At 45.2% G+C, this 141,214-nt stretch overlaps 2 protein-coding genes and 1 long non-coding RNA gene across 4 annotated transcripts; 1 reads left to right on the forward strand and 2 right to left on the reverse strand.

The window, feature by feature from the left end:
• Window positions 1-40,706: 40,706 nt before the first annotated feature.
• On the reverse strand, window positions 40,707-83,144 carry LOC311513418. 2 transcript variants are annotated; one of them, XR_014709720.1, is made up of 4 exons: window positions 83,069-83,144; window positions 74,662-74,779; window positions 72,963-73,169; window positions 40,707-40,872 (listed from the first exon to the last, which is right to left on the reverse strand). It is a non-coding gene; the product is annotated as an uncharacterized lncRNA (long non-coding RNA). The 2 variants fall into 2 exon arrangements; XR_014709721.1 differs by having other exon boundaries at window positions 40,707-40,875.
• Window positions 83,145-83,748: 604 nt separating this feature from the next.
• NEFM (neurofilament medium chain) lies at window positions 83,749-89,364 on the forward strand. Its single transcript, XM_084614939.1, has 3 exons — window positions 83,749-84,868; window positions 85,886-86,010; window positions 87,460-89,364. Exons 1-3 carry the CDS (start codon window positions 83,807-83,809, stop codon window positions 88,799-88,801), a joined length of 2,529 nt encoding a protein of 842 aa, XP_084471065.1. The 5' UTR covers window positions 83,749-83,806; the 3' UTR covers window positions 88,802-89,364.
• Window positions 89,365-100,510: 11,146 nt separating this feature from the next.
• On the reverse strand, window positions 100,511-107,452 carry NEFL (neurofilament light chain). The gene is made up of 4 exons (XM_084615086.1): window positions 106,251-107,452; window positions 103,892-104,016; window positions 102,420-102,748; window positions 100,511-101,077 (listed from the first exon to the last, which is right to left on the reverse strand). Exons 1-4 carry the CDS (start codon window positions 107,316-107,318, stop codon window positions 100,905-100,907), a joined length of 1,695 nt encoding a protein of 564 aa, XP_084471212.1. The 5' UTR covers window positions 107,319-107,452; the 3' UTR covers window positions 100,511-100,904.
• Between the last annotated feature and the right edge of the window lie 33,762 nt (window positions 107,453-141,214).

The following is a 141,214-nucleotide window of genomic DNA, read 5'->3' on the forward strand; positions in this document are numbered from 1 at the left end:
TTATTCCAGAATAACCACCCTTAGAACAGGTCTTTTAGAAAGACATCTAGTCTTTATCAACATTACATCCATTTGCAGACAGGATTATTAGTAGGGTCAGTCTCTGTGACAGGCTACTTTATTCACCGCTGGATGGCACCTCTTGCTGGCAGTCCTGGAGATTAGCTCTGTCAATTCAACACCCCCCCCCCCATCAGTTTCTCCTCCACAGTCCCCCCCTCTCTCGCTCTCAGGAGTCACAGCATCCTCTTCATAACTCAACCAGGTCACTATTGTGGTTTCCCCATCCCAGGAGAAGGTGTCAAGATTCCTGCTCTCCAGTAGTCTCCTGCTTTGCTGCCTTGCAGTATCACTCCCATAGGGGATAGCAAGAGAAACGAGGCTCATGCTCTACTCCAGAAGCTGGCTCAGGAGCCCTCTAAACAGCAGCTACAGTCCATTCCCTGTACCTTACTGCCTTTCCCTGAGCCACTTCCATATCTCCTGGCCTCCCCCACTCCTCTGGCTTTATCAGTCTCTTTATTCCCTCCTCCCAGGTAGGAACTTGAGACAGCGCCTCTCCCCAACCTCCAAACACACCTCCCTTCAACCAGGAAGTGACCACAGCCTTCTTCCTTACAGGCTCTCTACTTCCTATTTCCTGTTTTTTGTAGAAGCGCCACCTGTCCATCACAGGTGAGCTGCTCTCCAATTAGCTGCCTCCAGCTTAAAGCTCCCCTCCCACCTTTGCAGCCTAATTAACTGATTGGACCTACCTGACCTAATTTAGCTCTTGCAGGGCCAGTGTAAGGCCCACACCCTATCACAAGATCTGTGGGACTACATAGGGGTAAATATCACCCCAGGGGAATAGCTTCCATAGTAGTCCAAGAAAGCTACATGTAGTCTCTTCTGTTAATTGAAATTCTCCTCTAATGGGGCAACCAAGTAATCTGTTAAACTTTAGAAGTTCCAAGTTGAACATTTCTCATTAAGCAAGCTGCTTTTTAACTTTCATTGTAGAGGAGATGTGCTATTTACTTCCTCCAGCAAAGTCAAATGTCTTCTGTGGTGGCTGCTTAAATGATGAATAATGATTGTGTTTGTCAAAGAAAGGGATAAAAATATCTCTATACATTATATTAGTCTTTAAAAATTCTGAACTGAATGAAGGATTTGCACACTGGGCAAAAATTCTGCCAATGAAGCAGAATTGCTGCATTCTGCACCCTTACAATCAATTATATGATTGCAATGCACTTGGCCTAATCATTTATCTTTTGCTGCTTGGCTTTGGGCAACATGGCTCCAGTATACAGCCTGGCCACCTGAGGTGTGTGCTAAGTGGCTCCATGGGGGCTGAATGCAAAGAATCTTCCCTACACTCACGGGGCAGTAGTGCAGCTGTCATAAAGCTGAAACCCCGCTCTTAGGTCTGGCGTAGCCTTCTTGCATCCAAAAAGCATCAAAAGTAGAACTGAGAAGAGGAAATATGTTTTTACACAACATACAATTAGGCCCTGGAACTCTGTGTCATATGATACCGTGGTGACCAAGAACTTAATAGGGTATCGAAAGGGGTTGGGTATTTACATGAATAATGAGAACATCCGGAGTTAAAAAGATTTTTTTAGAGGGGATGTAAACCCTCCTGCTTCAGGGATAAGCTATCCTCTCGCTAATGGTGGTTAGCAAGAAACTTTTCCCATGGGCAAGTTACTTAACACTGCATTTCCTGCCGCTTCCTCTGAACCAGCTGGTGCCGACTACTACTGGAGACAGGATATTGAACCGGATGAACCACTAGTTTAATCCAGTCCTATGTGACTATGCTCTTTATACAGGGAGTGGGGCTCATGGGTCCACAAAGCACCCTCAGATACCTTGAATTTGGAATGATATGCATTCCAGCTCACCCCTCTAATATTTTATTGAAGGATTTCCAATACAACTTCCCAACATTTCAGGGAATAAATAGCCATTTGCTATCAATAAATGATCGATATCTATATCAGGCATAATATGAAATAGATACAAAAAATCTGTGTTCAACTAACTTTGAGGCTTTTTTTTCCTTTGTGAATGGATGGCATATATATATATATATATATATATATATATATATATATATATATATGAGCATGAGAGTTGGTATAAATCTCTCTTTAATAACTTCATACCAACAATACCCCAGCAGGGTATGTGTATCAACTCATTCTGTCTGGGGTGGGTGTGGGGGGAATAGATTCAGGGCCTGATCTTGAATATCCTCATACACCCAAATTCTCACATTGATTTTATGAACTTCAATAGGACGACTTGACTGAATAATGATTACTCATGTCAGTAAGGATTTGCAGGATCAGGCTCAAACTGTAAGGTCCTGATTCAAAGCCCACTAAAGGTATTGGAAAAACTCTGGTTTAATTCAATGGGCTTCAGGTCTGGCCTCATATATGGATGTAGCTTTGCACTATTACAATACATGAACATTTTCACATCTACTCCCCCCCCTTTACCACAGATGGATGATAAAGAAAACAATGTTGAAAAAAAACTGATATTTCACTTGCCAAATGTTATTCACTACTGACATCAAGCAAGTAAAATGTGGCAAGGTTTATACTGTACCTGTTGGTAGACAGATTAGATAAATCTTTATAACATTTTTCCCCTGACCGCCGTAACTGCCCATGTTGGTGTCCAGTGGAATTGGTCACACACACACACACACACACAATTGGAAAATGAGAGAGAGTGTGGGTGTGTCACATTGATAATTGTGGGGTTCAGACTCAGCCTTCTAAACATCTAAAAGCATATTTAGCCATTGCGTTGGACCCTGTTCTCTTGGGGCTGGTAGTAGAAAGCCTTTATCTTGGTTTAGTTCACCTGTGTCTATCTGGAAACCATCCAAGTAATCTTATTACTGCATTATGGACTGCTATCATTTTCTACAACAGAATTAAACTTATATATGGTGACACTTATTTGAGAGAGAGAGAGACACACACAAACTCTATGGTCCACAGAGACATCATTAGACCTAATTCTCCGGAGAGCTATTAGCTACCCATTTTCATTAAGACAGGGGACTTTATAATAGCATTTCTTCTTGGACCCACGCTTTCCCTTTTGTTCTCTTTATGAATTTCAGTGTGTCTGTCATAACTACAGGCTTTAGGACAAGCAGACACACATGTATCTAGAGATCTAGTATACGGGTGATGATTTTGTATGAATGTTCAGATCTAGATGTAGATCAGATACCAAGAGTTTTTTTACCTCTTTGTGCTCACTTGCAGACAGTACTTCAATCTGAACGTCTCAGGGAACTAAAGTGAGGGCATTCTCAGTAAAGAGACCTAGGTTAGGGGCTTCACTGCCCCTGTTGGTGGGGGTAGGGAAAGGAGAGCCCAAATGTGTTGACATTCAATTATAACGCCCATCACCTTACTCAAGCTTTCCGAGAGACAGGATGGGTCTCGAAAACACCGTCACACCTCTTGATGCGAAGGGCCAAATTCAAGTGAGTCTCTAAACTGGGGTCATTTGCATCTTCTTGCAGCCCCCCTAGAATATAAGATGCCATTTTAGACTCAGACTCCTTTAGATTTACCCCCATTTACTAATGTCACTGCTATGTTACACCCTTTGCTGTGTCACCTCTGCATTTCAACCACTGAGGTGAATGGAACTGAAGGGAGCCTAAGCTGCTGCAACTCACATTCAAAGGGTGCCAGGAGGCAGGAGTGCAGCAGGGAAAGCAACTAGCTGGAGGGTATCAGTTTTGAGTGGGCCTTCCTTTAACCACTTTAGTAAGTGGATGTGAGTGTAAGTGAAACTCATGGTGGTGACGAGAACCTATATTACATGGATCGAGAACTTCCATAGATTAGAACAAAGCTTAGTAAAATTTACATCTTTTCCGACTTCCTCAGTGAGCCTGTTGGATCTTAGACAGCTTTAGATTCACTTGGACTCACCTCCGAATTGTAATATGAACGTAGGAGTTTCTGGATGTGGGGTCACAGCTACTGGCTGCATGGTAATATCAGTTAACCACTGTGCATGCTGACCTTTGACACATGACCTTCCTTCTGATGTTCCACCACATTCCTGAGGTTACCTTTGAAATTCACCTCATCGGCCCACTCTCATGTCTATGGAAATCTGACTCTCCAGCTCCCACTAAAAACATCCTGTGGCTGAAATGTTTCCAGACAATCAACCAACTATCTAGTGCTACAGAAGCTTCAAGGACTCTTGGGGGGGCAGAACCAAGCTTTGAGAAGTGCTAATGAAATGCTTTGGTCCAAACTTTACCTTCATGCTGTCCTTGACTTGAAGGCCATTGCCTATTGTTCTGTCCCTATTAACTGAATTCTGTGCCTCAAACCAGATGGCTGCGGATTATCACCTTCCAGAACAGATATTGCATTAGCCTTCTACGCTCCTGGAGAGAATGTTCCCTGACATCCCCTAAAAGTGTGAAAATGAGCCAGTTCCAAAATATGTGGCAAAAAAACCTCAATGTCATCCTGGCAATATTTAATTTATGCCCACTTCAAGGCCCCTTTGCACTGCCAGGCCAGTGTAAAGGAGCTCTAGTCTAAATGAGAATCAGGCACAATATATTTAAACTATCTTTGTGCCAGTGTAAGGGTCCTGCAAATGAAATAAAGACCTAAGCTTTACCCATGTAGAGAAGTGATGCCAAGTTACCGCCTACCTATTTTTAACCAAGGTTTCCTGCTCTACTACAAATAAGTCAAAAGCACAGAAATTGGAGTCTGAGCCATTGATTGTCTCAGGGTTGAGACGAACTGATTTGATGTGACTATTAAAGCAACAGACCAAGACAGACAGTTGAATTGGCCGTCTGGCAGTATTCTAAGAATACAATACACGTCCTTTGAAACCGGCAGGCCACATGGCCTCAGTTACTGGGACTTTTGCACAAAGTAGAAAAACCCCAAAATTTCTTCTCTATTTTTGATGAGCAGCAATAATCCCTCATATATTTTATGATTCATAACTTGTTCAGGCCACTTTTCATATTATTCATTAAAAGCGGTAGATAAATATTGAATAAAGTGATTACTACCAAAAAAACCTCATGCTGTAGAAGAGCAGGGACTGGTGCAAATAAAGGTCCCACTCAGTTGGTTTTATAAATACAGAAATCTGGTCATTTGAACATCCCCTAGTTGCTATTTTTGTCTTCCTCACAGTGGGTCACATTCAGAGTCCAGCTGCAATACTGAATGGAATTCACCCATTCACAGCTGGTCAATGCAAGGCCTATTCACCTGATAAGTCACATTTAAGATCTAGTTACTAGCTTGAGTAGAATTTAAGTTGTAACATTGTCTTTGTGCTGGAGCCACTATTATAATCAACAAAGAAGGGAAGCCCTCTTTGAGTACGGGTAGTGGAACTAGAGAAATCTGGTTTCACAAGACAGTCAAAGTAAGCACTGCAGTGTCTATACAGACACTGTGTCGCCCCTAACTACACCCACCTAAGCCCTATGCCTCTGCTGGAGATGGCATTAGGTTAGTATAGGAGGGTACTTGTATTAGTTAGGTCACGATAAGCTGCCTTATGTCGACCTACTTTGTAGTGAAGACCAGACCTTATGTCCAATGGGCCCATTTCTCCTCTCACAGTCTACTTCCATTGGGACCTTTCCAACTTGCAATACTATTGTCTGTTGAGAAAAATGTCCTTAGCTACCCTAATCCCTTTTAATATAGTAGGCCTAGCATCATACGTTAATGCTGTGCACTTTTTCCTTTGTGCATTAAAGAAAATATATTTGCTTTGGGGCAGATGCACAGTTTGCTTAAATTGGGATGGCTCTATTGAAGTTGCTAGAGCTATGCCAATGCACACACTCGTTGAGAACCTGGAACTGTCCTAAAACGTAACATCATTAATACTCCCCTTGTTTCTGTTAGCTCCTTTCCCTTCCCTGCTGCCCACATAGTTTGCTGTAAATTGCTGTGTTGTCCCATAGGGCTGCAGCATGTCCCGATCTAAATGAGTTTAGGCAAGAACATCTGAATCAGCTGTTGATAAAAGTGCACAGCTGTAAACTCATGGGGATAGCAAGGACAGGGCAGCTATGAAAGTAAAACAAATGATTACAAAGCTGATCCCGAAGATGAAATACTCATACAGCCACCCAATAAATGGATTTAAAAAGTGCATCTCCACATGAAAAGTAAGATAAACAGGAGAGGGAACACAGCAACAAACAACAGCACTTATAGTTTCTGTATGCATTAAGTGGCTCTTATTATAGGAATGAAGAATTTAACTAGTCTAGTATTAAGAGTAATAAATGTGGAGACTAAATTGAGAAAGTGCTGAGTAGGTGCTTAAAAAGGCATTGAAGTAGAATTATAGTTTCATCAATCTTTAAATTTATAATCAGCTTTCCATGGTTAAGGCAATGCAGTTGTGTTGCATCAGGGAACTACAGGTGTGGGGGGGATAACTTCAAGTAATCAACCAGGCAGAGTGGTTCACTGCACCGCTTTAATCCAGCATGGGGTGACTTCTCAGTTATATACTCATGATGCATGGATGGGAACAAATTACAGACTCAGAGGAGAAAGGTGTGTACAGGACTTCTGTGCATCAGTATTTGTACAGTGCCTAGTAAAATGGGATCCTGGTTTCTTGACTGGGGCTTCTAGACACTACAGTAATACAAATAATGACCAAGAGGGCAGGTATTGCTAGGCATGGACCAGCACTGAGGAGTATTAGGTTTTCCATACACAAAGGATAAATATATGTATTCAGCCTGAATAGCTTTTATGTAGGTTAAGGGAAAAAAAACAAAGTATTCATAACAAACAACTCTTATATAGCCCCTTTTATCAAACATCTTATAATGCTTGAGAGGACAATATATTATCCCCCTTTTACAGATGGGGAAGTGGAGCCCCAAAGCAAGGACATGACTTGCCCAGGGTCATCCAGAGGGTTGCCCAGGGGAAAAGGAGAAGCCAGAGATCCACCTGTCCCATTCTTACCCTTCCCCTTCTGCAGCAACTCAGGCTCACCTCTACTACGGAGTTCCTGCTGTTGCCCAATCCTGCCACAGCAGCTGTTGTGACAAGGGATTGAGAGAGTGTCATGTGCTGTCATAGCTCAAACCTCTTACACAATTAAACGTCAAAGGGATCAAGCTCAGAGTGAAAGCAAAGGCCAAATCAGCAATAGCATCGAACCAGAGAGGAGGCAGGCCAGGAAAGAAGGGTCATGTGGTTATTTACAAATAGGAGAACTTTGGATGCAAACTTAAAGACAAGTGAGAGGTGCCCAGAATAAGAGATTGTAGTTTGTGTGTTTGGTGCTGGAAATGGAGAGGAGCAAAGATGAGGCGGGGGGATTTTGTTTTCTAAATCCCAACAAGGGGTGGTTCGGTTTCAGTGTCTATTTTTCCAACCCCCTCCCCCCCAAGAGTTGTTTGATAAGCTAATTTTTCATACATAAAAAAATCAAAGTATTGTTACCCACATTGTGCAGATGAGATACTGCAGGTGAGAAGTGGTTCACCCAAGTTCACACAGCTCACTAGCAACCGAGCTGGGAAGAAAACTGCGGTCTGCTTGAGTCCCATGCTAGTCCCTTATCCACTGGGCCACACCGCTGCTTGCTTAGCTGGTGCCTCTAACTGAGAAAGAGGGAAATGAAAAGATGAAGAAATTAAGTGAGACAAAGGGAGGGGAGGGGGGGAACAAAGTACTAAGCTTCTGTTCTTGGAAGAAGAGGTTTAACCACATGAGTCACTAGCCTAGACTATGGGCCTGTCTACACAATGAGTTCCTGCACAACAAGACAGGATGTGAAGCTACAGCATGCCAGCAAGCCAAACCACACTCCAGGACTGTCACTGCACTATAGCAGCGTCTACATGGGACTCAGCTGTATTGCAAGCTGGTGTGCTACATAATCACAACCCGGCTTACTGCTCAGTAACTTGCCATGCGAACAAGCCCTGAGATGTTTAGGTCTCATTGTGGATCTCCACGTCACACAGCAGGTGCCCAATTTATCCAATGCTTCCCCACCCCTCATGCATGTTGGGCCAAATTTTCAAATGAAGGCTCAAATGCTGCCCTTCTTCCCCAACATGCATGCCTGCAAAAGCACATACACAAGCATTGTACATAAAGAATTAGTGATACCATTTGTACATGGCACTGTGGTGGTGTTCATCTGTGTAGTATATTGAGGACTACATTGGAACGGCGAGCTATTACTTCAAGAGTGGGGTGCGTGGAGGGTTCTGGTCCTGCTTGAAGGCTCTGGAGCTCTGTAGCAAAGTTTGTGATGAAATGTATTCTGGAAGGAGCCAGCTTAAAGCAAGATGGTATGAGTTGTTGCTGCCTTAGGGAGTGGCCTGCTTTCTCTGTTTTGGGGTTTTGTTATTCTGAATTCTAGGAAACATTAATGTGTTGCAATCTTCCAGCAAAAATTTGCTTTTACTCTCATATCTGTGTATGCTGTGAACATAAAACTGTGTATGCATGTTTTCCTTTCAGAGTCTGGTTGCTAGCCTCCCTTCCTTCAGTCCCACTAAGGGTAAAAGAAACCAAAGGAAGGTTTCAGTCAGAAACAGTTAAGCACTTTTGCTGATAAGCTAAGTTTCCGAAAATGGATATCTTGGCCCCACATGAACTACTTGCAGATGAGGTTGGGGATTAGAAGTCGTGCGTGAAGAGATACGCTATTCTCTTCCAACTCTTATTAAAAAAGCACCACTGTGTCTTGCTCAGAGCTGGTTCATTTCATAAAATGGTAACTTAAGTGACAACCTGTTCCCAGAATTAGCCTGTGAATGACTTGTGCATCAAGATGCATAGGCTCTGAAAGCTTACCTCTTGCCTTTCTAATGCATCCAACATCGAAGTATCAGAGCACTCTGCATAATTCTGATACGAGTCATTATCCCACTAAGAGGGAGGAGTCTCCTTCCATCAGCCAGACAGAAACTAAACTGATTAGATCTCAGCAGTCAGCATCCCAGGGAGCCCTGTTTGTGGCCTGGTTAGTTGGGAAGTTCTTGAGTACCCAGGGCTGTATTGTACCACACTGTAAGGGCCGGATCTTCAGCAGCGCAAATCAGTGTCACTTCATTGCAATGAAGATGCAATATATCCCACCTAGGGCTCTGGCTCCACTGATAGAAAACCCTGAGGTAAGCCTGCTATCAGGTAGGAGTGACTTCCAAGATAGCCTTGCCCCCTGTTTCCAGATGTTTAGACCTGGGTTGTGAGCACAGAAGCATCCCTTCTGGATGGGTCTTGTGATGGTATAGGCAGAGCTGGGGGGCTCTGTGAGATAGCCGGGCCCTTGCCAATGTAGGCCTTTCAAGGTAAGCAGCAGCAGTTTGCACTTAATTCAAAACTGGATTGGTAGCCATTGCTAAGTGATCTATTCCTTTCCCCCATGTCGATCTATGTAGCATGGGGGCAGTCAATAGGTGGACCAGAGGCCAAATCCAGACCACCAGATGCTTTTGAACAGACCCAAAAAATTTACTTATTACTGTTGCTTTTTAAATTTCGTCTCTGGAGTCTGGACCTTGATTCTACCTTTTCTAAGAAATTTGGACCTCGACAAAAAATAAATTTACTACCCCGATCTAGCTTTTTGTCAGGTTGCCCAACACCATGGCATCTCAGCACACTGGAGATGGGCTTCTGTTGACTGCTCCCAGGTCTTCTGCAATACTTAATGTGATTCAGTCTGTAATTGGCTTTGCTGTCTCATGAGGAACTACAGAGTGAGTAGGGGTGGGTGGAGGAGAAACTCCAGGATGGGCCCTTTAGTCTCTTTATTGAGCCTGCATTTGGCTGCTTCTTCCATGCCTCCCTGGTTAAGAGCAATAGCCAAAAATCCTTGCCCCAAGCTTTATCATTGAGCTAGTCCTTCCATCTCTTCAAACCAGAATGGCTCTTCTGGCCCTGTCTGGAAGGGATTGGTTTTGTAATCCTTTAAGGCTAATTACAGAGTATACGCTCCATGTCCTTTGTGTGCCTCCCTGGAGTGAGCCACGCAAAGAACATGGAGTGTATGCTCTGTAATTAACCTTAAAAGATTACAAAACCAATCCCTTTGACAGGGCCAGATTTATGCCTTTTGCTCACACCTACAGCTGACCTTCATGATTTCCATAAAATATGGAGTAAAACACACACACAGCCTTCTTGGGAAGGCACAAGACCCTGTCATGCAGAGCTCCCAGCCTGAGCTCCTTAGGTGAGGCACAAGGGGGTGGAGGGGAACAGTACCTCTCCCCTTGGTAAGCAGTCCCTGGGGGTCTTCCATCCCTCCTTCAGCCCAGCCGTGGTGCTCCAGCTCTGCCCATGCAAGTAAATGGGGTGCCAGCAACACCCCTTCCTCTCCCTGGCATCGGGGTGGCAGAGATAAGGAAGATGGCTAGGATGTTCCCAGCATCTTCAGCAGCTGCCATGCCTGGCCACAGCTCACAGCCCCCCAGGTGGGCTCACTTGGGTACTCACCCTGCTCCAGCCCCACATGCTGGGTGGCCACCAACCCTTGCCAGGAGTCTGGCCACCTGCAGTGGAGATGTATTAAAAGTGGGTCAAAAGTTAAGTGCCCCTAAGCACATGCATACTGTGCCTACCTGGAAATCCAGCCCACCCTGCTTCCAGAAGAAGGGTGGCAAGCAGGAGATCAGAGGGAAGAGCTACATGTTCCATTTTACAGACCCAAGCACAGCTAAATCAACTTAAGAAATATCTGCTTCCATGTTCAAGGCAGTTTCTTTAGTCTGAAAATGCCCTTCCATACTGGCAACAAAAGGACTCTAGGGGGAGTTGCTTAACCACCTTCATAGAACATCAGGGTTGGAAGGGACCTCAGGAGGTCATCTAGTCCAACCCTGTGCTCAAAGCAGAACCAATCCCCAATTTTTGCCCCAGATCCCTAAATGGCCCCCTCAAGGATTGAACTCACAACCCTGGGTTTAGCAGGCCAATGCTCAAACCACTAAGCTATCCCTCCCCCCAACCAAAGCCAAAACTGGAATGGCCAAGAAGAGGGGAAGCTCAGACAAATTTTAGTATAATGTGGGTACAACCCATCTGAAATGCACCTTCCTGTTCACATCAGCATCCAAGATGGATAGTTACAACACTCATAAGGGGCTTGATTCTCTTCTCACTCACAATTTACACCAGCGCCACCATACGGATGTTAATGGAAGTACACCACTATAAATCAGAAGTCAACAAGTAGAGAAACAGGCCCTTTAGTGTAACCTAAAAACCATTCATTAATTTGGTATAAAATCTGGATTAAGAGATGCCAAACAACTATGGCTTTGTGTTAACTGAAAGTCACAAGAGCAAAGAGATTCAGCATTAAGGCCATGGTTAGTGTGAGGCTAGTAGCTAGGATTCCTGGGTTCTAGTCTAAAGTCAGGGAAGAAGGGTTGTTTAGTAGGTATAGCAGGGGTTTATCACTCGATCTGTAAAAGTTCTACCCATTTGCCACATCATAAGCCTCTGTAGTAGTATGTAAAAGGGGTACAATAATTCTTGCCTACCTCACAGGAGTCATAGTGAGTATTTGTAAAGAGAACTCAGATCCTTAGCAAAGAGATGTTATACTGAAATCTCACCGTGTTTACTACTGCAGCATACATGGTATGTGAGATCCTCCTCTATGGGCATTAGAATAGTTGGCCCAAATGGAGTGAATGAAGGTCATTTTGCCTTTAACCTGGAGTATACATGCTTTAGGTCAGACTTTTGGCTTTCAGTTAGGCAGTTACCAGATACCATCATGCTGAGCAAAATGTACATTGGGGTCTGATTCTTTTCATAATTACACTAGTGTAATTCAGTAGAGTTGCTCCTGATTTGCCAGGTAGATGAGAAAAATCAGACCCTCAGAGAGATTAACAGAGGGTTAGATACATGAATTTCCCTTACTGAATCTGACCTATATTATTCAGAACTTACAAATAGGCACAACTGTGGTATAACTCTAGAGGAAAGACTCCTGTAGAAAACGGTTTCAGCACACTGCTGATCTCACTGTTCCATCTTCTCCTACCTTACTTTGGCTGTTTGATGGTTTACAAATTCCCCGACCATTTGGTAGGTTAACAGCTCAGATATCATTTCAGGGGGGGCTTTGACTGACAGCAAAGAGGCGCTTTGCTATGATCCAGATTGTCACTGGAGAATCCTTCAATAAGGACAGCAGAGATGGCAGAAGCCAGTATGTTTAATGCAGTGAGATTCCATGCTGAATTGTAATCTAAGTGAAGAATCCTTCAGGGGAAAGAAAAAGTGAAGTCCTCAGCTGGGGTAAAGTGGTGTTCCCCTAGGGACTTCAATGAATGATGCCACCAACTGAGAATCTGGTCCTTGGAGGCAACAGAGATAAGGGGTGCCCAGTACAACCCCTTATCCGATTGCAGATCTCTAGTCGACCCAAGGAAGTAGAACAGCTGCCTGCAGGGTACATCCCAGGTTAAATCATTTCCTGGTAAGAGTTTGAGAGGCATTTGCAGTCACAGCTGCCATGCACTTACAGGAAACAGTTGTTCTGCTTCACCTCACCTTGAATATCCTGCTGTTGCTTTGCTCTCAGCCGAAGTTTCCAGTACTCGAGCAGACTGGTGGCCTGACTCAAGGATGGAGCTGAATATGTTTTCAGTATTTCATTAGTTTCCTTGGCTGAACAGAACTAGGGCACAGAATTGAAGGGCTCTCTGTATCAGCTTCAGTTGTACCCAATGGTTCAGTGCATCTGCATTTCCCTCTGTCCAATTTGTCCACCCCAGATTCGGTCTCTCCCACAACACTGTACCCGCAAATTTTATCTACTGCCTGTCCATGCACATCACCACACTGATAGCTCCTGTCCCGATCTGCTCCGGCAGCTCACGGCCAAGAGGGAGAAGGCAGCACTGGCTGGCCGTCTCTCTTCTTCAACACCTGCTGCACACAGCGTGGAGCAAGGAATCCAGCAGAGCGAGGGGGCAATCTTGGCTTCCTGTTCAGCAGTCCATGGGATGAGGAGGAGGAGGAGTTGCAGGGAACTTGCAGCTCTGATGTTGAGTGGGGGCAACTGTCAGCAGACGGTCTCTCCAGATGAGAGACTCAGCAGGTGCGCCTTGGGAAGTACACTTGCTTACAAAGCTCTGATTTAGGACCAGTGTCTGTGGTCCTATTCGGAAGTTTGGAAGGCAATAGTCTTTGGACCTTGGAGAGTAGTGAGTCAGCGACATAAGCTGATGCTACATTAGCTCAGCTCCAGAGGGTATAACAATTGGCCCTCACTTTTTTCCTTCCAGTACTTAATTACACCACAGGAGAGGAATAACCAGTTTATTTGCTTGAGTCATCATCTGGATACCCTCAGGCCAGCCTCCTGTCAGCTGCTGCTCTGTGTGCGATGCCTCATGCCGAGCTGCTTTTATTCATTTCCAGTGCATGTATATCTGACACCATCTGCCCAACCCCCCCACACTCTGATCTGAGCAGTCCTAAAGCGTATCTAGGAACGCAGAACCTACAACCTACTATGTAAAGAGAGAATGCTTGATATCAAAGGCGCCTCCAAAATGTCACAATTTTAATTCAGCCTCCCAACAGCCATTGAGGTAAACTGAGGCACAGGGTTAAAGTCCAGGCAGCGAAGGGCCCTTGCATGAAGGTGCAGAGTGGGGGCAGACAAAACAAATCCTCCCCACCCCCACCATCTTGGACCCCACACACAAGGTCTAACCACAAGTTTATTGGCATTTTTGCAACTGTGAATTTCCATTCGACCTGTTCCTGTTGTCCCCTGTCAAAGTAATGCATTATGAACACAAGTTGTTGAGCTCTTGTGGGGGGCGGAATCTAGTCTTTAGTTAGGTGTCTGACTTGGAGTCAAGCTCTCGGAAAAAAAAATCTGATTTTTGAAGTGCTCTCCATGGCACCAGTCTGGCTGTTTGGGCTTGATGCAACTCCCCCTTTAAGTCAACGTTAGCTGTTCCATTAACTTCAGAGAGTTGGATGCAGCCTGTACTGGAGAGGCTTTTCACAGACTCCAGCTGTGAACAGGTGGTTGGTCTTTGTCCCATGCATTCAAGACATTTCCTTCTTGCCCATGTTTAACATATTTCTTGCTAATCTCTACTTTTAGTCTCCAATGGCTTCATGCCTGCTTCACTTGGAAATTTAGAGAGAATCAAGTTCCTAGTCTTACACACTGAGAAGTAAAGAATAAAAGGAGATACTATTTGGGGGAGGTAACATCATTAAAGGGGATCTCAACCACTCTTCAAAATCTGTAAGGAATCTGAATTCCAGCTGAAAGTTGTTGCAAACAGAAGAAGTGAGCAAGAGTAACACAAGGGCACGCTTTGGGGTAGAGATCAGCCAAAAATGTTATAGTAGGCCATTACAGAAGCATGGAGCAAAGCAAAAAAGGCTGTGGAGTTGACACAGTTAGGTAACAGGTCTGAGTTGGGTAAAGTTTTATAGATCTAATTAGATAATCTAGTTTTCTGGTATTGAAGCGTGTGGGAGATTTACATTAGCATTTTATGAGGAACATAGGAATGGATATAAAAGCCTTTCCACCAGCTTCACAAAGAAATAGCCTTACGACACGTGTCTCCAAACTGCCAGTTTATCCAGTTTTCATCCTGGCAGAGTAGGTGCCCTTTGCTTACAAGTAGCCACTTCTTTAATTTGTATGCTTTGAATTCACATGTTTTTTCTCAGGGAACTTTCAAAGGCAAGTTTCTCCATGCTTTTGCCTGCCATATTACTATTAATAGTGTGTTACTTTAGAGCCTATCAGCTCCAACCAAATCAGAGGCCCATTATGCTAGGATCTGGACATAGATACTCACACATTGGTGGACTCAGATCTCCCACTTCAGGTTTGCAGAGAGGTATCCAGAACTGATCTTTTGTTCCCCGATTGTTGTACATGGCTAATTTTGGATAGCTAGAACTGCTGGAGGGCCATTTGCCATAAAGGAAAAGGCAAATTAATGCTAATTCAGTTAAAAGTTGTGATAGGGACCCTTGTCCAATAGCAACTGGTTAGACCCAAACAGTTTTGGCCACAAACACCACGTCCATAAGCTATCTCTTTAGTTTAGGGCTAAATCTTCAAGTGGCGTAAACTGGTATTGCTCCTTTGACATTAGTGGCGTGACACCCATTTACATCTGGGGATTGGTCCCAAATATTGCACAACTGAACTTGAACAACTGCTTTAATCTGTCACTGCAAATGGGGGTCATGTGATCACTATGAATATTTGTTTTAAAACATGGAGAGACTTTCAGTTTGAAGGAAAATATATGAAGTTGAAAAATGCTAATACCTCAGCAAGAACAATTCAATGGCAATAAAAATGCCACTCTTAAGTGGTGACTAACGGCAATGTGTCCGATTTTAATGGACATGCACTCATTCTAAGAATAATATGCATTTCAGCTTCCGGTGGACTTTGAAAACTTGAAGTTGTTCTGAGCAGAGATTTTCTCTCTACCTATTATTGACCTTTCAGATTTGGCATATTACTGGGGCACTAGGACTCAACCCTTACTCAACAGTCACTGAGGAAAAAGCAATGGGGTTACTAGTGCTAAATGTCCAAGATTCATACGAGTCCAAAAGCACCAAGATAGACACCGATAACTTAAAAAGCATCCAACCCCAGGACAGCAGAGACTCAGGCTTAATCCTTGCTCTGGATTCAGGATCACAAATATTTAATCTGGCTGGAAACTGACAGGGCATGGCCTTCCGCTCCTGTCTTTGCATTCTTGCCTCCAGTTTGTAAACACCTATGTTGTTTACTTATCTCAACCACCCCCATTCCCAGCCCTGTGCAATAACTCAGTTTACAGCAACTATCAACATCAGCCCCCTTTGCCAAATACAAGTGAGGGAAAGATCCATCTATGCAGAGGCCTCCTTTTACCCTGGCCTTCATAGCCTCTCTCATTCCCCACGTGAACTTCCTTCCTGTGCGCTTGTCTGCTCTTCCACTTAATGGGGTAGCTCCCTAGTGCTCCCCAATTCAGACTAATCTAATTAGCTCCAGCTTCCCCCATCATGCCCCTCTCCAGGGAAACTCATTGACTTCTTGCGAGTGTCGGTTCAGCAGCTGGTTCTCAGCACTCTGACACAGACCCCTTTATTTGAGGGTCTTTTCAACAGGTCTCAGCTATTATTTTCAGCTGATATAGGAACCTTTCCCATTCTCACCTGTCTCCTTTTTGGGATCTACTCAGTACCAGTACTTTGCTTTGTTGCAAATAAAGAAGTAGCTTCTAGTCCAAACTCTGCCACTGACTGTCTTCAGCTGACTGAATCATCTGTAGAACGGGGGGAATGGCACCTACCCACATTCTTAAGATGCTTGGATAAAAGGTGTCCTATAAGGGCAAAGAATTATTCTTATGGTATTTTAGGCCCTTTATAATAAAAATAAACTGTGACCTGCAATGTTTATTACTCTATTAATACTTAGATTGTTTTAGTACCCAGGAGCCCTGCTCGTAGGCCCAGATATCATTGTGCTAGACGCTGTACGCACAGAACAAGGTAGTCCCTGCCCCAAAGCACTTATAATCTGAGTAGGACAAGCACTGTATCACAGGACACCGGAGCGGGTTTTGTAAAGAACGGCATTTCAGGCATCACACCTCTTGGCTGGTACAAATTAACATAGCACCAGTGACTTCAATGGAAGTGCACCAAATTACAGGTTCTTCCCGTAGTTTAAGATATACTGTTTAGACAGCTGTGAATTAGGAGTAACTGCACTGAAGTTTGTAGTATTCCACTACTGGCATAAGCCAAGAGTATACTACTACACCCCGGAATGAGCAGCAGAGGCACTGGGCCTCAGTGTTGAGTCCGAGAGTCACATGGCCTCCTGTGGCTATGACCATGCTGGTGAATCACACACACTGCCCTGTGCTTAGGGCTCTGCCTAAAGGCACAATCTCACCCCACTTATTCACAGCTTGCAAAATCGCCCCAAGTGGACTTCTCTGAAACTTAGGCTCTTTCATCCTTTCCCACCATCCTGTCACTCTGTATAAGTGTGGTTATCTAGTAGATTCCTCGCTCAGATTTATACTGCATCAAAATTTTCTTGCTCACAACCACAATTATATTTAGCAACATGTCCAAGCGTTTTCTTTTGGCTGTTGGTTCAAAAGGTGCATTTGTCCTTCCTGTCAATGTCATCCTGGGTCCTGAGATTTGTTGGGCGAGAGTCACCCTAGCACACTTATCCAGGGTGTCTTTGGCACAAGTGGTAACAGCGGTCCAGCCAGTGTCATGGTTTTGGAGATAGTATTCTCTTTTCAGGAAGCAGATTACTACAGCCTGCTCCCATTGTAATCTGTGGCAAAACTCCCTTGGACCTCAATGGGAGCAAGATTGGGCCCTTTATTAAAGGAACCTGTTCAGCAGTGTTGTGTTTTTCACCCCTTAATCTCCTGATAGCTTTAGTTATTAATCTTTTGCAGTTCTAGAGGTGAAAGGGAACCCACCTATTTAGATTTAGCTGACAGGGCTGATTTTCAGAGGCACTCTTCTCCTCTATTGCCTTTTATCTCAGGATTTATTGCTCGCCTTGTTTTTCCTTCCAAGTGCTTTAGTTTCCCCTCAATTAGATACCATATAAATCTGGGTATGAAGGAGGCCTGCACTGGTCTCTAGTTTCCACTGTTTAAGTCAGTGGAAGGTTTCACATTTCAGACATTTGAAGGGACCTTTCAAGAAGTGTCTACTTTCCTCTCCTAGTACTTAACCAACATGCCACACCCCACTTCACACAGTAACTCCACAGGGCCATATCCTGTTACTCCTCTTCCCACAAATGGCCCCAGTGACTTTGGAGGATGCAGTTATACCAGTATAGCTCCCATATATGAGTAGAGCTTATTCCTCTATCTGTAGTGGAATAGCTACACCATTCTACAGCTATCATCACTGCATCCACACTTGGTGGGGGTGTTGTATTGGTAACTACAGCGATATAACGTGGGCACACAAGGCTTGAATCTGGCCCAAAGGCCTCAAATCTGCAAGGTGCTGAATACCCAACTTCCGGCACCTCCCAAGAGGCACTGTCAGCCCCTCAAAGGATTGGGGCCCAGGGCAGGGTAATCCTAAAAGCAGATTACCCTTCCCTAAATCAAAACAGGGTTTTGCTAAACGTGCTTTCTATCTCTGAAGTTTGTTCTACTAAACTCCAGAGCTCAGCCTTCTGGCTCTTTCAGAAATGTCTCCTTGTAAAAAACAAAAAGGGGGGGGGGCACACACACCATTTTGGTCTGACTGGATTTATCATTTAATACTCATTCTGTTACTTCATTGCCTGAAATTTAAAAAACCCACTGAATATGCCAATTTCTCCATTATCCCCTCAATCTGTTAAAGGTCATTAGCTTGACATCTAATCATATTTCTTTGCAGGGTACATGAAATGAATTTGTTTTATGGTTCCACAGTCTGAACATTTCTACAGTGGTTATATAAGGCAAAGGATGTGCTATTTTTAGTATTGTCTCTCTCTGCCTGGTCGATAGACAGCAGGGAAAAAACCCTGCTCTACCATTACGTTTGTCTCTTGAAGGTTCCCAGTTTACACAAGCCTCAGTGCAGTGGGCTGGACTATATGACCTCTCAAGGTCCTTCCCAGTCCTACGTGTCTATGAGCTGGAGGGCATGATCTACAATTAGAATTTTGTTTGTGCTTCCCTTGCGTGTGCAGTTAGGATTTGTTGTAAATTAACCAAATATTAAGGTCCCCAATCCCCCACACAGTTGGGCACATACTTCTCTTTACACAAGTAGACCCATTGCTATAAAACTTAGCACCCGTTGACATTATGGACTGTATTAGCAAATTCTCAGAGATCCAAGGACCATGCCTAATTTACATGTACATATTGACCAAGATTCGCAAAAGTAACGAGATTTTTGGGTCCCCAACTTGAGATGCCTTAACAGGCCTGTTTTCAGAATGTGCTGAACACCTGCCCTCTGAAAATTAGTCCCCCATGGTCCGCACCCAAAAAAACCACTAGTCACTTTTGAAAAAAAATCTAGGCTACATTTTATTTGATCATAAAAAAATAAATGGTGCAGCCATAATATTTGTTTATGCGTATTCACAATTATTGTGATGGGAATTGGACACCATGGACCTATCTGCAGGTTTAGTCACCTAAAGACCTTTTCTAAAAAAACCCCTACTTTTTAGGCTGCTAAGTGCCTCAGCCATTATTGAGGATGGGAATTAGGCTCCTATGTCACTTGGGCATTCTTGAAAGTTTTATCCCATCTCCTCAGATGGTGAAAATCAACAGTTCTATGGAGGTCAACATAGCAACTCTGGTTTTCCTTGTTTGAGAATTTGACCCTATACTTTTATTGCTGTAAAAATTCCTCGGGCCATATCAGCCCATTCATTCTGAAGCAAAATTCTTCACTGTATTTTTCAAGGTTTAGTTTAAAAACAGATGATGATTCCCTGATTAGGCAGCACATCTCTGCTGCTAATTTAAGTAGGGCCAGTTCAAGGTCCACTTCAGACAATTTTTTAAAATTTCAACTGGTTTGTTGAAGGCCACCATCTTGCCAACAGCTGAGCAGATGCATTTCCAGCTCTGTGGAACTGTATTATATGCTTGACAGACATCTGAGACAACCAGTTGTTGTGTTTACTTATACAGTCTATTCAAATGCATCAAAAAGCGTGTATGCTGGAATTTAAGTGCAATTGGATTCACCCTGCCCATCTATTGGAGATGGCCAAGTCAAAAGTCAATACTAATTCTGTGTTCAAGAGACACTGTCAGGAATCACATTTGTTTCTCCCCAGTGAAAGCTGAAACCCAATGAAGGGCAAACAAATGACTGGAAATACTGTTGGAGGATGCCTCCCCAAACCACCTACAAACAGGTAATGGAGTAACCTTCTGCAATTTAAGACTATGAGTGATGGAAGTAATCCATTTGTTACTTAGTCCCTGCCCCAAAGAGCCTGCAATCTATCTGTGTTTTCTACCAGAGAGCACAATGGGTCCTCCCCGCCATGCTTGGCTGGTCCTTAGACATGACTGTAATAGACCCAACCAAGCACTGTTTCTCCTAGAATGCATAGTGCAGGCATCGCAAGGGCTGCCTAGGAGGCCTCTGGCAGAGAAACAGTGCGGTTGGGAAATGTCTAAGGAAGATGTAACCAGAAGAACCACCTGTTGGAAGCCTAGCCAAGTGGCCTGCCCAGAACAAACCCTTCAGTGAGGCTGGAGGGGAAAAAGGGTAATGAGGGAAACTGCCATTCTGAAGGACCAGAGCAAGCCTGGATCCACACCTGGCTCCGAGCTATTCTTCTGGGTCCAAGGAGGCTGGGCCACAGTGGAAACAGTTGGCAGGAGAGGGGAGGCCCAGACACTGCTATGATGGAGGCTAGGCAAGGACCTGGAGAGAAGGGCTGGGTGTGAAAGGGTGTATTTGAGAAAGTCCAAGTGAGTCCCGTTCATGTTCCTGGGTTTGTACAACATCTAGCACAATAGGGTTCAGGGGAGGCACTGTGTCAGAGACAGCCTACCAAGTCAAGTTTCTCCCCACTTCTTCTCACTTTTGGGGGGGGCACGTGCAGAAATTTACTTCTGGTACCACCCACACTCGCTCAGGTGGAATGGAGAGCCAAGGTTCCACCCACTCCCCACCTCACCTGCCCCAGGGAGAGAGTGAACAGGCAAGTAGCCCTGTTCACTTTTAAGCGTCCAGGACTCCAGACCTATGGTCCAGGTAGCTTATAGAAGAGCATAGGTGCGGTATTCTTTTGTGCAGTCTAAAAAAATCACAATCTAGCTTTTTATAGCTAGCCCTTAGTTCTGCTGATGGCTTCAACTGAAAACAAATGAAAATTCAGAACCAGATCTGAATCCATATCCAAACACTGCATCTTAGGCCTCTCTCTAGTTTTTACTCAGTGCTCCAAGTGCTATGATTAACATCCAAACATACCTCATACAATAGGACTGAATTGAATTCTCTTCTTGTCTACAGTGCCTTTGTCTGATTCTATTCCGTTTTGTTTTCCTTGGTGAAACCTTTCTGGATGACTGCAGCATAAATGCCCATGCAGACATCTATTCTGATATTTTCTAGACAGATGTCTGTTAATCAGGAAGGGTGATGATTATGCATAGCTAGTTTCCTTCTGTTATGTCATTACTCATGCCTTTTCCCACCTTATTTCTGTGAAGCACCTTTTGGAATTGCAAATAAAAATATATGAGTCAGCCTGCCCTTGACTTGACAATAGAATACTTTGCTGTGTAGTATTTTCACATTGCAGATATATGCCACTCACAGTCCTTAGCAGGGAGAGAGGATGCTTTCTGACACTGGGGATTTGTTCAATCATTTGATGATCTGGATGTCAACATTCAAACCCACCTGAGACACTATTGCATGCTTTTCCTGAGTCGTATAGGACAGGCGGCTCAGATTTGAAGTTTCTGATGAACAGGACTGTATATTGCACTGCTGATTCAAAGCATGCCTGAAAAGGTAATTGGAGCATAGAATGGTTATTATTTAGGCTACTAAACTCTGGGACTGAGCTCTTCATTTGTCTCTTGCCATGATTTCAGGACTATATTTTTTGGATACACTTCAGAATAAGAACATTCTAATTGCAGTGGGAATGCAGTATAAAAACCACTAATTTATGTACCTGTATTATGAAATGCATCCCACTTTCTACATAGCTGTTTCAGATTTCAAAATGCCAGGGTAAGCTTTGTGGCTGGGACAACAAGAGCTAGATTCCATTCCCATGGACTTCAGTGGAAAGACTTCCACTGATTAGTCAGAGTTGGATTAGGCCCCAAATCATTTGGGGCCTACTGTGCTGGAAGAGCCTGATCCTGCTAGGTGCCGAGCACCTCCTGAGAAGGTTCAAGACATTAAGTATCTTTCTGGGTTGGGCCTCTTACTTCAGTGCACCAAAAGAATTGCATCATTTCTGTCCCCATAAACTGTATACGACCTCTTGGTTTGCCCAAGAGCATAGAAGCATCACTATCCAGATGACCTAACAGCTTTCAGATAAATGACTTTACTCAAGAAATAAAGATCATGGCAGAGTGTTTCTTGGTTGCCTGAGGGCAATTTAGTAGATACAGGTTCCTTATTTAACAACAAAATCACAAAGCAGACTTGAGATCCAAGTCCTAGGCTTTTATATATATGATTGAAAGGTTTTCATTATTCTAGATAACCTTAAAAAACCCATATAAAATCTCCTTTGGGGCAAGGGAAGGGGATTTTTGGTTGCAGAGAAATAACAAAAGCAGTCTGAGAAGATAAATCTCACTCATCAAGGTCTGAGTGAATTAAAGAAAGCCTTCCTCCAGGTCATGTCAAATGAAGACATCAACTGAGAGCCAGCTGCAGCGGGTTCTGAATTAAACATGGGCCAGGACACAGGGCAAAGAGCATTACTGTCATTGTTCAAAGTGAGTACATGCTACAGGAGCTAACCCCTGCACTTGTGCCGTTCAGTTATTGCATTTGGAGGATTTGCTGGGAAGGTTTATTTTGTGTAAGGAAATCAATTACAGGTTAATAAACTAAACGGAGGACTGATCCCACAAGCCCTCAGTGCAAGAAACTCCCTTTGAAGTCAGTGATTTTTCAAATCAGAGTGCCTAAAGTCAGGCTGCAATACCCATTCTTAGGAACTTAAATAAAAGCAGCTCGATAGTCAGAGGTGCAGGGCACCTCTGACAATTTACTTCTGTTATTTAGGTGTCTAACTATTGTTCAGGGCATTTTATGTACCCAAATTTAGGGTCAGATCCTCAGATGGGGCACATTGGCATTGACGTCAATGCCACTCAGCCAATTTACGCCAGCTAAGGATCTGATCCTTAAACTGGTCCTCCTATGGAATTGTGGTGTAGTAAAACACGGGCTGTTCTTGTAATGGAAAAGCTTTTTACACGAAGTACATATACAAGAGAAGCACCAAAAAGGGGTTAGGGATTTAAAAATTTGCTCACCCTTTCTACTGTACTCAGAGGATGGCTCCCCAGCTGGCAAACCAGAATTTAGCCAGGTTCTTGGAATATTAACGAGATCCTGAACAAAAAAGGTCCTGAATGACTTGGCCATCTTCACACATCCAGTGACAAAGTTAGGAATAGAGCCCTGACTCCTATGCCCCGATTCAACAGGATATTTAAGCAAGTGCCTAACTTTAAGTACATGCTGTTTGCAGTGGTGTTGTAGCCATGTCAGTCCCAGGATATGACAGACAAGGTGGGTGAAGTAATATCATTTAATTGTCCAACTTCATTGGTGGAAGAGACAAGCTTTTGAGCTACACAGAGCTCTTTAACTCTAGAGTGACAGCTTCAGCAGCCTTGGACCATTAAAGGCTATTACCTTGCCCACATTGTCTCATGAAGCATATGACCTGTCCAGCTGAAGCAAATGGGACTCAAGGGCATAAGCATTGCTTAAACCTCTTGCTGAACTGAAGCTCTGGTCCCTTGCTCTATTGTCTTTGTTTAATGGCTATTAAACCTCCTCAGTGGCTATTTGCCAGGATGGGCAGGGATGGTGTCCCTAGTCTGTTTGCCAGAAGCTGGGAATGGGTGACAGGAGATAGATCACTTGATGGTTATCTGTTCTGTTCGTTCCCTCTGGGGCACCTGGCATTTACAACGGTCTGAAGACAGGATACTGGGCTAGATGGACCTTTGGCCTGACCCAGTATGGCCATTCTTATGTTAATGCTAAGATAGGTGGTTAGTTATATAATAAATGCATAGGTCTTTGTGAGTTAGCAAAGCACAGAAAAAAGCACCCTGAAATATTTGGGGCTCATAGGGCCAGATGGAGTTGCTATTTGAAATAGGTGATGAACTGTAGGATCCCCTTCTCTGCCTGAAGAGATAGGGGGCCCTGTTTAATTCTTGAGCTACAAACACCTGAAAATAAAATTCATTTTGTGAAATCTGACAATTTAAACTGCGTAGATGCAAACTCATCCATCCACAGCACCCATGCAATCAGGAGAACAAAGTGACAGATGATTCAGGAACAAAAAAAAAAAAAATCACTTGTCTGCTTGCCCCTGCTTGTGCCCAAGCTTTTCAGCTTCTCTTCTAGCAACCAATCTTACTTGACAAAAGCTTTTCATCAATTGCTTAGACAACAGGATCTACAGGAACTAAGAGTTGTTGAAATTCTAAGAGGGCTGCCTTTCCAGACACACTGGTATGAAATTCAGTCTGAGTGCAGATAATCAGGCAGTGCTGATTTTAAAAAGCTCACCTCCTTGCCTTGCACAAGAATTTATTGGTGTTAGCTGTGTGCTCTTTCACTGTCATAGTAACTGGAGGGTTACTCCTGTTTGCACATGGGCTAAACTCTGGAATCATTGAGTTATTCTGGTCGTAACAGGCCAAGAGTGCCTGGAAACAGATCGAAGCTGATGTTGCAACTAATGCTCCAACCAGCACTTGAGTGCTCATGAGTTAGTGAGCTATTTTGATTTTCATACAGGGGACCTTAAAGCCAGACTCCTAAATCCATATCTGGGCACCTACCTGATTTTCAAAGGCACCAAACAGTGGTTCCCATTGAAAATACTTGTGTATAATAGTCAAAGGGTGTTGGTATGAAGTTTTTGGGTGCTCAGAAGCTCTGAAAATTAGGTGGGACTTAACTGATTTAGGAGTGTCACTTTAGGCACCTATGTTTGAAAGTCTTGGACTTCATCTTGGTTCTTCCTTGGTGTTGGGAAGTCACATGAGCGACTTGAGATCTTCCACTACTAACACAAGGTGGAGACAGAAGCCCTGAGTCTCAAAAGGTATTTAGGCACCCAACTCAAATTGATTTTCATGAGTTAAGTGGCTAAATACCTTGATGATCTGAGCCTAAAGGACACATTTAAGACCAATACTGCCCTTGGGGTGCCCACCGTGGTACTCTACAGGCTAACTATGGATTTCAATGGAAAGCTTTGGTGGATGGGAGGAACTTGAACATATTTTTGCTTTTGGCTGTTACACTGAAGAGCAATTATAGGAGCAGTTTATTTTGTCTGAGATTTTCAGAGGTGCGTAAGGGAATTGGGTGCCAAACTGCCACAACTCCAGTGAGTATGGCACCTAACCCCCTTAGACTGCTTTGAAAACCCCCACCTTTATCATTGTAAATTTAAGGAAGCATCAAGTTGCACCTAGAGTAATGGATAGGGACTCCATTTTCACAGAATGGAAAATTATATTAAAGGAAGTTTAAAGAAAAACTAAAATCTTAATATTCACAGCAGTGAGTTAGGGAGGAAGGATGGTTCAGTGGTTTGGACACTGTTAGGAGACCCATGTTAAATTCCCTGCTCCTCTGTAGGCCTCTTGTGTGAATTTAGCCTGTGCCTTAGTTCCCCATCTGTATGGGGTGGGGGATAATACCCTTTGAGGTCAGGAAATTCTATTAAGGATAATTGCATTCAAGATTGTGAGCCACTCAGGGTATATCTACACCGCAGCTGGGAGCAAGCCTCCCAACCCCCAGTAAACAGACTCACACTAGTGGGGTTCAAGCTAGCACACAAAGAATAGTGTGGACACTGCAGTTCAGGTTTTCAAGACCACCTGACCCCCTAGACATGAGGCCCTGAGCCACACTGCTATTTTTAGCAAGCTAACTTGAGCCCTGTGAGTGCAAGTCTCTCTACCTGGACTGGGCTGCTCTCTCCCAGCTGCAGTGTAGATATAGCTTCAGATGCATGGTCCCCATCCCTGTTGTAAGTGTCTTTAACAGACACAACAGCCCCCAAAATACTTAGGCTTTGTCCACTTCACTGATACTTGTAAATCAGGAATAACTGCACTGCGTCAATATTTACACCTTTTACTTTGGTAACTAGGAGAAGTTAAGTCCTACCAGTAGGAGAATTACATTAACTATCAGCTCCTCAGATGGTGTAAATCAGTGTATCTCCATTGATTTTACACCAGCTGAGGATCTGTCCCACAAAGCTAAAGTCCAGAAAAAAAAAACAAAGTACAACTTCCATGGGCAATGAAAGGACAGACCAATGCCATTTTTCTTGGGCTTCTGACTTCCTATTTAGATGAAAAGATGTTGAAAGCGATTCATCTAAAACCATCATGATTAGGAGTTAAAAACACTCCCTTTATAGCTTAGCATCTTCAGCTGTGCTCCTAGGAAATTAATCCATGGACATTTCTTCTGTGTGCTACTTATCAGTTTAGGAATCATTTTTAATCTAACTGTGCCAATCTTGTGTAGGATCCATCTTAGTCTGTCTTCGATAACCTTCCTTTATCTCCCCTGGTTACTGTTAATATCTCACCAGGACATTAACCAAAGCTTTGGCATTCACTTTAGCAGTATATTATTCTAAGCAGATCAGAACAGGTAAAAATAAAATGTTTTCTGATAAATGAAAGCAATTCCATCTGACCTTCAAAATGTCTCACCTAACATGAACACCAGGAGCCCCGAATATAAAAGATTTAGAAGTAACAAGGGTCTGTGTTCAGTAGAAGATGAAATTATGCTTGCACAAGCCTTATTTGGGTGCTGTTTCAGCTGTCAGTGATGACAGCCTGAGATTTCCAATAGGTTTGGGGTTAAGCTCTCTTGTAAGGTAACACCATATCGTCTCAAAAAATAGGCATGTCTAAAAAGTTCTGCTCTGGATCTGAACTTCTTCCAAGTTTAGGGGCCCAATCCCAGAAGCTTTCCTCACAATGTGGAGCTCCCATTGGAGTGTTATGCAATGGTACTGATTTAAGTGGGAAAGACTCAGGCTCTTAGACTTTTGGATGTACAAATTGGCCTGAAACAAAACCCCACATCCAAAGCCCCCCCTAAAGTTTTGGAAGGCCTCAGAGATAGATCTGAATTTCATAGCTGGTCCCTTCTTTTTTGTTTGGGAGAAAAGGAAGGAAAAACTGAACTTGAAACATAACCTTCTCCTTCATCCCCTCCCATGTACATATTAGATAAAGAACATTTGGACCCAGTTTCAAATCCAGACTTTGCAGGGTCAGGCTTCTTTCTCCGGATGCTTATTCATATGTTCTGACATTCACCCATTAGCTTTAAGCAGTAACGCCTTGTTTACCTGGGGGATTTTAGCTCCCAGTGTACATACATCAATATAACTGCACCAATCCCAAAGCCTAGTGGAGTTGCCCTACACTGGTGTAAACCATGATTGGCATTCCTGCTTATCCAGAGTTGCACCAAATCTACCTTAGGGTTTTGCACTGCTATAGCAGCCTCAGACTTATTGACAAAGGACCAGATCCTCAAAGATATTTAGGCACTCAACTCCGATTGACTTCAATGGGAGCCTCCTGCCTCTCAGTCTGGGGTGAGATTGGGGCTGGGGGAGTAGCATCAGGCATCATGGTAGGTAGGCTCAGGGGGTAGTATCATGGGTAGAGATCAGGCTTATTGTGGATCTCTGCTGGAAAGAGGGAGACTAGGAGAGGGCAAGAATTCTGATCTTGTGAAGGTGATAGGGACTGAAGAGACAAAGGAAAGCTTCATTTGGTCTACAAATAAATGGCAAGAGGCTTTTAGTATTTATGCAAAATAAAGACTAAAGGCACCTGGAATGGAAATCAGGTCCATTTTCTCAATGCGTCCTTTAAAGCCACTAATTTAGAAATTTGAATAGATTTGGTTGGCTACCATACTTTGGCTAGGATGTCTCTTAATAGCTTAGTGCTTGACCAACGTTTAATAAAGACAGAAGACTGGTTACAATAGATCCACCCTAAGGGCTTGTCTTAACTAATGGGGAGATCGATGCTGCTGCAGCAACAGATGCAGCAGGTGTCAGTTTAGTGGGTCTAGTGAAGATCCACTAAAATCGACAGCAGACTGCTCTCCAATTGACCCCAGTACTCCACCTCTCCAAGAAGGTGGAGGAGAGGAGACAGAGGGTGGCTTCTGTTGACGCAGTACAGTAAAGACACTGGGGTGAGTTAACCTAACTACGTCAACTCCAGCTACACTATATATGTAGCTGGAGTAGTGTAACTTAGGTTGACATACCCTGGTAGTGAAGTGTTTATTACTGACCTGTGACAGAACTAGGTGACTGGGCAACAAAATGGCAGATGAAATTCAAAGCTGATAAATGCAAAGTAATGCACATTGGAAAACAATCCTAGCCATGCATACAAAACAGGATCTAAATTAGCTGGTACTACAAGATCTTGGAGTCATTTTGGATACTACTTAGAAAAATACCTGTTCAATGTGCAGTGGCAGTCAAAAGTGACCAGAATGTTAAGAACCATTCGGAAAGGGGTAGATAATAAAACAGAAGCTATCAATGCCACTATATAAAATCCATGGTATGCCCACACCTTGAATGCTGTGTGCAGTTCTAGTCACCCCATCTCAAAAAAGGTACATTAGAACTGGAAAAGGTGCAGAGAAGGGCAGCAAAAATTCAGGTTATGGAACAGCTTCCCTAGGAGGAGATTAAGACTGGGACTGTTCAACTTGGAAAAAAAAAGAATAAGGGGATATGATTGAGGTCTACAAAATTGTGACTAGTGTGAAAAAAGCAAATGAGGTGTTATTTACCCCTTCACATAACACAAAACTAGAGGACACCCAATAAAATTTAAGGCAGCAGCTTTAACAAACTTAAGGAAGTACTTCACACAATGCACACAGTCAACCTGTGGAACTTGTTGCCAGGGATGTGGAAGGCCAAAAGTATACTTGGGTTAAAAAAAGTTAGATGAGTTCATGGAGGATAGATCCACCAGTGGCTATTAGCCAAGATGGTCAGGGATGCAATGCTATGTTCTGGGTGTCCCTAAACCTCCAACTGCCAGAAGCAGGGACTGAGTCACTCAAAATTGCCCTGTTCTGTTCATTCCCTCCGATGCATTTGGCAAGGGCCACAGTCAAAGACATTGGGTTAGGTGGACCATCGGTCTGACCCAGTATGGCTGTGCTTATATTCTTAGAAGTTTTAATTGCTGACCTGGAAAAGCCTCTCATGCTTAGTACTTGGTGGAATATTTGTTTTCTCCTGCAAGGGGTACCACATGGATTACTAAATCTGAAATTGTTATTGATGTGTCCACTAATAGCACCATCCAGATCGCTCTTGTAAACAAACTGAAATATGAGGCTAATGTAACTTAAAGACTAAACATCATGCCAAGACTTTTTAAAAAATTTACAAGTTTTAGGACCCAAATTTAGCCTTCCTTTGAATTTGTTCAAGTTATAGGCCAAAGTTTTTTCAAACTGAATTTTTCCCAAAGTTTGGGTGCCCAGGCAAGGCCTGATTTTCAGAGCGGGATGCCCAGTGCTGTCTGAAATTCAGGCCCCTTACAAGTTGACCAGAGAAAAATTGATACAAAGTCACAAATCACTTTGGAAAACCTTGACCGCAATTACTAGGTTAGGGCCAGGTCCTCACCTGGTGTATGGTGGTGGAGCTCAGTCGAAGGCAAGATCTATATTTTTGTACTATAAAGAAAATGGACAACAAGAATATCAAGGACAGTATGTTGCATGACTTTAAATTACTCTGAAATATTTATGTCCTTGATATTGCTTATTTGGTACGGAACTTTTAAATCCTAATTCTCAAATAGTACATAATTTTTTTTTCGTTCCAGGTCACAAAAGTTAATTAATCTAAACATCCTCAAAATTTAGCATAGTTCTACACCTCATCTCTAATCAAACTTGCTTTCAGGGCTGATTGTCCTGTTAAGATAGTGTGTTTAAAGGCAGATCAAACAAGGAAAACAAAGAGTATGGATTTCACATCCATGATGTATATTCTAAGTTCGAAGCTGACAACATAGCAAGTGGCTGTCTATTCTGAGTCATATTTCACCCAGACTACATGAGAAAAAACTAAACAAATCCAGATCATACAAATCTGTTCATATCAGCACTCGCTATCAGGGCTACAGTTATGAGTTTGTCAATCCTACCATTATAATCCCTCTTTCTGATTGATTTATATATTGGCTGAAACAAACGAGATCCACTCTGAAGTGAATCTTGGCAGGCATGCAAGATCAGGCCAATATCAAAATGAAAGGCTTTGGCCCACTGTCAATTGGGCAAGGGGATGAGGGAGGAATGAGCTTTATTTGCATTTTTGTAACACCCAAACCAAATGGCTTTAAAGTTAAATTTTCCAGCTGAATGCAGAGGTCCTAGAGCTAAGTGGCCTTGGAATAGTTTCCCTGCAAAATTAAAAAGGGCCAAGATCTTGCAAGTTTTACAACAGTCAGATATAACTGAAGTGAACTTCAAGGGTAAAATGATATTGAGCACCAGGGCTGAGTCAGACTAGCTGCCAAATGGGCTAGGAGCAGGTTACTGATCCCTGCACTCCATCAGCGGGCCACAAACAGGCTAAGAACCAGCTCCACAGTGGCACACTCCTCTCCAACACCTCCCTGCATCTCAGCAGTAGGTGTGGAGGAGAAGGAGCAGCTGGATAGAGAGTAGGCAGGAGGAGGACAGAGAATGGGCCCTTGGGTGTGCCAGACACCGGAGGCTAGTAGCAGAATGTTCCAGTGGGGAAGTAAGGAAAGAATTGACACTGCTCTCCTTAGACTTTCTGGGTTGGGGCAGGACAGCTGTGTGCGTGCCCCTTGCACAGGTCTGTTCATGAGGCACAACCATCGTTAAATTTTCAAAGGCGCAAAGGGCAGGAAGATGCCCAAGTCAACGTGAGTTGTGTATAACTCCCCTTTGTGGTATAATGAAAGCTTAACTAGAGGAGGTTGTTTTATCTCCCCACTTCGCTGCAGTGAGGCATGCTGAAAATTGTCAGACTGGCCCTGCCTGCTAAAGGAAAACTCACAAGACAAACATGAAATGAAAAGAAAGTGGGAGGAGAAGGTACATTCCACAGGGCCCAAGTTTCCTCTCCAGCCATTGAGTTCAGTGGAATTCACAGGGAAGTTAAATCCATATAAAGCAGGGGAGAGTCAGAAGAGAATCAAGGCCCATTTTTGCTACTCAAACTCCAGCAGACTAATTAAGGACACGATCCTGTTCCCACTGAAGTGAGTTGTAATTTTGCCAGGGCCCTAGCTTTAGTGACAAATAGAAATCCTAGGCTGCCTTAAAGGCCCTGCTTCTAACTTTCAACCTGAATGTGTGCATGCTATAAGAGCCTGAACTAAACTGTTTTTAATTTACCTTTTTGGTCTCTACTTCTTGCACATTTGTCCTTTGTAAAAAAAGATGAGTTATAGGGGAGAGGCTTCATGGTAACGGAAGCAAATTTTGCAGGCTTCAGAAAGTGCCATGAAGTGCACCCTTAAGGCTATATTTTCAAAGTGCTACAGTGTTGTTACAACTAGAAAAGGACTGTAAAAATAGGCCCTGCTTACTCAGGTCTGCTCCCTCACCGTGAAATGGAAACCAATGCAGAGGACCAGCACCATGCAACATAGGGCTTATGTAGGAATTGTGATGCATAAGCATTACGCTGGACAGGGATGAATTGCACCCTTAAACAGTCGGCACTGGAGTCAGCGGATACTGACCCCTATCATTACATGAGATTTTTGTCATCCTGGCCCAGATCATGTGACTGAGGACAGGACATAGCATTCCATTTCTGACCAACACACCTGTTGGTCAAGTTCTTCTTGTACCATAGGTTTAATCCTTCCAGGTGCTGAGAACCTCCCACACATGGCTGAGCCGCCTCTCGACTCCCACTGATTTCTTCATGCCTTGTGCGTTATCAAACCTCATCATGGGCCCAGATTGCCTTTGAGCCGTATCTACTCACTACACCAACAAATGCAAGTGTTTTACTCCTCTAAGCACTGCAGAGCTAATACACCGGTGGAAGCAGCTTCAGCACCTGTTAGGATCACACCCTACATCTCGGCTCTTTTGCCGAAGCTGAAGCTTTCAGGGGGAGAGTTTCAAAAGGCCTAAAGGGAATTGGGTGCCTCACTGCTCATGGGAAGTCAAGGCAAACTGGGTACCTCACTGCCCTTTATGCCTTTGGAAAAAAAAAAACAAACTTACCGGATAGAGGGGTACCTCTGTTCTGATACTTGAGGTATTTCTAGGCCTGATGCACGTCAGAAAGATGCCTGGCTTCCAAAACTCAAAGCCACCCAAAAGCAGCTTGCCCAACGCCAAAGTCAGCTGAGTTTATTAATTATTAGTATTTATTTAAATGCCTAGCAGCCCCAGTCATTGACCAGGGCCCCATTGTGCTAACAGAACAAAATTTCAGTTCCTGCCTGTAACAGGGTCAGCACCCATCTCTTGCTAGCACCCTCTCTGTTTGGGTGTATCCACAGTCTTTAAACCAGTCTCGGCCCTGCCTTCAGGCTGTACCCCTAGGGCTTCCTCCCTGGAAGCCATGGTTTTGCGCCAGTCTGCAGTTGGGCCTCCTGACAGTTCAGTCCCCTTTTGGGGATTTACTTATGTCCAACTGTAAGGCCACTGGGCAAGTGCCATTGGGGGGACCCAGGTCCACCCACTACTCCAGCTCCCAGCCCAGGAACCCAAAGAATTGCAGCCAGACACCACCATGTCCCTTTAGTGAAACTCTTCAGTTCTGTGGGCCACTTCCCCCCAGCCTTCACCAATGCCTTACCTTTAGCTCAGGGCCAGTAGCCAGCCAGGAACTCTTCCTTACACCCCCAGTCCCTACTAGCACTAAGCTATTTGTGGTGCTGCAGTTCCCCTTGCCAGCCAGGAACCCCACCCCCTTCTAGCTCCAGCAAGGAAATGCTTATCTGCAGACCTGTAGCTCCTTTTTATAGGGTCCTCCTGGGCCCTCATTGGCTGCATCCCTGAAGCCACTCTAGCCTATTTGGAGGACCTCTCCACTGCTCCTTACCTGGAACAAGAGTGGCAAGACCCTGAGGCCTCCAGCAGGGGGCCTTTGGGTCTAGTCCACACTGCCCAGAAGAGCTTATCATCTAAGAACAAGATGAGAGAGTGGGCAGGCTATTGACAGGGGAAGCACAAGGAAATAATGAGGCTGTATTGGTCAGCATTATGGGCAGTGGTCTCAGCACAGCAGCTGTCTCATCAAGTTTTCTGTAAACTTCTCAGCAGGGGAGAGTTTTAAGGAAGTCTTTCCTCTCCTGCTCTGGATGGAGACCTCAGTGTATTGCCCGTGACAGCTCTACTTAGGACTCAGTCTCCAAAACCTATTGCAAGGCACCTGGAAACTTGAAACTGTTTGTCTCCATTATTCTGAAGCCAACATGTCAAATGGGAATCAGCCTCTGGGGGGAACTGCTGAAACATTCTTGTTACTGGAAAGCTGTAGCCTTTTTACATTCACCTTAATTTCACAAAGACAATAAATTGCTGCACGGCCCCATCAAGCATCTGTAGAAAAGCTAAGCCGATGCTCTATTAGTCAATGTAATGGCTTCAGAGGGCCAGTCTTCTCAAAAGCTAAGATTTCTCTCCACCTTATAACTAAGGTGTCAAGGAAGAAATGTCTCATTTCTGAGGTTTACCCAACAGCTCAGAAAACAAAAGTGACTGGCTTGCTTAAAAATCAGTCTGTCAATGAAAACTCTAATTCCACCCAGGGTCACCTCATTTGCAAAGCCAATTTCTGAAGCTGAATTCCATCATTGCTAGAAAAAAATTAGTGGGGGACTGATTGGGGTAGGGGTTTGGTGAGAAGCTACATAGACTTGTGTCTCCCGGCCACTGGATCAAATAATAAAACTTAGCATTTATAGTTAATACTGTTTGTTCAGCTCTAATGCTTTAGAAAGGTAAACATTGCCATCTTCATTTTGCAGGTAGGGAAACTGAGGCACATTGAGGTTAAAGAGACTTGCCCAAGGTCACACAGCAATTCAGTGGCAGGGTTGCAAAAGAGCACCTAGAGCTATACTACTGGCCTAAACTTACACTTCCAAGTCAGTAATGACCATAAGCCAATTTTTTGGCAGGTATCCAAATATGGCTTTGGGTACCTAACTTAAAAGTATCACATGTTTGAAAATGCAGGTTAATACAAGGACCAGAAATAGAGGCCAGGCCATGCTCTACCTTTTCAGTGTGTCTCAGATAACTTGATTTTCGAAGTTATATTAAATACAACATTTACTTTTGTTCTTGCTCAGATCTGTCAAAATATGCTTATTTACCAATGATTTCTGCAAGTCTACCGGGGCAGAGCATCAGACGACACTAACAGGTTTCCAGAGAACTAGTAACAGCCTTGCATGTAAACCACTTTTTAAATTTTGTTTTGACAGCTACATTTGAAGCCACATGGTATCCCCACCCCCCATGCAGGATAATGATGCAGCAAAGGGTTTGGAAACCTAGGCCTGCGTCATTGGGTAGCTCATTGGATTCAATGGCCCCTACAGAGGAGCGGATTCCACTGACTTCCTTGGTGCAGGACTGGACCCTTAGTCAGGCCATAAACAATCCTTTTTACTGTACACACTTTTAAAAGGGATTCACTGTTACGGGATTTGATCCTACAACGTGCTATGGGTCCTCAGTTCCCACAGAATTCAATTTCCCTTCCTAACTAATAAGTAGGGGCTGCTGGAGGGCTCATACATCTAAGCAAACAAACATTGCTCAGTCTAAGGATGGTGAGTGCCCTCTAGTCCTGCTCAGCAATGAGCCAGCGTTACTCAGAAACCAGGGGACTCAGCCCCCAGCTCTGTAGAACGGATAGAGCCTGGAAACACAGGGCCATTGATTTCAATGGAGCAATGCCAGGTTTATACCAGCTGAGGATCTGACTCCAACTTCAGTCACCACCAAGGTCAGCTCAGTCCTTCCAGGACACATTCCATGGTAGCTCTTCAAAGCTTTAGGCCTCCTAAGACAAATACATCAAGTACCTGTTGGTTTAGTGGATTAGACCTTTGAAAAATGAGGTCGTATCTCCACCACATCAGACCCTCTGCCCATTCAGCCATGACCAAGGTTTCCCACCCTCCAGCTTTTGCTCAGCCTGGTTTGGGCTGCATACGCCCCCTCCACCCCAGAGATGGCTGCATTCCAGTGGCACTGAATGTGTCTACAGTAGCACTTTGATTTTACAAACACCAAACTTATGAACAAACTATCCTTCCCAACAACAGCAAGAACAAAAAAAAAAAATCACATAAAAGTGTTCTTGATGAAGTACAAGTTGACAGCCCCTCACATTCTCATGCATTCAGAACCTTGGAAATCTCTTTACAGCGGTTTGAAGTACAAGATGAAAGTGACACAGCACACCATGCTGCAATCTAAGCACCATCCCCACTGTCATTTTGAGATGTTCCACTATTTTTTTTCACTTTATTAACTGCTTAACCCCCAATTAGGTAATAAGAGAGGGCTTCTACCATAGTTCATGAAGCACTGCTATTGGATGAGCAGAGACAATGAACTTCGCTCTCCTCTGCTGGGATGGCGTAGGGGCAGGTGGCAGTCTACGCACACCCCAATCACACAAACAGGGTATCAAGGGCAGAAGAGCACCACCTAGGAGTCCTCTCCTAGGCTTTCTAGATGGCCAAGTCAGGCTTTAAGGTCCAAAACACAGGCAACAGCCTCTAGGATCAGGGCATCATGGCCTAGCAGCCAGAGTTCAATGAGGGGCTCCCACTAGGGGGTGTGGCAGCCCCAACAAGGGGGCCCAGGCCCACCCAACGCCTTAACAGTGGCAGAGCAATTTGCCACTGACTCACCAGGGGGTCCTACTGAAACACACTGAGGTTTCCCAGGTGGGAGGTACCACTTCATCACCCCCCCACCCAGTCACTTCCTACCAGTATCTGCATTGGGGTCTCTCATGAGGTTTCACATTCTCCATGGTCTGTTATGCCAGTCACAGGAGTTCAAGCAGGCCTAGGGAGGCTCTGCTCCCCCAGCATAGTCAGGGGCTGTGGCTGGTCCACAGCAAGAGCTTCCCCTGCAGCCTCCAGCCCAGGATGAGCTGGGCTTCCTCCTTTATAGTGCTAGAGCATTTGGAGCATGCCCAGTCCCACGTGGGAGGCGGGACTTCCTCTGTCAATAATATGGGCTTAATCCTGTCTGGGCTCATGCAGGGAAAGCAGGCCCCATCATAGGGCACAAGAGGGAAGCTTGCATTGCGTGCGCTGAGATCCCACACCATTCATCCATTCCCTGCAATCGCAGGGTGGTCGGGGGCATGGCTCAAACTCGGTCTTGCATGTCTTCTGTCTCTACAAGAAAAACATGGTACGCAGCTGTAGTTTGACCTCATGATCTCACTGCTGCTCACAGAAAGGTGAACAGCCACTTAAACTGGGCAGCAGCCTTTCCTGTCGGATTGCACAAGCAATTTACACGCAGACTAAACAATTCTTTTCTACACCGTTCAGGGTGCCCCTGACCCAGCCTTCATACTCAAAGAATCAAGGTTATTTTATTGTGAGCCCCACTGCACCTAGCACAAGCTCACTCTGAAACTTTTTATAATCACAAAACATCAAATCCATTTTCTATCTAAATGTGACTACGAAGATGTTCCTCTCAGCTGTGAAGCCTGCAAAATACAGATGCAAATTAAAAGGTCTTGTGAATTTTCTGTCCACTGGGTGGAGAGCAGGGAGATGGACACTGACTCTAAAGTATGGATCAAATCATTCATGTTATGGGTGGAAGCGTATTTGCACTCTTCTGTACACTGCTTTATTCCGTTTCTTTGAGTGTAAGCGCTTTACTCTCAATAGGATAACAATTGGAAACCCTGGAGGCTGGTAGTGCCCCTCATAACGTATCCGTCTATTAGTACCGTATACGTCACATATACTGTGGGTCTGATCCAACTTCCAATCAAGTTAGTGGAAAGTCTACCTCTGATTTCAAAAGGAGTTGCACCAGACTCAAGAGTTCCTGATGACACAACCTTGCAGCCGATTTGTATTGCCTCCACCATTTATGTGGCTTATACTCTGTAACATGGCAATTCATGCAACATCCCGACAGTAATGTAGCATGTCTCTTTGCAATCATGCACACATGATCCTTAAAAAAATGAAAGGGGTTATTAAATTGTACATATAAAAGAGGGTGGTTAATTCTTATTACCAGATTAAAGTTTACATGAGCAGAGGAAGAATACTAACGTCTGGCAAGTCAGATGATTTAACATGGTAAAAAGATTAAAATACACGTGGTAAATATTGTGTACAAAGAAAGACTCTACTCATTTAGGTCCTGATCCTGTGTAAGCATGAGGGTAGCTTTGCTCCTGAGTGTAGTTTAATGGATTTTGAGTTGGAGCACTCTTGAAATTACAGCAGTATTGAAACCACAACACCTGATTCAATCACACCTACTAGATTTCTGCTTTCTCCTCTCCGAACTCCTTGATCCCATCTACAGCGGCAATCACGGAACATAACTGTCTGTTGTGCAATAAGATACATTCTAAACTCCTTAAAAATTGAAAATATGGTGTTGATTCGGGTAACTAGTTAACACTCAAAGTGGGTTTGAAAACGTAAAGTCAGTAAAGCAGGTCAAAAAGTGCCAGTTATTTTTCTTAGGAAATTTCAGGAATAAAATGGTCTTTTCTTCAGTATTTCACATAACATTTTGAATTTTTAAATGTAAAACCAAAACTGAATACTGAAAGCTTTTGGTTTGCAAAGACCACTTTCAGTAAAAATGTTCAGGTTTTAGTTTAAAAAAAATCAATTTATTTGGGGGTTCAAAAAAGAAAAAACTTGTCCTAGTAAATGGAAATGTTTCCTGACTTTCTTGGGGGGTTGATTTCTTCTGTCATCAAAAAAGACCCCCAGAAAATATTGTTGCAAATGAAACTTCGGAATGAAAATGTTAATTTTAGTCAAGAAGCCGTTTCTGTTGAAAAAAATTTTTCAACTGGCTCTTTTCAACTTTTCTTGGGAACACAATTCATATAGTTGCATGGCATCTGGCCAGCTCTTTCTCATGTCTATCAAGCTGAAGGGCACAGTATTTATTCCACATGGCAGCAATGGGCCCAATCTTGCTCCCCCTAAAGTCAGTTGAAGCTCTCTTGAGAATCAGACCCTTGGTCTCCCTGCAGAGGAGTGGGAGGAAGCAGCGGGGCCAGATCAATATTCTTACCCTGGAATATGTTATTTAATTACCTAGGAAGAGGCTTGCTATAAATGAGATTTCCAGCTCAGGCCATCAAAAAGCTTTTCCTATAAATATCCCTGCTGTATGTCACGAGATGGGGGAGTGCCCTACTCCCCCCTGAAAGCTCCTTGAAATGCCCTTTGGTGAACAAAAAGGCCCCTTTAGCTCACACTTTAAGAAAATAAGCCTTCATTCCTGTCCGCAGGGCACCAAACCTCTGGTGAGCTGTAAGAAGAGCAGTGATCCATCTCCCCTTGCATTAACGGGTCTCCTCCATTATGGGGTGGCTCAGAACAAAGGAGTCTGTCAAAGAGCCACTTTGGCTAATTGGAATCCTGAGCTAAAAGCATCAGGGTGCAAACCCACAGCAACATAATGCAGGAGCAAAGGTTAATGCACAATTATATGAGATGCATTTAATCTCATAGAAAGGGGGAAGGCTTTTTTGTCCCTTTAAGGGGGTGGTGGTGGGGGGAAATTACCACAGGCCTGAAGGCCAGTGAATTGAAAAGGAAACACCCGCCTGCTTCCGAGCCTCTTGTTTTATGTTCCTCAGCATACGCCTTTGCGCTTTCTGTAGTGTCCTTGGTGGAGTTACCGATAGATTTACCGTTGCAGAGAGATCTGACTCAGCCTTCTGTAGACATCGCCTCCCACAGTTCTGCTCTATATCCCATTCAGAGCACGAGTGGCTCAGAACCAAACACAGCTCCACAGAGATGTAGCTTGGGCCACTGGATGGTTCTGGGGGGAGGGCGGGAGGGGGAGACGAACCAGAGCATGATTAGTTCCTGAGTCCCAGACTATGCAGAGGCCACTGAGTTATTTTGATTGATGATAGCTGAACCGCATCCAGCTCTATCTCTCCACTGAGTGATGCACAATAAAGAAAACTCCCAGCCAGTGACAATTTCAGTGCAGGAGGGGGACAGGACATAATACATCAGCTCAGCAGCAGCAGTAGGGAAGGGCAGAGCATCTGAAGTGCAGACTAGCTCTTTAATAAAGGACAGTGCAGGGGAGTTTCGGCAGTGATGGCCAACATGAGAGAGAAGGCTAGGAAGGGAAGGACAGCTGCTCGGGGTAGGGATGGTGGGAATGCAGTGCAGACTGGCTGCAAGTCAGAAGCCCAGTCCAGTGATCTGCAGGCACCTTAGTGATGGACAGGCTGCAGCAAGGAAGGAGTTGCACTGGCGCGGTGCAGAGAGGATATTGCGCTCTTTAGGGAGGCTGCTGACGGCCCGTGGGGCCTGAGCCAAAGCCCATGGAAGGCAGTGGAGAGATTCCTGTTGACTTCGGTTTGGGCTCTGGCTCCTGGTTTGCTCAGTGACGTTACTTCCATGAGCATTGGATTAGGCTCTAAGATTCCCGTAGGCTCAGACCCACTTACCAAAGTGTAACTTATGCCCCCACTTTAAATATGACTTCTGAATTTGACCCAAGTGAGTCTAAGATGGTGCAGTTTGGACGCCAAGGAGTCAGAAGAGAAGAGCTCACAATAAATCAATGAGCGGAGGGTATATGAAGGTGTAAGTCAAAGCAGTCACCACCCTACTTTAGCCTGCACCTTTTATAGCAACTTGGGCTTCCTTACCCATCAGTAAGTGGGTGTAAGTATTTCTAAGGGTCTCTAACTTACACATCACCTTGCAGTTTGACCCTCCTGTCTCCACTCCTACAGTGATCCTTTGATTTCTATAGCATATGGCTTAGGTCCACCACTGGTGTAAACCACTGTAGTTCTATTAGGACAATGCTGATAGACACCAATGGAGTCTCTGCTCCAAAGGATGTATCTGACTTCAAGGGAGTTGTGCCAATTTATACCAGCTGAGGATCTGGCCCCAGATATTTGGGCATTTCTAAAGCCTCCATCACCCTGGTATCCAGGCACCAATCTACCGGCAGTGTCCATCTCAAAATATTAACTGCTGTGCTCAGATGCTCCATCATCAAAGCCAATGTTGTGAGCAACTGGCACGTGGATTAGTGCATAAAATTATACAGACAGTACAAAAGTTTGTAGGATTTTTTTCCTGTTTCCTCTCTCTGTTCACAAGAGGCCAGAGGGATTTATTAATGTCTACAAGCACTGACCTTTCACTTGTATGTGTCTGTTAAAATCAGAGTGGTCTTACTTGAGTCCCTGTGAGTAGAAATGGATATCACACAAAGCAGCTACCGTGGCGATGCTCTGAGCAGTAGATGTCCATGAGTCAGTAGGGAGGAAAAGCTGGCTTCCGAGAGCCTTTCATGTTAATTACTGAACAAAATTTGCCAGCTCAGCAGTGAAGCCCGAGCAGCAATTCAAAATCCGCATGTTTCCAGATGAGAGTCGTAAAGTTTGAAGCAATACAAAATTCATATGTGGTTTGACGCTGCCTAGAAAAGGGGACTCAGAAGGCACTATGAAAATTTTGCGAGTCTATTCTCAGAAAAACAATCACGCCAATGCATTGAATTTATTCTTGAGCCGGTTTGATCATTTCCTTTATTATAGAGCCTTGATCTTGGCAACAGAATTGAATCACCAACATCCCACACACAGTTATAAGCAGATGAATTCATTTAAGTTAGTGCCAACTTCACACTGCTCCCACCGCCTGGTTTTCTGGTTTGGCCATCACACTTTTGGAGAGCGAAAGCTTGCTTCATCAATTAGGGATGGTAACATCTGCTTGAAAAAGCAATAAACCACTTGAGCAAGGAAAGTTTGATTTGACATGAAATGAGCCTTTGCATCTGATCAGTGAGAATCCACTGAAAAGTGAGGAAGAATATGTCAAGCATTGTGGGAATATATAAAAGCAGCTAGGAATCATCAGGCCCTTATCTGATCCACAACTTTCTATGGCACTTTTCTATCCCCCATTACTATGTCACGTAAGGTCTTCACAATCTTCAGTGTATTCTTTCTTACAACATCCCTGTGACAGCGGGAAGGGCTATTGTCCCCTTCTTACACATGGAGTATTAAAGCACAGAGAGCGCCTTGCCCCAGGCCTCTCAGGAAGTCTGTAGCAGAACAGGAAAATCAACCCCTGTCTCTAAAGGTTCAAGCTAGCACCCTAGCCACTTGGATCCTCCATCATCACACAGGAGCTTGCAAAAAGAGAAAGCAAGCAGAGGAAGGTAAGTAGGTTGTGAGCAGCGTTGGGTAGTTTTCCCCGTCTCCTTTGACCCTTCACAAGAAGCATCATTGTCAGTGTGGTGGAACACCGGTTGGAATTGACCCCACAGAGCAAAGGTCTGGTCTTGCAAACCCTTACTCCTGAGAGTAGTTCCACTGAAGTTAATGGGACTACCTGCCTCAAGACTTCTGACAGGAACAAGGGCCTGCAGGATTGGATTGTCAGAGGCCTATCATTACCGTATTACTCCAGTTTTACGCTGCTGTAACTGATTCCAACAGAGCTTCCCCAAGGTAAAACTGGAATCAAGCAGTGGTGACGAAGCAAGGCCTAAAGGGCCTAATCCTTGTTTACACTAAGGCCACATTACATTGCTCTGGCGTAAAAATGGGCAGAAATTGATTTACATCTCATTTACATGGACCGAGTGGGGCAAAGGGGCCTGAGTGTACGTGAGAATCCCACTAGATATCATCTACTGGATCCAACAAGGGGTCTAAGTCTCAGTTACATGAAGGCTGCTTTACACCACTTCTGACAGCGTGAAGAGGACTTATGCCCACTTTAACCTTGACCAGTGTATAACAGCCTCAGAATAGGTCCACACTGCAATCGGAGGTGTGATTGCAGCTCAGGTTGGCATAACCCTGCGAGCTTTCCTTAAGCTAGCTTGGGTAACAAGAGCAGTGGAGACGTAGCAGCACTGACCCCAGTATGGGTCAACAATGCAAGCATGTCCCCAGGATCCTAGGCAGTGAAATCCGTGCCACCCTCCTATTTTTAGCCATGATTAAAGCTGGTGAGGGTATGCCTATATGAGCTGCAATCATGCCTTCGACTGCAGTGTAGACGTACTCTTAGGGCTGGTCTTCGCCAAAAACTTCCATCTGCCTAGCTACTGTCAACCCAGCTACTGCCTCTCTGGGAGGTGGATTAACTACCGCGATGAGAGAACCCCTCTCGTCGCTGTAGTGAGTGTCTACACGGAAGCACTACAGAGCTGTAGCATTTTAAGTGTAGACATACCTGTAGTGTAAATGAGAATTAAGACCAAGGACACAATATGAGACCTATTGGGTGACATTAGGAGGCATGTTTCAGACATACCTGGCACTCAGCACCTCCTTATCCCTGTACCAGGCCCCAAGACCCAGGCAGTCTGTGAGAAGGTGTGAAGGGGATTTTTACTCCTCCTTACACTCCTTGCTAGGCTGTAGCACCAGTCACAATCTAGCCCCTTTAGAGTTTGTGAACTGCAGTCAGTTCAGCTCAGTGGAGGCTAATTCTTAAGCCTCACAACAGCACCAGGAAAGGGCCAGATTTTAAAACAATGGGGGGTGTCGCTGTCCACCGAACTGGTGGCTACCTCTATTTTACTTGTGTGTGCAGATTGGGCAATTCCAGCTGCTAATGAACAAATAAACAAAGGGCAGAAATAGTGCTGGTCCCAAAGTCACCCTGCCTAATGTTTTCCCTTCAGCACGATGTTGAATGCAATAGGAGCTTTAGTTTTGTTACTGTGCAAGAGGCATATTCTGACATCTGTCTTTCTGCAGAATTCTCACTGACATCAGTGGGAGATCAGCACATGGCTTGAGAGTAATATGTGATGCCAATAATTAAAACTGTATTATAACCCTCTTAATAGAATGAGTTTGACACCTTGGACTCACTCCACATTTACTCCAATTATAATTGGGCAGAATATGCTCCTAAATATTTTCTTTCCATTACGCTGGTACCCGGGTTCTCAACTTGGGGATCAAGGGTGCCTCAAACAAGTTGGGAGGGTTGGCGGCCACCCCCTTTATGGGGGGTCCTTAATACTTTTTCAGCAGAGTATGGAGAACCACTGATCTAGTCATTAGAACAATGAGTTATGTGGTGTTAAGTGATCACCTCATGCTTGCAAGAGAGCTCCAGCTGGCTGTGCATAGCAAGAGCTTCCCAGTGCCCTGTCTAGACGTTCTGTTTGGGAAGTTCAGCCCTTAAAGGCATAATCGCCCATGCCACAGATTGGAAGTCAGGACTTCTTTGTTCCGTTCCCATTTCTTCCAGTGACTTGCTATGTGATCTGTTTCAAGTCACTTAACCTCTGGGAGTCAAACCCACAAATGACATCAATCAGCACTTATTCTACTTAACGCCACCTATTTCATGGTAGAGCTCCTTAAAAAATTTCACTCTGCAATTTTTTCCCAATGGAAAATGGCTTTACAATTAAACAGAATTTATTTATTTATTTTTTTGCTAAAAATTCTATTTACATGAACAAATTTCAGGGATTTTGTTGCCAAGCACTATATATATATATATATATATATATATAGTGCTTGGCAACAAAATATATGGTTTTCAAATTTTGGGGGAGTTTTGACCAAAATATATATATTTTTTTATTTTTGCAGAATTTTTTTCATTGGGTCAAAAATCATTCCCCATGTGATTGGGTTTTTTTCCCCAGATGTTTGGAAGTATATGCCCAGAACGCTGGCAAGTGGAAAGGAGTTTTCTGGCAGCTGGCTGGCTTTCCAAGTAGATTTCTGTGTTCCTGTGTTCTTTAATGCTACTGGGAGTATTTTGTTGTTGTGACAGAAGTGTCAGGTTGCCTGGAGCTCTTGTATAGGCATCTCTTTTACGATTTAAATATAAATAAATACTCCCAGTGGCTGAGGATCTGGCCCTAATATCCTTGGAAAGTAGGCGTGATATGAGGGTAGAGTGTTAATCTTACACTGTTTCCCCCCCTGTATAAAATGAATCGTCTCCAGCTAAAAGCCTTGAGGTCAAATCAACCTTGAAGTTCTTGGAGAGCACCTTGTTTGCAATGAATGAAACATTGGTTTTAGAAATAGATTTTTCACCGGGGATGCTCTGAACCTTATTGCTATGCTCTATTGATTGCACTGCAGGCAGAGGGGCCGGAGAAACAGCTGTACTGTTCTGCTCAACATAGCTGGCCACAACAATTTTGTTAGGACATATGGGAGACTCTGTCAATAAAGTGTCTCCATGAACCGGTCCGGTGGGACCTTGGGTAACATGCCCAGTCATCAATAAAACTGTTTTATCAGCACATCAGGACAGCTGCAATCCAGGGTGGACAGAAGAGATTAGACATTCATAATAGCGTATATTGTGGGGCTGGGATATCCCAGGCTGTTTTGCTGTGTTCTGTTAGTATATAAGCAGCATAAAAAAGTACAGCAGCTACTGGGGACTAACCATCTGCTCCAGTGAAGGGCAATCGTGTCCTCTCTATAAAACGATGTTCAGAATAATGTATCAAAGAACGCTGTGTGCAGCAATCTCCCTGAAGCAGGATTGAGCGTTATGAAAGAACTCCTGGAAAACCCATCTGTCTCTCTATGAAATATTTTGGACAGTCACTGTATGCTCTTATGCACTGTCTCTCTCATTTCCACCTCCCCCGCACCCCCCCCTTCTACCTGGGATTGTTTACAATGTGATAAATGAGTCGTTTGCCTACTGTTGTAGACAAGGCTCACCTGGTTAGAACTGGGTTAGTAACAATGGAGCCAAATCTCTCAACTGGTGTAAATCAGCATAGCTCCACTGAAATCAAAGAAACGAGGTTGATTTAGATCAGCTGAGAATCTGGCCCCTGTTGTTTAAATACTTTTATTGATAGAATGGTTCGAGCTAAAGATGGGCCTAAATGGGAACACCAGATCCAGGACGCACAGAACGATGGAGAAGTGTGCATCTGCATCTGTACTTGGAGAACCTCTCTTTAATGAAACACTAGCTACAAGGATCTTCCCATTCTTGAGTTACAGAGAGCTTCAGATTCAGGTTCCAGATCAGGACACTAAAGCTCAGATCTGTCTCGGTAATAGGCCGGAACTGGACCTGCTGAATCCAAACCCACCTGAACACCGTGGAAGCTCAGGTTTGGATCTGAATTGGAAGTCTATACCCGAGCCTATCTCCACTTGGGACCTACAGCCTCTGTGATCAGCATGAACATCAATTGTAATTGGCTTATAACAGCCAAAGCATGCTAATGAACAATAGACCACATGGACATAATCCATGCTATACTTCAACTGATTCCACTGCTGTTACAATAGGGATGAGTTTGGCCTTGTATCTGTGAAATTTCATGGACTGGCCTTTGATCTGACTGTCCTGTGTTGAACCCAGTGTGTCCCCATTGCAGTAACTGTAACCTGTTTTCTTCTGCTTCCTCCCAGGCACTCCTTGATGTTTCTTTTCCAGCTGCACTTCCTGCAGGAGAAGCATTGGGACTATGCAGTGACAGATGAACTCCACCACTCGACCTCACGCTGCTCAGCAGCAGAAGCGGCGCTCCGATGACAGCAACTTTCAACTTCTTCTGCTTCTCAGCTTCGTTTTATCCTTGTCTGTGGGGATTCCTTCCTGAGGTCCCAAGGCCAAGCATCTGAGCTCCTTTCCAAACCTGACCTGCTGCACTACGCTTCAGAGCAACAGCCATTATCCTCCAACAAAATTGAGGCATCGATGCTTATTTCATTGAGAAATCACAACAGATTACTAGATTACTAGATTTGATTGGCTCATTACACTGAGCCAGGATTTCCAATATACCTGCAATTTGAGCAATAAAAGAAGTCTGTACATTTAAGTGCTGGCTTGATAATACTGAAGAGTGAAGTCCTCTTTTGACTCACCGAACAGGTGCAGCATAGTTAGCAGAAATGTAAGTTTGCCCCATCCTGTGCCTGATCCTAAACAGACCATTACTAGTGTTGAGCAGGTAATTCAACCCGTGACTATTCTGTCATTGGATCTCTCTGCTGAGACTACAGTTAGGCTGGGCAATTACTGCTGGAGTTTTCTGTGACATGAACACCTGTCCTCTGCTCGTTGGACTCAGATCACCAGACTTCGCTCACCCAGGAGCCACCATCCATCTATCCAGGCAGCACAGTTTGGTTGCTACACACCCAAGAGTTTCAAAAATGATGCGTGATTTCAGGTGCCTACATTGTTGGTTGTCTCAAGGTGGGCAGCTTAAAGGGGCCTGATTTGTGAAGGAGGCTCCTCAGCACTATCTGAAAATCGGGCCTCTTTAAGTTATCTCAAACTGTTCTGTTAGTATATATATGCACAAATGGGTACACCCCCCAAATCACAAGTCACTTTGGCCCTGGCCTAGAATCGGAAGGCTCTATATTTTATTACTGCTTCTATGAGTGAATCAGTCCCCCCAGCACTGCTCTCGGGTTGAAAAAAGTAAGATGCACTGAACTTTAGAGGGAGAACAGGGTGACTCTGTCATCTATTTATAACATATGGTGGGTGCCAAGCCAAATGTAGGTTACTGTAACATGTGAATCATCCCGTTCTGGAGAGCGAGGGAGAAAAAGAATAGGTGGGGAGTGAAGAAGTGGTTACAAAACTTTGCATTTATTGACTGCAAGTTGAGCTTTGCCAGCAGCCTTCCACACTGGAGTTAGTCAAGTGCACTCTGCCTGTTCCAATAGAGATTAGTGGCTCAGCCTTTAACACTCAGATAATATGACAGCGAAGTATGGTAAATAGTGCATTCTGACTGCTTAAAGGGAGACTGAAAAGGCTATAAGGAGCTGCTCCTGCTCCTAATAAAGTCAGTGGGAAATTGGCTTCAATGGGAGTAAAATTGAGCCCTGGAGCTTTCTTATTCTTGTTAAATATTTTTGGTGAATGATTTTTAATATTCAGGAAGTAAAATTACGAACCACGTGGGCAAGAACCAAGCCTGATCACATGGATCCTCACAAAGTATTTAGGTGCCTAATTTGCATTGAAACCATTGGGAGTTAGGTGCCTAAATACCTTTGAAGATCTAGGGCAACGTGCTTTGCCAGTGCAACTCAAAGCAACTTACTTTGATTGTAGGCTCCTTAGGGTAGGAGTATTATTTGTTTGCACAGCACCTTCTGCAATGGGGCCCCAACCCCCGATTTACACCGTCATTTGTTACCCCTCCACCACTGGTGTAGCCCGCAAAGATAGCCAACAGTGCTGAATTGTGTGCTGACTTATTCACTGTAAAAGGGTGTTACTCGATCAGGCATCAACCTCTGCCACGGCCTCAGTTTCCCCTTCTTGCTGTTCTCAAAAATCTACACCCAGGCTCTCGTCAATCAATCAAATCACCCACCTTTTTGCGGGGGCCTGGTTTGTTAAAACGTCCCCTTTTAAATATCAGCTGAAATCAAACAAGCCTTTCCCTGCCACGGCTGTTTCCTTGCCCCCTTGCCGGGTTCAACCATGCATTTCTGGAAGGCGGGTGTTGCTGCCTCCTTGAGATCCTGCCCCTTCAAGCTTCAGCACCTGCCCCACCCTTCACTGCAGGTAGCTCCAGCCAGACCTTGCCATCAGGCTGATATGGAGAGCCCCTTCCCTTGATCTCACTGACCTTGCATCCCCAGCGAAGCAGCTGAGCCGAGCCAAAATCCCTTAAAGGGCCAGCCCACCCTATAACATTCATCTGCACCCAAGCTCACCTTCACCTATAACCTAAAGTATCGTTTGACCCCAAATGTCTAGTTGATAGAGCACTACACTAGACAGCAAGAGATGGGGGTCTATTCCCAGCTCTCCCACTATTACGGCACAACAACTGGGGAAGCAGCTCATGCCCCCCTCCTATTTATGTCCACTCTCAATGTGTTTTTAGAACGAAATCGTTCCCACTAGCTTTTGGTCTACGGTTGCAGCACTGTCCCTGCTATTGATCTTAGAGCTTGTCTACATCTGAAATGCCGCACAGCTGTAGCGCTTCAGTGTAGACATGACAGAGGGCTTGTCCAGTCGGCGTAGTTAATTCACTTCCCCGAGAGGCAGTAGCGAGGTCAGAGGAAGAATTCTTCCATCAGTCTAGTGCTGTCTACACTGGGGGTTTGGCCAGTTTAACTATACCACTCAGGGTGTGGATTTTTGACACCTCTGAGTGACATAGTTAAGTCAACTTAATTTTCTAGAGTAGACCAGGCCTTGGGTACTTACACGGCCCCCATCCGCATAGTATATGAGCCCCTTACAGTCTTTAAAGTACTTATCTGCACAACACCCACATGTGGTTGTTGGGAAATATTGGGAAATGTTATTATCCCCATTTTACAGATGGGGAATGAAGACAAAGAGGGTATGTCTACACTGAACACTTAGCCTGGGCTCTCGGTGTGGGTGAGAACCCAAGTCCTGCTGTGACTTGGGTCCAAGCCCTTCCCTTTTGCAGTGTGGATGTACCTCAAGCCGCAGACCCAAGGCAAAAGGTCTGCATGGTTCAGTATGGATGTGTTAGCAAGGCTGTGAGATATGGATCCAGCAATTGCAAACCCAGGTTTACAAAGCAGAGTGGACAGCCGTGTGTGGGCCTAGAAATACCGAGTCTGCAAGTCCACCCCACACCAACCAGTTTCAGGTACTTGATGCCTAATCCATATCACTTTCAAGGGTTCATGGACTTTAAGGCCAGAGAGGGCTATTAGGAACATCTAGTCTGACCAGCTGCATAACACAGATAGGTTTGAGAGTAACAGCCGTGTTAGTCTGTATTCGCAAAAAGAAAAGGAGTACTTGTGGCACCTTAGAGACTAACCAATTTATTTGAGCATAAGCTTTCGTGAGCTACAGCTCACTTCATCGGATGCATACTGTGGAAAATACAGAAGACGTTTTTATACACACAAACCATGAAAAAATGGGTGTTTATCACTACAAAAGGTTTTCTCTCCCCGCACCCCACTCTCCTGCTGGTAATAGCTTATGTAAAGTGATCACTCTCCTTACAATGTAATATAACACAGATAGTTTCACTTTCTACTAAATGATTACTGATTACACCGATTACAATTGCTTTCAGATATTTATCTTCTGACAACAGAAGACATTTTATTTAATTTCCCTTATGATATGTATCCTGTGTCCATATCGATACAACTTCATGTGGGATTTTACAAGTATAATCTAGTTGTTGTTACTTACCTGTATTATGGTAGTGCCGGAGGGCAACAGTCAAGGGTCAGGACCCCATTGTGCTAGACACTATACATATACTTATTTAAAAACAGCCCCTGTCCCAGAGTCCATCGTCACATGAAGTAGTGAATCACATGCAAAACTAAATGGGAATGAAAGGTTAAAAAAGGGGGTGGGGGGCAAAATTCTCTGATAGTGTAAATGGACACAGCTAAGTAGGAAGCAGTTTTGCCTAGTTGACAGAGAGCTAGACTAGAAATCAAGAGACCGGGATTCTATTCCCAGCTCCACCATTGGCCTGCTTAGGCTAGTCATTTCACTCTGTGCCTCAGTCTCCCCATCTGTAAAATGGGTATAATGATACTGACCTCTGTAAAACACTGGTCCATGGAGTTACTCCTTTTCACTCTGCATGTAAAAAGATCTGGGTTTGAGCTTTGGTTCAAATGCATCCCAATGCACAAGGCACTATGCACTACCGCATTCCGCTGACATCCCTAAAATGAGGCTTAACTGGGACTTACATGTTACATAGGGCTTTGTGCATGTCTCATTGTCATCGCGATTATTGTGCACACGTTAAAATGGGCTGTTGTTTTCCTGATGCTTTGCGAAGTGTGAACTGGATTTGTCATGTCCTTTAGTCTGTGTGCTCAGGATTAAGTGGAAGTTAAACTATTGTGTACCCCTTTCAGAGAGGAGATAGGAGTGAGGCTCACCTGTTTAATATTGCCCTTCCCTTTCCATCTTCGGTCCTCTGCTTTCAAACTGTAGATCCTGGCTCATTAGAACAGCAATTAGATCACAGCCCAAGATTTCATTCTTTGATTCTGTGTGCGCTTAACACTGGTGTAGAGCCCTACAATAGGGCAGCTTGAATTTACTTCCTCCAGAGGCTAATGTATTCAAGGTGCCATTGTCAATACAACTGGGACCTCAGGGCTGGAAGTCTCTGCTTTCAGCAGCTCAGTTTTGGTATTAATGGTTTTTCAGTTAATTGTGTTATTCCATTAAACTGATTTAGTGGCGTGTGTGAGCAAACCAGCTATTGCTTCATTAATACGTTGGGGTCTTTCAGCAAGGCTAGCATTTTCAGCAGAACAGTGCAAAGTTCTGTCGAACTTTCAGCATTGCGAGAGTTAATGAGAGAAACTTAGCACACTGGGCTAGCGCCCGCAAAACACAATGGCGATGCTGAAGAGGAAGAATCAGGTGCGGGAGGTGGGTGAAAAAGAAAGAAAAACCGTGGAAGTAATGCACCAAGCATGTCATATGATAGGGGCATGAGCAGTAGCACCCAAAAATAGCACCCACAGCCAGACACATCATGAACTGAGGCTAAGGGCTTGCCTACACTACCGCGCGGGGTCGATCTAAGATACGCAACTTCAACTACGTGAATAGGATAGCTGAAGTCGACGTACTTAGATCTACTTACCGCGGTGTCTTCACTGTGGTAAGTCGACAGCTGACGCTCTCCCGTCGACTCTGCTTGTGCTCCTCGTTCTGGGGACGACCAGAGTTGACGGGAGAGCGCTCAGCGATCGATTTATCGTGTCTATACTAGACGCGATAAATCGACCCCCGCTGGATTGATCGCTGCCCTATGTCTACACGAGAGATGCAGCGGCACCGCAGCTAGTGTAACTGGTCTATGCCGACGCGAGAGAGCTGTCCTGTCGACATAGCGCTGGCCACACTGGTGCTTATGTTGGTGTAACTTATGTCACACCCCTAAGCGACATAAATTATGCCAACGTAAGTGGTAGTGCGGCCAGATTTCAAAGATGGAACGGATTAGCACGGAGGTCCCTGCCCCAAAAGAGAACATGCTTTCCAAGGGGAATAGAGGCAGAGAGTGAGGCTTAAATCTGAGGATCCACCCTCCACTAAAACTATTTACATAGTACAGAGAATGCAGAGCAGCTGTAACTCACATGTGGGGGCGAGGCCATAATGCCATGCCATGTCCCCCTTTCTCCTTCCCCTGCCACTCACCACTGTGCAGCTATTAGCTCTGGTTGTCTCCATTCTGCAGTGGAGAGAGACATCTACAGTGTATGCTTGTTTAATCGGCTGGCACTTGCGTGCTCTGTTGGAAAGCACGTGGACACATTAATTACTCAGTGGTACATTTTAGTCTGCAGATCCATTTGAAGCATCATTGATTTAAAGCTCTTCTTCATTTGTTTTCTGTATCGCTTGTTGCTAGGGGCCCTCACTAGCACAGAAGAGGATAGAAATGCCAGGCTGTTATGTAAATGCAGCTTGAGCCATAAGGAAAAAAAAACATGCCTTGTTTGGCAGGCTTTCATTGCACAGAGGAGCTCAAGAGAGGATGAGGCGCAATGTGAGAAAAGGAAAGACAGAGGGTGCTTGTGTACTTGTAAGAAAGAAATCTGGATCCCTCTCGTGCCCTGAGACTGTGCTTAGGGCATGAACAAGGCTCTGTCTATCTAGGTCTCTCCTTGCATATCTTCTATGTGAATTCCCATAACTATGCCTTCTCTGAATAGTGGGATTCTTCCAGCCCTCTTTTGTATATGCCTCCAGCTGACAGACAGACACACAGACAGATGAAGAGCCTTCTCGAGGAGTAAATTTGTGCTATAAGTGTGTTTAAATACATGAGGGTTGGACAATGCTTTTTCTGTTCAGGCCCGGCCCTGTGTAGGGGGAGCTGTGGAGCTAAGTTGCCCTAGAGAGCACAAGAGACACAGTGCCTCAGGCCCAGCTAGTCTCTCTGGGGCAGACTGCCCCCTCAGCGTGCCAGCCGAGCTCCATAAGCAGACGTGGAGGAAGGCCCAGCAGCGGCCCTGCTTCCTCTTCCTCGCCCCGCCCTTTTCAGCCTCTTGCTCCCTGCGTGTGGTGCAAGCAATCCCAGAATGCAGGCAGAGCAGGTCCTGCGCAGTGGGGTAGCTTCTTGCATGCCCCTCCGCAGACACGCCAAGGGCCTCTCCTGATCTGACCTTTAATGGTTCGGGGATAACATTTCATGCTGGTGTCCAAGTGTCCAGTCCTGCTCCCCTGGATGTCAGCGGGAGCATAGCCATTAACGGGTGGGGGAGCAGGTCCGAGGACTGTATTAGTTAATTTTGCCTTGCACGTTGAAGTTGTACAGTGCTTTAGGTGCTAGCTATTAATTATTAATAATTACACAACGTTTGGTCTTTGGAGTCATCTCAGGAGAGGATCACGAAATGTAATGGGCAGAGACCTAACTGCAGCCATCAAAAGAAATGCAAGAGACATTGGGGAGCTTGAGTCAGCCACAGGAAGCAAAGTGCTCGATTATTATTCATTGCTTTCCTGGGTTTCTTAAGCCATTAATTATCTGCCTCGTACATTACTCGCCATGCATATTAATACCAGCTCACCGATCCGCTTTGGCCTTCCTGTTAATTCCGAAGAGTCAGCGGGTCATATTAAATACATGCTTCATGCCACGTGGGGTTATGTACGGGAGGAAAGACGAATCGGGATCCTGTGTTTTGCAATGCAGCAGGATATAAATAAAACCTTTTCCAGGGTGTATGTATGTAGGGGTGAGTGGGGTGACCAGTGTTCAGGACCTGCTTTTTAATTCATGCAAAGAAACTGTGACAGTATTTTACGAAGGATGAAAGTGGAGTGATCTCATCCCTAAAGGACAAAGCCAGATTTTCAAAGGTATTTAGAAGACCTAAATATGCAGATAGATTTCAATGGAATTAACTACCTAGATGCTTTTGAAGATCCCACTGGGCACCTATCTCCATCGTTAGGCACCTAAATACCGTTAACTCCTGGCCCTAACTGCACATTTTGAAAATGGGACTTAGGAACCTAAGTCACCGAAGCACTTTTGAAAGTTTCACCCTCCCTCTCAGTAATGTCAATGGGAGTTGGGCTCCTAACCTGCTTAGGTGCCTGCGAGGTACCTATCAGCATATTTAAATGCCTAAATACCTTTTAAAATATGCCCCCAATAGCTTAGGGCTGATGGGAAAATCAAGAAACCAGGAATATTTTTGAAAATTGCTCAGATATTTGGTTACCTTCCTTTGTTCATTGTTTATTTTTTGTTTTGTTTTGTTTTTTCATTTTCATTCAAATCTGGCTTTTCAGGCACCGGTTTGCATCACAACCCGAAATGCAATATACCATGGTAAAGATACGTCTAGTCCAGGTGTGCCCCAGCTGTGAGAGTCAAATCTGTATCTGAAGCTCGCAAAGCCTGGGGGTGGGTGGGGTGTTCATGTTTGGAGTGTCACTTTGCAGCAATAGTGTAGTCAGCAATATGCCACCATTGCTAAGACCAGGCCAGTGTACTCGTACCAGGTGACAAGCTCCGTTAATTGATCTATTAGCTTGAGAGTCATGGAGGACAACACAGACAGTGTCCAGCAGCTGGAAAAAAGAATCCTTTTCACACTCATTGTAACCCAAGTCCTGTCCCCCAACCCCTCCGAAAAGAAAAAGAAACAAATGAGAAATTGTGGGCTAGATCTTTTGCTATGATGGAGAACTGTTCAGCATAGCAGGGGGACAAGGAGTGTCAAGGAACCAATGACAGCTTCCTGCTTCCCTCTTTGTCTTGGCCTTGGCATAGCTTAGAGCAGCCTGAGGGCAGCTCTAACCTATACTAGCTGCCACCCGTCCCAGAGGGACCATCCACCACCTGACAATGCCCATCTCATCTTCAGCACACCTCAGCTTTAATGTTGCATCGACCTTACGTTGGTCCCCCCCCACAGGAATGTATTTCACCTCCTGAAGCCAAGATCTCTCATTTTCACCCATCATTACAATAACTGCAACGATTTATCCCTAATCTAAATTAATTTCTAGCCCCTTAGGAAAACTAATCCAAAGTTGAAGGGTCTGAGCCTTCAGCCCCATGAGCAGTCCTTACATCAATCACTAGGCCTTCTTGCCTGACTAAGGACAACTTCCATGAGTAAGAGTTTGTAGGATGAGACCCCATGTTCAAAAATCCTGAGATGCAATGCAATGTAGGAGAACGCCTTTTGTCTACAACAGTATCATAAAGTTCCCCACCAATTATTTTTTTAAATCCAAGCCCCACACTTATGGAGGTGCCACTGGCAAATTTAGCAGATTGAAATACTCCCTTTAAAAAGTGCATTACCATCCAAGGGCAATCGTCTGCAATATCACTGGTAAATGTTCCTGGAAAGTTGCCAGCCGTGAAATTTGTGAGGACAATAAACAGATGAGTGCACATCCAACAAATGCAAAGCAAGCCGAGTAATAAGTATTTGTGCAGTCTAGCTGGAGGTATTTCATGTTGTGGGCATGCAGCTCTTTCTACCTAAGTACGGCTACCGTAGAAATATTATGCTATAGCTATATATATTCTGCAGCTACCAGAGCAGAAAGAATGGTAATATTGCAGAGGTACTGCAAACTAATAACTCTAAAGAACCGTAGCGTTACTGTTCTCCTGCAAATTATGCTTATTGTCTAACAATTACATTGTGGATCATCATTGGGCATTGATCCGGGATCTCCAGCGCTAAAAGTACAATCACTTGCGCTAAAGGACAAGCTCCTCCCTCTGAATCTTGTAGCAACCTAATATCCTTTGTGGACTAGCCTGAGATGCAGTTGTCTAATATACACCAAGTTAGTGATAGTAGCACTAGGATTCAGACTACATACTGAGGAGGAAGAGAGTGTTCATCGAATAGCAGGGCTGGAAGGGACCTCAGGAGGTCATCTAGTCCAACCCCCTGCTCAAAGCAGGACAAATCCCCAATTTTTGCTCCAGATCCCTGACTGGCCCCCTCAAGGATTGAACTCACAACCCTGGGTTTAGCAGGCCAATGCTCAAACCACTGAGCTATCCCTCCCACAAAGGATAAAAGCTGGGGGACAACTTGCCCAAGAAAGGACTTCAGAATTTGAACATAGGAATTACCACACTAGTTCAGACCAGTGGGTCCATCTAGCCCAGCGATTTGTCTCCAACTATGGTCAGCACCAGCTACTTCTCAGGAAGTTACAAGAAACCCTGCAGAAGGCAGCTTGGGGATAACCTTCCCCCAGGGAAAGTTTCTTCCCGGCCCACATTAACCAGAGGTTGACTTAAGCCCTGAGGCATGAGAATTTTTATCCCTTCCCCAAGCTCATGTTTTGTTTTTAATATTTACTCTTATAACTCTGAATATTCTTGTTATTTGGACCTATGTATCAAATTATTGGTTTGCTACTGAGCATGATTGCAACAATGACGTAGCTGGGCAGATAGACTGGTAAACGGGAGGTACCATGTGAAAAAACGATGGCTCAGCTTTTCCAACCCCCTATAAGCTTCTACAGAGTGGTTTTTTTTCCCCATAGAGAATAAAATGGATCAAAATGACTGCACTGGAACTACAGGCTCCGCTTCAGATACTAATTATTCTTTTTTTTTCTTTTCTATTTTTGCCTTGTGCCTTTACGAACATGCTTTTTTGTGTGAGACATAAATGATATCCATTAATGATAATAATGCTTCAATCCCATTATCGCTTAGACACATCCATTATCACCCAGAACAGCCTCTCTACCTTCTCCCTGCTTTCTTTTCTCACAGCCTTTCCGTTTCTCGACAGAAGGTTATAAATTGTACTTTAAGGGCTCTTTACAGGCAGCAGGGAATAAAGGAACCATCGTGAAACTGAGAATGTATTTAAAAATAATAGAAGCATATATTGTTGGATCTTTTGCCTTTACTTTAAAGGTTTTTATGCCCATCTTTTTCTTCCCTAGAAGAGAAATATTTGTATTAAAAAATACATGTTTGTGAAATGCTCTTTATCTTGACGATGTTAAGAGCTTGTTTTTTGTAACTACAGCAGCTTACCTGCACTAGTCCACATTCAGATGAGCATAAAATACATGTGTGTGCTTGAGAGCAATGCACTGTGTGTGTACACCACCTGCACTCCCTGCCTTTACATTAAGGGGTTACCACTTTGTCTGGATTTTAAAGGGCAGAACTGGGCAGCATGGGCACCCGCACAAAAAAAGCCTAGAAAGCTATACATTCAGTCTGGACGGTGCATTGTTTAAATATTTTAAAAGCTGTTTTTATTTGTTTAATTCATAAAGGAGCATCTGCATTTTTTGATGAAGATGCTGCAGTCGTCAGTCCTGCTGACTCTCTGCAGCCTGACTGAAGAGCATTTTAGGGCTATTGCTACAAAGGCAAAAATGGGGCATGAAATTCACAGTTAGGCTCTGATGGCGATCCACTGGGGTTCGCAACAGTGAAAGCTGTAATGTAGACAGGGGTCAGGGGTCTTTGCTGCTGTTTAGCCCCTGCATTTACCCCTGCTCTGAGCCATGGTAAAAACCCTCTGCATTGTCTACATGGCAGCCTACACCCATGGAACTGCACCCATAGTGAATCACAGGTCTCATTCTTGCCGGAGTAGACAAGGGCCGATGTTTTCAAAAGTGAATAGCAATCTTGGGTGCCCAACATCAGACACTTTAAATGGGCCTGATTTTCAGAGGGCAAGTGGCTTGGTGCCTTGAGAAAAATCAAGCCCCTGTAAGATGTCGCACGTTGGGGACCCAAAATCTCTCGCCACTGGCCAAAGCCTATGGGCAGGGTTATAATTAAGGATAAGATTATGTCACGGAGGTCATGGAAGTCACGGATTCCATGATTTTCAGGGACCTCCATGATATTTTCTGCTTCAGGCCAGGGGCAGCAGGACCCCAAGAACTTTCAGCCACCTCGGCCGAGGCAGGGGGCCTGCAGCGCCAAGCCGCTGGGACGGGGGCCCGTGGAGCTGTCAGCCCCAATGACGGCAGGTGCTGGACCACCTCCTCCTGCCGCAGGGCTTGGGCTCTCATTCTCTTCCCCCCACCCACTCAGGCTTCAGTCATTCCCCCGCCCCGTCTGCCTTCTCCCCATTATTTTTAGTAAAAGTCACAGACAGGTCACAGGCTTCCGTGAATTTTTGTTCATTGCCCACTACCTGTCTGTGACTTTTACTAAAAAAAGACCGTGACAAACTCTTAAACTTAGTTATAATTAGAGTGACCAGATAGCAAGAGTGAAAAATCAGGACAGGGAGTGGGGGGTAATAGGCGCCTATATAAAACAAAGCCCCGAATATCGGGACTGTCCCTATAAAATTGGGACACCTGGTCACCCTAGTTATAATATATGTTGTCTTGCTGGTCTGTTATTATATGCCAGCCTCTCCACAAGAGACACATTTCTGTTTCAAGTAATCATCGGAGGTTCTGGCTTTAGCTGGAACAATCCTCTTGCCAAAGTATTTTAATACAGCCTTCAAACTGATCAGTTTAAGTGTCCAATTACATCTAAATTGCCCAGTCTGAACGAAATGTACACACCATCCCTGGATTTTTCTTCTGAGGAGCACAATTACCTGTATTGAATGGAAATAAAAGGAAACAACTCTGCAAGGGAAGAGTACTGTGAAAACAGAACAATCTCAAGACAGTCTAATGAGGCTGAAATGAACAGAAATAAGACTTTGCTTCAATGGAATAAATGGCGATAGCACTGGCTGGAGCATGGAGAGAAGAGATGCAATGTGGGCTACAGGTCTGAGCATTGGACAAGGATCTAGGAATGCTGATGTTCTCTCTGGCCCAGTCAAGTCATTTATCCTCTATAGACTTCAGAAGGCTTTTGCTCAAGAGCCCCCCATTTCTCTATTAGTAAAACGCAGAGGATAGTACTGACCCGTTTCAGAGGTGGGATTTTCAAAATCACCTAAGTGTCTTAGGAGCACAGATCCTATTCAAATATTTTATAGTAAACAATAAGATCTTAAACCAAATTTAAAATGCTGCCTTTAAAAAAAAAAGGCCACCAGGTTTTGTAGTCCTGATGTGAGGAAAACAAGAGTCTGAAAAAGAGCCCATTGTTTCTCTGTAGGAAAAACAAAATGCCTCTTGATGTCCAACTCCCTGAAACTGAATGGTGATATATGTAGTACCTGAGCCTGCAAGAACTTATTACCAAGCCTAGAGCTTACTACTGAGTGAAATACATCCTCTACAGACACCTCTGTGCCATTTAAACCCTGGTTTGAGGACTAAGACACAGAACTTCCAAGGTATTTGATTTGAGTGAGAGTTAGGAACCTAAATACCTTGGAGGATCCTGGTTTAAGCTCCCAAACCTGCAAGTTGATCCATGTAAATAGACCCCTGGACCCACACTGAGCTCTGTTGAAGGGTCTGCCTGCAGGCCTTCTGTAGCCTGTAGGATGGTTTGGATTAAGAAATAAGTAAAAGTTAGGCTAATTTAGGCCCTTCACTTAAGTGTAGATGAGTACGGGAAATTGAAGTTGCTAGTGTGAGAAAAGTCGAAGATAAGTTGGAGACAGATTGTTATTGGAAAGTAAGAGCTAGGAAGGACATAACCCCGGCTTGTATTGTCATTATGTAACTGGTTTAAGAGCAAAGTTTATAACTGAGTATTTTTGAGAATTGTGTGTGTTCTATGAAAATGCTATCTGTCGTGACAGTATGAGAAGGACGTTGGTGTAGATGTTTATTTAAATAATGTGTAAAGAGCCCATAAGAAGATGGTGGGAATATAATTATGGTAAGGAACAGTTTAATGTTAATTAGTATTATAAGGCTTATAAAAGGAGTAATTTTGCTAAATTGCAGGAAAGCTCCAATTAACATTCAAAGGGTACCATTCAATTCCAGGATTATAAGGCTGTACTTCTCTGTTGTCAGTGGACTGATCACCCATTGACACACCATTTCATCTTTGAGTGAGAGTATAATTGTCATATTGTGTAAGCACTAATTACATGTCTGTTTGCTTAATTAATCATTTTTTCTTTTTAATAAAGTTTGGTTGTATCATCCAAAGTGTCACCAATGGGTCCTCTGCTAAATACATTTTCTCAGAGCATAACTTGTAATGAAAGAGGTGCCGGGGCTCAAGCAATTTGTATACATTCATAACTGATGCAGCAAGCCCAGAGGTGCTGGGCTATGAAGTGCCAAGCCCAGGGATGCCAGGGCTCAGCCCTGGCAAGCCCTGGCACAAATTAAGCACTGCATTTTCTGTAACTAGCCTAGAGGCTCAAACCTGACAATTAAGTTGGGTTTTATAGCACCCTTACCCTGAACAACTTAATATTAATTGGGAACATTTCAACATCACGGTTACATAAGGTTATACTACCTCAGGGTCTTAAGTGGTGCCAGCCCTCTTCCTGTGTTTTGACTATTGGTACCTGAAAAGCATGGAGTTGGGATAAGTGTTCAAACTAAAGGCTCCTGAGAACTCTGCAGCTCCATCAATAAAAAGGATGTGGATCCCTTCTGATCCAACAAGAATTGGGAAGTAGTCATGGGTGACCTTGTCTGGATTCAGATGGATAACTGTGAATATCCAGGAGATGATAGCTCATTGAAAGCAATGGAATTTTTTCCATTGCTTTCCATGGGGTCGGGATTTCATCCTTGCTGGCTGTGCAAGCTAGCTGATCCTCCTGAGTCTGCCAAACAGAACTAGAAATTTCCTATCTCTTCAGGGGAGTTTCCAGTATCTCTAGGTTAGCTTCAGCATCACGAGAGGATGGACTTGTGCCTCGGAACTCAAGACATCTGGGTTCAGTTCCTGAATCTGCCACAGACTGTTCGTATGATGGTGGGAAAGTAATTTATTCTCTCTGTGCTTGACTTCCCCATCTGTGGCTGATCTGTGCCTCGTCTGCAGCAGAAACAGGAACTGAACCCCCCATGTCTTGAATGCTCATCCACTGCCTTAGCCACAAGTCCATCCTCTCTCAGTGATAAAGCTAATTGATCAGATCATTTAAGAACTTTAACAAGGATTCCAGTCTAGAAATTTGTAAATGTTTGACTGATCCAGACGTTCTTGATTTTCCTCATCCCTCGTCTATATCACCGCCAAAATGACAAAGGAGCAGCATGAACAATGAGAATTGCCAGCTTCTTATTATCTCCATCAGATTGGAGTATTTCATATTCCATCTTCAGATTCAATGATCTATTGAAGCAATTATAATTGGACTTTTTGTTGCTTGTAATTAGAAATAAATTAAAATTCAAACAAATAAACTTGCTGATTTCCCCCACAAGTTTTTAAAAAGTCAGTAAAATGTCAGGAACACTTTTATATATAGCTCTAATTAAAGCTAACAATGAGGCAGAGAACATTAGAATCCAATAAACATATTGCACAAGAGTAAACAAATTATTTGTTTGAGTATCACGCAGTGAAATTATCAGCTCAGGAACCTTTAAGGCAATGATGTATTGCCCAGAATGCAGAATAACAAAAACAGCAATTTCTCTGGGCTGGCTTGCTGCTAGAAAATCTATACTTTAATAAGAGTGATGAGATGCTTCTTCATTCCTCAGCCTGAAGAGAACAGAGATGATGGCATAATTATGTTATCAAAATATGCAGCAGAGGGAAAGGCTCTTTTTTTGAGGAAGCTCATAGCCAACAAATCCTCAGCAATCAAATTGTGTTTGGGTTTATTTTATCTCGAGACACACTGAAAACATTAAATATTACGTTAATTGACGTGTTCATCTTGTTGAATTACATAGCTGCTCTAAAATACAACAGCGTCTTCCATTGAAGCGGTGTTATCCCCTACCTCTGTGTGATGCACTCTAGGTATGCTACAGCAGAATCTGGTTCCTGACAGCCGTAAAGTTACAGCCCTAAACTAGGATTAACAGGGAAAAAAATGTTGCATTATCTCAGTTGAATAATTTGTATTAGCCAGTGATAGGGAAGAGATAAAGATAGGGCATTTTCCAGGGAAATTCATAGATTGTGATGTGTGCTATAAATCCAATAGTCATATTTTAAGATTGTCTTCTTCCGAGAGCATGCACATTTCTTAATTAAATGACTATTGTATACGCCTTTCTCGTAGACAGAGCCATTATCAGATTTTGTATCACTCAGGTAGTTTTGGTCTTCCTATAGACAATTCAATTTCTCACTAAAGGTCCAGAAGCAAGCAGAAGCAATCAAAGCCAAAACACAAGGCCATGTGCACTCGCCCATTGTTGTGTGCATGGAAGTCTTAATGAGGTCAGCACGAGTTCGGCATAAGACATGATGGCAGGATATGGCTCATAAAATTCTATTTGAACACACAGCACTAGCATTCTCTTCATGGATTGAATGCCACTGAATCACTGGAATGAACAATCACCGGGGAACGGATCCTTCAAACCCTCATTCACGTGAGGTGAAATTCACCCCCTGTGCGTAGCACCAATACACCGTTTGTAAGTGATGAATTTTACTTGTGAGCAGTTCTCATGCCTGAGTGCAACAACAATACGTTGCTCTGATACAGCACTTTTTATCAGTGGACTTCAAAGAGCTTTACAAAGAGGGTAGGCATTATCTCCATGTTCTACATTTGGGGAAATGGAGGCAGTGATAAACGAAATGGCTTGCCCAAGGTCACACAGCAGGCCAATGGCAGAACCTTACCTCTTCTGAGTCCCATTCGGCGTACCGTCCTCTAGCCTACACTGCCTGCTAATAAGGTTATAATAATAGAGTAGGTCTGTTGAAATAAGAACTGCTTATGTGACTAAAGATTTGAAGATCAAGCCTGTGGCCAAAGACAAGACAATCAAGTTCAGTTGCACTGTGCTCCTCAGCAAACTTTCTTATAAATAATGCATGCAACACCTAAGGCATCTGCTCCTCAAGTAATTAAGTGTGACTAGTGTTGTATGCAAGAGTTAGGCTCATCATGAAAGGTGCTTTTTTATTACAGTTGTGGCTTCCGCTATCAAATCCATGACTTAGAGCCCTTCTCTTCTGATAAATCCACTTTAATTTTCTCCTGGAAATAAAAAAATAAGTGCCTTCACTTTTTTTTCTTTATTGAATATTGAAATGAATGTAGTCCCAGTCCCGCAAAGGTATTTAGGTGCTTAACGTCGATTGAAATCAATGGAAATTACAGAGCGAAATAACTTTCAGTACGGGTAGTCAATAGGCAGAACGCAGGCCAAATCTAGACCTCCAGAGGCTTTTGAACGGACCCCGAAATCTTTTTATTTACTTACTGTTATCAGTGTTGTTATTTTTCTGGAGTCTGGACCTTGGCCAAGAAATTTGGACCTTGACAAAAAATAATTGAGAAGCCCTTTCAGAAGCCGGGCCGTAGTGTCTGTGGAAAATGTTGGGATGACATCCCTGGAGAATGAAGTCACTGAATCATTGTAAAAGATACATCAGCAGGGCAAATTTCGGCTACAACAGACCCCGCCAACGTGTCTCAGTTCTGCTCTGGATCAGTCACCTCTGACATGCTGAAGAGTGTTCGGTCTCCAGGGGCCACTCAGTCCTTGGCTGAGAGAGTTGATAAGTCATGATGAGGATGTTCATACCTCTGGGCAGATCAGAGTCTCATCCAGTTCTTCAACATGCTTTTAGAGTTACAATATTGTGCATGTGTACAGCTTTCTTTCGTGCACAGGTCTCAAAGAACTTTACACTGATGGGAAAGTATCATGGCCCCCATTTTACAATAGGGAATCAGACACAAAGAAGTGAAGTGACTTGACCAGGGTCCCACACCAAGTCAGTGTCAGGAATTCAATCCAGGTCTCTATCGCTCTAACCATTGGCTGTCACTATCTCTCATGACTGAAGGGTCGTAGGGACTAGGCTTTGGGACTGCTTGACAGGTTTCAATATTTATATGGAAGTATAAAGGAAATGAAAGAATAAGAATAAACCATGTTGTACCCAGACCTCTACTGACTAAGTGCAGAGGGCATGATGGACATAGTCACAATCCTTGTTCATTGCCACGAAGTGTAAGGAATGAGAAAAACTACTACTCAGTGATTCCAACCTCCCAAAGTGTACTGTGGGCCCATATAGCAGAGGAAAGATTACATACCACACCCTACCAAAAGGTGTCTGGAAACTGGAGCCACACCCTTGGTGCACTTGACTGCCCAAGCCACAATGCCTCCAAGAACTACCACGAGCTCTTTCAAGCCAAAAACTGGCCCAATGTGTTTTCAACAGTAGGCTAAATCTGCCCTCAGTAATTATCTATCTTGAATGTGCATCACTGCCCTCTACAGAATGGGCTCAGAACTGCTCAGCATTGTGTTATTAGCCCTATAGTACAAATAGTTACCAGCGATTCTCCATTAACTGAGGTAGTCAGTACCTAGGCTTTTGAAGTACAGCTTCGGAATTATTTTAAGTTTTAAATAGTGACCGAGTGAAGCAAGCTTCCCATCGTATACCTGTCCACAGATCTGTTACAGTGATGTGCCCTTTGGCTGAATAAATGTTGCCCATAAAGTTTAACAGATGTTAGCAACTCTACGACTCCCACCACTGGATATTGACAAGATTCAGGCAGATTCCTCACTTGCCCACACCTCTTGCTATGAGACATAATTATGTTCTGCAGTTAGTGAGTCAGGCCTTTTAGTGGATGTAGGACAGGAGTAGTCAATCATATGAGTGCCAAATTAGCAACGAGTAGGAGTGTACAGCAAATGGCTGGGATACATTGCAGTTGTAACAGGGAAAGAAGTACATATGATGAAAAACTAGTGATCAAGATTAAAGAAGAAAAAAAAAAAAGAAAAAGACCGACCCAAGAGGAAGTATTGTGAAGTAATAAAGGAAGACATGTTAGCATGTGGTGAGAGCAGATGACATTGAACAGAGCATGCTGGAGGGAGAGAACACAGAGCAGATGCTATTTGATGGGATTAACACCAGGAAGAAAGGATCAGGCCCAATGCTGAACAATCAGATGCATTGTGGGGGTATTACATCTCTTTCTGAAGTATGTCATTATCCACTGCTAGAGATAGGGTACGTCTGTTCTGAAGCATTACGGCAATTCCACTCTAACAACGCCTTTGGGGTTTCAATAAGGGAATTTTTCTATGAGTTTACCACCAAAATAGCACTTTTTCACTTTTCTTTCTTTTAGATAAAGGGGAAATATATAGCACTCCCAAATCTGATTTTGTATGGTTAATGCTGGCGTAACTCCCTTGACTTACCTGAGTTACTTCTCATTTATGTTGGTGAGAGATCAGAATCAGACCTGAATCAGAACTGGTTCCTAGTTCCTTGGGATTTTAATGGTCCTTTTACTAATCTCTTGACAAATCCCAAGGCTCTGACTTACACTGCCACTTAAGTCGATCTCACTTATGTCTTTCGGGGGTGTGAAAAAGACACCCCCATGAGCAATGCCAGTTACAGTGACCTAAGTTTACAGTGACCTAAGTTTTGCCCTGACCGGGAAAACCGAGAAGTCTGCTGCTTGCCAGGGGCTAAGATTCATGATGTGACGGAGAGACTGCCGAGACTCATCAAGCCCTCGGATCGCTACCCCTTCCTGCTTCTCCACGTGGGCACCAATGATACTGCCAAGAATGACCTTGAGCGGATCACTGCGGACTATGTGGCTCTAGGAAGAAGAATAAAGGAGTTGGAGGCGCAAGTGGTGTTCTCGTCCATCCTCCCCGTGGAAGGAAAAGGCCTAGGTAGGGAGCGTCGAATCGTGGAAGTCAACGAATGGCTACGCAGATGGTGTCGGAGAGAAGGCTTTGGTTTCTTTGACCATGGGATGGTGTTCCATGAAGGAGGAGTGCTGGGTAGAGACGGGCTCCATCTTACGAAGAGAGGGAAGAGCATCTTTGCCAGCAGGCTGGCTAACCTAGTGAGGAGGGCTTTAAACTAGGTTCACCGGGGGAAGGAGACCAAAGCCCTGAGGTAAGTGGGAAAGCGGGATACCGGGAGGAAGCACAGGCAGGAATGTCTGTGAGGGGAGGGCTCCTGCCTCATACTGGCAATGAGGGGCGATCAACAGGTTATCTCAAGTGCTTATATACAAATGCACAAAGCCTTGGAAACAAGCAGGGAGAACTGGAGGTCCTGGTGATGTCAAGGAACTATGACGTGATCGGAATAACAGAGACTTGGTGGGATAACTCATATGACTGGAGTACTGTCATGGATGGTTATAAACTGTTCAGGAAGGACAGGCAGGGCAGAAAAGGTGGGGGAGTAGCACTGTATGTAAGGGAGCAGTATGACTGCTCAGAGCTCCGGTACGAAACTGCAGAAAAACCTGAGTGTCTCTGGATTAAGTTTAGAAGTGTGTGCAACAAGAGTGATGTAGTGGTGGGAGTCTGCTATAGACTACCGGACCAGGGGGATGAGGTGGATGAGGCTTTCTTCCGGCAGCTCACGGAAGCTACTAGATCGCATGCCCTGATTCTCATGGGTGACTTTAATTTTCCTGATATCTGCTGGGAGAGCAATACAGCGGTGCATAGACAATCCAGGAAGTTTTTGGAAAGCGTAGGGGACAATTTCCTGGCGCAAGTGCTAGAGGAGCCAACTAGGGGGGGTGCTTTTCTTGACCTGCTGCTCACAAACCGGGTAGAATTAGTGGGGGAAGCAAAAGTGGATGGGAATCTGGGAGGCAGTGACCATGAGTTGGTTGAGTTCAGGATCCTGACGCAGGGAACAAAGGTAAGCAGCAGGATACGGACCCTGGACTTCGGGAAAGCAGACTTCGACTCCCTCAGGGAACGGATGGCCAGGATCCCCTGGGGGACTAACTTGAAGGGGAAAGGAGTCCAGGAGAGCTGGCTGTATTTCAAGGAATCCCTGTTGAGGTTACAGGGACAAACCATCCCGATGAGTCGAAAGAATAGTAAATATGGCAGGCGACCAACTTGGCTTAATGGTGAAATCCTAGCGGATCTTAAACATAAAAAAGAAGCTTACAAGAAGTGGAAGGTTGGACATATGACCAGGGAAGAGTATAAAAATATTGCTCGGGCATGTAGGAATGTTATCAGGAGGGCCAAATCGCACCTGGAGCTGCAGCTAGCCAGAGATGTCAAGAGTAACAAGAAGGGTTTCTTCAGGTATGTTGGCAACAAGAAGAAAGCCAAGGAATGTGTGGGCCCCTTACTGAATGAGGGAGGCAACCTAGTGACAGAGGATGTGGAAAAAGCTAATGTACTCAATGCTTTTTTTGCCTCTGTTTTCACTAACAAGGTCAGCTCCCAGACTGCTGCGCTGGGCATCACAAAATGCGGAAGAGATGGCCAGCCCTCTGTGGAGATAGAGGTGGTTAGGGACTATTTAGAAAAGCTGGACGTGCACAAGTCCATGGGGCCGGACGAGTTGCATCCGAGAGTGCTGAAGGAATTGGCGGCTGTGATTGCAGAGCCACTGGCCATTATCTTTGAAAACTCGTGGCGAACCGGGGAAGTCCCGGATGACTGGAAAAAGGCTAATGTAGTGCCAATCTTTAAAAAAGGGAAGAAGGAAGATCCTGGGAACTACAGGCCAGTCAGCCTCACCTCAGTCCCTGGAAAAATCATGGAGCAGGTCCTCAAAGAATCAATCCTGAAGCACTTGCATGAGAGGAAAGTGATCAGGAACAGCCAGCATGGATTCACCAAGGGAAGGTCATGCCTGACTAATCTAATCGCCTTTTATGATGAGATTACTGGTTCTGTGGATGAAGGGAAAGCAGTGGATGTATTGTTTCTTGACTTTAGCAAAGCTTTTGACACGGTCTCCCATAGTATTCTTGTCAGCAAGTTAAGGAAGTATGGGCTGGATGAATGCACTATAAGGTGGGTAGAAAGCTGGCTAAATTGTCGGGCTCAACGGGTAGTGATCAATGGCTCCATGTCTAGTTGGCAGCCGGTATCAAGTGGAGTGCCCCAAGGGTCGGTCCTGGGGCCGGTTTTATTCAATATCTTCATAAATGATCTGGAGGATGGTGTGGATTGCACTCTCAGCAAATTTGCGGATGATACTAAACTGGGAGGAGTGGTAGATACGCTGGAGGGGAGGGATAGGATACAGAAGGACCTAGACCAATTGGAAGATTGGGCCAAAAGGAATCTGATGAGGTTCAATAAGGATAAGTGCAGGGTCCTGCACTTAGGACGGAAGAACCCAATGCACAGCTACAGACTAGGGACCGAATGGCTAGGCAGCAGTTCTGCAGAAAAGGACCTAGGGGTGACAGTGGACGAGAAGCTGGATATGAGTCAGCAGTGTGCCCTTGTTGCCAAGAAGGCCAATGGCATTTTGGGATGTATAAGTAGGGGCATAGCGAGCAGATCGAGGGACGTGATCGTTCCCCTCTATTCGACATTGGTGAGGCCTCATCTGGAGTACTGTGTCCAGTTTTGGGCCCCACACTTCAAGAAGGATGTGGATAAATTGGAGAGAGTCCAGCGAAGGGCAACAAAAATGATTAGGGGACTGGAACACATGAGTTATGAGGAGAGGCTGAGGGAGCTGGGATTGTTTAGCCTGCAGAAGAGAAGAATGAGGGGGGATTTGATAGCTGCTTTCAACTACCTGAAAGGGGGTTCCAAAGAGGATGGCTCTAGACTGTTCTCAATGGTAGCAGATGACAGAACGAGGAGTAATGGTCTCAAGTTGCAGTGGGGGAGGTTTAGATTGGATATTAGGAAAAACTTTTTCACTAAGAGGGTGGTGAAACACTGGAATGCGTTACCTAGGGAGGTGGTAGAATCTCCTTCCTTAGAGGTTTTTAAGGTCAGGCTTGACAAAGCCCTGGCTGGGATGATTTAACTGGGAATTGGTCCTGCTTTGAGCAGGGGGTTGGACTAGATGACCTTCTGGGGTCCCTTCCAACCCTGATATTCTATGATTCTATGATTCTATGATTCTAAGTGCTGTCCACACCTCTCGCAGAGGTGGAGTAATTATGCCTCAAGGCAAACGCCACTGACTTCACTGCTATGGACAAACTGCGCGAGGAGCTCAGGTTTTGGCCAATTCCCAGATGACTTATGTGATCAATACCATTCTCTGCAGACCAAAAGGAAAACTCGTCAATGATTTCAAGGAGGGTTGCACAGAGGAAAGGTCAAACAACATCAAGGTCCTTTACAAACTTTTCAGAGCTTTTCAAACTCTGAATAATGTAGAGGTTCAGGTTTGGCTTTATTAATACATATGGTATTTTTAGCTAGAGAGAACTTCGTAAACATGCTCGGTCATTTCACCTCTCTGCACAACGCCTTCAATTAAATGAACCCAAGCCACTTTGCAAGATGTGATTTTAAAAGACTTAAAACAAAATAACTAAAAATACAACCTCAGCTTTTTTTTTTTTTAAGTGAAAAGTTTCAGCTGGATATAACCAGGGACTGAAGTCCCTTATTTAATCACAAAACAGACCGGAGGGGTGAGTGCAAACTTCCATCCCATTGTGCCTCAAACAGGTTCCAAAGAGAACATCTGTTTCGTGAAGATAGCTTGCTCTCCATATCCACTCAACCCATTCCTTAGCCTCTCTGTTGAGATTACCACGTGGCAGGTGTCGTGTTATAGGCAGACACCTAGAACTTGGACAGCATTAGGTTGTGATATCTTCTTGTCTGGAGTTAGATTGTGAATTCACTGACTCATTTCACAGCAGCTGACAAGTGACAAAAGTTTCAGTGACCCCTGATATTAAGTGCCTCAGTTTTGGAGTCCTCAGCTTCAGATACCTAGTAGAGTCCAGCAACTTTTTGTAGCAGTGATAACATGTGTAGGTGTCTTAGTCTTGGCTCCCAGACACTGAATCATTCTCTTCCCCTCCTCCCATGCCCAGAGCTGTGTGCTGCCCCGTCATTCTATTGTCCCCTTCCTCACATGTCACTCCATTCCCCTCCTCCCTGGCACCCTATCCAAGGGTTTCCCATTTTCCCCACACCCCCATCCCAGGGGCTCTCTACGAACCCCCACTCCATTCTTATTTCTTTTCTTTCTGTCTGGGAGTGAAGTTATTCCAGGCATCAGCTTGGGAGGGTGAACAGACCACAGAAATGCCATCAACTTGAGTGACAAGGTGGGTGAAGCAAAATCTGATTGGACCAACTTCTGTTGGTGAAAGAGAAGCTTTTAAGCTGCAGAGAACTCTTCTTCAGTTTGAGCGTAAGGCCTCACAAGTTTGGCCAATTGTAAATATTAGAGAATGAGCTGAAGTCAGGTAGGACATGATTATATTTTATGAGGCACATAGAGGGGACAGTTAGTTACAGAATAGTCACCTTTGTCTGCTGTTGAGTGGAGAGGACATAGCACTGAAATAGCTCCAGTTAGCAACGAGCAAATCATGTCTATCATGGGAGTCAGAATGTTACCCAAACACTGCATCTGCATTACGCTAAAAAATATTTTCTTTCCTCAGATGTCACCTATTCAAGTATTAACCAAACCTAGCTCTGCTTAGCTTGCAAGATCTAAGATCATACTCAGAAGTTGCACAAAACTGTGCATGCCTCCTAAATATCAGCCTCACTTTCTCTCTCTCTCTCTCTCTCTCTCTCTCTCTCTGTCTTAGGGGTTTTGGCTGTCACAGATCATAGCAACCGATTGCTTTCCATGAGTGGAAACTTCCTGGGTCCAACATATTGGGCATTGGACTGAGTTCCATTGCCACCTTGGCCACTGACCGAATGGGCAAGTCACTTCCCCTTCCCTGCAACTCCGTTTCTCCATCTGTAAAGAGGAGACAATGATACTTTCCTTGTAAAGTGACAGGTTTCAGAGTGGTAGCCATGTTAGTCTTTATCAGCAAAAACAACGAGGAGTCGTTGTGGCACTTTAGAGACTAACAAATTTATTTGGGCATAAGCCCACGAATTATTATTCCCACATAAATTTGTTAGTCTCTAAGGTGCCACAAAGACTCCTCGTTGTTTTTCCTTGTAAACTGTTTTGTGATCTGCTATAGAATGCCGGAAACCTACTGACCGCTATTCCTACCTACATGCCTCCAGCTTTCACCCTGGCCACACCACACAATCCATCGTCTACAGCCAAGCTCTGCGATTTGTTCCAACCTCTCAGACAGAGACAAACACCTACAAGATCTCTATCAAGCATTCTTACAACTACAATACCCACCTGTGGAAGTGAAGAAACAGATTGATAGAGCCAGAAGAGTTCCCAGAAGTCACCTACTACAGGACAGGCCCAACAAAGAAAATAACAGAACGCCACTAGTCGTCACCTTCAGCCCCCAACTAAAACCTCTCCAACGCATTATTAAGGATCTACAACCTATCCTGAAGGATGACCCAACTCTCTCACAAATCTTGGGAGACAGGCCAGTCCTTGCCTACAGACAGCCCCCCAACCTGAAGCAAATACTCATCAGCAACCACACACCACACAACAGAACCACTAACCCAGGAACCTATCCTTGCAACAAAGCCCGTTGCCAACTGTGCCCACATATCTATTCAGGGGACACCATCACAGGGCCTAATCACATCAGCCACGCTATCAGAGGCTCATTCACCTGCACATCCACCAATGTGATATATGCCATCATGTGCCGGCAATGCCCCTCTGCCATGTACATTGGCCAAACTGGACAGTCTCTACGTAAAAGAATAAATGGACACAAATCAGATGTCAAGAATTATAACATTCATAAACTAGTCGGAGAACACTTCAATCTCTCTGGTCACGCGATTACAGACATGAAAGTTGCGATATTACAACAAAAAAACTTCAAATCCAGACTCCAGCGAGAAACTGTTGAATTGGAATTCATTTGCAAATTGGATACAATTAACTTAGGCTTGAATAGAGACTGGGAGTGGCTAAGTCATTATGAAAGGTAATCTATTTCCCCGTGTTTTTTCCTACCCCCGCCCCCTCAGACGTTCTTGTTAAACCCTGGATTTGTGCTGGAAATGGCCCACCTTGATTATCATACACATTGTAAGGAGCGTGATCACTTTAGATAAGCTATTACCAGCAGGAGAGTGGGGTGGGGGGAGGTGTTTTTTCATGCTTTGTGTGTATAAAAAGATCTTCTACACTTTCCACAGTATGCATCCGATGAAGTGAGCTGTAGCTCACGAAAGCTTATGCTCAAATAAATTGGTTAGTCTCTAAGGTGCCACAAGTACTCCTTTTCTTTTTAAGTAATAATAAATCACAGGGTCACCCCACATGAAACAGTGTGAACTCTAATGAAATAACAAACAAGTGCTCCCCAATCTGGATAGATTAAGACATCATCCCCTGTGAGCAATCACAGGCAGCATTTGAAATAACAGTGTAGAGTATTATTATTAAAGTTTATAGACAGTGTAATGTGGATTTCCCTCAGTTGCATTAATTTGACTATTAATTCACAAGGAAATATGTAAATGTTAACCTGAGAATATGCAGGTTACAAAAATGCAGCATTGGAGCATCACAACATTTGCAGTATCAGTCTTGCAATGAATGCAGCATTGTAGAGGGTAATTTGCATCCCTGCATCTTTTACATCTGCTTTTGCTCTTCAGCTCATTCCCACCCTCACCTTTCGTAGGAGATGAGAGAAGAAAATCTGAGGCAAGAATATGCTGATAATCAGGGACTCAAAGACTTACAAAGCACAAGCACCAGAGCCTGAAAATGACAACAATCTACAGGACCCTAATGAATATAATTGTTCCAAAGAATACACAATGCCATTTTATATTGGCAGATTTAGAAAAACCCTCTGACAGCCCCTTTCCATTTCAGATGAAAAACTGAGCTCCTGTTTTATCTCAGACACATTAGTCATTGTTATGTCAGATCCAGAGCTACTCATGAAAGTCACTGATTAAAGAAAGAAGAAAAGATTTCTTTTGATGGTTCCATTTCTAAATCATCGAATGAAATTATTTCAAATTACCAAGGGCAGCTCACTATAAATAGTCCTTTTCCACATGTATTTATTTAGAGTGTGTTACACTAATCTCCATAGACATTCTGTACATTCTAGCTCCTTAGCTGGGGAGACTTTTAGCTCTTCTTTAACAAAATCATCTAAGAGAGATTTTGACAATAAAATTAGCTGGCAAAATGTAGTACCAGAAGTATTGATTTTCCTCCTCTGAATGCCTGTATTATTCAATTTCTTCATTTATTGCTGTCCTGCTATTAACTTGGAGTTATTTCTGTTGAGGATTCACAATTGGTGTTATAGCACTGCCTCTGAGTCAACGTGTACTTGCAACATGTAATTCAGAATTCTGAATACAGTAAATAATTCAGTTTTAGGAAGATTTGGGGTATTGTACAAAGCACACACAGTCCCGGAATTACTTCTCTGATTGAAACAAGTCATATTTCGATACCCACCGTTCACATCAGCGTCCAGTCAGACAGTGGGCATATTAGCAGATATTTCAAATTTTTATGGAAAAATTGAGAAAGTTTTGTTTGCACCATGGCCAGAGTTCTGAATACAGGTAGTCAAAAATGCAGCAAAGTACTTAATGAGGATGGCCCACACCCTAACAATACCCAACTTCCATTGAAACCAATGGGAGTTAAGCACCTAGATACCTTTGAGGATCTGGGCCCGTGTGCCTAGCTGTAAGCATGTGAGTAGTCCCAGTGAAGTCAATGCTGTTTACATGCTTAAGGTGAGGCACACCTTTCAGTGTCTTGCTGAATCTGGAACATGAGTGACAAGACGAGAATCCAACTGAGTTCTTGGGAACCAGCTGGAATAGGTTCAAGGGAACCTCAACACTATTGAATCCATGCAATGGGCAGCAGTTTATCCTTCTTCAGACAAATTCTTTGGGAAATATTGGGACAATTTACCTGGTGCACTCAGTTGCAGTTTTGCCAGGGATGAGTTGGTCACATTCATCAATGATATGCTGATCCTCAACCTCCACCTTCTCCATCTCTTCATTTGTGTATTGGATTAAGGCCCCTATGCCATTTCGCACTGGACAGTTTATCAGGTGGTCCAAACTCAGGAACACTTGCCGGACCTGAGTCCTTGAGCAGTAAGTCACAACCCATCTGTAAGAAATAAAGTGGCCAAAACCAAATCCTGGGGTTTTCAAAGGAGTCTCATGAAGAAAGGTGCCCTAATCTCATTGGGAAATTCAATGAGAGTCAGGCAGCTAACTCCCTTAGGCTACTTTGGAAGCCTCAACCTAGGTGATAAGATGATATCGAGGGGTTCTCGGTTGCTTTCTATTAAGAAGACACAACAAAAATTTTATGCAAGATAAGCCTCTTGAAGAGGCCATCACCATGTTTTAATGCTTACTAGATTCTTTCAGTTACAGTCAAGGGTTCCCACCTGAAAGCATCTTCAACTATGCTGCTGAGTGTATCAACACTAACAATAGAGTCTGCCTTGGAAGAAGAATATGCATGCATCAGTCTTAGCAATACCTCAGCCACATAGAGTTCTCAAAAGACTTCTGCAAGGTAGGTACTGCCTTTAGCTCCAGTTATAAAAAAGGAGTCATGACAGTTAATGCAGAATCATTGCTGAGCTTCAGACTTCCATTGGCTTTCCCTCTGCAAATCAAAGACATCCACTAGAAGTGCAATTAACCTAGATCCAAATTAGACTAGCAGGGGGGAATTGCTTCTTTGCATCGGTCTCTTGTTTAAGAAATGGAATCATCCATATGTAAGTGCACACTTTTTCCCCCTTTCCCCTGACAGAGGCAAGTCAATAAAAAAGGCAAACACTGCAAAGAACAGGCATGTTACTTTTTCAATGGCACTTATGTAAAACTGAGCGCAAAAGTTTGGTGTCAGTGAGCAGATGAGTTAAGGACAAGTGCAAACATAGGAGCAGATCCTAAAACTTAATTTCAGTTGTCAAGTATGACCTCGTAATGTGTTTGTAGAATTGGGCCAATTATCATTGTTAATCCTCAGATTATGAGCTATATCCTCAGCAGGAGTAAATCAAAGTATCTCCCCTGCAGTAAAGAGGGCTGGTGTAAATCAGCATTACTATGGATTTGCCAAAGAGCTCAGCATGCCTAAATGGGAGCAGAGATCTTTGGAAAATTTAGTCCCCAGTATGCATGCTGAGCACTTAAAAATATAGTCTAATGGTCCTTGTAGCACCTTAGAGACTAACCAATTTATTTGAGCATGAGCTTTCGTGAGCTGTAGCTCACGAAAGCTCATGCTCAAATAAATTGGTTAGTCTCTAAGATGCCACAAGTACTCCTTTTCTTTTTGCGAACATGGCTGTTACTCTGAAATCTAATGGTCCTGAGCCCCAATCCATGGATCTATGTTCAGTTCCTGGCTTTACTAAAGACTGTGTGACCTTAGGAAAGTCACTTAATCTCTCTTCATGCCGTATCTGAAAAAAATGGTGACCGCAATATATCCTCTGTCTATTCTGACTGTAATGTTTTCAGAGCAGGACTTTTCATAGTGTCTGGTCATTGCCTTCCACAACGGGGTCCCGATCTCCATTGGCACCTCTAAGTGCTATCACACAGTATAACTAATAATAATTGAAGTCAATGGCAACCTGTCTTTGATGTCAGCAGTCCACTCTCCAGCCTTGAAATCATTGTTCTTCATTTTGTCCGAGAATTTGTCCTTCCAGGAATAACATCACAGCGCAGCAGCATGTGGAGGTCACAGCACTGGCAAGAAAAGCAGCCACACTGAGAATGTATTGTAGCCACGTTTCAAAACTATGTTTTTAGTTCAAGGAGGTTCAAAAGCCATCAAAGCCGCTATCAAAGCTAGAAGGGAAGACGAGCTATTCTGGACTGCTTTGGCACTAAAAAAAGATTAGTTTCCCCAACTTGTGCTACTTTCCGTATGCCAACTTTCAGCCCTGTTCAACTGAAAACAGATGGCACACCCAGGAAATATGGCCACTGACCCTTAAACATGATGCTATAATTTGGAAGCACTATGGCAACAAAGAGGTGATTTTTCTTCACTTCCCAGCTACATCATTTAGATTTAGGGCAGGCATGATTTTTTTCCCTTTAGGATGTGGCTCAGCTGCGGAGACCTGACCCCTTGCATTGTTTATTTTGCTGTATGACTCACAAGGACAATTGACCAGCCCCTCTGAATGCAGTGTAGGTAACTGAATAGCTCTAAAGCAGCAGAATTCTCCACTAGGGACCAAACAATTCTAATTCAACCATTTCCTAACTATTGATCTGCGATCCCATGACCCTTCTGTGCCTTCCCTTCCATCCCTCTGCTCCTATCATTCATTGTTATGAATGCAGATGACCGGTTATTCCATACTGTGCTGCATTTTCTTTCCAGTTTACCATTTCTAACAGCATTATTACTTTCAGCATATGTTGCAGGTGAATTCAGTGTCCAGTACAGCAAAGGACAAGAAGCACTGAATTTGAATTATGTCTAGAAAGGCCAGGTAATATGCAAGTTTCTGCCATTGTACCTCAATCTTGATTTCCAGCACCTAGTATTCTCTTGTCCCAGACATCCTCCTCCTTGCAGCAACCCTACCGTCTACTCCCGGGCACACACACACACACATTGCTAGTTCTGGGCCACACTCACACCTCTCTGACCACACTGCTCCAGCTTCATCCACACATCAGTCCAATCCTAGACCTACAAGCTCGGCCAGCACATCTTCGCTCTAACATGAAGCACCCCTGGCCTTTCCAGCCCGGAGTTTTTGCATGAGCAGATGCTTTCAGTTCTGCCAGATAGCATGATGGGTTTTTGATATGCACAAATTTCCACTAGGACCATAACACCTTCCATTCTCACTCGCCCTAGGGACTTAGTCAGTATTTGGACCTAGCTTTCCAAATTGGCAAAAAAACAGAGAGTTAATGCTATCGAAAACTTGAGTAACACAGGATGGTGTTTAAGAGGACACTATTACTGTGGAGTTCAGTGATGATCTGGATTAAATAGAATATTTTTAACACGAAGGCACTCACTAGGGTAGCCGCAGTTGAAGATCTTGAAGCCATTTTATTGCAACCCCATATTTTCAGGTGTTTCTTGTTTACATCCTAAGGACCTGATTCTCATGTACACAAAGGTCAATTTACACCAATGACAGTGAAAAGGGGCTTTTGAGCCTGACTCCCAGTTGCACTAAAGCCTCTTTACATTGTCAGAGTGGTGTAAACTGACCTTTGCACAAATGAGAATTGGGCTCAAATTCTCAGGCTAGGAGCATTTTTTTAACTCAGGGAATGAAAGTTTGCTGCCTTTCTGTTTTAACGCAGAGATTATTTAATATTTTGTTCTTTTATAGCACATTTGATCCAGGGATTTCAATGCGCTTTGGCAACATGAATAAAGTTTCACAATCCCTCTTTAATGTAGATATGCACTGTTATGACTATATTCTCTCTCTTCTAAGCACTTAGGACCTGCCTGATACAAAGCCCATTCAGTCTTCCACTGACTTCCACTGACTTGGTCAGGCTCTTAAATACCACACTGATTTGTACTACAGAAAACCTTAAGATGGGGTAGAAGAGTTGACTCACCACGGGCACACCACCTCGTGGCAAGGTATGACATGACGCTCTTTCCCTCCCTAGCACCCAGCTGATTGTCGCTCCAATCCCACCAGGGTCCACCTCTTCTTGTAGTTCAGCCTTCAGGCAGCTCACTTTAAAATCTCTTCCCTTCCAGGCTAACCAAAGCGTCCACTATATTAGACTCAAGCCCACAGCTCTTCACGCCCTACAGACTGGTCCCACAGACTGTCCTGGGACACTGCACCGGTGTTATCTCTCTCTCTCTCTCTCAATGCCTCCCAAGGCCTTTTCCCCCTACCTGCCCAGCTCCACTCTCAATAGTCCTTCTCCTGCCTGGCTTAAGGGTGTTTCTGCGCTACCTTTTCTGGTGGATCATTAGGGGAACCCTCATTCCCTGATCCTCTCATCCCTGGAACAAATAGTCATGGTCTGTTCCATCAAACCCCCTTCCTGCTGCTTTCCTTGACTCCTCCTAACTTGACTTTCCTTCTGCCCTTTCCCACAGCCCATCCCTGTATTTACTATACATCTTCTCTCTAGGCCCTTCCTTCATTCTCTAACAAGAAGACAGACTCTACAGAATTCTTCCCTGTCTCATCTGGGCTTCCTCCCTTTGTAAGCTTGCTCCCCTGCAGGGCTTCATCTTCAATTGGGCCTGGCCCACCTTCCAGGTGCCCTAATTGAGCTCTCTAGCCCTAGTTAACCCTTTTGGTGCCAGAGTAGGGTATATACCCATCACAATTGTTAGAGATAAAATTCATTTAATCAACTGGTAAATCGAGGCACAGAGAGATTAAAGAGACTTATCAGGACTTGAATCCTGAAGTTCTGTCCAACAATCCCCTGCACTAATCACGAGACGATGCTTGGTTAATGGCTGTGTTTTAAGTCTGCAAACCAATATATAGCCCAATTTTTCCCCAGGTGAGTGGTCCCATTGACTATGTATGTGAAATGAGACTATTCTCTTGAGTATTGGAGTGCGGGATTTGGCTCATTACTGATATAATAATTTTAGGCATTTTTTCTTTTTTGCTTCTTAAAATATAGCTCATTAGACTGATTTCCAAAGCCCATTAAGGCAATGAAAAGACTCCCATTGACTTCAGCGGGTATCAAATCAGGCCTTTTATTTCTATAGCTGGATGAGAAGAAAAGGATTGGTATTAAATGCGGTTACTGTGCGGGCATGTGCTGTGACTGCTTTTCAGATTGCAATTTCATTGCACATTTGGAGCTCAATTGTCAAAGAATACACTTTAAGTGCTCAGTGGGGCTCAGTTCAGCAACTACTTCCAGTATATGAGCATGGAGAGAGGGAGATTTCCTCAAATGCAAGAAGAACCTACCATAGTGGACCTGCCATGAAGAACCTACCATAGTGCACTTGTAGATAACATGAGCAATCTGCACCATGTCAAGTATCAGAGGGGCAGCCGTGTTAGTCTGGATCTGTAAAAGCGGCAAAGAGTCCTGGGGCACCTTACAGACTAACAGACACATTGGAGCATAAGCTTTCGTGGGTGAATACCCACTTTGTCGGATGCATCTGACGAAGTGGGTATTCACCCACGAAAGCTTATGCTCCAATGTGTCTGTTAGTCTGTAAGGTGCCACAGGACTCTGCTGCTTAATCTGCACCATGTGCATTTTCTGTGATGAGACGATAAGAGAATTTCTTTTACCATGCAGATGAGGCTCCTTTATGTTCACAGGCATATTGCTTTGGTGAAATATGCTTTACAGAGTAAATATTGATTTCATTTCAGGGTCTTGGCAATTTGCAGCTGGGGATAAGCTGGGGATAAGCAATCTGTCAGATTCTTATGGGATGAGATGTACTATAATATAAAACTGATTTCACCCTGGGGTTTTGCACTTCAAATGTATTTGCAAGTTTAAAAATATGCCCAGCAATTAACAATTACACCAATTTGTTTACAGAACCATTCCATCTCACACCTGCCAAAAAAGTACCATTGACATTGTATTGTTCAGAGGACAATAATTACCCAATTGAGCCTTGTATCAAATTATACCTCTCAAGCTCCAAACATGACACAAGATGTGGGACAAAGACACCAAGTTATGTGTGTATGAGGGGTAGGAGGTCTGCCCAGGAAATGATGAATGCTCAGAGTTTAAACTGATATGGCATTTGCCTCTTAATGTTAAATCGTCCATGGCTGAGGACACAGAGCTTTGGATCATCTGCATGCTGATGGGCTCAAAATCCACATTATCTCGCTGTCTTCCTCAGCAACTTTGCATACAAAATGAGCCATTGATCTTGCAAGGCCTCATACTGAGCTTTGCAAGAAGCACAAGTCTGTTGCATTCCAGCATACGTGTGAGTGGAAACCAGAATTCTGCAAGAAACATTCATTCATCCAGATACTGAATGTACGTTCTGTTTAGGATTGGGTCTTCAGGATTGTACTCCTTTCTTAGTGCAGTTTATCATCATCAACAGCAACATGAAACACTTCTGCATACAGAAAATAATGCATATGTGTGGAAATATTTGATTTAAAGTAATAAAGCACACGCACTAATTGAATGTGAATGTTGAAAAGCTGTCTAGTGCCAGAGAAGTGATACTGTGTTTTAGCCCTGCCTCGAGCAACTATAATCAGAACAGAAAGGAAATCATCTGTGGGAATTTCTCAGGCAAGCAAATGGTTTCCCCCATCAAAAGATTCATATTTTATTCTTTGACGCCTTATCAAAAAGCTTTAAAAAGTTAAATTGCTCAGACTATGCTGACTGATCCATCAGTCCTATGAAATTTGAAATAGAATGCTAAAAAAACCCCCCATGTTTTTCATCCTCTCTTTGCTTTTGCTTCTCTTCCCTTCACTGCCCTGGAAGGATCTCGCGGTGGTGCTGAGTATGAGCTATAAACGTGTAAATGATCGTCTGTCCTTAGTCCAAAAGCCCAGCCCAGGAGTCTCAGTTGTGAGAGCCCGAGCAGATGATGACAGGGCAAAAAAGGCTATTCACTTATGTGAGGCTGAATAGTTGGGTTTCTTACTCATTTGGTGGCCAGGTACCGAGCAATTCCCTTGAAGTGATGAGTACCCCCCTTGACTTCAACAGGAGCTGAGGGGCCTAAGCATCTGTCGGGAAGCACCAGGACCTTGCAAGATCAGGCTCCTGATGCATAGACCTGAGCGTTTTGTTCCTTAGCCACTGCCATATCCTCAGCTGGCGTAAACTGGCATCACTCCATTGCCTCCATTGGCAGGAGTCCAATTTATGCCAGGGGATGATCTGGTCCACCATAAATTAGAAGTAAAAGGAGAAAGGTAAAAATATCTGCTGGATGCCATATTCACCACCATATTTAAGATTCCAAGGGAGCCAAATCCTCATCTGATGTAAACTGGGGGTCGCTTTTTTGACTTTCATAGAGCGACACCAATTTACACTACGTGGGGATCTGGCCCCTTCTTTTAAGACTACCCTTAAAGGACAAATGTGCGGCCAAATCCTGAAGTCTTTACTCAGATAAACTCCCCACTGAAGCAAATTTATTCCACCTTACATGAATATTATCAATGCTCTCCTATATACAACATGATTATATTAAAACCTGCTAGTTCCTGAGGAAAAGGCTCTAAACCGGTGCATTAGTTTATTTATAGACTCCCCCCCTCCCATCCCCCAAGGTCTTGCATTAGCTAGCCTGTCCAATTCACTGCTATATCTCTCTATAATATAATCACATCCTTCCCTCTGTCAGATCCCAGCATGGGTTTTCTTAAAAGATTCTCAAGTTTTTTCATTATAATGATACATATTTGCTGGAATATTTTTATGGCAGCATTCAGAAGGTTGTATAATCTATATCCTGATGTTTGTTTCTTTCAAACAAGAAAGTTGCAAAAAAATCAGTCATGTCTTTCTATGATCTCTCTCCTCTTAACACTGGTTTTCCCAATAATGCACAATCAAGATTAAAAATAATGTATTTTCTTTTCTACTCTGTGTAAGTGGCAGCATTTCCCAGCATGACCTACAGTCCGCCTCTGCAAAGAGTGAGGCACTGTGGTTGTCTTTGGTCAAAAGTAACGATACTTGTGTGTCAAACTCTAAGACAAGAAGTTTTCCATATTTAGAAACAGCAGTCTTCATCTCAGAAATCCTAAACCAGATATTGACATAAGGTGGAAAGGAATTAGTTTCTTAAAAAAGGAAAATATTTTAAAGATTGTTTTTGCTGGCTCATTCTAACCTCCAGATCAGCTTCATAAAAATGTAGCATCTGTTTTGTCTACAAACACTTTATTATGGATCTGAAGTGAATGTTACCAGAACAGTGATTTTTGAAAATGAAAAAAACTATCTTTCTGTAAAGTGATTTCATAAAGACTTGTGTGAAAGTGTGTGTGTGCGTGTGCGTGCATCTCTTTTTGTCATAACTTTCTGATTTTTTATAAGGTAATCAACATATACTATGATAATGACTGTACTGTATACAACTTTACATTGCCTGAATTTAAGTATTCCATAAATAAGTCAAACTGGATTAGCACTTGATTACACAGTAGCAATGTGTTTTGCATACTAACCAATTGGATTTTGAATAAGCTGTGCATAAACATATTTAATGCAAATGGATTTTATTGCAAGAGTAAATATGGTTCTTCTTTTAATTGTCTTTCAGCACAATTGTCTTGTTTTCAGAGCATTAAAAGAATAATAAAAGTCCCAGGCACCAGTGTTAACCTTATGTTTTCTCTTACAGTAAGTTCTCCCTATGAGTAATTCAACATGAACATATTCTGTTTTTTTTCTACAGTTCTTTAATCAAAGGGAAAAATAACAATATACCAGATCATAACACATCTTTTATCCTGAAAATTAAGAAAACGCAATATCATTATTAATAGCATTTTTGTCTTGACTTCCTGCTGAGTCTAGAGAGTTCTTCCCTGCACCCCCCACCCTGGAAAAACTATTAGCAAAATTAATAGAATGCATTTAGAATCCGTGATTGCTTCAATTACCCTAAAACCTTCTCCATATACCAGTCTTATACAACTCCGAATAGGTTAAACTGGGGGTCTGATAGGTTCTGTTTGCAAATGCAATTCAGCAGATACCTTGGATAATTCTGACTTCCTTTCTCCACTGACTGCAGTGCTGCAGTCCTATGACAACATCATATTAGTGAGCGAACTGTGGTACAGTGTTCCATGTGGCCTGAAAGTTTAACCCTGTCCCTCAGACTGTCCTAGCTGTATAGTGAAGAAATGCTGCAGCATTTTAAACATAATTTCAAACACAGGGCTAAAAATGAGAAGGTAATTAGTGAACAGAGTTTTGTTTTTCGAATTTTACCGATTTCTGAGTCGAAAGAGGCATACATTTTCAGTGCCTACAATAAGGAAGGAATTCAGGAACCATAGATCATTTTTATTCCAGGATCAGCAATGATTTATCCCTGTAATTAACTAGTTAATTGACTGTGTACATCCAAGAATGCAAAGTCCACAGGATGCTAGCTAGTCACCACCCACGTACTCATCAAAAATTACACTGTGCCCCCAAAACATAAGTATTAACAAGTCTTCAAAGAGAAAATGCACCAGGCATTATTTTGATAGATAGATAGATAGATAGATAGATAGATAGATAGATAGATAGATAGATAGATAGATAGATAGATCTTTGGAAAAAACAAAGCCAAGAGCCAGAAAATGAGTAACAAAAGACTTTCGATCCAAGGGGATTTTGAAAAACTCTTGTTTCCCTGTACCAATTACAGGTGAGTGCTCTATCCCTGCAGTGGGTGCTCTATCCCTGCAGTGGTTACATGCTAGAATGCAATCAACTTCCTTCTGCAGAATTTCACGGTTCTGCTTTTATTATTTACCCCGAAAACTCGAAAGTCACTTCTGGTGCTTTCCATGATCACAAAGCAGCAATCCCACTTTCCTGTTAATCCACCCAAACCTCTGTTCTCTTTTCCAAAGCATTGTTGACCTTCAAATGTCAGACCTTTGTTGGGGGGGGGGTTCTTTCTTTTATCCCATCTTCTCCCTGCCTTCCTGCTTCCCGGGAGTCATCTTAATAGGAATGTCTCGGGCTAAGAATTTTACAGCTGTATGTGAAAGGAAATAACTTCAGGAGGGAACATCTAGTCACTCTCTGATCCTTTCTCCTACTCTGCATTGCAGATGGAGCCCCGGCTTGACACTCGCACGCTGCTCATTTAAAACAAACAGCACACTAGCTAGGCTTTATTATAGTTGCCCGGGGAGGGGCAATCACAGCACCAGACAAACCATCCGGAGACGTGTTTTTATTCTGCATGGATTTCCCCTTCCATCCCTTCTCCAGCTGCCCGCGCCGCTGGCCGTGGTGCTGAAACCGCCATGGCTATCTCTCCTATAGACACACACACACACACACACACACAGACCTTACCTGACTCCCCAATGCATTCAGTGGGCTCTCCCTCAACTCTAACGCAGAATGCCTGCCCGGGCCCCCCTTGGAGAAACTCCGCACCCCCCACCCACCTCCCTGTCTAGCGTAACCTTCGACTTGTCGCTGTTCTTTCGCAGGGAGCGAATTGACTCTGCTCCATTGTGCTTTGCTCCGTGCAGTCGGTGGAAGCGAGCGGGGAGGGGAAGGAAGGAGAGGGGAAGGATGGGAGGGGGAGGATGGGAAAGAGAAAAGGGAAGGGGGTAGGGATGGAGGAGATGAGGAAGGCGAGAAGAAGGGGGGAGCTAAGGGAGAGGAGGAATAGAGAAGGGGAAGTGATGAAAGAAAGAAAGAAAGAAAGAAAGAAAGAAAGAAAGAAAGAAAGAAAGAAAGAAAGAAAGAAAGAAAGAAAGAAAGAAAGAAAGAAAGAAAGAAAGAAAGAAGAGGGGAGGAATAGGCGAGGAGAGAAGGGGAGGGGAAAGAGGGGAGAGAAAAGGAGGGCGAGGAGGGGGGAAGAAAAGGGGGGAGAACTGGCGGGGAAGGTGGGAGGGGCCAGCTGCCGGGGGGAGGACCCCGGGGGCGGCTGCTGTGCCTTTAGCTGCCACGTGTCGCCTCCCTGGCCCGCCCCCTCGGAGCATGTGTCTGGAGCGGCGCTGCCGGCCCGGCTCCGGTATATAAGGTGCGGGCACGGGCAGGAGCCGCGCTGTGAAAGCCGCCCACATCCCAAAGTCTTCCAAGATGAGCTACACCCTGGACACGCTCGGCAACCCCTCCTACCGGAGGATGACCGAGAGCCGGGCCATCTACAGCCGGGCCAGCGCCTCCCCGTCCAGCGGCTTCAGGTCGCAGTCCTGGTCCCGGGGCTCCCCGAGCACCGCCTCCTCCCCGTACAAGCGCAGCGCCCTGGGCGCGCCGCGGGTGTCCTACAGCTCCGCCGTGCTGAGCTCCTCCGAGAGCCTGGACCTCAGCCAGTCCTCCCTGCTCAACGGGGCCGGGGACTTCAAGCTGAGCCGCTCCAGCGAGAAGGAGCAGCTGCAGGGGCTGAACGACCGCTTCGCCGGCTACATCGAGAAGGTGCACGGCCTGGAGCAGCAGAACCGGGCGGTCGAGGCGGAGATCGCCGCCCTGCGCCAGAAGCAAGCCGGGCGCTCGCAGCTGGGCGACGCCTACGAGCAGGAGCTGCGGGAGCTGCGCCGCGCCCTGGAACAGGTGAGCCACGAGAAGGCGCAGCTCCAGCTGGACTCGGAGCACGTGGAGGAGGACATCCAGCGCTTCAAGGAGCGCTTCGAGGAGGAGGCCCGGCTGCGCGACGAGACCGAAGCCACCATCCGCGCCCTGCGCAAGGACATGGAGGAGGCCTCCCTGGTCAAGGCGGAGCTGGACAAGAAGGTGCAGTCGCTGCAGGACGAGGTGGCCTTCCTGCGGGGCAACCACGAGGAGGAGGTGGCCGAGCTCCTCGCCCAGATCCAGGCGTCCCACATCACGGTGGAGAGGAAGGACTACATGAAGACCGACATCACCGCCGCCCTCAAGGAGATCCGCAGCCAGCTGGAGTGCCACTCCGACCAGAACATGCACCAAGCCGAGGAGTGGTTCAAGTGTCGCTACGCCAAGCTCACCGAGGCGGCGGAGCACAACAAAGAGGCCATCCGCACGGCCAAGGAGGAGATCGCCGAGTACAGGAGGCAGCTGCAGTCCAAGAGCGTGGAGCTGGAGTCGGTGCGGGGCACCAAGGAGTCCTTGGAGAGGCAGCTGAACGACATCGAGGAGCGCCACAGCAACGATCTCTCGACCTACCAGGTAAGGGCCCCACCCCGGGCAGGTGTAAAGCAATGCAAAATGCAGCCCAGCAAGGGAAAAAAGGGGTACCTCGACCACTGCAAAATGAAACTCGTGCGCTGCCGAGCGACCGTGGGCAGGGCAGGGGCGCAGACGGACTGAGTTACCGCTGAGATGCAAACGTGGCTTGTGCGAAACAAATCAAAAGTTCCGGCAAAGGTGCCAAAAATAAAGAAAAAAACCCCATGCTAGGCAAAATTGGCTTGCGTCGTGCAAAAAGATCAGCTGTGCAATGCGATCCAGAGGTCTAATAAGCAGTGTTCAGTGCTTGTCCCCGGACTTTCACCCCCTTAGCTGTCTGCTCTTCCCTCTGATAGTAAATATTTAGTCCACGGTACCTCTTTACAAAGAGTATGTTTAATATTCCTGCTTAGATTGTTAACTGTTCTTTTAGAATCTCACATCGATTTACTATGCAAACTTTTAACCCTAAGGATAGAGTAAATGACCTTTATCAGAGAAGTTTAACAATTTGCAAATATACGGTCTACATTTTGCTGTTGCTTAGTCATAAAATAATCTGACCCAAGATTTTAAAAAGATGTTTTAACACAGCTTTTAACTCTTTACAGTAGTTTACTGATAGCTAATAAATATCTTAAAATACATGGGGAAAGTTAAAAGGTCAAACTTACAGTCCTCGCTGAGGTAATGCTCCCTCAGAAGGAGTTTTGCCTGAGTAACGACAGCAGAATCAGGCCCCAAAAGCTTTATTGTAATGCACAATTATTTGCAAAACGATGGGCCTGATTCACACGCCCAATGCAGTGAGACCAGGATCAGATTCCTTTTGTGCGCTTATCCCTTTCTTATATTAGCCCTGGATTTTAAGAGTGGGCTTTTAAAGGGCTTCCTTACAGAACTTTTTTCAGTGCTGCTATTAAGTTACAGTATAGGAGTTAATAGTATTATCTGAGCAGGGATGCTTTTTGGATACAAGTGTAATTATGTTATGGGGATTTTATGTATTTGTTGCAGGACACAATTCAGCAGTTGGAAAACGAGCTGAGGGGTACAAAATGGGAAATGGCACGTCATTTGAGGGAATACCAGGATCTCCTCAATGTCAAGATGGCGCTGGATATTGAAATTGCTGCATACAGGTACCATAGGAATGCTGTGGATGTGTCTGGAATACTAATTGCACTGCAGATGCTGCTGGTTCCAACCAACCTCTGCCCAAACAGCTTTTATCATTGGCAAGGATTTTTCCCCTATAAGCATCAAACAAATGCAAGAATAGCCACTCAGCCAAATTATTAGCACTCTTTCAAATCTGTGCAAATGCAAGACCTCTTCACATTAAGAAATCTTCTTGAGTTAATAAGTGATCCGGCTCTGTGAAAGTCAATGGCAAAACTCCCATAGACTTCACCGGGAATGGGATAGGACCATTACACTGCAGTACAATGGTTCCATAATGCAGCATTCTGTTCTTGTTTGGTTCACAAAAGTAGGAAGCAGACGACTGTTTTTAATCTGTAATTATTTTCTTTCACTTCACTTTGAGCATGTCGAGCAAGCAGCATGGGTAGTTTTAATGCGCTCTTGTTATTTTAGAACACGGATGTACTTGGGTATCAGATGAGCACCGTTAATCTGCACATTGCAAAACACTTTCACATTTCTTTCTTAACTTTCCTTCAGAATCCTCTGTGAAGTAATCCTGGAGCAGGGACGTAGCTGCTATTGCCATCATCCGGCAGGATGGGTTTTTTTTAGCTTCTTTTGCATGGCTTTTGTAACTGTTTATTTGCCACGTTTATTTTTGAAACTGGGTTGCTTAATAAATAAATAAATAGACTGCAACAATGGCTTTAAAATAAAACATGAAAGCGCTGATTTTCTGGGTCAGAGGATTAGATGGGGAAAATGCATTTCTGAATATAAATAACATCAAAACAGACTACTGGAAAGTAAACATCTTTAGAGCCCTGCAGTGTGCTGGGCTTACCAAATATACAGAGAATGGATGTCTTTTATTTTATTACCAAGGTTAACGTGGTTTATTCTGGTGAACATATTATGGCTGAGAGTTTCAAATCATAGAAGGGATTTTCTCATTAATTCGATGAAATTAATGAGAAATAGGGATTCAAATGCCCTAATTGGCTTTAACAATCTAAGCTAGAATATTTATATTTTAAACATATAGGGCTTAGTCCTCAGAAGGTCTAGATCAGCATGGCTGTATTGAAGTGAATGACTATGCTCAGAACTGTGCTGATTTACACCAGACTGAGAATGTGGCCGACGCATTTTTGTTATAGTTTTACAAGACCCAAAACGTTGTGATCAAGCCTGACAACCACGAGATTTAAACCAAGCTAAGGAGAAATGTGTGTTGTGGGCAGCACTCAGATATTACTGTGTTGGGCGTAAGGTGCCTGATCCCAGCCTACTGAAGTCCCACTGAACATGACCAACAGATATTGTCATCGTCCTTAGCATATCCCACATACTTGAAACACCTTTCCAATTCTCTGAGACACTGCAGACACAAGACAGACATTTTACATGCTAACTTCCCCTCCTCCTCTTTATTTCCCTAGGAAACTACTGGAGGGTGAAGAGACAAGATTCAGTGCCTTCTCGGGAAGCATTACTGGTCCCACATTTACACACAGGCAACCCACGGTCACAATATCATCTAGTAAAATACAGAAATCAAAAGCTGAGCCGCCAAAGCTAAAGGTCCAGCACAAATTTGTAGAAGAAATCATTGAAGAGACAAAGGTGGAGGATGAAAAGTCTGAAATGGATGATGCCCTGGTAGCCATTGCAGAGGAACTGGCAACCGGAGCCAGGCAGGAAGAACAGAAGAAGGAAGAAGAAGCAGTGGAAGAGGAAATTGTAGCTGAGAAGAAAGCTCCAGTGAAAGCAGCTGCACCCAAAGCTGAAGAAGAAGAAGAAGAAGAGGAGAAGGGAGAAGAAGAGGAGGAGGAGGAGGAGGAGGAGGCTGCAAAATCTGATGAAGCAGAAGAAGGAGGTTCTGAAAAAGAAGAAGCAGAGGAAAAGAGTGAAAAGGAAGAGGGTGAGGAGGCTGAGCAGGAAGAAGAAGAAGAAGAAGGCGAGGCCGAAGCCGAGGGAAAAGAAGCTGAGGTGGAGATTAAGAAAGAAAAGGAACCTGAAGGGAAGAGCAAGGAAGAGGCTGAAAAGGCTGTAGTAGAAGAGAAGGTGGAAAAAGTGAAAGCGTCTTTAGCAAAATCTCCACCTAAATCTCCTGCAGCAGAAGAGGCTGCGGAAGAACAGAAGGCATCAAGAGAAGAAGCTGAAGAAGGAGAAAGTGAAGAACAGAAAGTGGTGAAGGAAGGTAAAGAGAAGGAAACAAAGGAGGAGAAGCCGGGATCCCCAGAGAAGCCGGGATCCCCAGAGAAGCCGGGATCCCCAGAGAAGCCGGGAACCCCAGTGAAAGAAGAAAAGGCTGTGGTGGAAGAGACCATCTCGGTCACAAAGGTAACAAAAGTCAGTGTAGAGAAAGAGTCCAAAATGAAGGAAGGGGGCAGTGAAGGAGAGGAAAGTGACCAGGCCTCCAAGGGGTCCATGAAAGAAGACATTGCAGTGAATGGGGAGGTGGATGAGAAGGAGGAGGAGAAATCCAAAGAAAAAGAAGTGGAGGAGGAAGACAAGGGTGTGGTCACCAATGGCCTGGATGTGAGTCCATCTGAAGAGAAGAAAGGGAAGAGCGAAGAGAAAGTTGTGGTCACCAAAAAGGTGGAGAAAATCACGAGCGACGGTGCGGACAGTACAACCAAATACATCACCAAGTCTGTGACAGTCACCCAAAAGGTAGAGGAGCATGAGGAAACTTTTGAAGAGAAAATGGTTTCCACCAAGAAGGTTGAGAAAGTCACTTCTCATGCTGTAATAAAGCAAGTACAAGACAGCGACTAATAAATAGAAATTTAAAAAATTGAAAAGAGCTTGGGTTGTTGAAAAAGGTTAAGCCATATGACAGCTGCAAAATGCATGTGAGTGACAGCTTTAAAGCAAAACAGGTTCTCTCATGGAGGCTCCAGACACACTGTCTTTTACTTTTTTTTGTGTGTGTGTGTGCAATACTGGGGGGAAATGCATGCAAGCTCAAGATGTTCTCCCTCCACAGAATTTGGGGAATTAAATAAATAAACAAACAAATGCATGAGGAAAGGAAGCTTTTGAATTCCCTAAACTGTCGGAGGAACACATCTGAGGAACGTCTTAAGGGGTATTATGCAAAGAACCAACTGAGCCAAGAACCAACAGAAAACAAAACAAAACAATCATGAAAAAAACCCAGAATTCTCCTCGCCTTAAAAAGAGCTACTTATGAATAATTATGTTTACCTCACTGGTGCAATTAAGATGGACTTTTGTTCATGGGAGAACCTAGTTGACATTCACAGTACGCAACCTTTTGTTGTTCGATGTAGAACCGTCGCAGCAGTACTTGCTCAATAAAGGTCATATTGGAAACATGCCTTGCTCTGTGGTGTTTCTCTGATGAGTAGAATTTCTCCCCAGACTTTTTTAAATATAAATGATTCAGCATTAATAGTAAATTAGCTTCAGTTTACAAAGTGCTTGGGCTTTTTGCAAGTGTCTTTGCATTTCCAACCACTGGGAGCGTCTTTAAACAAACATTTAACAATCTGGGGCAAAAACTGGGGATTGGTCCTGCTTTGAGCAGGGGGTTGGACTAGATGACCTCCTGAGGTCTCTTCCAACCCTGATATTCTATGATCCGATGTCCATTGGAGCCAATGGGAATATTACCATCAAATTCAATGGGTGTTGGATTGGAACTCACAAGCTTGTAAAAAAGGTCCAGACTCACAGCCCTACAAAGTGAATGAGCCAGTTTGGGTCACATCATGCAAGCCTTACTTGCATGAGTCACTCTCACAGAACTACTTGGGTGAGTAGGGTGGACAGTATTTGCTGTTTTAAAGCATGGATAGGAGTAGTTTAAGCTTCCTCTGTTCACACGGTACCCCGATCTGTAGGGACCACCTTAGGGGTGGAAGAGAGTCTCTAGAGCCCATACAGTCCTTGGCCCCTTTGTTGAGACTGCCACCAAGTGAGCCAGTAGGGATTGTGATGCGTTTTGGATACAGGTGTTTGTCCATTTGTAAGTTGGCTGAGAACCATCAATACATTTCACAAAGGTCTCCAAATACCCATCAAAAGGCAGTGACTGCTGATGGCTCTGGCTCTAGCTATGATTCAGCCCAGCAATTTAGAGGTGGATGCCTCCTTGACCAAATCCCTAAAATGCTCTGCTCCCCAACTCATATCTGAGACTCTTCCTTGTCAATGCGAAACACCATTACACAGTTCAAAAGTTAAGAGTAATTATACTCTTTTGGGAACAGAAAACTGCCCTAAAGGCAACGTTGACATTAAATATAATTGATTACTTTTTAAATAGCTGTTCATTAAAAAAAATATTAATGAGATTATTTCAGACACACAACTCCAGTTAGCGATTGTTCAGATTACAGCATCTATGAGTCATACAGAAAACAGAAATGAAGACCTCAATTTCATCCCACTGAAATGAGAACAAAGGATGGGATTTTCAAAAGAGCTCAGCAATGGCCTCATTCTGCTTCCATTAAAGTCAACCACTTGCCTCTACAGGAGCAATGGCCCTCTGAATTCCAACCTATACAGAAAAAAAAAAGTTTTAATACACAATAAAACAAGCGTTAAGAGCAAAAGAACAATGTAAATGGGGCCTGATTCTCTTTTGCCTTCCATCTTGTGTGACCAATGAGACTTGTGTAAAATGAATGGAAAACACATCCACTCTGATTTTACACCTATTTTTCACACATGTAAATTGCTATTTGTATTACTGTAATACCTAAATGACTGCACAAGGCACAAGACAGTGGAGAATAGGGTCCATGATTTATTAAAAACTTAATAAAAAGAGATCTAAAAAAATCACAAATACAAAAAATGGTCTGCTGCTGTAAATCATCATAGTTCAATTGAAGTCAGTGGAGCACCTCGAATTTACTTCAGCTGAGGAGCTGACCAAATATGCCCTATTACAAGATAAATCATATATTCAGTATAATTAATGTTTTTATGGGAATTCAGATAAGGAATACTACTTGCTTCCTATTACCTTAGTATATCAGTTAAACAGAAGACTTACAATACTACCAGCGAAAAGAGTTGCCAATCATTTTTATCTGTCTGTATTCAGAATGAGACGCATCCTGAATTTCATGGGCTAAATGTAGCACTGATAAAAAAACCAATGATTTACATATGTCTTCTGCGGGGGGGTGGGGGGAGATTGGTGAGGCGGGTGGTGGTGTTAATTCTTTACTCTATCAATAATTGAAATTCAGATAGTTTTTTAATGGAAGGAGATGTGTGTGTTCGTAGCTGAAGGAAATGTAAAACGTCCACAGTGGAGAAATCCTATCTAAACCCCTTTGTGTAGCAAAATAATGAAGGTTTCTCCTGCTGTTATCATTAATGAAATCTCTTCTCAACAGATTGCTGGATGACTGATGTTTAATTAAAGCAAAAAATTAGCAGATTAAATGGCAGCATCTCCATAGACAGTTTATTCATAAAAGATGCATCTCTCTCTCTCTCTGTATATATATATATATATATGTTAGTGGCATGAAGAACAGACTTGTGCAGTTCATATATATAAAACTGCACTTTTATGCGTAAGATACCAACTAGCAGAACCACACAGAACTGTTCGTTAAGTCAATCAGAATTAATGAAGAGCGGTATGCAGCCATATTTAACTCCCCAGGGTGATCCAGTGGATATAGTGTACTTAGACTTTCAGAAAGCCTTTGACAAGGTCCCTCACCAAAGGCTCTTAAAGAAAGTGAGCCGTTATGGGATAAGAGGGAAGGTCCTGTCATGGATCAGGAGTTGGTTAAAAGAGAGGAAACAAAGGAAAGGAATAAATGATCAGTTTTCAGAATGGAAAGAGGTAAATAGTGGTGTCCCCCAAAGGTCTGTACTGGAACCAGTGCTGTTCAACATACTCATAGCCCAGACATAGATGAGAGGTTTATCGCAGGAGTGGGTGGGTGAGATTCTGGGGCCTGCGTTGAGCAGGAGGTCGGACTAGACGATCATAATGGTCCCTTCTGACCTTAGCATCTATAAAGAAAAAAAAAGACTGGGACTTTTCAGCTTGGAAAAGAGACAGCTAAGGGGGGAATATGCTCGTGGTCTATAAAATTGACAGGTGTGGAAAAAGTGAACAAGGAAATGTTATTTATTCCTCATAACACAAGAACTAGGGGTCACCCGATGAAATTAATAGGGAGCAAGTTTAAAACAAACAAAAGGAAGTATTTCTTCACACAATACACTGTCAACCTGTGGAACTCTTTGCAGGTGGATGTTGCGAAGGCCAAAACTATAACAGAGTTCAGAAAAGAACTACATAAGCTCATGGAGGCTCTTAGCTAGGATGGACAATGATGCAACACAATTCTCTGAGTATCCCTATCCTCTCTTTGCCAGAAACTGGGAGTGGATACAAAGGATGGCTCACTAAGTGATTGCCCATTCTGTTCATTCCCTCTGGAAAACCTGGCATTGGCTGCTCTCGGAAGACGGGATGCTGAGCTGCATGGACACAGTATGGCCGTTCTTACATTTGTATGTTCCCCTTAAAGTTAATGGAAAAACTCTCTCAGATTTTAATGGGAGTTAAACTGGACTCCTAGAGGGCAAACATCAGTCTACTGCAGCACTATCCTCTAGCTACAATGGATCAATGCTGTCAGTTACACCAGGGTAAATCTGAAGGAATTCTTTCAACTTCGGTAGATGCATGTGGATTTTGGCCAACAATTAAATTTACATTATGAGCCAGATTTTCAGCTGGTGTAAATCAGCATGGCTCCCTTGAAGTCAGTGGCGTTGCATCAGTTTACACCTTCTCTGAATCTGGCCCCATATGTCTAACATACACTTCAAAGGTCCAGAGTCTTCCACTGTGAAAATACAGTTGGCTTTCCCTGCACATTTATTCTTGTTTTATTTTAACCCCTAATTCTCTTTAACATTTGTCTGGCAGCCAGAGACCATTTTCCTGCAAAGAAACCCAGCCCAGAGACATTATGCCAATGTGTCACTGAAATCAGGATCTAAGTGGCTATCAGGTTTTGGTAGCAGGATCTGCAATGGGCTAAACTCTCTGCAGTATCAAGAACTGTGAATTAACCTCAATGCTCATTGAGATGGGTGGGATTTGAGGGCTCTGAACTGCTACCTCAATCGACCCTGCTCATTGAGAAGAAACAGATAGAAGCCAGGAATAACAGCTCTAGTGTAAAAAAATGAAACATTTCATTTGTGTCTATCACCAGCTGAGATTATGTTACATCTGTGCTACTTCATTATAGCACCCATTAACTCTTATGTAGGTTCCAAAGCATGAAGGAATGTTCAGCTCGATGGACCACTACCTGGGTCAAAATATTGGGCATTATCATTTGAATCATAGAATGTTAGGTTGGAAGAGACCTCAGAAGGTCATCTAGTCCAATCCCCTGCTCAAAGCAGGGCCAACTATCCCAGCCAGGGCTTTGACAAGCCGGGCCTTAAAAACCTCTAAGGATGGAGGTTCCACCACCTCCCTAGGTAACCCATTCCCGTGCTTCACCACCCTCCTAGTGAAATTAGGTTAGTTACAAGAGATGAATTTTTGGGTAAGATTTGCACCACTCGGTGGGCATTATGCATTTTAGATTTTTCCCCATTTATTCTTTGGCTTCGAAAAGAACATTTAGCTTCCCTCTGTGGTCCTTTGGTCTTATGCCAAGCTAAAAAGGAAGAAAGAAAACAATGATCCATAGTTCAAACAGAATTATCTGTAGGTGCTATATATATGTAAAATAGACAAGTATTTCCATTGCAGTCAATGAGTCCATTCACAGTGCATCAAGTTAAGGATCTGCATAAGACTCTGCAGGATCAAAGCCTAATGATGCTCACTACGTGAAGTGAGTTAGATTTTGACCTCAGTCCTAGTGGACTTGCACACGTATATCTGGAGTCACAAACTAGCCTGATATTTTTTGTGTCATGCCCTCTTCCACAGTTATATCATACCATACGTATATGGACAAATTTTGATTACTAGTATGGTAGTTGTTTATATTAGGATAGCACCCTAGAGGCTCCAATTGAGATTAGGGCATCATTGTGCTAGGGGCCCTATATAGGCAAAGTGAGAGAGAGTCCCTGCCCCACAGGGTTTACAACCTAAATAGATAAGACAGACAAAGGAAGCATTATTAACCTCATTTTGTAGATGGAGAAATGAGACATTAGATGACTTGCCCAAGGGACCAAAGAAAGTCTGCAGCCAAGAGGCCACTGGAAACCAGGTCTAATGAGTCCTTTGTCTTGTGCCTTACCCTCAACACCATCCTTATAAAGGTCTCTGAGAAACCACAGACTCTGTGAAATCAGCAAGGCACAACAGTCCACTCTCAGCCTAGGGGACAGAGAGGCACATAGGATTAAACAGAGTTTTTACACAAAAGTGACTTACACCAGCATTTCCTCATGTTAATTTGTATTGTGATAGCACTGTTGTGGTCAGCATTGTACACACATGCAACAGTCAGTCCCTGCCCCAAAGAACTTATAATCAAAGCAGGCAGTCTTTCCTACCCACAATCTTTGCCCCCCTAGTGCCAGCGTCCACTGCTCTAGAGAAGCCCCAGCTGTCTCCTAACTGATCTCTCTCTGGTCATCTCCAATTACTCAGTCCATCAATTTACCCTAAACTGAGTCAATCATTAAACTTCAGGACTTGCAGTCTTCCTTCATCTTCATATCAGTATCTCAAAGACAGGCTAGCTTGGGGCAGTGGCTGCTACCTCTTTACTATCCCAAGCCTTTCTACCGCCACATCTCATGCTGTCTCCTTGCTTTATAGCTGGGCTCATCTTCCTTATTGGTCCCATCTGTGGGTGCATGCCTCCATGACTGGCAGTTCTGGCAGCTGTGCTGTGGGGTGGCCAGCCTGGTTACCTGTAAGAAGGGAAGGCTCTCCTCTCTCTTCTGTTTGTAAATCCCATTACAATCAGGCGAACAATAATATATACGAACAAAAACACTTTTATAGCCATATAACGGCATCCACACTAGCGGGTTACACCAAGTTAACTATATTGGTTTCTAAAATATTGTAGTTAGATTGGTACAAAACCAGCTTGTAGACTATAGGCAATAAGTAGATACAAAAAAACCAATGAGGGAAGCACAAAGAAACAACAATATACTAGTGAGCATGAAAAGCAAAGGTCACAACTACCTGCTGCCTATCCATTGTTGAAGTTTGTTTTGTATTATCACTCTTTTGAGCAAAAGGCAAAAAGTAATATTTCAGACTTTAATTATTTTCGAGCTGTAGATTTTTTATCTGTAAACTCTGATGTATAAAACATGTTAGTGAATTCAGGATATTTCCCAAAGTAAATGTTTCCATCTGATCTGTTTGAATAACCCACAGGAAACACAGCGCAAGGCGGAATAAGTAACAGAATAACATATATTTCTAAATATTTATAATACTGCATGTTTTAGATTAAATTAATATTTAATTTTGCTAGGGGGTTTTGTCTGCTGACATCTCATATCCAACACAGTTTGAAGAGAGAGAGTAAATTCAGCTCAGGCAAAACGGTTATTTCGTTTGCCTTATTTGTGCCAGTTACTTCTTAAAATCAGCATAATCACTGGAGGGATTAATTAATCTGGAACCCCAGAGAAGTTCATTAATTGATCCAAAAGCCCCCGTGAAAGGAATTTTAAAAATCTGAAGTTATGTGTGGCAGATACGTGTGTGTAAATTTAAGGACACACAAATAAAGACTACCACTAGACTACCAATGATCTCAGTGGTCTTAGGCTCAGGCAATACATTACTAATGGATGATTAATGAGAGTCATAAAAGCACCACACTGCTCAAATAAAGGACAAGAAAAGGTGAGCAAAACAAATATAGGTCAGGACTGAGATTCATGGGGAGGGCTCTTTGGAAGGAACCTTATGCCTAACAACACCTGCTTGCAAAATGACTTGTTTTGGCCATTGCCATTAGGTCCTAAATTTTCCAGAACTAAAACCCAATTTAGAAGAAGAAAAATATGCTTCTTTTCTGGGAAGCTAGTAGCTGTATTTCACAGGATATACAAATGAGTCCCCATTCCCAGTGTATGTCACACATTACACTCAACACCTGGGTTTAGCTTGTTTTTCATTTGTTTGTGGCTCCCCCCCCCCAACAATGCTAAAAATAATATTAAATAATAAATGAAAGCAGCAAATAATTAATGGTGAAATATTTAGCTAATGCAACATCCTGAAGCTTTTGAGCATTTTGTTCTACCTAATAGGAAAACAAAACCAAACCAACTTGATTAATAAGAAAAATCATTGGTTTGAATCCATTTCTGATCAGCTGTGACCTATAGATGTTTTGCTCACCTGAGATTCAGGCCCAGCCTTGGGGGGAGGGGCACAATAGATCTTGTAATGAAGACAGAGCCTTGGGATGGCAACTTCACTGACTACCCTAAAATGCTGCCCAGATTAAAGTGAGAGGAGGAAAAGTTTCCTTACGTTTCCCCCTCTGCTGGTCTGGTTTACTGCATTGCGTCAAAAAGAGCTCCCAGGTTTATAAACATGAAACAAGTGTTTCTAGCAGAATAACTAGGCGCCCTGGGATCTGTTCGAGCTCCCACACACAGCAAATACAGATTGTCCTGTTCCCTTTTACCAGCAGAGCAGAACTCCAGGAACCAAACAAGGCTGAGCAGTCCCTGAAACCAGTAAATATCTGCAGTACATTTCCCTGTCTGTGTCTTGCACGTTTCCTAAAGAGCTGGCTTAAAACCTTTCGACCTTTCTTCCAACTAGCTTGTAGCACGTTCAAAAGGGAGGGCTTGGGGATGAAGATAAATGGGATCTTCTACAAGAAAAGTTCAGTCAGAGGAAATCTTTGATGACAGGACTCTCGCCAGGCTTCTTTGATCTTGGTTTATTTGCAAATTCCAGGTAGAGTTGAAGTGGCAGAATAACTGCTTTAAACAAAGCAACTCCTGGAGGCAAAAGAAATGCACAGGCCTGAACAGGACAGGGTGCTGATCCCAGAAAAAAAACATGAATAGAGGGACAAGGCAGGTGAGGGAACATCTTTTATTGGACCAACTGCTGTTGGTGAGCAAAGCAAGCACAGAACGATAGAGAGGTCACTTCAGATGATAGGCGAGACCTGGATCAACAGCTGATGCTCCTAGAGGATTTGACCTTGTGAGGAGCTAAGGAGCTAAAGTTCCCCCTGAAGTCGGTGAAAATTGTAGGTACTCAGCATTCTGCTGGATCAAGCCCCCAGGTGGGAGGCAAGTTCATTAATTTTGTAGTTTTGTTTTAATGTCCTGGGGCCTGATCCTGAGGTGGGCAGGAGTTCTGCCTGTAGGATTAGGGTGACCAAATGTCTCAATTTTATAGGGACAGTCCTGATATTTGGGGCTTTTTCTTATATAGGCTTCTATTTCACACACCCCCCCCGCCCTCTGTCCCGATTTTTCACACTTGCTGTCTGTTCACCCTATGTAGGATCAGATTGTGGTGCCCTACGAATGCGGTAATTATAGACTTGTCTAAGAAAGGCACATAAATGAAATTTTCAAATATTCTATTTCACACTGATAACACACTGCTGTACTTAAATTCTGTGTTGGTGGCCAGGGAAACCACTTAGCAAAAGGCACGGGAAGTATCAGGTAGTCTGAATTTCTCCTGCCTTCTGATCAAATGGCAAATAGCAATGCTTGTGATTTCCTCATCCTTTTTTACCATAATTGCCATGCGTGGTTGGTTTTGCTTCACTGGAAATGGAGAGAAAATGTGTTTAAAACAGCAAGAATTTAACAGTGTAAATTTTTGATCGTGGTTAGCAGAATTGGCCAAGTTTGGAAAGAAACTCTCCCATCAAGAAAGATGTTGAAAAAGAAAAGCATTCCGAGTTGTCTAGCTTTACAAGCATTACCAAATGTAAGTAGAATTAGAAAAAACGAGCTTTGACAGTGCCGTTAGGATTCCTTGCCCAGAACCAGCAGTCACTCCAGTTATCATAGATTCCAAAGCCAGAAGGGATCATTGTGATCATTTAGTCTGACCTCCTGTACAGCACAGGCCATAGAGCTTGCCCAGAATAATTCCTACAGCAGATCTTGAAGAAAAACATCCAATCTTGATTTAAAAATGGTCCGTGATAGAGAATCCCCCAGGACTCTTGATAAATTGTTCCACTGTTTAATTGCTCTCACCCTTAAAAAATTACACCTTACTTTTGTTATCTCTATGCGAGGACAAGGTTGCGTTTCCTGAATACCTTCTTGCTAAACTCCCTTGTGGCTTGTCTACACATAAACCACTACAGAGGCACAGCGGCATGGCTGCAGCACTTCTGTGAAGACACTATCTACACCAACAGGAGAGGTTCTCCCATCTCCATAGGGAATCCACCTCCACAAGAGGCAGTAGCTAGGCTGACAGGAGAATTCTCCCATTGACCTAGGGCTGTCTACACTGGGTTGATTAAATTGTCGCTCAGGGATGTGGATTTTCACACCCCTGAGCGACACAGTTATATCACCTTAATTTCCTACTGTAGACCTGGCTTTAGTCTCTTTTCCACTGTTTCCTGGGAGTTTGGGGAGAGAGAAATCTTTTTAAAGGCTGGCACCACACAATCGCCTCTTCAGAGCTCTTTTCTCATCAACACATAGAGAGACGCCTTGGGAAAAAACACTTGAAAACTCTTTGAAGAATGAAATACACCCTCTATCTCTTGAATGGTTTAGTAGGCAGAGTGGGGGGAAATATTAACCAACTACTTAAAAGGTGTTATCTATGGCTCATTTCATCCCGTCTCTTAGGAGGGCTGTACATTAGAAAACTTGCTTTGGTTTAACTCTTAGATCAGTTTTAAATGGATTGAGCTAAACCTGTGCAAACCCTTGATGTAGACACATTTAAACTGGTGTAGAATCATAGAATATCAGGGTTGGAAGGGACCTCCGGAGGTCATCTAGTCCAACCCCCTGCTCAAAGCAGGACCAATCCCCAATGAAATCATCCCAGCCAGGGCTTTGCCAAGCTGGGTTGTAAAAACCTCTAAGGAAGGTGATTCCACCACCTCCCGAGGCAACCCATTCCAGTGCTTCACCACCCTCCTAGTGAAATAGTTTTTCCTAATATCCAACCTAAACCTCCCGCACTGCAACTTGAAACCATTGCTCCTCGTTCTGTCATCTGGTACCACAGAGAACAGTCTAGATCCATCCTCTTTAGAACCCCCTGAAAGCAGCTATCAAATCCCCCCTCATCCTTTTCTTCTGCAGACTAAATAATCCCAGTTCCCTCAGCCTCTCCTCGTAAATCATGTGCTCCAGTCCCAGTGTAATCTTTGCTTAAATTGGTTTAGCTTCACTTGGTAATTTACCTAAATGGGACTTAAGTGTTGCATAAGTCCTGTGCTGGTCCTCTGCATAGGGGCAGAATTTCATCCTGTGTCCCTATACACTAGCTCCCATGCTGCCTCATTTATAGTCACTGAAAATAAATATGCTCAGAACAAGATATGAGATACTTATCTTCTTTTGAGAGTTGCTGTCATGGTTTGCCTCGCTCTTCCCTTTCTAGTTGCTCTCATTTTTTGTCTACTCTGTGATCCTATTTCGTGCAACTTTAGGCTGATCTTTGGAAGCTGAAAGTCATTGGCTGATTTGCAGTAGAAAGGAAGACTCCTGGGGGGAAGGTACGAAGATAACTTAGTGAAAGCTCTATGGGAAAGCAGGTCACATTCAAGTAGAAAGATATAAATGTTTGATGTCATTCCCCTTGAATGCAACACAGTTTTGATAATTTTTATTAAGGACCTGATCCAAAGTCCCCTGAAGTGAATTTCCATTGACTTCAGTGGGCTTTGGATCAGGTTGTAAAGCATAAAGGACCTGAGTGAATTCCAAATGACGCCCTCTGAGAACTGTGTTTGTGTTAGAATATGCTAAAATATATATTTTCCCCTTTCTGCCCACACTGGATTCTCTCACACTGGAGTTGAACTAAATCTGTCCCTTATGCCAGTATGTGTGCAATGCAACTCCCAAGCTGCAATGTAAAACCTTTCCAGAAGTGTAGTGACTATGGCTTTAAATCATGCAACTGAGAGCATATACTCAGACTGCTGTGGCTGTATGGAATCACTATTTCTTCAGTGGGGCTCTGCATAGACCTGGCAGTCTGTCCATGTGCTACACTTTGCAGCTTGGAGGGGGCTTATAAATCGCTCCCCCTCCCCATTATTTCCTTCGCTACTTAGACTGTTCAATACAGATTATGTTCCAGACACGTGAAGAATTTGTGAACGATAACTCCGTGTTTACGTCCTCAAAAGCACCAGCTGAAAAGGAATATTTACCAGTATTACCTATAGAGGACTGGAACATTGGTACTTCGTTCTAATGTGTATAATTTTATCAGTCATTTCCAGATGTATTTGGTAACATATGACACACACACTGTGAGAAAACTGTGTATGCAGTTCTTTAACTTTATTGTCTAGCTTTATTGCACATACTTTATTGAAGCCTTCGTTACTTTACCACTCAAGGTTCCATAGCTATTTTGAATTTAGTTTAAACATATTTTGTCTCCCAAGGGACTTAATTTTATTTTAATTTTAAGGTTTTGAATCATCCAAATTGAACGTAGCTCCTGAACTGTAAAGTAAGTAAACACCATGCATATTCTGGAAGCAAGCCAATGGGTACTCTGCAAGCATACTTACACTGTGCATAGAGAAAAAACACCATAGAACTTTAACTTTAAACCTAAATGGTCTCTGAATTAAATACATGGTGTGACATTTTTAGCTCAGTAAATTTATGGATTGTTTTGTGACCTGATTGGGAAACTGACACACAGTCTAAATCAATCCTTCTTTGTCTCTTTTTTCTCTTCCTTTCCTGCTGCCTCTTCCTTCTTCTCCCCATCTTCAGCTTCCTCAGCAGCCTCTTGGGATTCCTCTCCTTCTTCTGCTTCTTCCTCTTCTCCTCCTTCCTCCTCCTCACCCTCTTTGGCTTCCTCAGATTCCTCCTTGGCACCTTTAAAAATTGAGCAGCAATAAAGAATTCCACATCTTGCATGTAGTGGCTGCTGAGCCAGGGTCTTGATTCTGCTTTAATTGAAGTCAGTGATAAAACCTCTGCTGACCTCAATGGGAGCATAAATGAACTTAGTTTGGGGACATCAAAAAACCGTACATTAACTTTAGGGTGTGTTTATTTAAGCTAGGGCTTTCAAGAGAAAAAGAGAGTTAGGCACTAAATCATATTGAATTTCAAAGGGATTTGGGTGTTTAACTTCTCTAGGCTCCTTTGAAAATCCTGGCCTTAAAAAAACCATAACTGATTGCCAACTCATTTTAAGCCCTGATCCAAAACCCACTGAAGTCAAAAGGAGTCTTTCCACTGACTTCAGTGAACTTTGGATGAGCACATTGGTGATCTACTAGACAATGCACTATCTAGTTACAGATGAGCTTTCATACTAAGTGGATCTTAGGTAACTGTTTAAATAAAACCAAATTTGCTTTCAGATGTATGTAGTTGAAATCCTCCCTCAAGGATTAATCATCACAGATCATTAATAGCTGCCTGTTTAATTTTTTTCCCCACATTTAAGATTTTACCACCCATTGTTTATGCTGCCCCGAGAACGATTATAGCATCAAAAAGAGAATGAAGGTTCTCAGTGGAGCTCTAGTTCAAAGACACAGAATAACTAAACAAATTGCAACAGGAACTGGGAAAGAATGCTCCGGAGAATAATTATTTTTAAATGTTTCTTTAAAAACTTCCGAGTTTAGTAAAGAATGTAATGGGAAAAAAGTACTTTGGTGGAAGGAGGACAGTGAAAGAACTGGCAAGATCCCCAGCTGATGTAAATCAGCACAGCTTCACTGAACTCAATCGCATTCATTTATGCCAGCCAAGGATCTGGTTCAAGATCTTCTCTGGGAATTAATATTTAGTTCAAGATGTTCCTGTTCTTTCCAGGAATGTCTGCAAATGGTAAGTTAAGTATTGTTTATTGGCTTGAGAATTTGCCAATAGCACTTTCTATTAACATAGCCCAATGCTCTTCCTTTGAAAGTCAATTGCAAAGCTCCCATTGACTGCCAGGAGAGCAGGATCAGCCCCATAATGTATTGAACATTCAATATTTGTCTGATTTCATCCTTCATATTGTACTTAGGTTTTCCCACACAGGCATCATGGGGTCAATCCAACAATTCCTTACTTATGTGAATAGCCCCATTTAAGCCAATGGGTCTATTCACTTGAGTTAGGAGTGTTTATATTAACAAAGGTTTGCAGATTGAGGCCTCATATATGAGCATAGGTGAATTCAGGAATAGCATGCTTTGAAAGGAACCAAATGTACCTTCTTCCTCTTCTTCAGCTTCTTCTCCTCCCTCCTCTTCCTCAGCCTCCTCCTTCTCCTCCTCCTCCTCACCTTCTCCTTCTGAAGGGGGTGCTGCTTTGGCCACTTCCATTTTTGCTGCCTCAATAGTCTCCTCTACTTCTATCTGTTCTTCCTGAACGTGACTGGAGTAGTAAGCAGGGAAGGAACGGGCTGACATCAGATAGGAGCTGCTCTGTAAACCGCTGTAGGCAGACCTGCCAAAGACTGGGGCACTCTGAGTGTAGCCACTGGTTATGCTTCCAACACCAGTGAAACTAAGCCGTGTCTCCTCACCTTCCAACAGTTTTCTAGAGGAGGAAAAAGAAACAATTATGTATTGTTTGTCCTGCAGTCGTGCCTAGAAGCCCCATTCATGGGCCAGGGCCACATTGTGCTGGAGGCTGTACAAACACAGAACAAAAAGATGGTCCCCGCCCCCAAAAAGATTATCGTCTTACACACTTTTAGTAACAAATACCATTATTCTACAATAACCAACTGTCTGGCAATTATACATTGATCCAAAAAGATAGGATGGCACTTTATCAAAAGGAGTTACCCAAGGTAGAAATTAGACATCAATGTGCATCGCTGGATGTAAAGATCCCTTTGAAAGGGAACTAATGAAAAACAGCACGAAAATAACATCACTACGACAACAGTGGAAGATAGTTGTATTCTCTTACACTGTAGGACTGCAGAGTAGGGACACCCAACCATTTGACCTCCTCCTTTGTTCCAGGGAGTCCCAGTTTAATAAATATACCAAGCAGTTTTATACTGAAAAAATAGTCCCCTGCCTCTACACTCAGATGCAGGCAGGCAACATAATTTTAACTTGAGGTTTGCAGTTTCCATTAATGCCTTGGGTCAAGCATAGAACAGTGATGTAGCAGTAAGTTTGCTCCCAAACATTAGCTGAGATTTTAAAAGCACCTAAGTAACTTTTCGTGGGAGTTGTGCTCCGAACTCACTTAGGCACTGTTGATAACCCCAACCTTTGTATTTATTATTTTAATTAGGCTTTGCTGGTTCTAATAAACTTTTTTGTATTCAACAAATCTAAGCATGGAAGGTTTATTATATAGTGAAGATTTTGTCCTGAAGCAAACACTTCACCTTCAAATCATCTTTGGTTGGCTTTTTCTGTGAGTGGCTTAAGGGGCTAGTTAATAAAAACACTGAAGAATAAAATAGAATTCTATAGGAAACGTGCAGCAATGTTTTCTATAGTGACAAGAGAGTGCAGAAAATGACCTAACAGTTCCTATCTATTTCAGATACCTATTAGTCTATGAAAGGCTAACGTAGTCAGCAGCTATAATTCTTGCCAAATATTAGAGCTGATTATATAAAGGGCTTGAAGCTAGCGAGAGGCATGAAAAATAAAATGGAATTTCTCCAGCTGCAAGAGAAAATTTCTGATTCACTTAACTCTTTCTCCATCATACCTGTATGCTGCAATTTCAATATCCAGAGCCATTTTCACATTGAGAAGATCTTGATATTCTTTCAAATAACGGGCCATCTCACTCTTTGTGGTTCTCAGTTCATTTTCTAATTTATTAATGGTGTCCTGTTGGGAATAAGAATATTCAGAAACATAAAATCTTTCGTTCCTCTTATGTACTGCAGTGACGGCTTGGAAAATAATGCTACAATCCAATTAAATGCAATCCTGTTGCAGCAAGGGAATGTATTTCATGGACCCAAGTCTGGCTTCAAATAGAAGGTTGAAACTCACATTAAGTGCCGCATCATCTGATAGGGTTTTTCCATGTCTAGCATATATGATTCCATTTCATTTAATATTTTTAAGATCCAAAGTGGTTTTGATTTTCCCTGTTTCTCACAAACAGTTGCCAAAATGTATTTTAGTCCCCACTCTTTTTTAAAGAAGCGGTGCTCATTTGAGGACAGAAAGCAAGTTATGTTGTAAAGCTACACCAGTTCAACAAATACTATTTTACGTGTTAGCCTAATGTCGTTTTTCTTTAATTCATGGAACTTCCTGCCAATAAACACAATGGACCAGATCCTTAGATGGTATCTACTGGCATAGTTCCTCAGTGGAGCTACATCGATTTGCACCAGCTAAAGATCTGGCCCATTACATTTTGTGCTCACTACCTGCATTTGAAGATATGTTTATCTACTCCATTTCCATCAAAGAAGTGAGGGATTCTTTGCTACTTCAAACTAGTTAGTTCCTAATATGGTGGTTACTAAAGGAGAGAATGACCCTCTTGAATCACATTTTGTTTTAATGATATAATCCTGTACTTCTTACTATGGCAAAACTTCCAAATGCCTTTAATCACAGAATCACAGAAGTGTAGGATTGGAAGGGACCGCAATAGGTCATCTAATCCAGTCCCCTGCACTCAGGACAGAACTATGTAATAACTAGACTATTCCTGACAGGTGCTGATGAAGAGTTTTGCCTGAGTAAGGGCCACAAGATTTTACATACAGTAATAAGTGATTCAAGGACTGAATTATTCCTGAAATTTTTGTATTTTTTAAATACATACTCCCTTCATTTTTTCTTAATCTTTTATTCTTTACTCCTTTTGCATTTTCTAGCATGATCTTCTTAATTAATTACATTATTTTTTCATTAAAGGATCAATTAAATCCTTTAAAAATGTATCCATGTAATTAATATCATCGAGCATGCATTAGAACTAATGCCACCCATTCCGATTTTATTAATTAACGACAATATATAATTCATAAATATCTCAACCCAATGAATTTTAATCCTGCTAATAGAACTGTACGCCAACATTTACCAAAGTGATCATAACTATGAGTGTTTTTAATTGTAGTCATGTAATTAGCACTGTGTTAAACACCTTTGTAAGTAATGCAGCTCATTTAACTGCACTCTGTTATAAGCATTGCAAAACATTCATCATAACTAATGACACCTTTTTAGATGCGACTCTTATTGCTGAGTTCTGCTTATTTAACCGGAATTGGCTTTTAACTTAACTCTTTAAAAACTATTCCTGTAATTAATATACATCCTGCTTAATGCAAACCTTTTTTGTTACTTTCTCCTATAGCGGAGGATACAAGCACCACGGACATTTTGCTTTTAATTGCAAGGAAGCACAGTCTATGTTCCGGGGGTCCCTGCAGGGGGGAGAGCTCTGAGTTGCCCAGAACACTGCAGGGTTCAATTCCCTGAGTAGGGCCCGATCCAAAGCTTGCAGAAGACAATTAGTGTATTCCCACTGACTTCAATGGGCTTTGGAGCCGGGTGCAGATGATGGGGATTTCTGCACCGTGCCTGGACAGATGCTGGGGTTACTGCCTTCATTACTTACCTAGGTGCTGGACAGCTCCCTGGGCGGGCGCGAGGGACACCCCACGGCGCCGGGCAGCTCCCTGGGCGGGCGCGAGGGACACCCCACGGCGCCGGGCAGCTCCCTGGGCGGGCGCGAGGGACACCCCACGGCGCCGGGCAGCTCCCTGGGCGGGCGCGAGGGACACCCCACGGCGCCGGGCAGCTCCCTGGGCGGGCGCGAGGGACACCCCACGGCGCCGGGCAGCTCCCTGGGCGGGCGCGAGGGACACCCCACGGCGCCGGGCAGCTCCCTGGGCGGGCGCGAGGGACACCCCACGGCGCCGGGCAGCTCCCTGGGCGGGCGCTGGGGGTGGTGCCTGAAGTTACCCGTCTGGGCGCTGCGGGTGCTGGACAGCTCCTGCTGGGGATGCTGCCCGGTGCGCTCCCCCGCTGCCCGCCCGGGCGCTCCAGGGGCCCCGGATCCCCGCCCGCCGGGCGGGCGGCGGCTGGCTCACCTGCATGGCGGAGATGTCGTCGTTCTGCTTCTCCTCCAGCTCCTGCAGCTGCCGCTCCATCGCCTCGTTCATGCCGCGGGTGGCCTCGATCTCCAGCGTCTTGGCCTTGAGCAGGCGGCGGCTCTCGGAGATCTCGTCCTTGGCGGCCCGCACGGCGTCCGTGTTCTTGGCGGCGCTCTCGGTGAGCACGGTGAAGCGGCTGCGGAACCACTCCTCGGCGTTCTGCATGTTGCGGGCCGCCAGCTTCTCGTACTGCGCCCGGATGTCGCGCAGCGCGGCCGAGAGGTCCGGCTTGGCCGCCACGTCCATCTCCACCGAGAGGTGCGCGTACTGGATCTGCGCCTGCAGCTCGGCCAGCTCCTCCTCGTGCACCTTCTTGAGGAAGGCCAGCTCGTCCAGCAGGCTGTCGACGCGCTTCTCCAGCTCGGCCCGGGCCAGCGCCGCCTCGTCCGCCCCTTTGCGCGCCTCCAGCAGCCGGCCCTCGGCCTCCTCCCGGCCCAGGGTCTCCTCCTCGTAGCGCGCCTGCAGCCCGCGCAGCGTCTCCTCCAGGCTCTCCCGCTCGCCCTGCAGCGCCTGCTTCTCGCCGCCGGCCTCCTCGGCCGCCAGGCGCAGCTCGCGGATCTCCTGCTCGTAGAGGGCGCGGAAGCGGGAGGGCTCGGCGTGCTTCTGCCGCAGCACCAGCAGCTCGGCCTCCAGCACCTTGTTCTGCTGCTCCAGCTCGTGCACCCGCTCGATGAAGCTGGCGAAGCGGTCGTTGAGGTCCTGCAGCTGCGCCTTCTCCTGGCTGCGGAGCGACTTGAGGTCGCTGCTCATGGCCGCCACCTGGCCCAGGTCGAAGCTCTCCCCCGCGGGCAGCAGGCAGGCCGAGGCCGAGGCCGAGGAGGCGGCGTAGCTGCGGCGCGCCGACACGGAGGAGGCCGGCGCCGAGAGGCTGGAGTAGGGGGAGCGGGACAAGCCATAGCCGCCGCCGCCGCCGCTGCTGCGCACCGCGGCCATGTGCAGCCGGGGGCTCTCGGCGTAGCGCCGCTTGTAGGCGGGGAAGAAGGGGTCGTAGCCGAAGGAGCTCATGGCGCCGGCCGCCGCAGGAGCAGGAGGAGACGGGGCTGGCTGCTCTGCGCCCGGCCGCCCGCCCCTATTTATACCCGCGCAAGGGGGCGCTGAGGCGGCCGCCCCGGCGCCGCTGCCAGGAGCGGGGGGCGCGCTGCGCCACGGGGAGGGGCCGGGCTCCGCCTCGGGTCGCCTCCCGCCCTCGGAGTGACTCTCAGCCCGCTGCAGCCCGGCCCCCCGCGGCATCGTCCCTCGTCCCCCCACGGCATCTTCCCTCGCCCCCCTCGTCCCCGGCCCCCCGCGGCATCGTCCCTCGCCCCCCTCGTCCCCGGCCCCCCGCGGCATCGTCCCTCGTCCCCCCACGGCATCTTCCCTCGTCCCCCTCGTCCCCGGCCCCCCGCGGCATCGTCCCTCGTCCCCCTCGTCCCCGGCCCCCCGCGGCATCGTCCCTCGCCCCCCTCGTCCCCCCACAGCATCTTCTATTGTCTCCCTTGTCCCTGTCCCCCCACAGCATCGTCCCTTGCCCCCCTCGTCCCCCCACAGCATCTTCTATTGTCTCCCTCCTCCCCGGCCCCCCGCAGCATCTTCTATTGTCCCCCTCGTCCCCGTCCCCCACGGCATCGTCCCTCGCCCCCCTCGTCCCCGTCCCCCCATGGCATCGTCCCTCGCCCCCCTCGTCCCCCCACAGCATCTTCTATTGTCTCCCTCCTCCCCGGCCCCCCGCAGCATCTTCTATTGTCCCCCTCGTCCCCGTCCCCCCACGGCATCGTCCCTCGCCCCCCTCGTCCCCGTCCCCCCATGGCATCGTCCCTCGCCCCCCTCGTCCCCCCACAGCATCTTCTATTGTCTCCCTCCTCCCCGGCCCCCCGCAGCATCTTCTATTGTCCCCCTCGTCCCCGTCCCCCCACGGCATCGTCCCTCGCCCCCCTCGTCCCCGTCCCCCCATGGCATCGTCCCTCGCCCCCCTCGTCCCCCCACAGCATCTTCTATTGTCTCCCTTGTCCCCGTCCCCCCGCGGCATCGTCCCTCGTCCCCCTCCTCCCCAGCCCCCCGCGGCATCTTCTATTGTCCCCCTCGTCCCCGTCCCCCCACGGCATCGTCCCTCGCCCCCCTCGTCCCCCCACAGCATCTTCTATTGTCTCCCTCCTCCCCGGCCCCCCGCGGCATCGTCCCTCGCCCCCCTCCTCCCCGGCCCCCCGCAGCATCTTCTATTGCCCCCCTCGTCCCCGTCCCCCCACGGCATCGTCCCTCGCCCCCCTCGTCCCCGTCCCCCCATGGCATCGTCCCTCGCCCCCCTCGTCCCCTCACAGCATCTTCTATTGTCTCCCTTGTCCCCGTCCCCCCGCGGCATCGTCCCTCGTCCCCCTCGTCCCCCCACGGCATCGTCCCTCGCCCCCCTCCTCCCCAGCCCCCCGCGGCATCTTCTATTGTCCCCCTCGTCCCTGTCCCCCCACGGCATCGTCCCTCGCCCCCCTCGTCCCCCCACAGCATCTTCTATTGTCTCCCTCCTCCCCGGCCCCCCGCGGCATCGTCCCTCGCCCCCCTCCTCCCCGGCCCCCCGCAGCATCTTCTATTGTCCCCCTCGTCCCCGTCCCCCCACGGCATCGTCCCTCGCCCCCCTCGTCCCCGTCCCCCCATGGCATCGTCCCTCGCCCCCCTCGTCCCCGTCCCCGCACGGCATCTTCCCTCGCCCCCCTCGTCCCCGTCCCCCTACAGCATCTTCCCTCGCCCCCCTCGTCCCTGTCCCCCTACAGCATCTTCCCTCACCCCCCTCGTCCCCGTCCCCCCACGGCATCGTCCATCGGCCCCCCTCGTCCCCCCACGGCATCGTCCATCGTCCCCCTCGTCCCCGTCCCCCCGCGGCATCGTCCCTCGCCCCCCTCGTCCCCGTCCCCCCATGGCATCGTCCCTCACCCCCCTCGTCCCCGTCCCCTCACGGCATCTTCCCTCGCCCCCCTTGTCCCCATCCCCCTACAGCATCTTCCGTCGCCCCCCTCGTCCCCGTCCCCCTACAGCATCTTCCCTCACCCCCCTCGTCCCCGACCCCCCACGGCATCGTCCATCGTCCCCCCTCGTCCCCCCACAGCATCGTCCCTCGCCCCCCTCCTCCCCGTCCCCCCGCGGCATCGTCCCTCGCCCCCCTCGTCCCCGTCCCCGCACGGCATCTTCCCTCGCCCCCCTCCTCCCCGTCCCCCCGCGGCATCGTCCCTCGCCCCCCTCGTCCCCGTCCCCGCACGGCATCTTCCCTCGCCCCCCTTGTCCCCATCCCCCTACAGCATCTTCCCTCGCCCCCCTCGTCCCCGTTCCCCTACAGCATCTTCCCTCACCCCCCTCGTCCCCGTCCCCCCACGGCATCATCCATCGGCCGCCCTCGTCCCCTTCCCCCCACAGCATCTTCTATTGTCCCCCTTTTCCCCATCCTCCCACAGCATCTTCCCTCGCCCCCCTCGTCCCCGTCCCCCCACAGCATCGTCCATCGCCCTCCTCATCCCCATCCCCCCACGGCATCTTCCATCGCCCTCCTCCTCCCTGTCCCCCCATGGCATCTTCCCTCGTCCCCCTCGTCCCCGTCCCCGCACAGCATCTTCCCTCGCCCCCCTCGTCCCCGTCCCCGCACGGCTTCTTCCTTCGCCCCCCTTGTCCCCGTCCCCCCACGGCATCTTCCCTCGCCCCCCTCGTCCCCGTCCCCCCACGGCATCTTCCCTCGCCCCCCTCGTCCCCGTCCCCCATGGCATCTTCCCTCGCCCCCCCTCGTCCCCGTCCCCCAATGGCATCTTCCCTTGCCCCCCTCGTCCCCATCCGCCCATGGCATCTTCCATCGCCCCCCTCCTCCCTGTCCCCCCACGGCATCTTCCCTCGCCCCCCCTTGTCCCCATCCCCGCACAGCATCTTCCCTCGCCCCCCCTCGTCCCCGTCCCCCCATGGCATCTTCCCTTGCCCCCCTCGTCTCCGTCCCCCCACGGCATCTTCCATTGCCCCCTTCGTCCCTGACCCCCACGGCATCTTCCATCGCCCTCCTCCTCCCTGTCCCCCCATGGCATCTTCCCTCGCCCCCCTCGTCCCCGTCCCCGCACGGCATTTTCCCTCGCCCCCCCTTGTCCCCATTCCCCCACGGCATCTTCCCTCGCCCCCCTCATCCCCGTCCCCACACGGCATCTTCCCTCGCCCCCCTCCTCCCTGTCCCCCCACGGCATCTTCCCTCACCCCCCTTGTCCCCGTCCCCCCACGGCATCTTCCCTTGCCCCCCTCGTCCCCGTCCCCGCACGGCATCTTCCATTGCCCCCCTCGTCTCCGTCCCCCCACAGCATCTTTCCTTGCCCCCCTCGTCCCTGTCCCCCCACAGCATCTTCCATCACCCCCCTTGTCCCCGTCCTCCCACAGCATCTTCCATCGCCCCCCTCGTCCCCGTCCTCCCACAGCATCTTCCATCGCCCCCCTTGTCCCCGTCCTCCCACAGCATCTTCCATCGCCCCCCTTGTCCCTGTCCTCCCACAGCATCTTCCATCGCCCCCCTTGTCCCCATCCCCCCCCCAGCACCTTCCTTGTCCCCACCGTCTTCTACTCTCATCCCATCAATTCTTTCCCCCAATCTCATTCCATTCCAACCCGTTCCCCCAATTAAATTTTCTCCTCCATCAGTGGCTGGTTTTTTAATTAAGTCCTTTCACCCAAATCCACCCCATCAGCTCCTGGAATCTCCCCATTACCTACTTTCACCTCACCCTATCATTTTCTTCTTACCACTCATCAGTACCTGTGAGCCCACCCCACTGGCTCTTGGGTTCCCTCCCAACCCACCAGCTCACTTTGCATATTCCCCCCTCCCACATAGGTCAACCTCCTATGACACTGCAAAAAGAAAAGGAGTACTTGTGGCACCTTAGAGACTAACCAATTTATTTGAGCATGAGCTTTCGTGAGCTACAGCTCACTTCATCTGAGTGCATCTAAGGTGCCACAAGTACTCCTTTTCTTTTTGCGAATACAGACTAACACGGCTGTTACTCTGAAATATGACACTGCAGTAATACAAGGGGATTTTAGTCATATAATGAGAATATACCTAATTCAAAGTGTATATATATCTATATATTATATATACACACATATTATGGAAAGGGTCTGAGCCTAATGGAGTTAGGTGCCCAATCCCATTTGGATTTCAATGAGAATTAGGTATCTAACTCTTCTATTAGCTGTTGAAAATCTTAGCATACAGGTGCATGTAAATCTGATTAAGCTATTCTGCAGCTTAATTTGCCTTTATCATAATTCATCTAACACGCTTGCAGTTTAACTCTATCTTTAACTGCCTTTCCACCATTTCTCTTCTGTAATATTTGTGTTTTCCTTTTCTAAACCAGCCAGTTATGTGGGTTAGGATTGCTTGTTGCCTGTTGCAATGAAATACACCAACACACATGCATCGGTATCTATCTGAACATCTCTGTTTTTGCGCCCCATGAAATTTGCTTGGTCAGCCTGTTTGAGTCAAGGGTAAATGAATATAGCTAGTCAGACAGACTTGTAGCACCAGGCTGAGAAGAACTCCACAGGTATATTAAAGCAACTGGACAACTGATTTGCATTAAATACTTTCCCCTAATCTGTTCTGAAGGATTTGCTGTTGGTTAGTTAAAACAAAATAACCTTTATGCTGTGACTGCTGAGCACTAAGTATAAGAGATGAAGATATTGAAAGAATAAAAGCAGACATAGGTTTTCATAGGTTGCTTGAATACAATCATATGACGTTTCTCTGGATCAGAAGAGGTTATTTTAATGGCAAAAATAGCTGTTCAATGAAAGCTTTGTCTGAGTAAAGGCTAAATAAAATGGCAGGATTTGATTCATGTTTATTAGCAGCAGACACTGAACATGCTTAATTGCTTCACAAAGGAAGAGAAATGATCGCTCTCTATTGGTATAACACCTGTGAAATAGATATATCTAATATATTTAGAGAGCACCCACCACAGTAGCCTCTAGGCACTGACCCCACGAAGGACTGGCCAAAATGATTTGCTTTGTGCCGTTATCTTCTAATAAAGATGGATCAGGATTGTTTTCCCATTACTTTGGGGTGGTCTCAGAGGCTGTGTTTACATTTAAAATGCTACAAAGTCAACACAGCAATTATACAGCCCAAGTCAGCTGAGCCGAGCCAGCTACGGGAGTCTAATTGCAGTGCAGCCCTACCCTGATACTGCAGTTCCTTTGTGTACAATATGTTGCCAATTGAACCATTACGACTATTGAAATATGTTAGTGATACAGTAAATACAGCCTGAAAACTAGGTCCTGCGAAGTAAATGAAGGGCCTGTTGCTCAACTGGAGTAAATCAGCATAGCCCCTTTGATGTCACTGGAATTATGCCAGTTTACTCTCGCTAGGAATGTTTTACGTATGGCCCTATGTTACTGCAAAGTTTTACTTTGAACGAAGAAAATTATTTTGTCCATTAGATTAGGAAAAGGACCATGAACGCTAGAACTAACCTATGCAGTGGGCAGCCAAAGTAAATAAAAATAATTCAGGATTTTTGCTAAGTCTCAATTATGCAGTGGAGATGGCTGCACATCACTGAATAGGGATGTGCTTCCTGCCTGTGTGGCTTGTGTAGTTTGCAAAGACCTTGGGGGGTGGGGTGGGGGGATGCAGATGGGACAATTGCTAAACCGCTGGCTGACTCAGCACATCACTATTGACCACATTCATGTTTCTTTCAAGTGAGTACTTTGTTTACCACCTGCTTTGGGTGTCCCTAGGCTTCTGGTTGACAGAAGCTAGGACTGGATGACAGTGGTTGGATCACTCAATAAGTGTTCTGTTCCTTTCCTCTGAAGCAAATGACACAGGCCCCTGTTGGAAGACAGGATACTGGCCTACATAGACAATTGGTGTGACCCAGTAGGGCCATTCTTACATTCTAGTGTGCTGCATGGACCTGATCTAAATCCCAGCCAATGGAAAGACTCTCACGGACTTCAATGGGCTTTGGATCAAGTTATTATGGGCCAGATCCTCAGCTGGTGTAGATTGGCATAACTCCAGTGATTTCAACGGTTCTACACTGATTTACACTCACTGGAGAGCTGACCCTCAAGTTTTGTAGTATTGTTTTATTATTTTAATAATATCTGAGTTTCAAACCTGAGGAAAACAGGATTCGTAATAGTAATAACTGGTCCTTATATAGTATTAAAAAACTGGAGCTCTAACACTTTCATCCCAGGGTGGGGATGAAAAGCGTGCAAACCCCATTCTTTTGGGTCAACAACTGGTGGCAAGAAGAAAGAGCTGTAGCTCCCAAGACCCTATCATGGCCAGCCGTAGGGAAAATGACACCCTGGGCGAACTTGTATTTTGGCCCCCGCTGCCTCCCCAGGATCCACACCCATTTCCCCCATCGCCCTGGCCCCCGCTGCTTCTTCCCTCCCCTACCCCATTGCCCGAGATCCCTTCTGCGGCCTTGCACCCCAGGCCCACCCCACTCCTAGCCTCTTGATCACAGTCCCCTGGGAGGTCGCCTACATCACCCGTCCGTAAGGCCAGCCCTGGACCCTATAGAAACCTCTGCATACCAGCTGCAGTGTTGGGCTTCTGTGTGGCTCAGTGGGGACATTGTGAGCTAGGAAGAGAACAGAGCAAATAAAAGTCACCATTTAAGCCATCATCCCTTGGAAGCTCATAAGTATTTAGGGTAACGCTGGCTCAGATTTTTCTACCTACCTGTGTCCTACTGCTATTTTGTTTCCAGTGTGAGGAGCATAGTCTAGGCCCTGCTGTTTTACTATAAATAAAAAACAACCTAAATGTGGTAGTGAACAGAGGATTGTCTATCAATTAGCATGTAAGTGCTCCTGTTGCCTCTCCTGAAAAGCTGTCTGCATTTTTAGTACTTGCATGAAAAAAACATGAATGTGGTCAAAAGAGATTTGCTGAGTCAGACAGGAGTTTAGCAATTGTTTCATTTACATATGCTGAAGCAAAAACTTGAGGCTGCACCCTTGCTGTATTAATTAACTATAAGTCTCCCAGTTCCATCCAAATTAAACTTCCAGGGAAAGAATCCAAAGTCCGGGCTCGTTCTGAATTCTATGGAAGTAACTCCAATTCCATATTCAACACAATAACATTAATTTCTCCATTCTGAGTTTGTTCTGCCACGTGATTACAAGAGCAAGTGGAAGCATCCAGCAGCTTCTTTCATCTAAACTCCACCATTGAGTGCTTAATTAGATGTCATTAGTTCTGTTTACTTTTTGGATCAGGATGCAAAACCAGGCCACACAATCAGATGGCAAATCCCTCCTTGCAGCTTCAAGGGGTTAGGTTTTAGCCCCAGAAATCAATTAAATGGATGTTCTGGTTTTGTCTGCTTCAAGCAATTAAACCTAAACACAAAGAACAACCGATTCTAGATGAGCTCAAACTACCCTGGCTTGCCAGGAGTGAGGCACTCTAGATGAGAGTACCACAAAACAAGCCTATCCTGAGACCACTTTTGAAGAGCTCACTCATTCCTTATTCAGGCAGTCAATGGATCTTTTGTCTAAGTTAGAAATACAGGTGCAAGTTTCAGATTCTGAAGGCCAGATCCTCGGCTGCTATGAATTGGCACTGTGCTATAGACGAGCTATGCTAGTTTACACCAGCTAAGGATCTGGCTTTTGGTTATGAAGCATCTCATTTCCCTGTGGATGATCTTCCCCATCTCAAGGTTTTGTCTTATATTGAAGAACAATATATTATGCTGCCATAAAAGAAGTAAGAATAACTGTGGCTTTGGATGATCATGAGTTCCTCCCTTCCTTTTTCCTCTCACTGGTTGGTGAATTATGGGACAGGTTCTGATCAGTTGTATCCCAGTAGAACTCCATTGCTTTCAGGGGAGTTACTCCAGTATAAGTCAGGAGTAAGTGAGGTCAGAATCAAGCCCGTTATGTCTTGTGATATATCACCCAGCTAATCCATGCCACATAACATCCAGGTAATCCATAGCAGGAACACATCAGGATTGGAAGGAGACGACAAAGCCCGCTTTAGAGGCATCTGTGTATCATACCTATCTTACTAGCATTTGTAACCATATTGACATTTCCCCCCCTTTAACTGCTTCTCTAAGTCATTGTTTGAACTTGTTCATGTAACTTCCATCATTATCTCTGGAAACCTTTCTCTTCACAAAGAAGCTTCCTCTGAACTCTTCAAATATGTGGTGCTTTCTTATTTTCAAACTTCTTGCACCGTTGTGTTGACCTGATGCCTTCTCACTCTCAAAAGATATTAAAACCTCTGCAGCTGTTGTATCCAACCTGTTTACAGGAGGTGGTAGTGTTCTGCCCACACAGTAACCTGTTTAACAGGGATTAAGGCTGAGATTTTCAAAAGAGCTTAAACTCTCAATTCCCATTGGAATTCTATAACATTTGGACACCAAATTCCTTGAAACTCCTTTTGAAAATCTCAGCCTAATAGTATGCTTGCACATCTGTGCTTGCAAAAGTGGATGAGCAGTGATCATGTTTGTGCACACAAATCCTTGATTAGCTGTGCAAGCGAATGGACACACATGAATAGAAATGGCCATTTTTCTGAGCAATTGCCTGATTTCTGCTTGCAGTCACAGCCAATGTACATGCAAGCTAGGCACACAGTTTTACATGCATTTTTGCATATGCTATGGTGTGCAACATTTTAAAAGCTAGACCCAAAATATAAATTTTGTAAAAATAACCTAATGCCTAAACAGTTGTGTATTAGAGATATATGCTGTAAAACCACATACTTGAGCAGATAGGAACAGTAACAGCAAAAAAGACAGTACTTTGGCTGAAATACACATTTTACTGCAATCTCAGAATGGGTTGCAAATATTATTTAAGCCTGACAACATCTCTAAGTATTATACCTACTTTACAGAAGGGTCACAGAATGGTTAAGTGAGTTGGTTTAAGGTTAGACAGGAAATCAGTGGCAGAGCCCTGCGTTGAACCCCAGAATCCTAACTCCCCTTCTAGAGCCATTCCATGCTCTGATGTGGAAGTAGTGGAGAGCTTATAATCACCGGTTGCAATTTACACAAGTGAATGTTGTCTGCCTCTCTGTTGCTTAGCCCGATTGAATATTGCTGGGTATAGCTTGGTTCAGAGACCTTGGCAGTGAATATATAACTGCATCATTAGCCTGCAGGATAAGAACTACAGTGACCTGCAATGAGGATGCATATCAATCTTTTATTAAGCATTGATACTCCTACGAATAAATTCATTGAGCTTTCATAATGAATCAGCAAACATTTTAGAAAATTAAACTTCAGATATTGTCTTAAGACCAGGTGACCGTACCAGACACAAATCCACAGGCTGACAGTGGGCATGTTTCCCTGTCCAGTTCTATTAATGCATCCCCATCCTAGCTGGCCACACAAATAGCTATGCTACCTTTAGGCCTTCCTTGAGCGGGAACTGCTGGTGGTGCAGAGTGTAAAGGTCTGTGAAGGATAAAGCTGAGTTCACCACACAATTCAGAGAGTATAAGGTTTCTGGATTTCAGGCACAGATGAATCATCACAAGTATTTTTTATTTATCTGTATTACAGTCGGACTTGGAGGCCCCAAGAGAGATTGAGGCCTCATTGTACTAGTTGCTGTACCATCAAAAAGTGAAAGATAGTCACTGCCCCAAGGAACTTGCAATCTAAATAGACAAGACAGGCAAAGGGATGTATGACAGGCAAAGGAAGTATAGGTATCTTTGTTATTGATGGGGAACCGAGGCACAAAAAGGTTATGTGACTTGCCCAAGATCACATAAGACATTTGTGGCAGAGCCAGGAACTGAACCCAGATCCCTCCTCCAGAGGCTTCATAAGACCATCATTCCCTGGAGTGGGGAGTCTAACTAAACCATTGGGGAGTTCATCCCTTTTTACTGAAATTACTAGTTCTTCTGTAGAGTTTTGAGAGTCTCCTCACCTCATTGTATAGGCAGAAGTCCAATACAACTAATGTGAGTTACACACCGACCCCTCCGTGCCCGCTAATATATGTATAAAATATTGCTTAGCAAGACACAAGTATCCAGACATGGAGCAGTCTGGCATGTGCTGCTGGCAGTGGGAAGTGGAGGAAAGGATGCCGGTAAAATGCTCTGAATGTTGTGCTGGAGTTTGCTGGCAGAGTACGGTAGCAGAGAACAGCTGTGGCTGTTCAGCTCTGCAGTCTCTATGCAAAGCCTTTAGGCAGGCAATGCACCGAATTTCCCACACCAGATCTTTTTGTGCAAATCAGGCTGCAGACATCGCACTTGGGTCAAAGAGACGATTGAGAAGGACTTGTGCATACAGGAGGGAATGAGAAATTCATGCCACTCCTCCAATATTACAACAGTATAACTCTATTGAAACCAATGTGTCTGCTAAGGAATAATCCCCCCCACTGCTTCTCCCTGAGCGAAATCGCTTTGCACCACCTCAGTGTGGGGCTATAGTAATTTACACAGTTTGGATGAGAGTACCCACCAGGCTCTCGCATCATGCATTAAATGGAAGAATGAATGTGTTTTATCATTGCTCATAACTAGAGCTGGTCAGGAAAAGATTTTGTTTCTTTAAAAAAAATTGATTAACATGAAAAAAAATCATTTTTGTCCACATTTAATTTTTTTTGGAGTGAGGGGTATTGAAAACCCAAAATATGATTTTTTTTATTTGAAAACCATTGCTGAACTCTGAAAAGGTTTCATTTCTCAGGATTTGGGGTCTTTGACACACACACACAACCCTCTACATTTTAACCAAAAAGGGATATATTTTCATGCAAATTTCCATGTCATCCAAAAGCTGTTTTCCAACAAAAAAATGTCAAAAGAAAATGTTTGACCCATTGTACTCATATACTCACACCACCAGTGGGGGGCAACCTTTAGGTGTGTGTATGGCACCATATCACAGCGCCACTCACTCAAATGTTGCCTGGCCACTCCTCCGGAATGGCCGGCCCAAACCTGAATGGCACTGCAGCCCCATGCGCCAGGTCAGAATACCCGGAGTGGGGAGCTGGCCCAGCCCCAAGGGCCAGGAGCCACCCCTACCAGGTGAGTGCAGGGCAGCACCCACCTCAGGGCCCCCCCTCTGCTCCGGGCCAGGATTAGGGTTGCAGCGCAGAGGCAGCAGGTGCTGCTGTGGGTGGTCGGTGTCCTCTTCGGGGGGGGGGGGGTGAGAAGGAAGCAGCGGTGGAGGAGGAGTGCACCCATTGGAGAGGGGGGCACCACCAATGACCTGTCACCCGACTGGTTGCAAAACCTGGCTCCACCACTGACTGCTGCTTATCTCAATCGTTTTTATGGTAAGCACCGAGACTGTGTTGTCAGTGCCGTGCAAGCTACAAAATAAAGCTGGCCCTTCCCCCCGGAGCTCCTTGTCAGAGTCTGAAAAGGCAAGACAAACTCATGCAGCGTAACACAAATGAAGCTAAGCCTATGTGTATTCTATTGCTTACGTTGCATATTGTAATGATAGCCTGTATGACGCTGATTGCTGTTAGTATCCTCTGAGTTGAGTGACATAGTGACATAACTTGTGATGGGATATCCCATCACTTTGTTACTGGTCTAGTAGAGATCTCTTTTCAACGTTCTCACCTTGAATGAGAAGAGCTTAGGGTGACAGCAAAGAATATACTTTGTTCTGTTGCCAGAGGGGGAACCCAAGAACACAACACACTTATTTGAATGAGACCCACAAGAGGAATAAATAATATTAACTGCCTTTGGAGGTCCAGTGCCTCTCATGACAGGAAGTCAGGCTGGATTAAAGGAGGTTCTCCCATCCTAATTCTATCAGCTGAATTACAACACTGACCAAGATCTGGCAGCATCGGGGGGCAAGGATTCCTTCCTTTGCTGCTGCAGACTTTGCCATCACCCAGTTGAGCTACTGAGGTTGAGTTATTGGCGGAGGATTTGGGTCTTATGAGCAGTGGGTTAGTGAACTACAATTTAAAGATGGGTTGGCCAAATACACAGTCACAGCGCAAGATGAAAACTTTGTCAGTGTAACTTTACAGAGGAATAGGAGTGCATCAAAGCTCTTCCCAGCTATGCACCCAGAAACAGATATAGCCATTTGGAGCTTCAAGGCACTCAGAAGCTAAGGACTGTGCTAACCGAGGTGTGCCGTACCATAAAACACACTAGCATGGCTCGCCGAAGGCCTGAGTAGCCAGTGTTTTTTTTCAAGCTGCAGCATGCTCTGCAAATATCAGACAGTGAGCTCGTCAGTGAAGGGACAGTCTTTTACTGCGGTTATGTGCAGTGCCTACTCAGACGGGAGCCTGATCTCCGGCGAGGCCACTGTGCACCATTGCAATGCAAATAATAACAATGAGAGTGCTCATTACTTGACTGAAAGAAAGCAGATCAACACAATTATCAAAAATGTGCGTGGGCCATTCCGAGCGGGAAGCTGTTGCTAATTAGCTGTTGAGATGGCGTGTGGGTGGGTATCCGTACATTATCTTTTGTGTACGTTACCACTGATATGTCTCTTGACCTTCCCCTGAAGTCAAAGGCAAAAATGTAGACTTTCCTGTGAGCAAGATTTGGCCATTCATTGATCTGGATATTTTGCTTGTATCCTCTAAATATTTCCAAAATACTTATATGAATGAATTCCTCCTGATTTTTGTTCGATCTTTGGCTTAATCATTTTAGTCATATTTTGTTTCCGTTTGTAAAATAGGCATTCATAAAACCCTTCAGTATTTCTGCTGTCTGTCTATCTCTCGCCATACATGCCCTTCTATCTAGCAAGGGGATTTCGAGGGCCTCTGGACACAGTGGTCCAGATTCTCACAGGCATTTAGGTGCCCAACACCCATCGATTTAAATGGGCGTTAGGTGCTTAACTACCTTTGTGGATCTGGGCCTATGCACCTTCCACACTCCCATACTGTCATGACCTCAGTAACAACGAATGGCAACAAGTGAGCTTTCGTATTAAATAAATAAATATATTCTCATTGTAACTTCAACTTCAGGCGTATTTTACCTAGGTAGCTAACCAGACCCAGTCTGTGTATATGTGGTATTGCCAAAAGGCATTCACTCATTTGTTTTAATTACTCCAAAATCTCAGTGGGATGTTGTGGCAGTTGAGCAGATGGTAATAAGCATTCTCTTCTAAGTGAGAGTCCGCTTCCTGTCTAATCGCCGAAATTGTGAAACACAGACTCTCTGTGGGACCAATAATTAATCCACGTGAGTTGCTGGGATTGTTTGTCTCATCTAGATTGCTTTGCCCCAGCTGGGGTGGAACTACATTAGCAAGATACAGCAATGCAATTATTGGGTTAAAGAACGGAGATAAATCTTCTTCAAAGAGGCCCGATGATTCACAAATACAGCCATCAAAGTTCACCAGAAATAGCACTAACTTTGCTTTCCAGGAGAACTACTTGTCTATTTATTCTGAGACTGGATATAGCCCCTGAGGCTACAATGTAGGGAATAACTCTGTACTGGCAGGTGGGATGGGCAAGATAATAACCCCTTTTCGTTCTCATTTCCATGCATCTGTTGCTTGAATTCATGGGTGGATTTTGTTGATAAGGTGCACGTCAAACACCTAAATAAGCCAAACATGAGCTTCACCTTTCAACAACAGCTGCATTTTGCACTGAAGAATGACAGCATCAAGCAGTGATATAAAAGGTATTTGTTTTTTTGCTATCACCGGAAAGAATGAAATGGACTTTGCAATACAGTAGGGCTGGATTCTTACCCCCATCTGAGGGTTTCACAGGATTCCACAGTCTTTGATGCAGCATAATTATATTCCTGACACCTCTCAATGGATTTCTCCAGCCAGAGATGACTGGGGTGTAGAATAGCGATTGGTGTTGGGTGAGCTACAAGGCTATGGCAGATTTGGGCCGATTTGTTTCTCACTTGTTACAAAGCAATTTAAACCCTGTCACAGCTGCTTGGAATGGCAGCCATACTCAGGTGTCCAGATATACACATGGGTGATCGCTGGTGTATTTTATTTCAAGTCAATATTGTTGCTAAACATACGTGTTGGCATAGAAGCAAATGATATGTGAATGCAGATATAGAGATATAGAGAAAGAGATATAGAGAGGTAGAAATATATAGATATTAGCCATTTTAACATCCTAGGAAATGTGCATGCAACAGGCATGTAAACCGGAGACAAAAATGCAAGCAGAACGATCAATATTAACAGTTAGGTCTAGCTCCTCAGCTGGTGTAAAATGACAGCTCGAATGACATATCTTTCCTTGTTACTTGCACAACCTCTATACTACAGTGACAGCTCCACTAGCGAAAATCAGCCCAGACTGTTGCATTTAATCAGCTGGCTGCCATCAGACATCTCCCCATCTAGCACTCATGCTGAGACAGTTAATTTACAGATAAAGCCATGGTGGGATTATAATTCCAAAGTGAGAACTGTGCTGTTGATTTAAAACACCAACAAGGTTTTACAGCACACCGAGAGAGAGTTTGTCTTAATCCACAGGTCTTGTCAACATACCGGGTCCATGCACCTAATGCCACCAAAGTGAGAGAGTAGATGTGAAGAGTAAATGTGCATAGGGTGGCCGATTGCTGCAGAGTGAGTTTAAGTATGCATTTCACTTCACTGTCAAGGTAAGAGGCCACTGCTCCATCACTTTATGAATTGTAAATCCAGTCATGACCTACCGTTCAGCTGTGTACTTTGACTTTGGGTGCTTTAAAGTTTGGACTGGAGTAGGCCGTTCCACCTTTGGGAAAACTGGGATACAAGGTATTTTCAAATCCTAGGATTGCAGCATTCAGTCCACAGGTTTCAATTTCAATGTGAGTTGTGTGTGTTTAGGATCAAGCTCCACAGCCCAGATCTTTAACGATGATGATGGGCGATCACTCGTTACTGAGTATGATCATCTTCCAAGGGAGTTATGGGTCCTCAGGTGGCTAATAAGGCCAGTCCTTGAACCACAAGTTCTATTACAATGAGAACAGATGTTTTTGGGCTCAGCAGGAGGCTGTTGACCATGACTCATTGAAATTAATGGGAGCTAGGCACCTAAATACCTTTGAGGCTCTGAGCCTTCATGCCTTGAAACAAGAAGGGGTGCCAAGAGGAGATTTATTTAGCATCTTATTATAAATGAATGTCATCGGCATTAAAAGCGATCCCAGGATCAGAGTAAAATTGATTCTCACATCTCAGGGATCTACAAGGCTGTATACCCTGGGATATACTCGTCCTCAAGTTCTCTGATTTCCACTAGCAGAAACCCCAGAACAGAGCTCCCAAAAGAAAGTGCAGAGTTCCTAACCCTATTCCACTAGGGAGCCTAGAGCCAGCTGGCACGGTTCACAGAGTGGCTAGCTGAGAAACAAGCATGGCCGAGGAATCTGGAGCACGGGCTTATTTAGCACATTCTCCAGACAACCTCCAGCAACTGAGCTGCTGTGGCTCTAGGCACCTAGGTTAAATCTACCCTCCCTCAGTGGCATCACTCCAAGCAGGGAGGAGGTGGAAACACCGTATCTCCTCCCCCAGGGGTGTAATTGACCCTATTTTGTATCAGCAGGCGTAAACTACGTCTCCTATGTTTAACATTTTATAGGATAAAATGTTACCACTGTTAACCACGTGCTATTCCCAGTAAGCATTACCGTCCCACATAATGACATTAATGACAGGGTATTATACTCGCTATGGTACCCATGAAATGGCATTAGTGGCTTATTGCCTGTCATAGTGTGCAGAAGAATAATCCAGCACACTTACATTATCTGTGTACTGTATTACAGGAAAATATTGCATTTGGTTTCTTGGCCAACCCCACCGCAAACACCTGGAATTTAAACACAGTCTTCAGAAATAGGATCAAAACTTGTTGCCACTGGATCTAATCAAGCCTCTGCTTTCCAGAATGTGAATTATATTTATTATTATTTTATATACTCTTCTTTCTTGCCACTTCCCTATATCATAGAATCATAGAAGATTAGGGTTGGAAGAGACTTCAGGAGGTCATCTAGTCCAACCCCCTGCTCAAAGCAGGACCAATCCCCAACTAAATCATCCCAGCCAGGGCTTTGTCAAGCCTGACTTTAAAAACCTCAAAGGAAGGAGATTCCACCACCTCCCTAGGTAACGCATTCCAGTGCTTCACCACCCTCCCAGTGAAAAAGTTTTTCCTAATATCCAACCTGAACCTTCCCCACTGCAACTTGAGACCATTACTCCTCGTTCTGTCATCTGGTACCACTGAGAACAGTCTAGATCCATCCTCTTTGGAACCCCCTTTCCGGTAGTTGAAAGCAGCTATCAAATCCCCCCTCACTCTTCTCTTCTGCAGAAGAAGAATACGTGGGGTCTGTGACTTTTACTATTTTTACATATTGATTATTCTATTATATCTACTATTTACTAAAGCTGTTCAGAATTGCATAAACCCTGGCTGGTTCTTTAAAGTGTTGTTTAGAGCCTTCCATAATTGCACATCTAGAAAGAATTTAAAAGTGACACTCTGATTGGTACTAGACAGCCTTTCACTCCTAGGGGACTGGCTCAAACCTAGTACCAGCCAGTAATGACAGGAATTCATTTCCATCTCATGACTCTTTGGTAGCATTCATGAAATATTCCTGCTGTCTGCCCACGGCACACAATAGCTTAGTCTCCAGAGGGCTGTGTTATTTTAGTCTAATCCAGGTTATTGGGCTTAATTCAGAAATAACTGGGTGAAATGTAATGACCTGTGTTATACAGGAGGTCAGACTAGACAATCCCTTCTGGCTTTGAACTCTATGACTCCATGAAAAACTTCTTGTGGATCCCTGTCTGGTTCCAGGTGGACAACTGTCCGTATCACAAAAGCTATCACTACAGTTTGACTGGCTTGTCTGAAGTATCAGCAGAGAGAATTAGGACTAACTGGGCCACAGAGACAAGCCCCTTTCTCACTAAAGAAGGGATGGTCTTGTGGGTAATGCAGGAGAAAAGGCTTTGTTCCTGCCTCTTCCACAGACTTCTTGTATGATGTTGGACAAGTCACTTCCCCTGTAGGGCAGAGCCTCAGCTGATGTAAATTGTCTATCTCCATGAAAGTCACCATCAATTAGGGTCAGCCCTTCCCTGCCTCAGTTCCTTATCTGCAAGATACTAACAATAACGCATCTTTTCCTCCATTCTATATCTGGTCTATGTAAATTGTAGGCTCTTAAAAACAGGTGCTGTCTCTTATTCTGTGTGTATATTGCATCTAGCACAATGAACCCCTGATGGCAGTTAGGGCCTCTCTGTATTAATGCAGTATAAACAATAATAAACTTATAGAGGTGGCCCTTCCAGATCAGTTTAGGCACAGTGACAGCATAAGGAAAATCACACTGCTGGATCTTGTGTTATTCCTATAAAGGAATATTTCATTTTCCAAGGCTGTCAGGAAAGCACATTTTGTGAGTAGTAAAATTCACTTTTCTTTCTTTCTTTCTTTCTTTCTTTCTTTCTTTCTTTCTTTCTTTCTTTCTTTCTTTCTTTCTTTTCTTTTTTGGAGGGGGAAGGAATTTATCAAACTACTTTTCACTATTTAAAAAAAAGTAAAGATTCTCTGTTATTTATAGCACCTATTGGAAGCTTAAAAGGGAACTCAGCTACTTCAATTCAATTGTTTATTCAGTGCACTTAGTGGCTGTCTGTGATTTTGTTTGTTTGTGTGTGTGTTCTGTTTTCCCTACATTTCGTAAAAATCATGGACATATTTCTATTCATATTTGGTTAGTATCAAAATTAACACTATCGCATCACTTATTAATGTAAGGAAAGAAGGTGAAATCGCTAATTGTTTTCTCTCGTCACATTATGAGTGTAACTGAAGTATAAGATCAGATAATATATGCTTCATTCTATTGTTGTTGTTATTAATGTCATCAAATATTGTCATGGGAAATTTTGATGTATTTTCTTCCTTTCCCCCCAGAATTTCTCAGGACACTTTATTGTTTTTGGTTTTCCAGGATTTTTTCCCTTCCGAATCCTCTTTTTTCCCCCCACTCCTTTCCCCAGCCAATTTGCAACCAGCTGTAATAATAATAATAATAATGTCATTCTTGTTGTTCTTTGTTATTTATTTGTTTATAGCAATGGAGGAAGGGGCTAAACGGACTGTTCCCTGTAGCCAACGTGGCCTTTAGTTCTGATTAACGTCCAAGGGCCCAGGGACAAACAGCAATAAGCCTTTCAGCAGAGGCGATGCTTGCAATGCAGATAAGAAGCAATGAGTGTGCAAAAGTGAAGCTGGCTGGCCACTTTGCAGCCCTGGCGCAGAGCTGCAGCCGCAGCATTGCACCGTCTGTAGCAAGGAGATGCCACGTGCGGCCCCGTCTAACCGGCTGCAGTCGAGAAGTTGGGGTCTGTTCTCAAAGTGAGGGTGAGAGGAGGGGAGAACGAGTTGTTCCTCTCAGTGACACGATGAGTGGAGTGCCCTGTTCTCCTCCTCAGCCCTGCGCCCAGCCATCAGCCGCTGTGCACCGAGAAAAGAGCATTGCAGATGCCCCTGCACCTGGCTGAGCTGCTTCTGGGCAGGAACATAGATTTCCTGGCCGCCTGGCTATTCACGCCTCGTAGCAGCCTGCACTGAATGCCCTGGCACAGGGGGAGAGGGAAAGGCTGCGTGCCCAGGAGCTCATCCTGAGTCACAGCTGCCTGGAAGGCTGCAGTCATGGCCCAGGCTTCCCTCCTCTCCCTGAGCCTGCAGCCCTTCCTGCCTGTGAGTCACCATAATGGAGCTGCAGCCTGGGGGTCGGGAGGGGTGGCTGGGTGGGTTTGGGAGAGCTGAAGCCCCAGTGCACCTGTCCCCCCTTATGCAAGGGAGGGGGGAGAGCTGCAGTTCCCGGGCTTGGGGTGAGGCAGGGGGCCTGGGACAGGCAGGGCAACCCCCCTGTGCGTGGAGATGGCTGCATGTGGAATAGAAGGAGAAGGTGAAAGCTGCAGCCCTGGGCAGTGCCGCTTGTCTGTGCATACTAGGGGAGGAAGGTGTTGATGAAGAGAGACAACCCCTGTGATTGGGGGTGGGGTGAAGTGGGCTACAGCCCCCCCCCCCACCACCACCACCACACACACACATACCTGTGCATAATGCAGGGGCAATCCCTGTGCATTAAGGGGTGGACCTGGAGGGAGCTATACCCACCGCCCTTGCATCACAGGAAGTGTAAGGGGATGCAGAGAGCTCTAGCCCCTGGGCATGGATGGGGAGGGCAGTTAGAGTGGGCTACAGCCCAATGAGAAGCATCCTCTGCGTGGGACCCGGGGGGGGGGTGTAGATGCAGAGAGAGCTGCGGGTGCCATCCTGAGCGGTACCTCCTGCCCAATCATCATGGGTTATGTGACTGGGGGCAAGGGGGGGGTCAGGAGGTGAGGATTGAGCGGCTGCCCCTGGGACAGGGTTTAGGGAGGAGTGGGGGAAGCATCACTCAGCCCTCCTGTGCCCTCCTCCCCGTCTGAAGCTGCTGCTTCTTGCTATTGCAACGAGACCAGTTGCTGGCAAAAGAGCAACACTGCACCAACTTGCAAAGGAAAAGTGGGGGGGAGGGCGACAGGGAGGAGGAGAGGTCCGCATAGAGGAGGAGCGACTGTGTTCCAGGCTGCTCCTGGCCAGGAGCCCAGCTGCTGCAAGGGAGAAGGGAGTGGGAGGCAGCAAGCCTGCCCTGTTACCATTCAATGCCAACCCTGTCCCTTTGCACGGGGCTTGTGAACTCGGGGTCTCCGTGCCTTTCTCACCTGCCCCAAGAAGCAAAATTTCCCTCATGGTACCAACACTCCTCCAGAGACGTTTTCCCCCTTAGAACGGGTTTTGTCCAAGAAATGAGGGATTTGGCTTCCGCTTTAAGGGCTTTTGACCCAAACGGTTCGTCTGCCCCAGGACTGCCAGCCTCCCCATCTCCTGTACACAGTGACACTGGGTCATCTGATTCCTTGAGATACCCTGAGGATGGGGAGGGGAGTGGGGGCCGTGCAAATAAAGTCATTTAAGAAAGAGAGGAGAGGCAAGGGTTAAAAACCACAAAACCAGCAAGAGAAATAGAGGATGGAAAAACGTAACAGGCAGGGAATCAGACCAGACATCACAGGAAATAGGTGAAGGGGTAAGGAACAAACAGGGGGACTTTATACAAATCTCGTACCCCTTCTTAGCTTCCTTTTGGCCTAGTTCTGCAACTCTTATGCTGAACAGTGCTCGCTGGTATGAGCAGCCCTGTTGAAATCAAGTAAGTGTTAGTCCCATGAATAAGGGTTGCAGCAACTGGGTCCGCTCCTGCAATGGGAGTGGAGGGCCCTCAGCACCATGCAGGATCAAGCACGCCGCCTATAACTGGCCTAGTCACATTGTAAAGCGTTTTGGGGCATGCAGTTGGCTGCAAAGTTCCTCCTGGCCCACACTGGGCTTCACTCTACCTAGGTGATGATTCCTTTCCCCACGCAAGCCCCCTTCAGTGCACCTTACTTCTGGAGGGACTGGTTTGAATGTATCCATTGATGGGGCCCACACTGGGCATCCCTTAATCACGGTGGTGAGCACTTCCATTCCAGTCTAGAAATGTTCTTGTACCACGCTTTGTGTACGAGCAGTCCCGCCGGTGTCGCACCCGTGTGTGTCAGGGGTGCCGGGTGCCGCCCTGGCTTTCCCACCGTGGTCCTCACTTGGGCATGAGAGGCCTGGAGTCTTCTCTGCCACTCTGAGTGAGTAGGAGCTGGGTATGCGAGGGGAGTACAGGCTAGCTCTTCTGCAGTGCTCAGCTGTTAGTAGCTGGGGGAGCAGAGTGGTATCCCCGGGTATGGGGCAGCATGGCAGCTTTGCTACTGCTCTCAGGGGGCCAGGCCTGGATTAAGTTTGATGGGGGTCTGCAGCTGTTACAGTTTTGGAGGCCCCTCTGTGCATATTCAATTCCTTCCCCTTGCTCTTCTACCTCCACCCATGGCCGAGGCCATAAATTACCTTAGTTATATCCGTTCCCGGTTTTAAATGTGAGAGACCCATCGTAACGCTGGGTGGCAGCTAACACAAACAAAAGCACTTTAATTCCAGCACATGACTGGAAGTCATGCACATAGTGATGCTAATTACCTAAGTGCCTGAGGATGGGGTATATGTTTGGGGGGGCTCAAAATATGAGGGCCCAGGCTACAGCCCCTGCGTTAATCTGGCCTTGGTGGGATGCGGTAGCTCCTTTGGGGGTCTCAGGGAGTAGTGGCTGGGGAAGGGGCACGTGGCAGCCTCCCTCATGCTCATGCTGTGGCTGGGGCAGAGCGCACCCAGTCCTCTGGGGCTCCCAATGAGCAGTGGGGCAGGGCAGGCAGAGGCAGGCGTCAGTGTCTCTCCTTCAGCTCGCAGCGGGTGGAGAAGGGGCAGTGGCTCGTGCAGACTCGGTCAGGGAAAGTCGGTGGCGTCCTAGGAGGATGCTCCCTCTTTGCCGCAGAATGATGCTGAGTCACTTCTGCAGCATCAGCTCCTCCCTCTGAGCTCCCCAGCCCTTCCTCCCCTCCAACACTGAGGCTGATGGAAACAGCTCAGCTCCCTCTCTTCCCGCCCCCTCCCCCGCCCCGAGCTTTCTCGCTCTCCTCTGCTGGGCGCCAGCCGAAGCAGCCTTGGCCTGAAAGGAAATTATTGCAGTAGCCACCATGAGGAGATGCTGAACCTGTTCCCCCTTCAGTAACAGATCTTCCCATTCCTCTAGGGAGCAGCAGTAATGAATCCAGTATGTGCTGCAGGAATTTTCTCCTTTACAGACGACCTCCTGGGCCGTGATCATGCAGCTTCAGGCAGGCAGTTCCTGGAAGACAGGTTGGGAGGGGGAGAAACCTGTTTTCTGGTTGTGCTGGAAGAGGCAGCATTCAAACCCTCTGCTCTGCAGTGTTGTACTAATATTGCCACAAAAGCTTATTTCTTTCACCTCTCCCTCCTGAGGGATTTCCGTAGAGACATCTAGGCTGACCAGACAGCAAATGGGAAAAATCAGGACGGGGGTAGGGGGTAACAGGCGCCTACATAAGCCAAAGCCCCAGATCTTGGGACTGTCCCTCTAAAATCAGGACATCTGATGATGTCATGATGACATCCCCGGGGCGGGGGGGAGTTCCAGCAGGGGGGAAAAGTTCCACCAGCTTTTTATTCTTGTTTGTCCTTTCCGAATGTTAACGGCATGTTTATGTCTGTGATAACAGATCTGAATGGCAGAAAGTTATTTATATGACACACGAGTCCCTGTTCTCCCCCAAATCCAAGCACGACTGGAGCATTTTTTCCTGTGAGTGGATCATTCATTGCCTTATATATCTTACATCTTCATTATTTACGATCTTATAGCTGAACCTTCCATAGTTTATTACAGACAGGGCTGGTAGCATCCCCTATTTTAAGGTCATTTGACCCGTCCCATTATGAAACCTTGTTTTCAATTGTTTTATAACTTTGCCAGATTTTTAACCACTCAGGCTGAAATTGTACATGCCAGTTGTTTGGTTCAGGTTTGGATTTATTTATATGTGTATTTATTTTGGAAAATGTCAGCCACAATAGTTCTTGCATTTCTGAGAATGATGCTGGGGGGAAACACATTGTTTTGCTCATCTTTTTTTTAAAAAAAAAAATCTGGCCACCTTTTCTTTGAAAATCTCTAGCACCCCCATGCTTTGGAACTGCGGATTGAAATGCAGCAGGGTGATCGCATTTGTGTCAGGGAGGTGCCTTTTGCCATCACCATAACTAGGAAAATAATTAAATGCTTTGAGTGTTTTTTTTAATTGTACAGTGAACTGTCCAAATCCAATCTCACAATCTCCTTATTTCAGAGATTTTCCACAACTCAAAGGACCAAAATTGGTTAGACAAGTGATAATCTTGTTTCACTAAAGTAAAATATTCAGCTGCATCAAGAAAATACTATGCTAGTTTTGGGAGCTTCTTGGGGCAGGGACTTGTAGTCCAATGGTGCCCTGATTTCTGATTGTGACCTCTGGGCATCATTACTATAACCTACTGTTGTTACTATGAATAATGACAGTGTCACCCTTGGAGACAGGTTACCAGACTGTGAGCCAGGATTTTCAAAACTGCTCAGCCCCTATAATCAGGACCAGCTTTTCAGCAGAGTTCAGCTCTCCTTTAGCCATCTAATTAATTGGCCAGATTTTTGAAAGTACTCAGCACATTGGCTGCTGGGAGTTTTTGAGAATCTGGCCATAAGTGTCACAAAGAGAGTTTTCTGAGCTCTTTTGAAAATTGGTTCTGGGTGCTTGAAAATTTGGCTCTGCGCCCTTTTGAAAATCTGGCCTCAGATGAAACATTGGTCTGAAACAATAAGACATGTCCCGGTGGGTAAAAACTCCCATTTCCTCAGCTTATTTTAAAGAAACTCCCTGCCTATACACTGGGCCTTTCATGCCTCCATTTGTAGATTTCTTTTTAGCTCAAACCATGTTTAGTTTGATTCCTTTATGACTATGCAGGTGTTAAATAATGAATGTATCATTTTCCTTATGGGAAGACAGTTTTTATCAGTACCCAGAATGGGCGATTCATTCTGGCCACTTTCTGCAGTGTGTAGAAGTGTCGATCAGTCTTCCTGAGTATAGCAGCTATCGATCATGTCTTTGTGGGAATAGTCCTTACAGGGATTACTCAAGGAATAGTCCTTACAGGGATGAGCAAGCCTTTGCAGGATTTCACCCTATCGGTTTATCTATTTGTCCCTCCCCCTCCATCATTAAGCTATCTGAGCACAATAAACTGCATTAGAATATTTGAAGCGAATGTCTATGAATCTTTTCTATTAGCTAATGGGCAGATCATTTCCAATGCACTTTGTCTTGCTGCAAAGGGAGCATTAAGGCCCTGGCTCTTTTTAAGCATAATAATTTATCAAAGAAATAAAATCGAAACTGAAAGAAAAGACCGCAAGGACTCTGTCCTGGTATTTCATTTTAGCATGTGGCTCCTTCGCTTGAATAAAACAGTAATAAAACATTGTCCTTGTCTGGAACCTTTCATCAGAAGATCTCAGAGCACATAAACATTACTGTTACCGTTATATTCCTCTCGTATTGTCCTACCTAAACTGCAGTTAGGTAACTTTGAACCTGCACAACCAATGTTTTCTAAAAGATGTTCTATCTGTCTATATCACCCTCATCATCACAGTATCTGGCCATCTGACAAGTATCAATGAAGTTATCCTCTCAACACCCCTGTACTGTGGAGAAGCATTGGTCCCGTTTCACAGACGGGGAACTGAGGCACAGAGAGATTATGGGCCAGATGCCCAAGTGCTCAGCTTCCACAATCAGGGCCAGATTTTCAAGAGCTCAATTCTCATTTAAGCTCCTAAGTAAGGGCAGAATGTCAAAAGAGCCCAGTGCCTCCCAGCAAGCCCCAACTGGGACACTTGTGGACAGATTTTCAAAAGAGTCAGCATCCAATGTTCACCCAAAATGCTGGGCTCTGTTTCAAAATTTGGCTCTTATTTAGGTGCCTAAATGGGAGCTGAGCTCTTTGGAAAATCAAGCCCCAATTGTGGGTGCTGAGCAGTTAGAAAAACCTGGCCCTGAATGTGCAAGGTGACACAGAAAGTCTATGGGGGAACCAAGAACTGAAACTGGGTCTTGTGAGTTCTCTACCCCATGCTTTAGAGTGAAATCCATCATTTTTCAGGCCTTCTGAAAATAGGTGCATAGTATTGCTCCCATGGAAGTCAATGGGGGTGTGACGGGGCGAAGCGGCCCCGCACTGGTACCACAGGGGTTAACCCTTCCTTCCTAGCAGAGGAAGCCATGCCCCTGAGGCTCTGCTGGGCATGCTCCAACTGGAGAACAGGTATAAAAGCCTGCAGAGCTGCTCAGTCTGGATGGACAGCTGGAGGGGAAGGAGGCTTCTGAGGACGAATGGCCTGTGTTCCAGGATCTGGAAGCCAGCCAAGTTGGGACATGCCCCCCAACGGAGCACATCACAGCAGGGGAACAGAGCGGAAGACCCCTTGACACAGAGGACCCAGAAGTTATGGTAGGAAGTGACCCAGGGGAGCTCTAGAGGAAAATGGCATTAGAGCTGCACAGAGGCACGATGTGTTTTGAGCGGATCCCCACCAAGGCGGTGGTAAGGGGAATTTGCCACTACCAGGGCCCTGGGTCAGGACCCAGTGGAGAGGGTGGGTCTGGGTCCCCTGCCCCCCCCCCCCCAGCCAACTCCCTCCATCCAGGCTGGGGGGAGTGGCCCAGCATGGGAATCATACGGACTATGATTGCTAGGCTGTGTTACCCTGCCAGTGAGGGGTGATTATATGGATTCTGGCCATTGGGCTGCACTACTCCAATGCTGAGAGCAATTTATATGGACCCTGGCCAGTGGGCCACCCTGCCCTGACATTTAGGGTGAGTTACATGGACTCTGGCCCACTAGGCTTCACTACCCTGCCTGCGAGTGGGGGTCATCATATGGACTGTGGCCACTGGGCTGTACCGCTCTGACACTGGGAGTGATTTATATGAACCCTGGCCATTAGGACACACTACCCTGCTTAAGGGGTGATTGTGTGGAGGGAGTCCATCAGGCCACCCACAGAGAGGCGAGCACGTGAACTGGGGAGTGGTGAGGTTCTGACACCCCATCCCCCTGCCCCAAAGGGGCAGTAAGGTGCCAAGCCCCCCACAGGGGGTTTTGCTATCAATTTCAATGGGAGGAATGAGACTGGGATGAGGACTTCCTTGTGTAGTATTTCATGCAAATAAATTTGATTAACTAACCTTGTCCCTAGGAATTGGGTGGTTGCTCAGCTTTTTTAACAAGCGGCATCTTGATTGCAAGGGTCAATCAACAATACACTATTGACCAAAAGCAGCCATAGCAGTAACTTGCTGCTTGTCCTCTGCAAAGATTGAGCAAAACATAATGTTTATCTCAGCCAGCCACTCCACTGGGTACATAAACCATTCCCACCAAAGGAACAATTTTCCCAACAAGGGACAGAATTAGATTTGCTGTCCCACGCATAATAGGAATGAGCACATACCATCTGAGCCCTGTAATGACTAGTACCCTGTTGTGGTCTGATTTCTTCTCCCTCTGGGTATCCCATCCTCTCTAGTGAGTAGGGGGATTTGCATCATGTGTATAACATGATCAGTATGAGTCAAGGTATGTTCTTGTCAGTGCAGTGCATGTTGCATGAATAGGTTAGGCACAAATAATGTGCTCTTCACTGGGAAGAAATAGATCAATTCATACAGATCCTGAGCCAGATTCTCCATGACTGCTGTACAGCACTGGAATATTCTTCCTCTAAATGAAGTTCAACCAGCTGTGGGAGGATTAGCTCAGTATAAGGGGAAATCTCCACTGATGTAAAGCCCATGTAGGCCTGGTGGAGGAAAAGAAGCATGGCTGGAAAGAAGAGGGTATGGCCAGAATGTCCACGAGCTATGCTGGTCCATTTTTGGCCACACCATCTCAGCATAAGTTAAAACCGGCTTTAGGCTGTGCCTACGGGATAGAGGAAGTGACTGGAAGACAGGACTCCTGGGTTGAACTTCCAAATCTGGGAGGGAGTCTGATGTGAGATCCACTAAAGAGCAGGAGACTAGAAGATAGGATGAGAAAATACTGCGAGAGTCTCTAGCTTTTCTTCTGCATTGCTCATGCAGTTGGCTCTTCTCTCCCCCACAGAGCCAATACACAGCGAAACCAGAGCTGGCATAGCTCAAGTGTTTATGTGCTTAATGAATGAAAGGAGCCTTCAGAGGATCTGCATGTTACAGTGATTGCTTGCCTTAATTTTCACTGAACAGCTCTCCCTTCCTCGAGCAGTTTCATTTATTTGTTTTCCCGTTCTATGCATTCATTTAGCAAAGCACTTGAGATGTCAGAATTTATTACTCAACCAACTACTGTGGGTGAGAGACAAGCTTTTGAAACATGTGTCTCTCAAAAGAAGTTGGTCCAATAAAAGGTAGTACCTTGTCTCTCTAATGTCCTGGGACCAACATGGCTACAATGACACTGCGTAAAACGTATAGTTTTTAGGCTATGAGTTGAGGAATCTGTGTTTGATGTTCTGCCATCCATCAAATGCTCTGAAATGCCAAGGCTGCTGAGCCCGAGACTTATCCTTAAGGAACATTTGTATTTCCGAGTGGCAGGTGCACATGCAGAACAGACTGTTGTAAGACTTGGCACGGTGAGTTTTTCTGTTCCTAAATGCTGGATCAAAGGCATGTTGAAATGAAAAATTGCTTAACCCAGGCCGTGATCCTGTTTTCCTCACACACCCAACAGTAATGGGATGGGAAAGTTCCACTGGAAGAAATGTAAGATAAAGGAAAATTAAATGACTGTAGCTTGTATAATCAGCTGCAGCCCCTTGGGGTCTAAATGCAGCAGCAGCTTTTGCAAGGTTTGCAGAATGTCCCAGATAGGGGAGGGCAGGGTCCAGTTCTTAATGCTGTGGTTCTTTGCAGGTTTGGTGGTGTATATGCGCCAGATCCTCAGATGGTGTAAATGACTTCGGGGGAGCTGCATGGATTTGGAGATCTGGCCTTATGTCCCCATTTGGTGAGAAATGCAAGCATCTCACATGAAGGATAAGGATCTTGCATGTAAGCTGTAGGACTGTCCATAATGAGGCATGATGCTTTCATGAAATCTTGAGCAACTGATTCTTGTAACTCCCGTGTGTGCTCCTTGGCGGAGGTGGGTCATAGGGATTTCATACGATGGAACCTCACATGATTACATTTAATGGATTGAAATCTCACTTCCTTTGGATTCTGCTGCCTCGGTATTATTATGCTAGACCCCTTCATTCAGGAGCCCAGAAGCAATCTGCTACAGCCAGGAAAGCCCCTCAAAGTCATGTCCTTTAAAGATCTTGGGACAGATCCTCATCTGGCATAGGTGGACACAGCGGCAATGACCTAAACAGCACTACTTCCATTTACTTCAGCTGAGGATCTGGCCCATAATATGTCAATACAAGATAAATTAAGATAAATCACATGACTTTGTAGCCCAAGCGCGTAGCTGCTTTCTGACAACATGGACTAAGGTCCTTATGACTCATGCTGGTTGAAACTTTTCAAAGCTTAATGACATTTTTGGGAGGGAAAGGAGAAAACATTAAATTGTCATGAAGTCCCTCTGATATTTTTGACCAGCTCAAATCATGTTACAGAGATGACACAGATATATCAAATTCCTTCTCCTGTCTGTCGCTTTCACTTATGTGTATAGATATGAAAGCTGTATATTTCTGTGTTTCTACCCCCCTGAGATTTTTAGTGACTCTTACCTTCCCTGGTAACTTCCCACTCCTTAAAGAGAATAAAACTCATTAGATCAATCTAGAAAAGATGAAGGTCTGAAATAAGTCCTGTTGCAATAGGGGCTTGTCTAAACAAGGAAGTTAGTGCTTAGTAAGCTAGGATGTGAATTGAAAGTGTACTAGCTACTCTGCATTAACTCACCATGTGGACACTCTTTCAGCACCCTCAGGCGGTTTAGCTTAATGCACTTCCAAAATGTATTCAGTTAATGCACACAGACTAGTGTGCACCAGCTATTGCGAGCCTTTTCCCCATCCAGGCTAGCCCTTCGCCTCTACACTGCAATTAATAACCCACGGCTGGCCCATGCCAGCTGTCTTGGGCTCTCGGGGCTGTTTAATTGCAGTGTAGATGTTTGGCCCAGGCTGTGTGACCCTGCAAGGTCGGGGAGTTCCAGAGCTTGGGCTGCAGCCCAACCCTGAATGTCTACACAGCACTTAAACAGCCTGAGCCCCAGGAACCCAAGTCAGCTGGCACCGACCAGCCATGGGTGTCTAATGACCATGTAGACATAACCTCTGTGCCTTGCCATTAGTAAAATGGGATAATGGCACCCGGACGGGGTGGAGAGTGATGAAATGAAGGCCAGATAACCACCTAAGAAAGACAGGCATCAATGGAAAGGACTCCACTGACTACTTTGGCTTTGGATCAGGTCTCTTCCACAGCTGTGGGAGGAGAGTCAGACCAGTAACTGACGACTTTTTCCAAAATCCAGGGTTATTTCCAGAGTTCTGTTTATTTCCTTTCAAAAATAAAAAAGGAGCTTTATTTACATTCCCAGTCCGCCAGACATCCATTTTCATACTCAGACAGGAAAGAGGAGATAAAACCCCCCTGAAGTGCAATTCACCCTGCTTCCTGCTCTCAGTCAGACTCATAAAATAATCTGCTGTCTGGCTTGCCATAATAAGACGTTCAGCAGAGCAAGAACCAGAGTTGAATGGAATGAAATGCCGGGTTCCTTGAGTTTGCAAAACGCTCGCCTCGGCCATTGCAAGCCATACACCGGAGGCCCGCGCTCAACCGTGATTGTTTGAAAATGATTCATTCTGGGTGTTTGGGTCTGACAGGTTTAATTACAATGCTCCTTTTGTATGAGTTAACTCCAGGGAGTCAGTGGGGTTTTTTTGGATTGAGAATGGATCCCAGGTGTTACGTGTGCTAAAGCATTTTGCCGGTTGCAAATGGAGAAGCTTGTGTGGTGAATGTCAGTGGATCCTCGGGACAATGCAGCTGCCTTATAGAAAAGGAAGTTGTGCAGCCAAACCTTGGCACAGTGCACATGCTGCAGTAGAAGAGGTTGGTGCCTTGTTCTGTAGGATGCTAAACACCACTGTCTCCTTAGCGACGTCCACAGCCAGATCTTGAATGGGTTTTCAACGTGCCCTGTTTCTTAGGGGAAGTATAATGCCCACCATTTAGGGCTGAAGCCATGGAGCTAAGAGCACACAGCTTGAGCTAACAGTCTTAATCCCTGCTTGGGCGTAATAGCAGACTCATGGCCTCTGTAGATCAGGCAGCCCTGAACAGGGGTTACACAGGTGTCCTCCTTGGGGCCAACTCTTCTCCAGCACCTCTCCTTAAAGCCAGCTCATCCAGCTCCCTTAGGATTCCTGGGGTGGGATAGAGGTGATGCAGCAGCTCTTATCCCTCCTCTCCTCGAGTGCTAGCAGAGGAGTGATGTCTGGCAGAAGGGTGGCATGACCAGGGTGTTTCTATGCTCCAGTGCATCCCAGTTGCTGACTGGCTCCTTGGTGAGATGAGAGAGGTGGCTTAATGCCACGTTGTTCTCTCCCCTCCCCCCCCCCACCCCCTCATCCTCTGGTGCTCTGGCACAGCTAATGGTGTGACCCACAAAGATTGCCTCAAAGCTCAGGGGATGCTTGGATCAGGGGTTCCAGTTTGGCCCATTCCAGAGAAACAAGGTTTGGTCCTCGAGCTGGGATCTGGAGCCGGATCCTGCTGTTCAGATGCAGATTTAGGTTCAAGCCCACCTGCAACGCTTCCCTAAGCACAATCACAGCTGGCTGGTATGAGCCATGGAGTCAGCTGTTCCATCTGGGTGTGAGGCTGCCTCTGTGTGCTGATGGAGAGAGATCACTCAGCCGAGACACAGCGGAACCGAACTGGTGGGCACAATTTTACGTTAGGCCCCCCACAGGCTGGGCATGTGACTTGCCCACAGAGAAGGTCCCATGGGAAATGCCCTGTCTATAGCTGCTTCAGAGCTCTAGCTGCAGCTTCACATGCTGTGGTGGGATGTCAGAACCCCACACAGGTTAACAAAGGATTAACAGGAGCCTCTGTGCTCACAGCATGCGCTCACTTGGAGGATGTGTTGGGTACAATTCCTTATCGGACACAGCTGGGGAGGAACCCAGGGCAGAAAGGGGAGACCAGAAGGGAAGGGATCTAGGGCGCTCTCTCTAAGAAGAAACGACAGGATTGGAGCTAGCCTTCTGGTGGGTCTTGAAGTTGGGGTGAGGCTTCAGAGAGGTAGCTCTATGCATTGGTATTAAGGAAGAAGAACAGAGAGATGAGGAGAGCCCAGAGGGACTAAAAGCCTTCCCTTGGGGGGAGTTTTGAGTTCTGCAGGGGAGAAGCCAGGAAACTCCCTCCTCTGACAGAAGAGAGGGATTGAAGAGGAGCCCAAGAGAGGTGGAAGATATCCTATTGATGTCCAGAATGGTGCTGAATGCCCTTTATTTAGGACTTTGCTACCATGGAATGGGTGAGATGGTATGTGACCTGGCTGGAGGGCTGAGTCCCCACAAGAAGCAGACCACCACAGGGGCTGACTGGCTGTCCGAAGGGAGGCAGCTGAGGGGAAGGTCCTTCAGTGCTGTGCCCAGCCAGGAGAGGGTACTCTGGTTTGTGAATCGCTCTCCTCCTGGGGGTGTGGATGAAAGAAGGTCGAGTGGTACCAACACTGGCCATGTTGGACTAGCTGCTTTCACATCTCTGCTCGATCAGAGGAAGTAAGGCAGGGGAGAATGAGAAGGAGCAGATGGCTGGTGGAGAGGGGTCTCTGGAGCAGTATCACTTGGGAGGGAAGGAGGCGTTCCCAGGTGAGCCTATGGAACTGGGTGGGGTAAGAGCTGTGAGGTGATTTGTTAGGGTGGGTACTAGTCACCTTTGGTTTAAACAGCTAAAAATGGTACCTTATGCTACAACTCATAACACAGCTAGAAAATGTGCCTGTCAGATCAACCTGTTAACACACAGAGAGAGAGAAGCTGATGTTTTGTGGGGTTATTTCACCCAATTCACCCTCTGTTGCTCTGCTTTGAACACTCCAAGCAGCAGGAGCTGAAGTGGCTTTGAGAAATGTTCCCCCCTCAATTTTTCACAGTCAGACTCTTCCAGCAATTAGCTCATCTTCTCCAGGATCCGATGCATGGAAGCTGCTGCGTTGTTGGTTGGTGGGGTTTTATTTATTTACTTATTTGTTTGCTAACTCTACATCGAAGCAAACTACAGAGAAAAGCAAACTGTGTTGCAGATTGGCTGCTTTTCCTGGTAACATGCTGTGAATTATTCATGCCGTCTCTTTGTCGTCCTGAAGGCTTTCATTAAGGGGAAAGGCATGAGTCTGCAGTTTCACTTATAGGCCTTGGTAGCATGGAGTGTGAAATAGATGCATCAGCAGGGAGCGGAGTTAGTTACCACAGACATTACGAGGATAGGCTACCCACCTCAGGAGTTACCTTGTATATTAAAATTCAGTCCAGATTGTAGTGAGAGGAAAATGGCTGTAGTAGATCAGAGCGATTAGTTATTGGCTGAAAAGCACCTTATTCTCCTGTTATACTTGTGTAAACTTGGTGTAACTGACTGAATAGCTGGGCAACACATTGATTCAGGCCCTGATTCATTAAGGTACTTAGGCAAGTGCCTAACTAAACAATAATACTTAGCACATGATGAAGGAGGTCAGTATCATTCCCCGCATTTTTTCAAATGAGGCAACTGAGCCACAGAGGTCAAGTGACCTTTTGGAAAGTTAGCCAGTAGCCCAGGAATAGAACTCTGCTCCCCTGGTCCAGTGCTTGATCCAGTAGGCCACACTGCAATTCTGTTTTCAATGGCACTGCTCACAGATTTGCAGTTAGGTGTATATTTAAGTATCTTGCTGAAATAGCTTCCAAACACCCCTGCTGCATCTTCCACTAGCCAGGTCCCTATGGGGCCTATTATGCCACTTTGAGCTGCCCCCAAAGCAGGACAGCAATGGAAGTCCCCCACAGGAATGTCTACCCATATATTTAGAATAACGCCTCTTATCTGTCTGCTGTACGATGTATCTTGCTAGCTACCTTTTCTGCCTTTTCCTGTGTACTTTGGTGTGTGCAGAGACGGGGGCCATTTTGTGTCCAGGTCATTCAAGGCTATCACAGGCGTTCCGTGCTTGCATAACACCGACCGATCCCGGTCATCGGTGGGCGGGATAGAACCTGAGACCTCTAGAGCTAAATGCCGTATGGCTGTTAACGAAGGCTGTAGAGCAGACTCCTTAATCTCTCTCTAAGTGGTCTCAGGGCCACTAGATAGGCCTGAGCACCACACTCAGGAGGAGTGTGGGTTACATACTTCCCCTACCTGAGGAAGTGCATGCTGAGCTTCAGAGATTTCCCAGTGGAAATCCCGGACGAGCCCCCACTTGTAACACCGACAGACTCTGGTTGTTGGCGGGCAGGATCAGACCTGGGACTGCTGAAGCTTAGTGCATGAGCCTTTACTGCATGGGCTGAAAGATGCATGGCCTTTAGTTAAGGCTGTAGAGCAGACTCATTAATCTCTGTGGTCTCGGTGGTACTAGATGGGACAAAACACCACACCGAGAAGGGTTGCTCATGGCAACTTTCCTTTTGTTTGCTCTTGTCTTTGTTCTCTAACTCTAAGATGAAGACTGTTCTGACCCCAAGTATCCATTTGTGTCTGAGGAAGCATAACAAGTGTTCTGGCGACAATGATGGGACTGTACATTAACAAGAACTTGCCTCCGCTTCTCATACCACCACCACTGCTGTAGTATCTGAGCACTGCACAAACAGTCATGTATTTATCCACGCAACAGCCCTGTAAGGTGGGGAACCTGGGCACAGAGAGGCTTAGGTGAGATTTACCAAGGTGCTGAGGTACCTATCGGTGCCAGGTGAGTTTAGTGAGTGAAGCCCCTCCCTCCCTTTCTCTTTCTTAGAGAGCTAGGCACATAACCTACTTAAGTGCTTTTATAAATCTCTCCGGGTATCTGCTTCTCTAGGCACCTAAATACCTTTGTGGATCTGGCCCTAAGTAACTACCTCCAGGTGTCTGTGAGAGTGGTCAGTTCCCTGCTGTCTCCCCAATCTTAGCCTCACAGCTTAACTGCTAGACTATCCTACCTTCTGAGGTGGAGGCATCCTAGTCACACAAGCAACCAGACTAGCACTGGCCTAATAGTTACACTGCCTGTATGACACTTTGTGTTTTCTGAATTTTAATGCCTGGATAAATGGTGCTCATTGTGCA

Source organism: Lepidochelys olivacea, assembly GCF_965140295.1.
Source record: "Lepidochelys olivacea isolate rLepOli2 genome assembly, chromosome: 26".
In the NCBI taxonomy this organism is placed as follows: Eukaryota; Metazoa; Chordata; order Testudines; family Cheloniidae; genus Lepidochelys; species Lepidochelys olivacea.

What these genes read in the sequence shown, in the direction of transcription:
- NEFL (XM_084615086.1), bottom strand. Translation starts at nt 107,318, where the DNA reads ATGAGCTCCTTCGGCTACGACCCCTTCTTCCCCGCCTACAAGCGGCGC. An exon ending in ATTGAAATTGCAGCATACAG is followed by an intron (nt 102,749 to 103,891) that starts GTATGATGGAGA and finishes TTCCTCCTCTAG; the next exon opens with AAAACTGTTGGAAGGTGAGG. An exon ending in AGCTGAAGAAGAGGAAGAAG is followed by an intron (nt 101,078 to 102,419) that starts GTACATTTGGTT and finishes CAATTTTTAAAG; the next exon opens with GTGCCAAGGAGGAATCTGAG.
- NEFM (XM_084614939.1), top strand. Translation starts at nt 83,807, where the DNA reads ATGAGCTACACCCTGGACACGCTCGGCAACCCCTCCTACCGGAGGATG. An exon ending in ACGATCTCTCGACCTACCAG is followed by an intron (nt 84,869 to 85,885) that starts GTAAGGGCCCCA and finishes TATTTGTTGCAG; the next exon opens with GACACAATTCAGCAGTTGGA. An exon ending in ATTGAAATTGCTGCATACAG is followed by an intron (nt 86,011 to 87,459) that starts GTACCATAGGAA and finishes TTATTTCCCTAG; the next exon opens with GAAACTACTGGAGGGTGAAG.